Here is a 144,179-nt window from a genome sequence, read left to right as displayed (position 1 = left end):
ATATGTGCATTATGTACAGAGTCCATTTATTCTGCTGGTAATACTGGAGTAGAATAAGTTACAGACAACAAGCTAAGTTCAGTAACTGAACTGTATTTTCTATACAGTCATTTCTTATCAGTCATCTAACATCTTCAGTATGGAAAAGTGCATTATTTCAGTTTATCTAAAATTGAAACAACATAAAAATACATATAATGATGAAAATATAATCCATTACTATATCAAAAGAGGTCTGGCAGTTATGTTCAATGCATAGCTCAAGAAGAAAACTGAAAACTACATTGCCAGAAAATGAAGCAATTATTGGTATGGAAAAATGTAATTTTGAATGTTTATGACCTAAGTAATGAGTGTATACCCTTTATGAAAAAAATGTTTAGATAGTTAACTTTATCAAGGAACCATTATCCATGTATACAACTGGCAATCTTAAGTGTGTCCTATACTGTGTGTTGGACAAATCTAGTTCTACGCAGACAAGTTAATAATAACTTAACAGCCTTAATTAATTATAAGAATGTTTTCTATCTGTAAGTCAGTGAGCAAGGGTTCACTTGGAATCTATCAATGTTATATTATAAACAAATGACTCTTTACAATGAATCAAGCTAAGTTATTTTTCAGCCCCAAAACTAAAATTCAGAACAGAACATTCATTATATATTCCTTTCTTTTACTGGTTCATGATATTATATCAATAAAGCATGGCTATATTACTGAAACCTGTAGACATACCTCTCAACTGTAGAAATTTTTGCAGAATGTCCAGATTTTTGCCTCATATTTTTAGTCTGTTCCTCATAAAAAGTGTTTTTTTTTGACAAATCACTCGGATGATCTAAGGATTAAAGTCACTAAATAATGACATGCATTTGAGTTTCAAACTTCATATCCTTCAGAAAATGCAAATCCTGTTATTCTAACAACTTATTTAAAATGTGTCCCTATTTTTGGGCCTTCGAACCCCCATTATGTCAAGCTTTGTCCAGATTTCTTGGACTAACAGGTTGTGTGGGTTGCCTGTAGAACCCTCTGGTTTCAGAATAGATCCAGGTATTCTCAAGGGTAAGGAATCATTTATCTTCATAAAAAAGCTCTGACAACTTCCTGACATTTAACCCATTTTAATACTATGGCCCTGTCTTGTTGCCTGGGAATCTCATATCTGACAGCTTCCTGATGTTTAAACATTTTAATACTATGTCTCTGTCTTGTTGGCTGGGAATCTCATATACCTGTATTGAAGTCTCTGTGAAAACTTAATAAACTTTTATTGTGATAGCAAATTGAATCAGAGATCAGAGGTGCAGGCTAAAACATGAGTTAAACTTCTTTAAGATATCTCTGTTAAAAGCAGGTTTAGAAATAAAGGCCTGAATGAGAAACATAATAGACACTGGATAACTAAGCATGTGAAATGCCAGACTTGCTATATTGAGTCCTGGAATCTGTAGAGTGAATGGCCAAAAATATGAACATAAATAAGTCTGAGAGTGCCACTTCTTGGAATCTTTCCTTTCCTTTCAGGTATGGTGAACTTGCTGTTTATATATATAAATTTGTGGTGCATGAGGGGGCTGCTGAAGGGGGGAAAACTTAAAGGAAAAGTGTGATGTTCAGTATTCACTCTTCTCCTGTATTTTCATTTTTTTTTCTTAGTGGTTTTAAGACCCGGCATATTGAACCCCAACTTTTCAATAGGGAGTCCACTTACTACCTAAATTAGACTGACTGAATCCATCAAAGATAATTTAAAGAAGAAGACCTCATCAGCATGGCTTTAGTAGGCAAAATAGATAAAAGCTTTGTGTACAGAAAGTCTAAACCATAAAGAACAATGAATATGCATGGATGAGAAATAAATAAGCAAATGACAGTGTTTTATTGAGTTCTTTAGTGTTCCATATACAGATGACTCACCAGCCTTATCAGACAAGCTGAGTCAGATTTACAGTGCTATCAAGCTGTGTATTCCAAGCTAGCAGTCTAAGAAAATTTATAGCTGTCTCAAAGTGATATGATGAATTGCACCAGCTGAAAAGCACATTGCTAATAATTCATCCTTTAATTTATATATCATTTTATGTATGTTTGTATGCATGTGCGTATGTATATATGTACACATCTATCTATAAAATGCACAGAACTGAATCTGCCTACTTACTTTTCTTTGCAGTTTTAACTAAATTCAGTAAAGTACAAGGCATGTCAACAGAACAGACTAGTCCCTTTAAATCTTTAGTTTAGCTGATATAGAACTACATGCTCACCTTAGTTAACAGACCTATGCTTGTGTAATTCCTAATATATTATGTATAAACCAAAGTGAATGAGTAAGAGGCAGATCTATAAGATGTAGAATGGATTTCATAAGATGCTTACTGTATTACTGCCAGGTGTGTGTTAACAGAGGCATACCTGGTACATCTAGCGCTCATGGCTTTTCCCCAGTCTGGTGACCCACCTCCCCAGCTTTTCATTTGAAGAGCCAGACTTGTTTGGCACTCTAAATCAGAACTCTGCCCTCTCAGCCCCCTCTGCTCTTCAAATGAAAAGAAAAAAAAAACTTATATTCTTCTTTTTAAACTGTAGCAAGCTGATTGTTACATTTGTAGCAATTGGCTTGACGCAACTTACCACAAGAAATGTTGGTACAGAAAGAAATACAAAGAAAGAAGAATGAAAAAGTTGCATTTCAAGATCACACCCCCTAACACCTTGCACCCTGGGTGACTGCCCCTTCCACCCCACCCTTGCTATGCTTCTGTATGTTAATATGACCACTCCTTCCCCTTGGCAAGCTATTCATTCATTCTTTTATTTTCTAAACCACTTTTTCCTGGTGAGTGTCATTATTATATCAGCCCAAACAGCAAAGATTAGATTTTCTTAGGCTGAACATCATTCTCCAATTAATCATCAGACGTTCCCTGTCAAGCTGAGAAATATTATGTCTCACACATATCTTGGGACTTGCCTTAGAGTCCCCTCACATCTGGCCAGGTCTGGTGCACTTCCCATGGAAGACACTAAAGAGAAGCTTTCCAATGAGCTTTGGCCACTACTTCTGATTCCTCTCAAAATGATGGAACAGTGGCTGCGCTCTGAGATCCTCTTGGATTACCAATCCCATTATTCTTTCCTTGTGACTGAGCCCAACCATCCTGAAAAGGAACATTGTTTCTGATGCCTGTACCTTTGCCTAGATTTCTTGAATCTCTCTACATGACCATAGATGAGGATAGAGGTGTAGACTGTGTGATAAATTGACACAAAGGATTAGAGCATATACTGACTGCTAGCTAAGCACGTTGTTCATGATGTAGTTATCGTGCTTAGTGTGCACAACACATCTCATCTTATAGTCTTCCATGGGAAGGGAAGAATGAACAAATAGCTTGCCAAAGAGAGTTCATATTGGCAGACATCTGGGGGTAGTACTATACATATCTTATAGATTCATTCTTGATCTCCTATATCAGCCACTTATTAATTCACCTTGGTTTGTGCATAATATGGAGGGTTATGACTGGGTCATCAATCATATCCTGCTTATTATGAGTTCAAGACACGGATGTCAAGAATTCCACCTTAAGAATGAAGCTCGAGTGGTGAGTCCTGGCATCCACTCCTTGAATATATAATTAAAGGTCATGATTGGAGACCTGAGCATAATTCTATGGACTGCATGGAGTATGTACTACTAATTACAGAAAATAAATGCTAAGTGTTTTACCGGCTTTTAATGCCAAGAAACACTTGAAGAGCACTGTCAGAAAAGCAGTGTAACACAATCTGGTATGTTTACCTTGCCATTACTGTCAACTGTCCAGATTTTTGTCTCATATGTTTGTTCTTTTCCTCATAAAATGCATTTTTTTGGAGAAATTACTGAGGACTGAATTCACAAAATAATGACATACATTTGAGTTTCAGATTGTATCCTTTAGAAGATGTATGCAAGCATATATCCAGTTATTCTAATTACTTTATCAGTTTATAATAGGAAGTCAGGGACACATTACCAGTGTGAACAGTAGGCATAAATAAATGTTTTTTTTTATTCTGACACTCTTTGCTGATCAGTACCAGCATATTTGCCTGACAGAGAGAGAATTGACCTTAACAAGTTAAGCAGGGGATGCTTAACACTTGCTAAGGTCAGGTCTCGCTTTGTAGTAAAACTTAACTGATTTGTCTTTTTCTGGATACTGGAGCATAATCACCTTGGTCCATGCACTACATATTTGTAATTAGAAGCATGAGTCATCAGTAGGTAAGCATGTAGTCTCTGGATATGTTATAATGTTTATACTTTCTTTTATTTTTGATAATCACATAAAAGGACACTCTGACTGAGCCAAGTTTTCATTTTCCTTCATATGTATATATATATATATATATATATATATATATATATATATATATTGTTAGTTTGACAAGATTCCACTACAAAGTCTAAATGTTTCTTCTCCTGTCATATAGGAATTGTGGTCAAGTTCAAATATTTGCTCAGGTCATACTAAACAAAGCATACTTTAAAAAACAGTACACCCACCATTGGTGTTTGATACTGTTTTTCAGCCTGGTGGGTCTCTATACTGGTCTATATAACAAGTTAGTGCTAAACTAAGTATTTAATACTGAAAAGTATGGGAATATAACTTGTGTTTTTGCTGTATGATGATAGGAACTACCTTGATAAATAGGTATGAGTAAAAGGATATCATGACAACCCTTCATATACATATATCTCATGCATGTGGATGCAACTCTGTAATGGTCATAATTAGCTTTGAAGTCACAGCAACATGCAGTAAAGGCACTCACTCCCTCACTATCATCCTTCACAAAGTACACAACTCATTAGTGCACTAAACATTGCACGGCGTGGACAGTTTTACTACCGACCTGGTGACAAAAACTTGAATTGCACCCTACTTTCCAACCAAGCAGCTCAGTATGGCAAATAACTGGCTTGCTCTGACTTATAGCATATTGTTGCTATCTGGCCTTTTCTTGTCTTGTCCCCACTCATCCAAATCATAGCTGCTTCTGGCCCATGGAACCACTCCTCAGTATCCTAGGTCTGTGAAAGAGGAAGGCTAGAGGTAGAGGTTGTAACAGTTACTCAGTAGGGGCTAGCATAGCATTTTCTTTTTCTGCTTCTCAAACCTCTCCTGTGGGCTGGGAAGTTCGACACAATGCTTATGCTGGACCCTATGTACATGAATGCTTCCACACATCTGAATTCCAGCTAGAAAGCATGCAAACTCCTTGAAGGCTCATGTTCCCCTGAATTCCCCAAAGTTGGTTTTGCAAGCACAGTCCTCCCTCCAAGTGATTTTTTTTTACAAGAAGACTATGCTTTCATCCTTCCTCAGGAAGGGTAACCCAGTAGCAGCTACTTACTTCCTTTACTTTCTGGTTTGTTCCTTTGCCTCTTATGCCACTATTTGAAGCAGGGTTATCTTGGATCCAGCTAAGTGTTTTTTCTGTGAATCCCCTCCTCACTCCCATACACCATATTTTAGCCTCATATTTTTGGTCTGTTTATCATAAAATTGTGGTTTTCTTTCAAATTATTGTCAAGTCATTAAAGACTAAAGACAGAATATAATGACAGACATTTGAGTTTCAGACTGCACACCCTTCAGAAATTTAATTCTAAAGCAAAACCTGTTATTCTATCAACTTTCTAAGCTTGTAAGACCAATATTTAAAAATTGTCTCTATTTTAGGGCCTCTGCCCCCCCCCATTATTTATGGTTTTGTCCAGATTTCTTGCTCTAAGAGTTGAGAGGTACGAGTCACATGGATTCAGAAATTCAGCGCAAGCATTGCATCCCCAGATAACTGACACTGTAGAGTAATAGCTACTCAAAATTTGTGCTGACATTGTTCTTAATATTTCAGATATCTTTCTTTTTGTAAGTATAAAGGTACTAGTTCACTATGTAAAAATGACTGCAGTTTTGATTCCACTTTTTCCACTCTCAGAATATGCTGCACACTTGAACAGAAGATTTACAAACTACATGCAAAATAACTCAAATAAATTATTCTGACAGGGATGTAGCTAGGTAAGCAGAAGCAACCGGAATCTTCTGTACTGGTAGGGAGTGGATGTTTATGCTGAGAAGGATGAATATCTTAATGATGCTTTGGGGCCTCTGCTACCTTGATATAGTCCTGTATAGAAAACTGATACCTGAAAATAAATTAACCAAAGAGAGGTAACAGTGTGGAAAAGACACTAAAAGGAAGGGAAATAAAAGTGGACCTTAGCTACTCAGTGGCAAATCATCCACAGAGTCCAGGGAAAGGAGATTGTCTATGGTGTGATGGGCATCTAGTTGGTATTGTATTTTTCTGGGTTAAGTACATTTTTTCCTTATGGATAGAGCATAGATGGGCAGAACAAATTTTTTGAGGTACATACTGTGAAAGGGCTGATATGGCATGAGGGGATGATTCCAAGTACATAGACCTGATAAATAACTAAGCTATATAAGCCCTATTCGATAAATGTGATCAACTGGAGACTGGTTAGATGTTTATGGCATTGCATTATATATGTACAAGACACTGGCAACAGCATTCCATGCCATTCATAGACCAGACCTTCTATCAACCTTAGTGATGCTTCTATGAAAATAACTATGGCTAAACATGGAACAGGTCCAACTAGAACTATGTTTTAAATATTTTTTTCCAGATATGTCTTGGTGCTTTTTCACAATGCACCACATAACTGTTCTTCCTGATTCTTCCCTACAAGGTAGAGATGAGATGGGTTATCCAGGTATGGAACTTTTGTTTTAGAAGCAGAGGCTTCTCCCTTTTATCTTACCCTAGGCAGGTAGCCTAGTACTTACCTATGATCTTATGAGTACATGGGGGTCTAATGTAATATACATGATACGTCCTGCACTGTAGATTTAGAGAGCAAGTTTCATGAAAAGTAGCAAATACGTAAGTTAGACTGAGCTTGCTAAACTTACAGTACACAATATTTTATTTATCATGTGTAAACTAGACCCATGTGTGTCTGATGAATGGCTTTGTACTGTAATTCTAAGTTCATTTTAATGACATTTTATTTGCCTGATATATTTTAGTAGTGTACTATGGGCCAGGTTAGGATTTCTTAGTTTAACAGTTCAGAACTATACTCGGGTTTTCTGAAACCCATGGGTAGTACCTCAAACTAGCTTCTTCAAAACTTTAAGTTGGAGGCCAATAAAAAAAGAAGTTTTATCCTGAACTTAACACAATAAAAAAACACTAAAAAGAAAACAAAATATGCCTTTGCAGGGAATTGTTACCACATACTTTGTACCACATCCATAACTGCAAAAGCAGTATTTGCAGTATTAAAATAAGTAATGCTAGTACTGCACTTACCTTTGCCACCTGCTCATCATGCCCCCTAACACCCTTACCCTACCCTAGTTACAACACTGTTACAGTTTAGTTATAGTTTCCGTTTATGTTATGTTTCATTAGACTAAAGAGTTAGAATCAAACCCATGTTGCTGGCAATGCTGTTTTCAGATTACTTATTTCCTGCTAGTTGCTTTTCTTAAATTCTTTAATTTTAACTCTTATTTTGTATTAATAATAATATATTTAATTTCTAATTGTATGTGTATTTTATGAAGTGTGTAAAGCTACTTTTTGACATTGGAAATGCAGTATACATTTCTTTTTTTTTTTTTTTTTTTTGTTTGTTTAGCAGGGCAGTATGCTATCACATTCCATTTGCAGGCACAGCCCGGGAGAATAAATAAATTCACAAAAAAATAAAACAGAGCAAATTCACGAACATGGAGTACTCACAGAAGGTACAAAGTTCAGAGTAGTAAAACAAATCTAAATTAATTTTAGTAGTAAATATGGGAGGGAAGCAGCAGGTGAGAGCAAAGAGTGGAAGAAAGTAATTTAGGTTGGGGGAGTTGTCCAGTGGAAAAGCATTTGCAGTCACATTTTTGAAGGAGGTGTTTATGTGTTCTGCACTAAAAGCAGTGAAAGAAGAGATTTCTTTTGAATGAGAGAGGGGGGATTATCAGAGTGTGGGTGCAAGAATTGATAAGGAGTGATCAGTACAGTGCAGTTTGGATTGAGAGTCTGGAGTGTGGGACTTTACTGGAAGAGACCACAAAGGATGTCAGGGCTGGCTTTATTATGGAGTTTGGCAGCAAGGGACAAGAAGTCATGTGGTTAAAGTGGTTTAAAAAAAAACTAAGGGAGATGAAGTCATTTGGCTTTATAGAGGGAGATGAATGTGTGTGTGTGTGTGTGTGTGTGTGTGTGTGTGTGTGTGTGTGTGTGTGTGTGTGTGGGGGTGGAAATTATTTGGCAGATTCTGTTTCCACTGGACTGCAGAGTGAATGAGTTTTCTTTTAGAGAGTGTGGCTATGATGGGGAGCCTATGTTTAAGTTGAGGAAGGAGGACTTTTTTGCTTTTGCAACTCTGTGTGGTCTGGAGATAAAGGAGATGCCTTCGAGAATAATAATAAAAGAGAACTGATCCTTCCTCTGGTGTATTCAGTGTGATTATGGAAGTTAAATGATCGGTCCAGTCATAAACCTAGATATTTACAAGGCACAGCTGCTTCTGCTGGTATACCTTTGAGATCTGTGATGCTAACATTTTAGTAGGTTTTTCAGTTGTTGTGAGGTTCCAAATGTGATTTTTGATTTGGAGGGGTTTAAGAATAGAATATGATTCTTTAGCCAAGAACTAGGAGAGTGGATGTCAGATTAGAGCTGGGTTTGAATAGGCGAATGTGAGAGTTGAATAAAAGAATATCCATGTCATGCATGCAAAAAAGTGATGGAAAGCTGAGAGAGGTCAGATAGCAATTTGTTAATAAAGACTGAAAACAACAATAGAGCAGGTCTGGAGTCCTAGGGGACTCCTTTGGTAAGTGGTACTGGAAGCGATAGGAATGATACGGCTTTGACTTTGAAATACCTATATGTTAAGAAATCTTACAACAAGGTGACAGTGCTGGAGGTATCTCCGATTCTTGGTAAAAGCAAAGAAGCCGAAGTGGGCAATAAAATCAAAAGCTTTAGTAAGGTCAGTGAAAAGTGTTCCTGTGAAAAGTGTTCCTGAAATTCCTGAAAGATTTATTTTATCCAAGTTGAGAAATATTTCATCTGTAAGTGGCCATAGTGCTGCCATTGTGCTCCAGCCAGTCCCAAAACTATGTTTCAGAGTGAAAAGGTGGTGCTTTTGGATGTAAGTAAGCAGCTGGTGGTATGATGTTTTTTCAAGTATTTTCCCATGTTTAAGGAAGATGGAGATATGAAATGAAGTGAGGGAAATTTTGTAGTTGAGGCTGTTTGGGAAATGGTTTAACAAGACCTGCTTTTCTTATGTCTGGCACTGTCTTTGAGTTAAGCAGACATTATAAATGTGGATAAAAGGTGTAGTAAGGAAGTCTTTGCAAAGTGAGTTGAAACAGTGGAGTAGGTTGCCTGCTATGGGATGCATTCAGTGGTATGTTTTCAAGTAGGGTGTCAAGGTCTTTGTGAGTAATTTTCTTAAAACAGAAGAGGAGAATAGGAGGAGTGGGATGGGATGCGTTAGGGGAAGAGGCAGATATTGTGATACTATAGCAAGGTGTCTGAATTGCTTGAGAAAGTCAAAGGTTGAAAGTCAAACTTCAGAGGCCTGGATACTAAAAGAGGAGGAGGAGGTGGGAATCTCTGGATTTTCAGGCTGTGCAAAGATTTTCTTCCTGCCAGATGTGTTTGGATTTCCCTACCAGAACAAGCTGCTTGTGTTTAAAGCAGGGGATTTTGGGCCTCTGTATGGGTTCTTTAGCTAGCACTTTTTAGGTGCAAAGGAAGGTATTAATTGTAAAGTCACCTTGCTTTATGTCTTATGAGCAGTGATTCCAGGCAAATTGTACTCTGTACTGGCAATTATTATAAATGAGGCACAACTATGAGCATTAAAGACAAAATCCCTTGCCTGAATTCTTGTGTGATAGACCAGATGTGAGAATGAAATTTGAAAACCAAGCAAAAAGCACTAGACATCATGTGTTTCAGAATGCACCAGCACCCTTACAACAGATCCTCTGGAATGGTCATCTTTGGAGAGCAACATATTCATTCTCATTTTACCTAGTATTTCCAGTCATAGCAGCAGCTCGGAATTGCTCAAAGTAAACCAACAGCATCTGAAGAGACAGTATTGGTACTCAGGACTATGCTGACAATAAGTAGCTTGACTAACATATCATTAAGTATAAATGCCCACAGTTTACTTCAGACAAATTCAAAGCATTCAGGAACAGAATGATCATAAAGTACTTTACACCTGCACCCTGTCAGCTAGCCATGAACTGACTGCCTGGAAGATCTGTGTAAACATTCAAGAAGACTACTAGCCATAAAATCTGACTGAAATTTCCAATGCAACACAATATATAGGATATTTTCAATTACCAAATTAGCTACGAGGGCAAGTTATTTCAAGGAATGGACTTCTAGTGTACAAGTCTGTTGCAGGATTTGGTGCATGGAGGACATTTACAGAAGATAATTTATGCCAGGCAGCCATATGGCACGTAGTGCTAATGGCTATAGAACTGAGTTATGACAAAACAATGCTGGAGAGAAACAATATAGTGGAAACTATGATGGTTGGCAACCTAGCTTTAGAATGGCCAGATAGAGATCACAGTCGTACCTGAGATGGATGCCAGACAAGTTATGTAACAGAAGGTAAAAATAGTGAATGGGTTATTTTAGTGATCAGATTTAGACCTCTAGAAGAATGGTAAAGCTAGCCTCTGTTCATGAATTGTGAAGTACGGAGATAACTGACAAGTTTTGCAGCCAGTTCTCAAGTGCAAGAAAGATGGTATATCTGATGACAGACTAGGGTATGAACAGTGACCATTCAAGATTCTTATAATGCAACATCTCCTGCAGAAGGTACCCATAAAACAACTACACACATCACTAATGCAAGCACAATGGGGTTACAGATAGATTATCCTGAGTGCCTGAGGAAACCCCCTCAGAGGTTTAACCTATGAGGAGTACTGGACTATATCACTTTGTTGAATAGTCTGTTCATTGAATGACTATTCGTTGAACCCAGTAAAGCAAAAACTAATTTTAGCAAACAATTATTTCAGCGAATTTTTTTGTAGGGAAAAAAAGCTAGCAGACTGGCTACTGACCGTAACAAGCACTAAACAATTTAAAACTCAGCAAAGTGGGGGTAAAGCTCCCTACACCCCACAACTAAATATGCCATCTCTGAGATCACACTACAGTGGGGAAAGGGACAAAGTCCTAATGATAGCCAACCACTTCTTTTCCCTGTGAAAAAATTCACTGAAATGATTGTTTACTAAAATGAGTTCTCGCTTAAGTGGGTTCGATGAATAGTCATTCGCCGAATAGACTATTTGACAAACCATAGCAGAAGCTACCATCTGGAAAATATCCCATGTTATACCCCCCATAAAGGTGCCAGGTCCACTGAACTGTTGAATTTCAGACCCATAGCTATATTGTCACCACTGGCTAAAATTATGGAAAAGTGCATCCATAGACAACTGCTGCAATATCTGATCCAGAACAATCTCTTGGCTAACTCTCAGTATGGCTTCAGGCCTTATCATAGCACCACCTCAGCACTCCCAGCCTTCTCTAATGCCATAAACCATAACTCAAACAATAACAAATTATCATCAGCCCTCTTTTTAGATCTCTCCAAGGCTTTTGATATGGTTGACCACCAAGTACTAATCCACACTCTACCAGCTACTAATCCACACTCTGAAATCAATTTGCTTAGATAGTCAAGCCCTCCAGTGGTTCCAGTCTTATCTGAGTGGTAGACAACAGGATGTCCTATGGCAGAATAAACTATCCAACCTCCTACCTAACACCCTGGGAGTCCTCCAGGGTTCTATACTAGGACCTCTTCTGTTTTCCATTTTTATTAACAACCTCTATACTGTCATCCCAAATGTAAATTGCATTCAATATGCGGATGGCTCCACTTCGATTTGTTCTGCTACCTCCCAGTCAGATCTGCAGACATTATCCAAGAATACTTTTAACATAGTTGAAAACTGGCTTTCTGATCATCGTCTAATCTTAAACCCAACAAAACTAAGCTGCTACTTTTCTCATCCTCTGCATTATCCTTTTCCATAAAATCTAATAATGGCACCATAATCCCCCCAGATGCCTATATGAAACTCCTAGGTGTTAGCGTAGACAACAACCTTAAATTTGATATGCATGTCAACCAGACTATCAAAAGCATCAATAAAAAACGTGGCTCACTATATAAGATTAAACATTTCCTAATCCAACCTTCTAGAACTGGCATTGCATGTTGCCATCTACTTTCGACTCTTCTTTTTGCTGCCCCTTTACTTACCAACTTAAGCAAAAGTGATCTTAATGAACTCTCTAGCTGCTATAATCAGATAGCCAGGTTTGGCACTGGCATGCCCTATAGGACACACCACTGTAATAACCTAACTTATCTTGGGTGGCTAGAACTACCCAGCCTAATTTAGTACAACCAGCTTATAATGGCATATAAAGTACTTAACCAACTTGAAAATACACCAGCACTTAAAAACATTATCAACCCTTACAGTAACCTCAGACCACTTTGTTCTTCTAATAGACTCCTAGTTCAAACTGTCAGAACCAACAATTCAACTGGTGACTCTCTGTTTGCCAACTCTGTTGGTAAAACTTGGAATACCCTTCCTGCTGACATTACTCTAGAACCCACCCTAAGTAAATTCAAGGGAAGTCTGAAGCAGTTTTTAAATCATACTGGCTATGTCCTGTCCTCGCACCAAGCCTATATCTCTCCCTATGATTGTGTGCTTATATTATTACTTTGCAACGTTGCTGCGTCGTATTTTTAGGTCTTTTACCTTTTGAAATCTTAATTTTGAGAGACTGTATAACTTGCTTGTCTGAACAGAGTCTGTAAACTGTGTTTATCGTGTATTATGTAATGTTTCTTCTGTCTGTACCTCAGAGCTTTTCTACCCAGGCATCTTCTGAAAATGGACATGTATCCAGTTCAACTATCTCTGTCAACAATTGTAAAATAAATAAAATAAACAAAATAAAAATATAGACCCAAGGAGAGCATACCTGTGGCTTAGAACTGTTATATTAGTATATATGCCACAATTTACTCTTATCGGTAAGTACATACTACTTAATCATACCAATGTATTATTCCACTCTTCATAGTAACATTACTACAGAAGCTGACCATTGTAGGACTGAAGGGCATTCACAAAAAAGAAAATAATTTGAATCCTAACTAGACAATTCCAACTCTTAAATAATATTGGGACTCAGGGATATTGGTTCAAATGACTGTAATTCAATCCATCTGAATAGTGCTTTCTGAATTAAAGTACTATGCGCAAAATCATGCTATGGCCTATTCTTTCCTAGGTACTGGTATAAAAGCAAAAGAGATATGTAGGAGCGTACCAGCTAGGTGTGATACCACTTTGAATTAGTACATAATAAGTAGAGCACCAAAGAATCTGATTTTGACATAATGTACTTATTTGTATCATATATAACTATGTGCAAAGGAAAATAAACATTGTATATGTATTGCTTTTCTGATTACCCATGTTTCCATGAAATACATAGCTTTTTTTTATCTGTGCCTTTGTTTTATCTGTTATCCAGTTTACTATAGTAGAAGTAACAGAACATCTCTCTATACAGTCAAGGTTTAGTAGGAATGACAAGTCAATAAACTGATAGAGAAAGAGATAGAGAGAGAGAATAAAATGAATAGATAATGCCACTGTTGACTTAAATGTATACATTGTCTTGTAGCATTTATTAGATTACCGATCACATCCATGGGTCAGAATTGTCCCTTTTCAGGAATGATGCGGGAGCACTTTTAGTAGATTATTACAAACCTGCTGCTGGTAGGTTACAGTTCATATTAAATAGCATTGATGTAACCTGTATATTTCATTACTCACTTCTCGTAACTGATGATGTAATGTGAATTGAGAAGAAAAATAAGAGAGAGGTAGAGAAAGAGGATGAGAGAGGGACAGACAGCCAGATAGCAAGAGGTAAAGAAAGATTTAGAGTGATATTCATAATCCTGCCCTTAATACGTTTGTAATAGTAATCTACGAATAGTGGCACTATGAAATTATGCAAATAAGGTCACTCAGGCTGATCACAAATTACAGAGGCATTTTGGTAAAGCAATGTCTCCCTAAAGCAAAAACTTAAAATGATTAAGGCATAAGCATCAGAGTATGAGCCATTATGAGGATAAGGGGGTATGACACATTTGCATGTTAATACAATTCATCGAGATAAACATAAAAGGGCCTTATTTGCATACAAAGCATTGAAAAGATCCTGAACCTATGCCAGTAAGCACCAGTTTACCTATGGAATATGTGTGTTAGGTGGCAAATTAATTATTTGAAAGGAAGGAAAAAAGTGAATATTTACTAACACACTTTTTAAAAGAAAGTATGATTATTGGCTTCTCTTCAAGACGTTTTTGTTTTATTCTGTTTTAGTGCTAGTGCATACTTGGACAAACTACTGAAGGGGTCACTGGGGAAATGTTTCATTTGGTGTTATTGAAGTGCTTGTATATCCTTGGTCAAACTACTGAAGGGGTCGCTGGGAAATTATTTCAATTGGTGTCATTGAAATACTTGTGCATACTTGTTCAAACTACATACATTCATTTATGTGTCAGTGAAGTGCTTGCGCATACATGTACATAATTGTCAGACTGCTGAAGTGATTGCTGGGGAAAATATTTTGTATCATTTTAGTGTCATGCATACATGGTCAAACTACTGAAGGGACCGCTGGGGGAATCATTAATTTATGTATCAGTGAAGTGCTTGTACATACCTGGTCAGGCTGCTGAATTGTTGAAGAAAATTATTTATTTTTTGTTATTTTAGTGCTTGTGCATACTTGGACAAAGTACTGAAGAGGGCATTGGGGAAATAATTAATTTATGTGTCAGTGAAATCCTTGGGCATACATGGTAAGACAGCTGCAGTGATCACTGGAGAAGATAACTTATTTTGTGTCATTTTAGTGATTGTGCATATTTGGACAAACTACTGAAGTGTTAGCTGGGGGAAATATTTCATTTATGGTCAGCGAAGTGCTTGTGTTTACACGGTCTGACTGCTAAAGTGATAATTGGGGAAAATAATTAATTTTGTTCCATTTTAGTGCTTGTTCATACTTGGGCAAACTACTGAAGGTGTTGCTTAAGGAAATCATTAATTTACGAGTCCGTGAAGCACATGTGCATACTTGTTAAGGAAATCATTAATTTATGAGTCCATGAAGTACATGTGCATACTTATTAAGGAAATCATTAATTTACGAGTCCGTGAAGTACATGTGCATACTTATTAATGAAATCATTAATTTACGAGTCCGTGAAGTACATGTGCATACTTATTAAGGAAATCATTAATTTACGAGTCCGTGAAGTACATGTGCATACTTATTAAGGAAATCATTAATTTACGAGTCCGTGAAGTACATGTGCATACTTATTAAGGAAATCATTAATTTACGAGTCCGTGAAGTACATGTGCATACTTATTAAGGAAATCATTAATTTACTGAGTCCGTGAAGTACATGTGCATACTTATTAAGGAAATCATTAATTTACGAGTCCGTGAAGTACATGTGCATACTTATTAAGGAAATCATTAATTTACGAGTCCGTGAAGTACATGTGCATACTTAGAAAAACTACTGAAGGGATCACTGGGATCAAGTTTGTGGATTACAAACCAGATACCAGAGGTATACAAACACATTTAACAATGGCTGTGCATACCTTGCGGATATTTCAATAAGAAATAGCAAGAATACTTCATTAGCATATGCTGTTTTGCACAAGTTCTCATTTACAACTCATTATAATTAAAGTATTGTGCATTACAGTAAATGGCCTCTATGAATCGTGCGTTAGCTACACACACTCACAAACATCATGGATACCACTACATTATTTGTGCACATGAATATGAATACCAACCTTAATTATAATTTCAGGAAAAAAAGGTGTTCTTAGATTGCTAATGCATAATCCCTGACAGTCAAAAGCCACAGCATATCTTAAAGCACCACAGACACCAAGTGAGTATCAAGTCCTTCTTTAGAGTCCCAATACACCAAGCTCCACTAGGACATTGAAAATGGAAGCTTTACTTTTCTTCTGCCTTTGAATTTTACTTCTCTTTGAAGATTGTGTTTTGGATAAACTCACAAATTTGTATATAACTGTAAAGTGGAGTATAAAACATATTTCTTTCACTGGGAATTACAGCAATGCAGTTTTACATATCTGTACTGTGATATTAGGATATGAATTCATATTTGTATTAATTTCCAACTATTAAAACCTTCACTCATTTATGTAGAATGTAAGCACATTTTCTTTGTGTGTATTTACATTATTATTATTATTATTATTATTAATAATATTATTATTTATTTTTGGATACAAAAGAATAATTTCTAACTTTGTGTAATGAAAGCAAGTTACATTTACTCAGACATTAATATGTGTATTTGCACATAGTTCAAGCATTTGCAGAAGATGGAAAGCAGGCACTTAATGCATCAATGAATGTATTGTTTATGAAATCTTTTAAAAGTCGGTTTAGATTTTGCATCTCCTTATTCTGTCTGACAGCTAGTCCACAAGATTAAGGCTATAATGAAGCTTTGACCTGCTGAGCAGAGTTTGATTCAATACACAGCCTCTATTAGCATACTGTGTGTCTGAACAAGTCACTAACCCAGACAGTCAGACATTACTGCTGATATGTGACTGAAATGCATCCACGTGGAACAGTCTACTACCTTGGTAAAAAAAAAAAAAAAAAAAAGACTAGCAGCCAGGTGGAGAGAGAAAGACTAACAGTAAGCAACATTATTTTTGCACCAGAAGAAGGCTTTTAAATGTCATGTTTTATAACTCCATTATTTTCTGTTTTAGTATTACAAGACTGATTTAAATCAGCAACATTTTATTAAAAGAGATCAGATGTTTTAGATACTTTGTAGTCTCCCAAATAATGTGCTGTCTCCACAAGTTATCATCTGCTGATCTGCTTTTTTTTCAGTTGCTTATACTGTATGTCAAGGACTGTTTGAAAGATTTTTTAATTTTATGAAATTACACTTGGCTCTATTGTTTAACTTTTAGCTCTTAGCTTATGGCATTACAGCAGGTCTCAAAGACATGACGTGAGAGCTTTGCAATGCAGGTTCAAGCTACATTAAAGCTTAGTAGCTGATTTGAGATTTTGAGTGCAAAAGTCTCAATGCACAGAAGCATTGGATTAGTAAAGAGGCATTGATCTGTTCAATGCAAGTCAAGCAGACGTTAAGGAAATGACAGTAAAATATATTTAAACTGCATGAGTGCTAGAAACATAATTGTTATAGTTTTTTGTCAGTTACCACATCCTTGTCATTCACTGAATGCCAGGGAGACTGTTAAAGGAGCGAAACATTAAAATAAATAAGATGGGGTCATCTGGTGTGACCATTCTGATAGTGGCATTTCCATAAATTCCATTGGTTGCGTTACAGATATGCATCCTATCAGACCAACAAATACATATCTTCTATAGAGATAAGAAGGATTTTCATTCTTTTGAAGTGCCCAAAAGCTACAATGTCTCCATTTTCTCTGAGGGTTGACAGATGGATGCTTTCGTATACCACCAAACATAAATTAAGAAATAACAAAAAAGTGCTTAACATTCTGCAACTACAGTACTACTAAAGTATACTACCTGCCTAGAAAAAGGGGGTCATTGTCAGAGGAGAATTGTAATGAGAAAAGTAAGCCATAAAGTGGATTGCCTCAAGGAACAATTTGAAAACATTCCTGTTAGTATATACTTGCTGGGTTTGGAGAGGAAAAGCAGCTTGTATGCTATCGTAAAAAGACTGGTGCAGGCAGCATGGGCAGACAGGAAGTATCCATATGTGACAGGCATTATGAGCAGAAAGGTGGCAACTCACATTTAATAAAACAATAGCCAACATCTGTGTAAGTTCTAAGAGTATCCTCGTGCAAAACATACAGTCAAGGTGGAGTAATAAACAGTAATCTAGTGGAAGAAAATAATTTGGGGGTGCTGGTCACACATAAGCTGACCCGTGTTATGCAACTTACTTCTGAGGTCATGCAAACGAAGAGAAACTCCCCTACTAGAAAGCACATATTGCATGGCTACCGAAAGTGTAATGGGTGAGAACAGGGAGTTCTCTGTTAGATATGTAACTACTAGGAAAAAGAAAAAAAGAGTAAGTGTGATGCGGACACATTGCACTGGAAAAAGACAAGTATATGTGGTTGGAAAGAAGAGGAACAACATAGTTAGACTTACGAAAATGCTACATAAAATGCAAGGAAGGGTCCGGGAATGTATTGTCTTTTTTGGAAAAATTAAATGTATGCATCATGAGTGCCATTTGTTCTTTTTAAAAAAAGTTTGTTTCAATGCCTTTGTACCTAATGACTACATCATTAAGGGGTGTTCATCAAATTATTGCACCTTAAGGTAACGTGCAGTTAATTTGTTGATTAATATGGATTTGTTTCTGTACAATTAGACAAAATGTGAACAAGTACCTTTTCATTCCTAATACCTCCTTACTTTCCCTTCTTCACTTACTTCTTAGTGGTATCTAATTCTCTTCTCTGACTTTCTCTCTAAATGTACCATAAGCCATTCTCTCCCTCCCCTAACTTGATATTGCAATTCCTATTTCTGTTAGACTAACTCACTTTTCATTTCTCTACAAACTGTCTAAAATTTATCTAAATATTAAATGATTGTCATTTACCTTGTATCGATTCTTAACCAATGTTTTTATATTATGTCTAATTTGTTATAATTATTTAAACTGCAGATGTTTTTGTTTTAGTTTTGAAGATTGTAAAATTCTTCTTCTTAAATGTTTTGTAATAATTTATAGCTTTTCTTTCTGAGCCACCACTGAAAATGGGCTTCTAGCCAGTCGGATTTTCCTGGTAATCAAATGTCAGTAAATAAATAAAATTCCTCAGTGTAGATTTTAATTTTAAGGTACTAGTTAGTGTAGCATTAGTAGATTCATATGCTGCCTCACAGAATCACACACCTGACAATAATACAGACCCATTCCTCATACATTGGTGAATCATCTCATTCACTTGACATTTAAACCTGTCCCAACTTTCTCTTTGTATGGCTTCTACATTTAGATTATTTTTCTCGTTAATGCATGCACTGCCTTGTTCCACTACCACTAATGCCATTTCTAGTATATAATTTCTAATTTGGTTTACAAATTCACATTCTTTGTATTTATCAACAATTACTAGTGTGATAACTGCTATCCCTGTTTTAAATAGTTACCACCCATTAGTATCTGTGTCTCATCTCCCTGACTTGCATGACTGCACTACACCTTGCTACACCTTGCAAGTTCTTTCTTCACATGTGTTATTTTCAGCTTTCACCCTTCAAATGCTGCTGAGATTGTAAGGTCTCATATTGTATCATATCTTGGAAGCTGAAGGGCCCAAATCATTTCACACTTCAGGCTAGTAATTCTTTTGCACTTTGTAGTTCTGAAACGGCAATGAAATGACTCTTTCTCATGAAGAAGCACACTTATCCTCCTACCATCTCTGTTTATCAGAATCAATAGTTGTCTCTTCCTGTCTTTTCTTTGCTAGTCACTATCTTCCTTTAAAATTGCTATGTTCTCGCAAACCAATGTTTTGCCTCATAAAACACATAGCATCATACATCTAGCATTAAGCTTGCAAGTACCAAGCTAATCTCACAGACTCACAAGTCATAAACTGTGTTGCAAGTTCTGCCTCATAAAATCTCATAGTAAATTATCTGCAGGTTAGGCCACATCCTCCCCTCAAAACACGTATATGTGTTTTATTGTTTTAACGCAAGTTGCCTGATTACAACCTCAGCAATCAGTCTAATTCTGGAGACACTGAATCTTAAGTAAAATTACCACAGACCTAAAACCTATATCCCAAGTACACCAGTGCAGGAAATCTAAGAATAGGTTCTTGAATCATGTATACTTCGTCTAGGTAATCACTGTGTTACAGAATCTTTTTTTCATTCTATATGCTTTTTTTGTCCCATGACCATCAAACCTCCTTGCATCAGAATTAATTCCATTTATTATCCCATGCTGGTTATCCCCACCTCAGTGCAAGAGCTATCCAAATTGCCTTTCATGCAGAGAGTCAGACAGCCATTGGTATGGTTTGTTGCATTGCTGCCATTCCACTAGTGTATATGCCACATTCCATCCACCAATGTATATGGCATATTCCATCCACTGGAAATGGTATGGGAGACCAACATCATAGCAGGGGCCAATATGCCTACCCCATATGAATGTATTGGTTTACACATACCAGTAATGAAGGCTACCAAATATGTGACTTGGTGGCTAAATGGTACATCTCAGGTCATTTACACCCACATGGGCTATGACTGAGTCATACTTGTACTTGTGGTCAAATGACCTGAATGCATGCATAATGTGTTGGATGCTGGCACCTGATAAGCAACTAAATGTTCCTTTCTCCTTACACAGCCGATTGAGGGGAACATCAATGTGTTTCACAATGGAGTCTCCCATAACCTAAATGTTGGATTGTGCGGTGGCTTGCCTTATGGGTTTAGAAGTAGAGGCTCCATGAGATGTGGCTTCATGCATTGATGTGGATGTTGGTTTGAAATAGTGCATTTGGGGATGCTGAGAGCATTTTATATGCTTACTTAATCTAGGAGGCCTTTGTAGTTTAGCAAGATTATATTTAAGTGCCTCAGCATGTATGGGTCTATGTGTTTGCTTTGTAAAGGGTGTGATGGGTGCAGCATGTGTACTACTGACAAACTGATTGACATTACCATTTTTTTAAAAACATCCGATGTTTATTACATAATTTAAACGCTTTTTTGTCTTAGTTAAGCTTAATTTGCCATCTGGCCTCTCTCTTCTCCAAATATTTTTTTAAATCTCCCCTTCTCAGACTCATTTTACCCTGTTCCAAAACTGAAAATGAAAAATTTTTTGAACCCAATATACTCAAGACTATGCTTGTACAAAGCATTTTTTTGTTCTTCTTTTTCATACTGTACATGTGTTCTCTAATCCTCATATGTAAATTCCAAATTGTCATTCCAACATAAAATTCCTGACATTTACCACATACGGCTATATAAACCACTCCATGACTTTTACAACTGAAAGTTCCTGACACTTTAATATAAGCTATATGGGGAAGTTCAATAAATGGACCCTCCAAGATGTATCTACACGTTATTTTTGTAACATAGAGAACCCTAAATTAGGGGTTCTGTTTGGTATTCCCAAAGCTCACAAAAGCTTGTCTGATCAGTGATCCCCCCTTCCCCGTAGGGTATATGTGAACAAATAAGGTTTTAGTAATGGTAACATTTTATGGAACATTTTGTAACACTTTTTAAGATATTTTTGTTGATTCAGATTTTATTATTTGTGTTTAGTTGATTAATTGAGTTATTTTTATTAGAGTTTAATTGAGTATGAGTACTTAAGCATGTTGTTTGTTCTTGTTTTTTATCATTTCTGATGAAGTCTTGCTGACGAAAGCGTTGATTATAGGAGGTTTATGCTAAAGTTTTTGTGGTGTTTCAGAATAGTAAAGTGTTTTTGGTATTTTATCTGTGAAGAGAGACATACAGTTCCAACTTTGTAATGAGTTGAATGTCCACATAGGAAGGCATAGCTCTCTAATACGGGACGTTGTTTTACCTAATCTAGATTGCATTAATAGTGCTCTAGCCAGGGGTCATGAGGAAACATACCTACAGATTTTGTTAAAAAAATTGCATGGTACATAATTGTAACAGAGTTTGCTGCAATGGTCAGGAATGCTTATATGTCATGGGCATCAGAACAGACATGTCTCTTTCAGACTTTTTTTTCTTCTTCATACCTTTTCAGGTTGCAGTTTAATGTATGTTGCTGGAGTATCATCAAGCTGAGTTTGCTTCTAGATTTCTGGGTATATGAAGAGTAAAAAAAATCAGGCTAGGCATATGTTACCTAACCATGTATCTGTGTTTTTGCACTTTATGATTTCTAAAGTTAGATACTTTAATGCTGTATTCTGAAGGTACATTACAATGTAGCATGGCTATTAGAGCACACTACATGAACATGCAGTGACTGTAAGGCATCTCCTTTTCTATTCTTTTGAAAACACAATCACAATAAACAGACACAGGCAAGCACACACCCCCCCACGTGCACACACACACACACACACACACACACACACACACACACACACACACACACACACACACACACACACACACACACACACACTTCCATCACAGACTGATGTGAAGATACGTGCTGGATGCCAAATGTAATTATGTACATGTGCACACATTTTTCTGAGTAATATTAATTTGATGTGTGTGCCTACAGTCTGAGATTGTCAGTAATATGAGAGTATTGTTTCTTCTTGTTATATGTAATTGTACATCCGAGTCCTTGTCATATCAAGTAAGGTCAGCACGGTTGTCTGAATATGTAGAGTCTATAAAAATACCAATTACTCATTCTGTATGGGGTAGTTCATACTCCAGAGTCATGACATAAACTAACTGAGAAATGCTTCAGCCTTCTTTGCAACGACTGCCGAGCAGATTGTATTTGCTTGCCATGATAATCATATGATTTGCTGAATTTATTCAGAGACCTGTTTTGTGCTATCCCTCCACAGCTATGTACAGTATTCAGGAATATCTCTCATGGCTTGGAATAAAATTGCTGGACTGGTGGTAAAACTTGGTTTCCCAACTGGGTTTTATTCCCCTTTGCACCATTATGGTTTACCCCAAATGATCAGATTCCATAGATAATTATGAAAGTGGGCATTAATTCTTGCTGGCATGCAAGACAGCATTATTTAATTTAAAAAGGTTTTTTTTTTCACTTGTCTCATCTTACTAGGTGTATAACCATCACTGATGAAAAGCTTAGGGAATGATCAGGACATAATGGAGGCAGTGTATTGCTACATTATTGGGCCTACTGTTAAGAAAGCAAGGATTAAGTGACTTTTGTCCCAGTACTTTTTGTTTCACAACAAAAGATTGCAATAATGATAGAACTTTGCATGCCTTGCCTGCCAAAAAACTTTGTTTTGGCAAGCACTTGGTCAAGGAGAGTGTGATATAACATTTTTGGAAGTTCAAATGGCTAATAATATATACTCTAAAGATTTGCTGGCTTAAGAGAGTGTTTCTCTTTATTGAGGGAATACTGACATGGGCACACGACTTTGTGGTATAATTAGGGCTTGTTGCTAGGCCCTGTAACTGATATTTGGTCAGTGATGAATGGTGATGTTATACAGTGTTAAATAGTCCATGTTTGTACAGCTATGAGAGATATAGTAACCCACTCCTAGTGTATTATTAGAAAACATTGATGTTTACAGTGTACAAGAATTTTCTAAGATAGCGATAGCTCAGTCATTAGGCTTAGCAGCATAATTCAGTGCATCCTAAAACCTGCATCTATATACATGGTATATTATATGTTTCTGTTTAGTCTCATCGTAGGATGGCAAATATGCATTAACATTTCCTGGGTGTTCCAACCAGGACTGGTGATGTTGCTCAGCCTTTTGGGTGATTGGCCACATATATTTGCCAGCTATAAGAAATGCACATAATTTTGAAAAGGCAGGTACCTCTTGAAGTGGTTTGTGAGTCCATTTCTTGACTGTATCCCACACTCAGATTGCTGTTATTTTGGGAACTTCTGTTAGAGACTGTTACGTGTACTACCTGGTGACGGAGGATTATGGAACCAGACAGACTGCAGAAATGGTATAGCCTCCTGCAATAAAGGCATTTTATAGAAATGGAAATATTTGTTATGAAAAGTATAGTGATACAGCTAGACTTCACATTAAGCAGGGGTGGTATTTTTAAAGACATGGCAGAATAAGTACAATATACATAATTACTTTATTATTATATCTAATCTTTATTATAATATCTAACTAATTACTCAGGTTTACTGTCATATTTGTATATGACTATGTTTGGGCACAAATGGTTAAAGCTTTCACTACATATGTACAAGGTTTGAACCTCTCCTCTTGCCAATGTCTGTGTGGAGTTTGCATATTCTCCCTGTATCTGTCTGGGGTACCTCCCATGTACCATAAACATGCTGCATTCAAATGTACCCAGTACAGACTCTAAGCAGTGTCTTTCAGGGAAGAGCTGCATAGATCAACCACTTTTGGCACCAACTGTGGTGCACAGTATCCTCTAAATGCTGTTTGAGGGCTAGCCACTTGAACGTGTAAAAATTGGCTTTAAGTGATTTTTAATTTTGACTAATGCCAACAAAAATGGGCACTGGTATTTGCCAGTGATAACTGAATTGACAATCCAGCCTACTCCAATTTACACCAATGACACACACTAATGGTGGGAGGAGTACCTGCCATAAAGCAAAATAGCACTGATTCAATAAGCTACTGGTTGACAGGTGTCCATTTGCCCAACTTAGGTAACCTGGGATAGTTCTGCTGAAAAAAAGCTGTACATAAATCCAAACAACCTGTAAAAGATGAACCAAGGATCACTACATTCACTATACATTCACTAACAGGATGCAGCTTGGATGTGACTGACATGATGGTAAGGAGGAGGTTGGTCATTCCCTGTAACAAGGAGACAAGATGGAAGTGCAGTTTAGCAAATACATGGTTTGGGTTCCAGAGTCTAGTACTCAGGCTAGGACAAATTAGAAATCGTGTGGGAATTGTGGTGAAGAAGAAGCTTCAGGAGACAATGAAGGATATCATCACAATTAGTGATGGACCCGTGGCCATCGGACTCCAGTGTAAGGATGGGGCAGTATTCATGATCTCTGCCCATGCTCCATGTCAGGATTGTGATAGCAAGGAAAAGAGTGCATTGAGACAATTGTTACTAGATAAAGCAGGGCTGCATGAGACAATGTTGATAAGAGGGGAGCTGAATGCACATATTGGAGGAGACAGAACAAGATATGAAAACTGCATTGCTCCACATGGGTGGAGCAACAGGAGCAAAGAAGGAGAGGCCATTCTAGACTTTTGTCTGGCAAATGGCTTTATGGCAGCCAATTTTTGTTAATACTGAAAAGTGTACCTCAGGAAAAGAACACAGATACACACACACACACACACACACAGACACACACACACACACACACACACACACACACACACACACACACACACACACACACACACACACAGACACACACACACACACACACACACACACACACACACACACACACACAAACAGACACAGAAACACCCCCTATTTAGTGTCCGATACCCACTTATCCAACTTTATCTGTGTGCCTATCTATGTCAAAGTCAAATTGCAGTGGAGAAAATTGTAAAAAAATGCTGAAAGTACATATCTGACTCATGATCCAACTAGTTGTGGTAACATGAACCACAATGTTAAAACATAATGAAAATTGACTTGGATGAGTGTCTTGATGAAGATTAAGTAAGTTCACGTTTAACTAAGATGGCATTTTTGTAGGTTTTTCTCCACTATACTCACATACACCTTAAACATAATACCTTTTCACTGATGTACTTTTTATTCTATATAGGGAAAATGTTTGCTATTCAGTCTATGCCTTCTTATAGCTTGGTAACTTAGTATTGTCTAATGAATTTATATCACCTTTGTCACACTCATATAACACCATAACACAATATCTAAACTATCATACCTTATACTGTCAGAGTCTTTAATACACCTGTGCTTACTCACAGCCATTCATCATCTCTTACTCTTTACCTTGATGTTATTAGCCTGTTGGCTTAGTGGTCAGATTAATCCTTTATAACGCCAGGGACTGTAGCTCATTATCATTGAAGGCATTAAATTGTTCATGTTTGTTTTGCCTCTTTTTTGTTTGCTTTATTTTACAAGAAACGTCATTATACCTCCATATTTTCCTTATCTCTCTTTTTGTCCCAACCAGTGACGTAAGGCAATAAGGGTCTATATTACAACATCGAACTCACAGGAGTCCGAACATTGTAATATCGAACCCAAATGTCTGAAATATGAAAATAGCGAAGCCATGGCACACAGATTTTTTTCCAAGGGAAAAAAAAACAGTGGGCCATTTTTGGGGCTTTGCTATTTCCTCTACTGTGGTGTGATCTCAGAGTTGGTATATTTAAGTAGGGGTGTGTGGGGGGAACAGCTCCCCATATTGGGGGGTGTGGGGGTGAAGTCTCCTACTTTAGTTTAAGTTTAAAGTGTAAGTTTTTTTTTTTTTTTTTGTAACAGAACAGCAATTTTTTTCCCTGGGAAAAAAATCGCTGTTCTGTGTTTTTGTAGTTATTGGGTTTCGAACTTGAACTTCATGGTTCGATATTACAATGTTCAAATTCCTGTGAGTTCAACATTGTAATATAGACCCAGCAATAATCCTCTGCCATATTTACAGCTTTTTTTTCTAGAAATCATACCTCAATTCATTATGTTAATTTATATCTGCCATTTTTGCTACTTTAAAAATATATTTCACACTATTTCCTCTTTCTGTTTTAGTATTTTCTCATTTGATTTATCATTTCTGTTTATCCAAATTCCTTCACTAAGTTTTTTTTTTTTTTAGTAATAACCTTTGTTATTCTTAGTAACCTTTCAATTTTATCTTTTATATGCAGCTTATAGAGGCAGTCCTTAAAAATGTTCTTCCGAAGACTGTTGCAGATTCTTCTATCACTTTTTACTATATTTTGTTGATGGCTAGTTTACTTCTTTCTCAGAAAACTGTACAAGTAAAAGCACACCATTTAAATAGCCTCCTTTTAGTCAGCTGATAATACGCCCCTTGCTCATCTCTGAATAAAAGGTGCAGCAACATAATAATCCTATTAAAAGGAAAAACAGAACAAACTATAATACATGTATATCTATATATAATATATTAATAAACATCAATAACTTAAAAAATATATTAATAATAATAATAATAAACTCTCCCCACTCAATATATAACAAAAATAAAAATTATATATATATATATATATATATATATATATATATATATATATATATATTTATAAAAAGTATTATATATATAAAAAAAACATATTATTAGGTACATATTAATCCTATTATAAACTGTGTTAGAAAATATTTTGTATGTTATAAATATAAAAATATTATATATATCTCTATAAAACACCTTCCTATAAACATCTATATATATTTTTATATATAGATATACATGTATTATTGATGTTTATTAATATATTATATATAGATATACATGTATTATAGTTTGTTCTGTTTTTCCTTTTAATAGGATTATTATGTTGCTGCACCTTTTATTCAGAGATGAGCAAGGGGCGTATTATCAGCTGACTAAAAGGAGGCTATTTAAATGGTGTGCTTTTACTTGTACAGTTTTCTGAAGAAGTTCGTACATTGTACATACGAAAAGCGCTTAAGGTCATTCTGTATTTTAAATAAATTGTTTCTACGGACTTTTTGGGCTGCCTTTTGTGTTTTCATCAGCCTAGTTTTTGTTTTAGTTTACTTCTTTCCTTTTGAAACTTACCCAAATCATGTGCTCATTTTTATCTTATCTTATCTTTTCCTTATATCCACTAACTCAACTAATCCTAATGCCATTTACCAGTCACTTTCAGATCAAGCCATAATTGACTAGATTCCTTCTCATATGTATCCATTACATCTTTACTTTTACATATTACTTTTAACATATAATGATATATGCCAGCTGATGGTACCAATAGATAAGAGCTGGTCACTAGATACATCAAAGAGTGTATGGTGTCTGGATTATATATAGGAAGGAACAGTTTTAGCAATGAGTAGCTGACCCTCTTAAGGGAATTACCTGGAAATTCAGATAATTAGAGGCAGTGGTAAGCAGCATTTATATAATCCAGGTTAACTGATAACATGGCAGAAGTTAGTCTTCATGTCATCTGGAGGATCTTCCTTTGAAGTGAGATGTACTGGGGGCCACTTTACTAGCCCCCATTATGGGAAGGCTTTGTCCTGCATTTTAGAAGTGTCAATAGAAATGCTGGTGGTTGGAATCCTGAGATGTATTTTCATTCAAGGAGTGAGGGGTCAGTGGCATTGGTTTACAAGACTGTTTAGGGATTACTTACAGGACTTTTTTGTTTTTACCAGAGGCTTTTTGTTTCTCAAATGTAACTATTTTCCAGACATATGTATTTGCCAGTGGTGGTGGCAGTGTGCTTAAGGCTTTATTTTGTGTACCAGAAAGTTTTAATTGTAATGCTTACCAAGGAACTGTCTAATGTGACACCTATGTGGTCTAATTGCTAGTTCCTTCTCTAAAAGACACAGACTAAAAGAATGCTCACTACTTGTCAGAGAAGAGTCTGGTGAAATAGGCTTTCGTTATTTTTAAGTACCTTGATTCAATACTTTTTCATTTAACATTGCAATATATGGTTATATATCCATGGTGGTGCAGCGGTAGTGTTGTTGCCTCAAAGCAAGAGGTGCTCCTGTTCGATTCTTGGCTGGAGTGCAGGGAGTGCCTTCTGTGTGGCATCTGCATGTCCTCCCTGTGGTTGGGTGGGCGTTCGAAAGACATGTGTATGGGCATGCATTAGTTGAAGGTTGAACATCAAGCTGGCACCTCGGCGTTTGTGAAAATCTACTGCCAATCATTAGCAGACCGGAGTTCCCCTGTGGTGACCCCTAACCGGGAAAAGCCGAAAGACAAACAATTACAATATATGGTTACAGAGATTTTGTATTATATGCTTTATTTAGGGAGTATGGCTAATACCAGTTGCCAGTGTGACAACTGGTGTGATTGAAAGTAAAAGTCTTTTTAGTTAGATCATATTTTCTAGGTTCTTTAAGAACCCTTACCTGACTAGTTATCACAATATGTTGTCATAACCATTATTTTTTCGATTTAACACAGTTCTAAAGTAATGCCACAGCAATGGCTATTTGGAAGAAAGTGTTAGTATATAAAATAAGTTTTTATAGCCTGCAAATCACTATTTCCAACCAGGCATTATATATTCAGTTCTAGTTTGGTAAAGTCTGCCTGTTTTTACTTTTGTTAATGTAACATCTCCTTTTTTACCTAAACTCATCTGTGATGATCGAAGCCTCTGCTTACTACATTCTATCACATACTTACTTTCTTAACATACCTGCATGCACATTTAAAGTATAATTATATGAAAAGACTATTTTTACATATTTTACCTTATATGGGAGCACATTTTTTATTTTGTGAGACAGGATCATCTGCCATTTCTGAATGCATTTAATTTTACCAGAGAAATGTTGCAAGTTCTAGACAATTGACTGTCTAACCATGTTTGTACTGTTCAAATTATTCTTTTTGCATACCATTGTATGACATTTGACAGAGCTGCATTGAGCCTTGCAACAGTAATCATGGGATCATAGGATCATAGGAGGTTACTAGGCTACTGACCCTAGGGCCCTTACAAGCCTAGCCAAGTCTTACCCTTATTTCCACAATCAGCACCTATAATCCCTGCCCAAGAGGGGCATAGGTGGAACCCCTGGGCTGAATATGGTTAATCATCCAATCGCCCAGATTGCATTTGAAGAGGGCCCATGAGGTGCTCTGCTTGACATGAAGTGGGAGTCTTTTCCAAAGGTGTGGCAACCTCTGGGAGACAAATCTTTCCCTCCAGCAGGTTCTAGTAATGTCACATGCCAGGTTAAGGCCATTAGAGTGAGTAACCTGTGTATCATTTGACTTAAGGATATGCAGCATTTCCAATAAAGCAGGGTCATAGATTGCCTTATATGCAAGACAGAGGTTGCTTCTGAGTAGTCTGTATGAAACAGAAGAAAATTGCAGTGATTTCAGATGATCCTCATAGGAAAGATGTTTGGTTGGGATGAATCCTGCTGTGAATTGTATTACTGGACTTGTCCTTATTACTGATCTATAAAAAGACCATATAAATAACATACTTTCTTTCCAAAGAGCACAAGCTACTGTTGAAGGTTATTGCCTGTCATTTACTCTTTGTACTGCTTAACAGGAAAGGTTTTTCTTTGCGAGAGAGGGCAGTTTGATGGTGTTCTAGGCATTTCATTCTACTAAATATATACTGAAAGTTGTAGCTGACTGGCTGTTAGCTTTGTTTTCATTGTTTAAAGTGTTTTGCTTAGTTCATCTGACTGGGCTTAAATGAGCTGCAGATAACAGCATGGTACAATGCACTTCATAGTTATAAGTTTTTCATTTTGAATGTGATTACTTTTCCATGGTCATTTAACTATTTCCCCCCATACATCCAATTATGATCTGCTCCTGTAGGTGCAATATTGCTTATTACTACTTAGCTGTATTTGGGGGGGGGGGGGGTAGCCTGTTGCACAAAGTTACTGCCTCCATCTCCTAGTAACAACTACAAAAACTTTGCTATATCATACTGCACCCTTTCTACCCTCCCAAAAAATTGAAAAGCACTTCTGATGGCTACCTCCCATCAAGACTTGGAAACTCACGGTAGTGCAATGCTGCAAACAGCAGGTACAATGCTAGTTTGTAACATCTTACCATGTTTTATATCTTTATTAGGAAAGGTATTTATTTATTGCTTTGGTTTACTGGGAAAGCCAAAATGGGTATAAAGCCCTTTTCAGTGGAGCTCAGGGAGAAATGCTCCACTAGATAAGAAGACAGAGTAACATACATACATACATATGTACATAGTGTGATGAATCATTTGTATAATAATAGTTAAAATAAATTGCTTAAGCATACAATAGTGAGGAAAAAAAAACTTTAACAAGATAAATAGGGATAGTCTGCATACAAACATATTATTATTATGATATAGACAACATTATGATATAAAAATAATATTTAAAGGTAGATTGGAATGAGTGTTTAGGCAAACAAAGTTTAGACTCATAATATTTTATAATAGCAGGACAGTAGTAAAATTACCTTTATAGTAATGTAAAGTTTAGGAGGTATGGTAATGTATATGTGGCCAAGTAGATGTAATAGTACAGGAAAAGCTAGAAGGTTACTGGCCAAGTAGTCAGTTTAGAGCAGGACAGGTTTGAGTGGATAAGGATAAGTTAGGGGGATTAGCCAGGTGTGGTACATGTACAAGGCCATGAGACCTTTAGGTCTTGTTTTAACAGTAGTTTGAAGGATTTCAGGTTGTTATCTTGTTTAAGTGAGATCGAATTGGATCTCCAGATTTCAGAGACGTAAAAAGAATACAGTGAGTCACCTGCAGCATTGTTTGATTTAACTGGGTGCAGTAAGAGTCTTAGATGGGGAATAAAATTGGAATATATATTTTTAGTATTGCTTTTTTATGTTGGAAAATGAGGCTGTAAACAGGTTTAGTTTAGTGAATACTAGATGGTGACGCAATTCTAATAAATAAATCTGCTTTAGTACCATGCAGTAATGGGATCTATAAGGCATATCATTTGCAAATGAATACATTTTATTATATTATTTTTCAACTATGCTTATTTGGGTAGCTTGCAGATTGACACATATAGGAGCAGCATATAAGAGTTGGGTGACAGTAGAGTAAAGACAATAGTTTGTTAAACCTGGTTAGTCAGATAAGATTTGTCTCGATACAAGACACCAAGTTTTTCATGTGTTTTGCTGATAGCTTGCCTTATGTGGTGGAAAATCTTCATGGCATCACCTCTGATGACACTAAGGAGCTTGGTCTGAGTTACAAGTTCATTTTTGGTTTGGTGAGAAGTAATGGTGAGGAGAGGTTTGTTGTTAGAATAGTATTAAATGTGAACACAGTAATGTTCTTCATAGGGTGTAATAATAATTGATAGTTATGGAGCCATGTTTAAATGGAGTTAAATTATTCCTGTGTTGGGTTTGAAGTTCATGTAGATTTGTGGCAGTGCAGATGAGTGTAGAAGCATTAGTTTGCTGAATAATTGCAGCATGTTTATTTGGGGTATGTAGGCCATTTATGGAAACACTAAATAGGAAGGGACCAAAGCTGTTTATGGTTTAGGAGGGTGGACTGAGTTTTAATTTGTTTTCAAGTATTCCATGCTCTTTCTCTTTCTTTCACAATAATTTTTGCTTTTTTTCTTGCTAATCAGGATTTACTTTAAATCTTTTGTATCTTAGTGGGACATGTTCATTTAGGATGTAGTGAAATGTATCATTAAAATATATAACAGCATCATCTAAAGGGAATAGTATAAAGACAGTTACAGTGGATGTATCTTAAGTGTCATTATAAAAAAAATGTGAGTTTATGTACTGGATTATAGTGGTGGTGTTTCACAGGAGACTTAGCTGTCTAATAGTAAAAGTAGAGAGGTGATTGCTTAAGGAGTCAAAGAGGGAACTAGAAGTGAAGATTTTGTTTGGGGAATTTGTGAGTATTCAGTCAATGGTGGAGCTTTTTTTACTGTTCCATAAAAAAATATATAAATTATTGCTATTACTCTTGGATTCTTTAATACTAGCTTACATTCTTGTTTAGTATTTGCTGATTTGCTGAAGACCAATAGAGAATTTCTGCTGCAATGTCTATGTTATTACCTGGGGGCATGTTGATAGCAATGATGCATAAGGTGGATACAAGAATCTGAAAAATGTTAGTAGCTCGGGAGATATAAGTAGCTCGGGAGAGTTGTAGGGTGTTATTGTAGATTATTGCTACACTGCCTATTTTTGTTATCTCTGTCTATTCTAAGCATGTTATACCCTGGTGACTGGATCTCCTCATTTTTATATTTTTGTTTTAACCATGTTTCACTTATAACCATGATATCAGTGGAGTGGAGAGCAATCCTCTTTTTGATATCTGGGAGTTTTTTTTCTATTGTTTGTGAGTTTAATTCTATAAAGGTTCACATTATTGGTTTTAGAGGCTTGTCTAGTGAGCAGGATGTTTTGTGGTGGTAGCTTGGCATGAATTCTGTGAAGAATGGTGAGGGCCTGTAGTCAATCCTTTTGTAATAGGTGGAGGACACCTGAGTTAGGATTACTGGCCTCAAACAGATGCCCTATGCAGATCATCTCAAAAAACTCCAGCTTTACTCCATTACATATCACCTACTTAGAGGTGATCTCTGCTTAACATACAAAGCTATGCCAAACCCAGAGCTGTTGGAGATGCTCCACTTAAAGAAATCCCAGTCCCTCCGAGCTACACCCTCTAGGGACCTAAACCTTGTCATCACAATGAACAAAAAATGCTGGAGGGATAGATTCCTGTCCCAGAGACTTCCCATACACTGGAATAAACTACCTAGCTATATTAAACAAGGCTCCTCATTAGCACTCTTCAAGAAAAATCTTGATGATTGGATAGGAAATAGGAAATTCACCCTGGGATCACCTCTGGGGCTCTGCTCAGCAGGGGCACAGGAAAATAATTTTCTTGGGTGGCGAAAGCCAGGGTACCTTTTTGGCTAGGCTTATATATGCCCTAGGGCCAATAGCCTAGTACCAAGCTATGAACCTATGAACTTGTAAATATCTTCAAAGAGGTTAAGTAAGTGAGAGAGGATGAGGTGGGGGGAAGATGATTAAGTTCAATTTTTTGTTTTATACAAGCCTGTATATAGTGGGGTTGTGAAAGGCATAGTTTGGTTTGAAAAGGTGATTACTGGATAAGCTAATTGGGCTAGGTGTAATAGGGAAATGATACTGAGTTTGATTTTGAGTTAGAAAATCTGATACATGGAAGAGGGTCTGTCAGGGTTGTTGATGAAAGGATGTTTGTTGTAGGAATAATAGAGGAAGTAATATGATAAGAAGTTGCCATGGAAAGGTGTCAGCCAGATGTGGGGGGATACAAAGTATTGGACAATTGTGGTAGATGGCTGCGATTTGAAAAAAAAAGGTAGGGGGTACTTTGGAGTAGCTGATGGGTTGAGGTATATGGGGTGGGTGTTAAACAGAGGTTAGTAAAAGCTGTAAGTTGGAGGTCTGTATATGAGTTTGATAGGAGAAGAAAATTGAGAAGCATTTTGAACATATCAGTGGGGAGGGGAGAGTAAGAGGTAAGCAGACAAACTGTGTAGGTGTTATACTGTTGATATGTTTAGAAAGAAACTATAAAAACAGGGGAAGTGCAAATGTGAAAGAGAAGATGTGAGGCAGGGAGACGTATGAGTGGAAGTAATAAATGAGGTTGAAGGTAAAGAGATATATGAGATGACTGGAGAGGGACTGAGCTAACTTCTGATTGTGTAAATTTCTGTCTGAGGAGGTTAGATAAGTATACATCTGGAGAGCTTGCTAAGATAGACTGGTTTGTGAAGGTAAATGATGCTTGCAGTTAGGGCAATGGGGTGGTGACTTTAAGAATGAGCAGATTTGATGAGGAGGAGAAGAAAGTATGTGAATGTGATAAAAATATAGGACATTATCGGTTACTTCTATATGATAGGTAGCGCAGTGAGAATTTATAACAGGAATGGTCTGCATGCATAAGAGAAGGTTGATGCAGATAGGTATGGTTAGTTAGTGGGAACAGTTTTTAATAAGCAAAGAATGGGGCTATGGTACAGATAATGGTACAGGTACGTGTTAGGGTAGAAGCAGGTATTCTCAGTGGTTAGTGAGAATTTATAACAGGAATGGTCTGCATGCATAAGAGAAGGTTGATGCAGATAGGTATGGTTAGTTAGTGGGAACAGTTTTTAATAAGCAAAGAATGGGGCTATGGTACAGATAATGGTACAGGTACGTGTTAGGGTAGAAGCAGGTATTCTCAGTGGTTAGTGAGATAATTTGCTGTGTGGGGAAGTGAAAAAAGAATGAGAGAGAGAGATTCCTATATGTAATGGTAGACTGAGAGTTTTCTGTAATGAGGCATGGTGGATAGGAGGAGAAGGGCGAAGAAGGAAGAGCATAAAAGTTATGCTCCTGAGAGGGTGCTGAGGAATTGGGGATGAGAGAGCAGAGAAGAGGATTAAAGAAATGCATGCATTGGCTTCAGTAAATCTGCACACACACAGATGTTTAGGATACCAAAACAAGCTCAGAATGGTATTAAGTAAGACAAATTTAGTAAGAGCTGAAAATAAAAAAATAAAATGGAAAAACTTCAGTGTGTAGCTCTGATGTAGCACAGTAAAAGTGGATGAAATTAGGTCATATATTAGCTGCATTAAGCTGCAGCAAAATACAAGAATACACTTTGTTACAATATACAGGATGCAGAAACTGGGGATCACATAGCCAAAGGCTATTAATAATGCTAAGCAAGTGACACAATTCTCCTGTGTTTTTCTTCTTATGTGTAAGAAGTAGTACATGCATAGTTATTTTATTCCTGTTTGAAAAAAGCAGTTCTATGCTGATCCTGGGGGAGGGGGGGCTGCACGCATTTCCAGTACTAAGGAACCCATCTGAGAACTTTGAAGGTGAAAACAGCTGTGGACTTAGCTTTTTATTTCTAATTGAGGAAAGTATCTGCTCTTCTTTGTTGATCTTTGGAGGTTGCTATACAAGTTTCCAGCCATTAGGAAGGCAATTGAGACATTTGCATGTGGAAACTGTTGTGGGGTTAGTTATTTTATTTATGTTTGAGGAAAGCAACTGTTCTTTTTTGCTGATTCTTTGAGGGGGGGGGTTGCACACAAGTTTTGAGCCCTTTGTAAGTCAACTTAGTTTGATATCAATTACATTTTTTACAATAAAAAATCCAAAGCAAATTTAAACTTTATTGTGAAAAAAAACCACATTTGTTTTACCTTTCTTCTCTTTATTTATAGTCCAATTTTATTTGAATTCTCTACGTGAACTCTCTATAAGAGACTGCCCAGATCGTACCCTGAGGGCAGCAACCCTGGTCAAAGTGTATTAAGTACATCAAGATCCTTGTACTCCTCCAATAAATCATACCAAGGCTCCTGCCAGTCTAGGACTAAATCCACTGGTAAACTCCCAGTGATGTTAAAATAAATTGCTGTGATGGTCCCCATGCATAAAATTAGAAAGAGTGTGTAGTAATTTCTCCTGGTTTCTTAAGTGATAAGTGGATCAGAAAGAAAACAATATGCCATTCAACTCAACATATAAAATCATATGAAGCATATGAATCAGAATCTCATGCTTAATTGAATCAAAAGCTTCAGGGAAAGGCACTCTTAAATCACCACAGGGAATGTTCCACATTTTGCTTTTTAAATTGTTCTACAGTTACTAACCATCTCCACCTCCAGGCTTCATCTTTCTATTCTCTAATATATCATCTGAACAGATCAATCCTCCTAAATTTCATTCTTTCTCACATCCTCTTCTTCAGGTCTTCACTGACCCTACTCTTTGTTAACATCAGCCATGCACTGAACTGCCTAACACATTTATTTAATTGTATAACCACCTTCATTTACAAACATTTGCTTGACTCGTTACTATGTATAGTTCCATATATAACCAAAATTTGCAGTCATGTACTCTTTGCGCTAATTACCATGCATCGCACAATTTTGTTCAACTGTTTTAAGTTCTTTAATGTACATAAATGCCAAGGTTGTATCTGTTAATGTATACCATTTAACTAGACTTGTAAAGAGCTCTTCATTTTATGACTGCATACAGGTAATGTCTGAAGTTGGTAATTTTGTCTCTCCAAGAAATCTCAACTTACAAGTTATGAATAAAATAAATAAAGGGAAGGTACAGAACTGCACAATGTATATTCTGTACAAGTGTGATGTAGATTTCCTTGGGCAGAGGGAAATCCTGACTGCAGCCAAGGACCCTCAGTGTCAATTACTGATGGAGGCAAAGGAGATCATTGGGGAGATTTGAAATAAGTGGCTAACACTGGTATGTCCATCCAGGAGTGAGGGAGTCATCCCAACTCTCTGAATGACTGCCACCCAGCAGAAGTGCTTATTTTGGGAAAAAGCAGCAGATCGGAAGAGAAACGCAGCCATCAAGCTGTGTATCCACAGTAACATGCATGAGTCATTGGAGTTATGGTTATGTCAGGCTGCCATGTGGAATTTGTGGACTATTCCAAATTAAAACCAATTAAAAAGCATATCTGCCTATATGTTGGCCTTGCCAGTCAGCTCTTTGCTCCAGCAATTGCCACTGAAGTGGGCTATTGCATTTAGAGATAAAATGTTCTTCAGACCACTGGGAGGAGATTCATTATTGTCTTAAACTAGGTGAGGAAAAGGACTCAGAAAGACATAAAAAAGATTCAGCCTTGATCTATGCATGTTACCCATAAGTATTTTATGTTTTATTATGACTATATGTGAGCAATGTAAGATCCATTAGGTAAAAATGTGTGCTCAGAATTTCACGATACTAACACTCAGTTTAAATAAATCTATATCTACAGAATTTATTTTTTGGAGCTATAATACAGTATGGCAAGGTAAACTGGGCAGTGTAATTTTCACACTTAAGAGATCGAAGGGATAAAGAGCATCAAATAAAACAAGGAGTGTATTTTATCATTACAGTGTTGATCTGCTTTATAATAATTTTACAAAGGGGTAAGGAATCAATCATAAAATTAAGTACTGTTAAATAAATTCGTTAGAGTCAGACTGTAAAAATCATTGAGTTATTCAAACACAATGTCAATTAATAACAAACAATAATGCAGGAAAGCTAGAGCATCTCTAAGCTAATGTACATTAGGAGGCAAAAAACCATACACAAAGTTTGTATAGAATTTTGACTGCTTTATTGACCAAGACACATTGGTTATATACATTTCATTATCAGTTTTGCCCACCTCACTGGTGTGGCTAGTGACAGGGTCTTTACATCATAGTTATTCATAAAACTGCTGATCTTGTGTTTTCAAAAGTCCTTTTCCCATGAGAAAGTTGCAGCCTTGCAGACAGCTGGTCAGTCACGATGACCTCCTGAGGATGTAGCCAATTCAAGGTACTCTGATTAGTTCAAATACAATAGATGTAAGTCTTCCTTAAAGCCTTCTTTTGTTTCTCTTGTCCCCAGCTGGTCCCTTTCAGAGATAGTGCGCAAAACTACTTCCTGGTGGAGGCATGAAAGGAAGACTTACATGCAAACAGATTTATTATTTTCCAACTTTCCAAAATAATCTTTACTTGAAAGACATGAGCCAGACTGCATCTGCAAGCTGCCAAGGTCAAATTTCTGATTACACTGCAGCTTGTGCTTCAAGCAATAACATGCAGGTTTATTTCTTATTTTATACTAGCAAGACAGAATTAAATGCATTACCTAACTTTTATGAATTTAAGTACATTTATTCCTAACCAAAGCACACATTTTTCTATATATTTGATCACACAATTCATATATGTTTGAATGATTAAATGCACATCTTCCTAAGCAGCACACATTGTAAATATTTTTCTAGGTAGAATGTATGTAAATATATTTCTAAGCAGCATGTAAATATATTTTCTAAGCAGCATGTAGATTTTTCTAACATTCTCCCTCCTTTTAATGCATTTTATTCTGTTTAAAACATAAACAATATTATTTCATTCCTCAGCCTTTCCCTTTCAAGGGCTTTCAGCTAAGTAAGTCATTGGTTTTATATTTCAGAAAAAGCATCATTTGAAATTAATCTTTTAATTTCAACACTTTGCTAAAGAGTTTCAGTAGCAGATATATCAACAAATTTTTTATTAATCTTTTCATGCAGGGAATTTCACAGTAAACACATGTTCCTATTAGGAGTATACCCACACAAATAGCAATTAAATGTTTAATAGGATGGAACCCCACCCCCAAACAGATTCTGGAAAAGTCCGTCAGTGGGTTTGGGCCTGGTTTAGTCATTGCTGATACTTGCTGAATTACCTCTAGGTGGTCATTGATTTCATGTTGGTTGTCTGGAGCGTACAGCATTCTTCTTTGTGTACCATCTCTTGCGCTAGGGTGAAGTAAAGAGCCATTCGATTTTGTAGCACAACAGTTTTATTGCATTCAGTTCATTAGTCACCAATTCTAGGGTGGAAAAAGTTGCATTGCTCATGACTTTTTGACAGCTTCCTCAGCTCCCAGATCGATTTGACTGCTCCATAGGCTGGTGGCATTCCTGCCCTGGATATAACACTGTTGCCCAAGTTCATATGAGTCAATTTACTTTTGTCTTTCACTGAATTATGGCCTTTTCAACCAGCTTCGATTTTACCAACTGGATTCACAGGTATTTTCTCTGGACCTTCAGATTCTCGAGCTGTTTTCCTTACGTTTAGTATTTTACCCAAAGGTAATTCTGGAGTATGTCTTATTGCTGAAACCAGATAACCCAAAAAACAACTGGCGGACCAATTCCCAGGTAACCATTTATATGCCTTTTTCCCACAAATAAAATCATTACTTTGGTACTGATACGTGTTATCCCTGCATGAAACATTTTCCTATTCCTAATAGACAATTGCTTAGTTAAGACTAGATTGTCACATACTGCATTTAATGTAGTTTTCATTGAACTCAGATATGAATCATGGTTTGTATTACAAACAGTACCCCCACTTTTGACTTTAATGTAACATTTATAAGACATTGTTATATTACCATTACTCCAGCCCACCTGGAGGGTATTACTCATACAATTTCTTTTGTGTGAACAGGTAAAATAAAGCAATTTTGTCCTGTGATCTCACAGTGCCTGTGTCAAATTACAGGTTTTCCCAAGTTTCATTTATTCCCCAGGGGACAGCAGACATTAAAGTCCTCCATATGCTGTGGGTATTGCAGTACAGACCCAGCAATTTGAAACGTTCATAGTCTCTACATAAACTCGTTTCATAGCCAGGTATGTGTTAAAGTTTGGGTGCCAGTCTGTAGCCAGTCCTTCATCACGTTTATTAATTTTACTTCTGTAGTTATATGCAAGAAAAACCATAACAACAAAAGGTTACTACAAACATAGTTATTAAGTGTATGATCAGTAGGCCAGTGAACCAATGTCTCTGGGGTTGTTTCACATTTTTATTTATTCTGCCTCTGGCCATTCTGTTCCTGTGGTATGTCCAAACTGAATTTCTTAACAGGTTTGCAATGGGTTAAATGAACCCAAGATGATCTCTCAGCAATTTTCACTGCAGTGGGTGTTGCCAACAGTACCTAACGGACCTTCCCACCTTGGACTCGCCCAGTTCTTTCTCTTTATGACTTTCAGCCAAATCCAGGACCCGGGGGTCAGCACGGCTTCTGGTTTTGTTTCTTGTTTATCTGAAAAGAGTTCAACTGCAAAACAGTCTTATTTATAACAGTTTCTTTATTTAATTAGCTAGTGAACTGTCAGCCTCCAGCCCTGCAGGCATGAGAGCTTTTTACTGAGGCACATAATATGCCTTTCCAAATACTACTTTAAAGGGGATCAAATCCTTTACATTTGTTACTGTTTTCATGCTCAGCAATGCTAGAGGTAAACAGCAAATCCAATTCTTCTGAGTCTTACTCATCAACTTTCTTAACTTGTTTTTTTTTTTTTTAAAATCCCGTTGTACCTCTCCACCAGTCCTGCTGACTGTGGGTGGTAAGCACAGTGATTCCTTAAGGAAAAGCTTCTACCCATTTTGAAAACATATTTATGATTACTAAACAGTATTTTTTCCTTCACATTTATTTAACTCTATGAAGTCCATACGAATAGTATGGAATGGATATGGTGGTGTAGGGAAACTCCTTGCTTGTTTTAAATGCTCCTTGTGCATGGTGCTTTGTTACAAGTATGACAAGCTGCACAAAATTTTATTGTATAATTTATGTATCCATATGTTTGGAATATTTTATTTACTAACTGTACCATCCCCCCTGTTGAGACATGGCTCTGCCCATGGCTCAACAAAGCTACATTTTAAATAAATTAGGCGGTAATATTAAATTGCACCTTGTTTTACCCAGTTTTGTTTTTTTGCTGTTGTAGTAAGCATTTGCATTGTTTTTAACATGTTTAAATCTAAAATCTCAAAGGGCTGTAATTTTCCAAAAAATAACGTTCCTGAGTCTGAGGCTGCTTGCTTTGCAGCTGCATCAGCTCGTGCATTACCTTTGAAATCTTATCCTGTTGTTTTGTATGAGCTACACATTTACAAATAGCTACTTTAGTAGGCAACTGAATAGATTCTAATAGCTCCAAAATAAATTGCGCATGATTAATAGGTTTTTCACTGGATGTAATCATCCCTCTATTTTCTTTATTATTGTGCAAACACATGCACTGTAGAAAAAGCATACTGATTATCAGTATATATGTTTACTTTTGCCTTTTACTAAAATACATGCTTCTGTCAAGATTACCAGTTCTGCTGCTTGAGCATACAAGTTGTGTGGCAAAGTTTGTGCTTCTAAATTTTTAGTGTCTGTAACTACTGCATACCCCACCAGATTTTTCCTGTAGGACCCCTTCTGCATGAGCCATTCACGTAATATGTCACCTCAGCATTGTCCAAGGGCATATCTGTAAGATCTTATCTAGGTAAAGCTAACTGTTTATATGAGGTTGACTCAGCAGTATGGTCATACATGAAAGATGTCTAGCAGGAGAAAGGTATGCAACTTTTTCTTGTGGCAGAATTATTGCAACTGCATGAGGCATTCTCAATGTGAGAGGGTGGAATAACACCATTGAGGCTGAAGCCTGTACTGCCATTGCTGCTGCAACTACTGCTTGTACACAGTGAGGCAAAGATTGCACCACTGGGTCTAACTGTAATGAATAGTAAGCTATGGGGCATTGCTTATCCCCATGTTGTTGCTTTAATACTGATGTCATGTACCATTGCTTACAATCTATGGTCTAAAAAAAGCGTTTGTGATAACTTGGAAGTCTTAAAACTAATGAAGAAGCTATTAACTGCTTCAACCTGCAGAAAGCCATTTCTGCTTTTGTTTTCATTGTAAAATAATTTGGTACCCAGTTCCAACAAAATTAGTTGTACCTAGGAAAGACATTATTTCTTTTTTAGTTGTTGGTTTGGGTGCTTGCAAAATTGCTGTTTTTTTTTCCCTTTTCTCTTTCCCACTATTTAGTATTTTACCTTTACTGAATATCACATATTCCAGGTATCTAACCTGTGTTTTTCCCAAAGTTTGTAACTTACTCTTGTTTACTTTGTGTCCTTGTATTACTAAAAATTTTAACAATGCTACTGTATTCACCCTGCACTGCTGCTGGGTGCTGCTAGCAAGATGTCATTTACATAAAGTAGTACTTGGCTGCCCCCTGGTGGAGAAAACCCTGCCAGGTTGCTAGCCATCTCTTGTGCGAATATCGTTGGACTTTCACTATATCCCTGTGGTAGTCGGTACGTATACCTTTTGCCCTGAAATGTAAATGCAAACCAATGCTGGCTGTCAGGGTGGATAGGTATTGAGAAAAATGCATTGCTAATATCTACCACAGTGAAATATTTCTGTTGCGGCTTTAAATCATTTAACAAGGTATGTGGGTCTGGCACCGTAGGTGCTCTTGGTATTACTGCATTATTCACAGCTTATAAATCTTGTACCATTTGCCATTCCCGTTTGCTTTTTTAACAGGAAATAGGGTGTATCACATGGTGAATCAGGAGATTCTACCAGTACTCCTTTTTGAGTAATGCTGCTTATTATAGGCTTAATTTCTACTTTTGCATTCTTTCCCAAAATGTATTGTTTTTTTCTGTGGTCTAAAAGCTGACTTTGGGGTAATTGTAACTGGTCCTGCTGCTTGAATAAGCCCTACATTTGACTTGCCTGTTGACCACAGAGTTGTTGGAATTTTACACAAGGCCTTTTCTTTTCTTTTAATAAAATGCTAATCAGCTGTCCTTACTAGATTGCAAGTGTACAGCTGTAAGTGTCTGTGTCAACCAATTCAGTTTTGTTTTCATATCCCTTGTCCTGACATTTTTAAATCAGTCTGTTTTCCCATTTTGTTACCTTTTTTTTTCTAAGTCTGCCCATTTAAAACTTTTGTTTTTTGTCAAGCTGACATGTGGCAGTCTATTGGACTTATACAATCTCATGAACTCCTGAGGTAATGAACAGCTTACTACACTGTTTCCCTCAGTATCCCAGCATAAAGTTTGTAATATTAATTTGTCAGCAGGATTTTTACTTATATTTTTATTAGGTCCTGGTGTGCTACAGTAGTATGGAGTACAATGTAACAAGTGCTGCTGATCAGTGTCAAGGGAGGGTACCTTACTGATGGCTACGTTTATCAGTTCTTTGGTTACTGCCCCTGGACCAATCATAACTAGGTCCTGGCTGTACCAATAATAGGCTTCACCCTCTGATCACACCACAAGAGCATTCATTCGTCTTTGTGCTTCCATACCCTGCATGGTAGGAACTACTGCTATGCCAAATATCTGCACAAGGTCTTTTCCCAGTAAGTTTACTGGATATTTTTGCAGAAACTACAATTTTACTTTTCTGAGTCATACCTGAAACAGGGTCAGTTATTGCTATATTATGGGAAAGTGGTTCCCTGTATAGCTGTCTATTTGCTGCTTTTACTAATATATAATTAGGTGATTTAGAATGTTTTGGTAACTTGGCGGGTGTATCAAAGTCCGTGGCTCCTGAGTCACACAGGAATTTGACCTTTCTTCCCTCCACCAGAAGTGTTACTTCTGGTTTTGTATTTGCTAGGTAGAGCTCCAGGCTCAACAATGCTAAATCTAAAATTTTATTTTCATTTTTATTCTTTACATCTGTTTGTACTTCCTCTATTCCCTCTACTACATTCACATTTTCTTTTTGTTTATTAACCTTTCCTGATGATTTTTGGTTATTATCACTATTATATAGTCAGTCCACATCTCCTTTATCTTCTGTTATTGCTTTCTTATTTTGTTTATAGTCCCTAGCTAGATGCCCTTTTTACCTGACTGTAATACAAATACTTCAGCTCCGTCTTCAACAGTGAAGACTTGTGCCCTTTTTTTTTCTTTTTACTATTAAAGTGTCTTTCAGTACGTCTAGCATACTCAAGTAAGGCTTGCAGCCTGCTTGTTCAGTGATTTATCATATGCCTTGTAATAAAATTACTAACAGAGGCAATGCAACCTTTTAAAAATGTATATATATATATATATTTTTTAATTGTTATTTTAAGCATTTTAATAATCTAGCATAATATCCATCTACTGTCTCATTTTCCTGTTGTAGGCATTAATTAATGCAAGTCCAGTCTACTCTAAGTTTTCATTTTTCAGAGATCCTGTCTGTTAGACCTTTTACTCTGTTGTCTAAAAATGTTTCAGAATTTTTAAGCTTCTGTTTTTTTTTTGCCTGACGCCCTGCATCAGATTAAAACTTGTTTAAGGAGTTTAACTAGTGAAAGTTTATCTAGTTTACTATCAAATTTATAGTTGTTAACACATTTTGCAAAATATCTCACATTATCTGCTCTCTGTAATTGCATATATTTTGCATCTTCTGTTAAGGGCGGGTCACGTGACCCTTTAGTGCATTCGTTTCCCATGTCTCTGAAAGAAAAAAGAAGAGAGAGAGAGAGAGAGAGAGAGAGAGAGAGAGAAAAAAACAACAACAGAACTGTTACGTAACCCTTTCTCTTGTACCACGTGGTATCTCTATTCCCGTATTCACAGTAGTGTCTAGAATGACTGTTTACTTTGTTTTGCTTTATTTCCTGATCTATGACTCAAGATACAATACTTGACTACCTCTCTCCCTGCTATCACAAACCTTAGCAATAGCACAGTGTAACCTGGTCCCTGATCTAAAACAAAACAAAGAGGAATTCTGCTTACCCGAGCCTCCTGCTTATGTTTGATAGGCTTTTTAGGACCCAGTTTTCCGCTTTTCGGCCACAGATCAGATAAGTGGACAGCCTCTTTAGGCACGACAATTCAGTCGGAGGTCTTTCCTTCTTCTGCAGACTTCAATACCACCTATATATTCTGACCTGTAGCTTACCGAGGGAATTCCGGTCCGAAGGACCAAGATGTTAAATAAATTCGTTAGAGTCAGACTGTAAAAATCATTGAGTTATTCAAACACAATGTCAATTAATAACAAACAATAATGCAGGAAAGCTAGAGCATCTCTAAGCTAATGTACATTAGGAGGCAAAAAACCATACACAAAGTTTGTATAGAATTTTGACTGCTTTATTGACCAAGACACATTGGTTATATACATTTCATTATCAGTTTTGCCCACCTCACTGGTGTGGCTAGTGACAGGGTCTTTACATCATAGTTATTCATAAAAACTGCTGATCTTGTGTTTTTCAAAAAGTCCTTTTCCCATGAGAAAGTTGCAGCCTTGCAGACAGCTGGTCAGTCACGATGACCTCCTGAGGATGTAGCCAATTCAAGGTACTCTGATTAGTTCAAATACAATAGATGTAAGTCTTCCTTAAAGCCTTCTTTTGTTTCTCTTGTCCCCAGCTGCGCACTATCAGAGATAGTGCGCACAAGGCTACTTCCCTGGTGGAGGCATGAAAGGAAGACTTACATGCAAACAGATTTATTATTTTCCAACTTTCCAAAATAATCTTTACTTGAAAGACATGAGCCAGACTGCATCTGCAAGCTGCCAAGGTCAAATTTCTGATTACACTGCAGCTTGTGCTTCAAGCAATAACATGCAGGTTTATTTCTTATTTTATACTAGCAAGACAGAATTAAATGCATTACCTAACTTTTATGAATTTAAGTACATTTATTCCTAACCAAAGCACACATTTTTCTATATATTTGATCACACAATTCATATATGTTTGAATGATTAAATGCACATCTTCCTAAGCAGCACACATTGTAAATATATTTTTCTAGGTAGAATGTATGTAAATATATTTCTAAGCAGCATGTAAATATATTTTCTAAGCAGCATGTAGATTTTTCTAACAAGTACAGTCATTAGATAAAATAAAAAAGGATGGATTTTTTCTTCTACAGTGTTATATACAAAGTCATAGATATTTTATGATATATAGACATATACTGTAGTATGTTACTTCTTATCTCTTCCAGTGAACTACGAAGAATGAGGTTAGAACGTTAGAAGAAAACTGGTAATGCAGGGTAAATCAGGAAGGGTTGTTCTTTCATTTTATATATTTCTTATTTTCCTAGGTGTCTAATGCCTTTAGCGCACATAGTCTGAATTGCCTTACTGAAATGCTTTGCACCACATGCACACCTGTAAAATGAGAAAACTGAAAACTTTTGTTATGCATGTTTCCCTTGATCATGTTTACACACGCCCAAATTTGCAATGCCATGTCGTAGATAATATATAGCTTCATGCAAAATCTCTAGCATGCAAAAATTGTGATGCCAAGATATCTTGCATATCCATTACTGGGCAAAGGTAATTTTATAATTTTTGAATAGTTAGCAGAAAAATGTTACTTGGGCTTGTAAGCATTTTAATATTAGCAACTACAGCACTATCCTGGCAAGGAAACATAAAGGAAGTTGAAATCACTTATTTATGCATTTGCTTTTCCAGTGTATCATTGATCTTTCACTGTTTGGCATGGATCCTGATCAAACAGAAGGAAATTGTGTGAGATCTGACCTCCCACCTCACCTTTTCACTGTTTTTCCAGGATTCTATTTCTGCAGAGTTAAATCTTTCAGTAATTGTACCAAAAGAAACTTAATTGCATAGCATACTGCATATTTTCACAGATTTAGCAGTAAATAACATCCAGGCTAGGACACTATACTTACATGAGACATTATGGGTCACTAAGACAGAAAAAAATAAATAAAATAAACATGCATAGCTTCACTTAACTTATGAGATAGTCAATATAAAATTATGTCTTCAGGTTATATGGGATGCAAAGCATACCTGAAGTTCAGAATATTTATTTATGTTGTTATTTTGTTTTCTTTTTTATTTTTCACTTCTTATATTTTTGCTGAGTATATCATATCAGTTTTGTAAAGACAAGCATCTGGTACTGTAATCAAAAATGTTGAACCCAAAGGGCTAAATGGAAAAAAAATATCAAAGAACTTTTATAAAACAATAACAGTTATGCTTGTTCCAAAACTGCTTTCTTTCTTTCTCTCTCTCTCTTTCATTCTGTGAAAAACCAAACATGGCAATTAAGTGAAGGATATCTACACAGCTTAAGCAAATAAGACCTGAAAGAAACTTTGTCTTGTTTTAGTAATATTTTTAAGCATTACATGCAAAGTATTATTTCTGCTTAGAAATTCGATAATACAGACATTTCCTTCTGTCTTATTTAAAACTTTCCTAAGGCATTTACTGAAGAATATTAGTGATTGTAGGACATTTGCTGCAGAATATTGGTCTTCTCAAACTGCCATACAATTTTCCAAGTCAGCTGTGTTCTATAATAATGTGGTGCTTTATTCAGACTTGCTTGCACTATCTTGGCTCTTACTGGTTTAACCCGTTTCTAATCTCAGGCCACTGATTCACTTGTTGAAAGGTAAATCACTTAATGAAAGAAAATTAATTACATTTATTAAGTGACTTGGTTCTTCTAAATGTTGCTAGAATCAATAAATAAATCAAATTGCTACTGTCTTACTTTACTGTAACATTAAAGTTCTTGCATACTTATTGTAACTTATATTATTTTGAATGTTGTCCAATGCTTATCATCTATAATTTCACTTTTCTTGGTATGTCCAACAGAAAGGTATATGGCATTTCAGCTGAGGCCTTAGAACTGCTCTCTATTGTGGGAGGTGAATTCATTGTCTCTTGAATCCACTTTCCTAATTATGTATTCATTCTTATGTTCAGTCTTAACATCCTCAAACTTCTTTAGTGCTTTGCCTGATTCAACATTTAATTAATTGTAACCAAGAGTTTTCCTTCACTGCATTCCCTAGCATTTCACACATATATATATGTTTATTATTGCTATGTATTTATTTATTGATAATTAAAGACCATCCCTCACTCTTCTGCTATCCTGTAAGCCTCTGCAGGGTTTTGTCACAGAATTACATAAATACTTGTAATAATCCCCTCAGTACAGGAGCAACAGGTGAACAGCTTGATCTTACAGTCCAAACCCAATGTGACTATTTCACTCAGATTTAGGTTCATAGGTTCATAGGCAGGTACTAGGCCTATCTGCCCGAGGGCATTTATAAGCCTAGCCAGAGTCTGTCGGCTTTTGCCGCCCCATTGATTAATTAACTGGTCTTCTGTCAAGCAGAGCCAATGAAGTGATCCCAGGGGTGTATTTTCTCTTACCCATCCACTTGTCAAGTTTCTCTTGAAGAGTGTTAGTGAGGGGCTCTGCCTAATGTATTTATGAATTTTGTTCCAAAGCATGGGGAGTCTCTGTGACAGGAATCTATCCCTCCAGCATGTTCTATTTATTGTTGTAGCGAGATTTACCTCACTAGAGCATGTGGCTCGCAGTGACTTGGATTTTCTTAGGTGGAGCATGTCCATCAATTCTGAGTTGGACATGGCTTTGTAAGTCAGGCAGAGATCACCTCTGAGTAAATGATATGCCATTGAGTACAGCCAGAGTTTTTTTCAGTTGGGCTGCATAGGACATATGTTTGAGACCAGTAATCCTCTTGGTGAGGTACTTTTGTGGTCTTTACAGCTATTGGAAGTGTCTTCTGAGGTACATCCCAAATGGGGCTTTGTACTATATGATGGGTCTAATGAGTGATGAGTAGAGGGGCACTGTAACCTCTTTATTTCTAGATGTGAACCATTTAGTAATTAGATGGGCCACATAGAAGGATTTTCTAACTACTTTAGCAATATGATTGTCAAAGGAGAGATTACTATCTAACTGGTTCCCCAGATCTCTTATTACCTCTTCTGTATGAAGGGGGCTGCCACCTATGTGGCAATTCGTGGGTGTTTTGTTTTTCCCAAATGGGATGAATATGCATTTTTTGGCATTTAGCTTGAAGCCATGACTTTGACACCAGGTGTCTGTCTCAGTAAGGCCCTTTTGGAGGATGTCCATGTCAGCCAGAGAGTCAATTATGGCTCCCAGTTTGCAATCACCAGTGAACTTGGTTAGCCATAGTCCTCCTGTGTTTGCCTGTACTTCTGAGAAGAATATGCCGAACATTACGGGTCTCAGGACCGAGCCTTGCAGGACACCACTTGTGACTGGTTTAGAGTCGGACATGGAGCCTGCTATTCTTACCGTGTGAGCTCTGTCTGTAAGCCAGTTGGCAACCCATCTTGTGATGTAAGGGTTTATGTTCAGGCTGGTGAGTTTTTCTGTAATACCCGAGTGGGGAATGGTGTCAAATTTGTTAAACAAGAGGGGACCTAGCATGAAATCACATTACTTTCACATTGGTGATCGATGCTTTCCACTAACAGCTGCCCCACAACTTCAACTGCCTACTTTTTGATTAGATCGATGCTTAATATTTACTCACCTCATATTGTGAATCCCATTGTAAAGCTTCTAATTTGCTTTTTAGTTTCATATGCAACAGTGGATTGGAGAAATTAACAAAATTTTAGTATGCTAGAATTTTAGTCTCCATTTCAAATTAATAGTTACTGATTTGTAAGTGTGATTCTCAGAAATATGAAAAAATGTGAAAATGCTGGAGAACAGAGAATTTCAAACATTAGTGTTCTTCTTTTAAAGTTGTTTTGCAGGGGGGGGGGGGGGCTTGTGCTTCCAATGTGTTTGGCAAGCCTCTTCCCGGCCCACCACCAAAGTTGCATATATATATCATCTCTTGGAATACAAGATCTTAGAGAAAAGGAAAATGCTCTGAGAAAGAACAGTCTTCAACTTGATATATACAAGCCCATATTTTCTTTCATTCAGTCTCTTTTTCAAGGCTTACAGTTACAAGTCTTGGAATATCAAACAGTTATCATTGAATGATGTATATTCAGTAGTTATCATTGAATGATGTATATTCAGTTCCTCTTATAAAGAATGTTTGCCTCTTTACTTCATGAATAATTACTTCCTGATTATTAGAAAATAATTTCTGTTGCTCCTGTTTGAAAAGGTGACTCTTTTGATTTAGTACAGAGTTACAGCCCTGTAAGTCAAACATGTGTAATAAATATACATTTTAGAAAGAGACTTCTCATATTATTGTCCAAATGTAAAAACTAAACTCAGTTCTGGACTTAATTCAAATGCTTTTCTAATATTTTCTTTATTTGTGTGTTTATTTAATTTTGCATAATTCAACCTTAATAAGTATGGTGGACTACTATAAACCTGACAGTGAAGATCTAGAAAAAGGTACTTTTTGCTCTCTGTCTCAACTTATCTAGAGCATTTGATTTTATTTCTACAGAGTGAAACTGTTCATGATCTTAATCACAGCAAAGTTAACATATGCATTGTTAAATTACTCCTTCGAATGGCAAAGTTGTTGAATGGTGTACTGCAGGTTTTACTTTTACTGAACATTTTCATTTGCTACCTTTCCGAGAAACAACCACAGATGGTTATCAAAATACTGTATGTTGTTATACGGTAAGGACGAATATGTTAAACAAAACAACTGCTTCAAGTTTCTTAGTGAATGGGCAGCGGAATTATGCTTAATATCTAAGACCAATAATGCTATGCCATGTTTATGGCTACTAAAAATAATAAAATTCATTTGTCTTATTTAACATGATCTACAGTTTTTCAGATCTAATAGTCCTGGTGCTTTCTATTCAGTTCAACTAAGCATTTGTAAAATATTCTACTAGATATAAATATGGCTAAATATTAGGTCTACTATTTACATCTTTGAGTTCAAAGAAAGCTCCAGTCTGTGCAATTTGTATTATGGGTGAAGGTTTGGATTCAGAAAGACCTACAGCAATGAGGAAGCCTTTACATATCTCCTCTATTTCTCCTACATTCAACTTATAACAATACATAAAGTCATAAAAAAACCATTAGCCTGCCCAGCTCTTACCCCTTTAGTTAACATATATTTCCCTAGAAGAACTTTTAGATCAGAAGACAAACAACTTATCACTATAAGTAAACCAGATAAATCTCCTAAACAAAGCCTATACTCATACTCAGTAGGCAAAAAAAAAAAAAAATTAAAAATTAAAGGAACTCCCTGCCTCTAACCACCAGAACTGTTTCTAACCTACCAACCTTTAAATTCTCCTTAAAATAATACTTTACAAAATCTTGGAACTTTTCCTGTGCCAGTGCTGGCTGAACTTATTCAGTATACTTCACTTACCCTCTTCAAATTAAATCACACTTCACATCCCTCTCCAACCCTCTACTGCACTCCTTTCTGTTGTTTTTCCCACTACCTTATGTTATCCACCTCATCTCTGCAGTCCTTTCCTCTATTGCTTTATCTTTCCTCCCTACTCACCTCAATTGCTTGAAGACACCCTAGTGTGCACTCTTCTTGTAATCTCCTTTTCTCTCCATCCTTCTTCCTTTATAACCATAATATGAGCACCATCTTTCATACTAAGACATCACTCAATTTCCCCTCACTCTCTAATCATATAATCTGTAATATCTCTTTAAATATCTTATTAGAATTTATTCATATCTCATTTATCACATACTAATTTACGTAACAAATAATATGACTAATGAGTTTTTCTTCAGAATTTTTTTACAACTCATTTTTTTCTTTTTCATTGCACTCTGCTGTGAAACATATCTTTTATGTTTTCTCATTGCAACTTTTTCTCACTTTTATGTTTTGTAGTGTAACGTGATACTTTGTGATTTAAAATATATGTACTTGATTTTGAAAGATTGTAATTGTGCAGCTTTTCTGCCTGGGCCTATGCTGAAAAAGGACACATTCTGGCCCATTCAGACTTTCCCAGTAAACAGATGTTGAATGAATGAATAAATAAATAAATAAATAAAATAAAGAGAATGAGTAGATATGAGAGTGTATGTGTGCATGTGTGCTTGTGTGTGTTTGTGTATGTGTGTTTGTGTCTATGTGCATGTGTGTGTCTGAATGTGTGTTAGTGTAGGTGGATGCTTTTGCTAACACAATGCATGGGTTGATAGGGATAATAGCTACATGGTCACATCTAGCAATTCAATTGTGCAATTCAGAGACATGCTAATGAGCTTATAATGAGTTTTTTCTTAATGCAGACACATCTGTCTCTGAGCAATATTTTTTCAGTGTCACAGTAATTGACAAACCCATGGTGGACAATTATTGTAGCAGTGAGCATTTTCTGAATCCTAGAGTTATACAAACTAGTTATGAGTTCAATGTGAGTTATATCTGTTGGAATCTGGTAAAACAAAATATACTGAGAATATAACACTAATGAAACAGAAAGGTTATTGAGGCCACAAAGTGATTACACACTTCTACAGCATTATATATAGGCTTATTAAAGAACACTATTTTGTAAAGTGTAATATTATATATAGCAAAAAGTTCTGTTTGGGAGCCAGTGATACTCTTGGTTTCAAATATCTTGGCCATTTATTTGCAAATTTTATGATTAATCTAAATTATACCATTGAATCAGGCAGAATTATTACAGTTTGTTTATGCACAGTCTTCGGAACAAAACTTTATCAAATATCACAGCTATAGCAAATTTACCTTATATTAAAATGAACACTGAACAATGGGTAAGGCTGTACATTTGCATTTGAAATGAAGGATTCAGTGTTCCTTGGTGGACTCTGACAGAAAACAAATTAAAGCTGAATTTATGAACTTGATGATGATGATGATGATTCTGACAAACTTGAATTATGTTAGTGTACCCTCCCAATTGCACCTCTGCTACCAAGCATTTCCAGTTCCTAAGTGAAAGAGTTTTAAGGAAATTCTACAGCAGCAGTATAAACTGAGCAAGCCCATGGATAGCCTTATGCAACTCCTTGGGATCCTGAATAACATAATATGTAGTGACACAATTGCACCCCTTCCGTTACCTCACAACTGTCCAGATATGTAGAATGTCCAGATTTTTACATCATATTTTTGATCTATTCCTCATAAGATTTGTGGTTTTCTGGCCAATCAGATGGGAATGATGTCATTAAATTATGACAGACGTTTGAGTTTCAGATCTCATATCCTTCTGAAAATGTATGCTAATGAAAAAAGTAATATTCTAGCAACTTTCTACATTTCTAACTACAATAACTAAAATTTGTCCTTGATTTTGGACCTTAGTCCCCCCCCACCATTATTTTTGGCTTTGTACAGACATCTTGCACTAAGAGGTTGAGAGGTATATTCTTGCCTGAGAGGAGAAAAGTTAGACCAACATGTGGCCAAGATAGTTAGAAAATCATTCTATCTTCTGAACTTATAAGTAAGGGCATAGCAGCCAGGCCCAAGGAAGTCATAGTGCCACTTTATTTGACCCTTATCATACCCATCATTGAATATAATGCCCCTTAAACATGTACATGACCAGACATATGCAACAGTTATAATACCCACAAAGGTTTCTTACCAGGAAAATCCAAAGTCTAAACATATTGTCCTATATAGATCACCTAAAAGCTCTGTCTTCATAATCCATTACCCACAGGCTGCTGAGAAACAATCTATGCCTGGCATACAAGGCATCCTATGATCCAGCTTTGATGGACCTTTTGCACGTCTGCAAAATAAATTTCATCAGAATCCCTAGATCCAAGGATTTAAAATTTACTTGTGACATAAATAAGACATATTGATGAGATATATATGTGTTTCTCAGAGGATTCCCATGCTCAGGGACAGGCTCCACATCCACGTAAAGCAAAGCTCATCCCTAGCCATATGACCAATGGATGAGAAATTTGGAAATTCAGCCTGTGATGGCCCACATGTCTCTGATAGACATAGGCATAAAGCAATATCCAAACTAACATACTCCCAAATAACCTCTAGAAATGTCTTAACTAACATACCCCTCCTAATAAATGCCTATGATTTTCAGAATAACATAATTGGGTTGGATTGCATGGCTAGGTTTACAAAGGCCCTGGTAGTCATTAGCCTAGTATACACCTATGAACCTATGAACCCATGAACGGAGCAAATAAACTCCATATACAGTGACCACAAGGACAATTTTAATGCACATGAAGCAGGTACCCTGAGGTATTACACACATTTACGTGGTGACTAGCTGAAAATCAATTTCAGCAAATAATGCTACTCTGAGCAAAGTTATAGAGAAGAGGGTATCTTCTCCATAAACATGTGTTTTGAGACATGATTGGTAATGGTAAAAGAGGTGCTGATCAGTCCTAGCAAGTCTGGCAGTAAGTAAAAAGGATTAAGGCTATGAACTATTAAACATTTGTTTCATGTAGTCCAGAAGTTGATCCCCTTAGTCTCTGTCTGCCTTCTTATGTAACTCTGAGAAGGCATTGGACCAGGCATTGCTTTGGGGAAATTGGTCTAGACTCATCAGTGGTCTCCTAGACTTCTTGGCTTGCTACCAGCTACTTAAATAAATGTTGAGGTTATCTTTTTTGGGTGTCTGTATGTTAGTACAGTATTAGCTGCTTAAATGATTTGCTTGTGAAAATGGTTCATGTTAGCAAGGAACTAGTATGGAGTTTTGCTACAGTTTCTGAAAGGTTTCATACAGAAAAAGAGGTTTGTCCTGAGGGTGTACTTTTTTTTGGTCCTCAACATGAAATATAATATTTTTGTTTAGTCTTTAGCTTTGGGGAGGACTTTTTTTGGTTCTCGACTCTTGTTGAGAAGGGAGAGCCAAACAAGAGATTGCCTAGGGTGCCAAGTGACCAAACCACAAGTCTAATTCTGAATCCATATATCCTCAAAAACAAGTGTCAGTGATAAAGTATGTTTCTTTTGCTGGGTGCTAGCTCCCCCCTATTCACAACACTCCCCATGTGAGGGATATACCCTGCTTTATATATAGTAAGTCAATAATATTGCCAGAAGTAGTAGAGGGGATCCTCAATAATCACAGAAAAATGTTTGGGTTATATTCATATGCATTAATGGCACTCACACAAACAGCAGTAGTAAAACTGACTGGACCAGTAATGAGTAGCTAGGAATCTTTCTGCCTAGGGGAACGAGTTGAAATATCACCTATGGAAAATTCCTTGAAATTGTGTATTAACTGTATTGCATGCACTTACTAGCTTAATGACAGTGCACAAGAACCTCCCCCCACCATTACAAGATACTAAGACTCCACAGGTATCTCAGCATTTCAGCTTAGAATCATACTGGCATCTGTTTTGTACAAAAGCTCAATTAGGACCCTCTATATCTATATATTTTTTCCTATTTCTATCTATCCAATAAGACCATTAGGCAATTCATCATCAATAACATACTTCAGATAAGCTAAATCTTCAATGTTCTAGCCAGTTAACATAAACCTGGGAATCTTTCCATGAAGGTCATGTATGATGGAAGATTAATTTACTGCATTCTAGCTGCTCACGAGTTGTTTTTTAAACTTTTGTTCATCCATAACAGAAAAAAATAAACTGTGTTCAAGGTCTAAAAGTAAATAGCCAACAGAGAAGTTGTTAATTGTGCAGTATATACCTACTTTCCCTTAATGTCTGCAAAGGCTTTTCCCTCATGACCTAACTAAAGCACTGAACAGATGTACTACATAATCTGAAATGTGCCATTGCTTATTGTTTAAATGTCTATGTGATGATATTGGCAAGTGCCAGCACACCCAGCTGGAGTTTTGTAAAGAACGAAAAGTCCTTTGAATATCAAGCTGATTTATGCAAGATGCTTGTGGTACAAATGTATTAAAACCGCATGCCATTTACATATCAAACTAATTTGTACAGATGCTTGTGCTGAAAATGGATTTGTGTGCTTTACTTGTGTTGAAATGTATCAACAGTGCACCCTGCTGAAATGAAGAGAAATGTAAGTGTATTATTGTTGGTGAATTAAATGCATGTTTTAACAGTGGGTACTGGCACTGCACAGGTTAATTTAAGACAATTAAGGGAAATGTAAATGAGCTGTTAAACTATTAAAATGGCAGCCTGCATTGCTCAATAGGACCAGAGACAATAGGTCTGTGAAAGAGCATTTGCCATTAGCACAGAGAAAACAGGGAGGCCCCAGGCCCTGCCATAAACATTTGGATGTATATTATGGCCATCTGTGCTAAACTCCTGTCTCAGCCTCAAAGAGGAATGCTGTAAGAACCTAGAGTCAGGTGACCAGATGAGGTCATTCTGCCAGCCCACTTGGATATTATAGTTTAGATACTACAAAAATAAATCACAGAGTACTGAGTATTCTGTTTGGGAAGCCAGACCCTCTCCCACAGCATCTTGCCTTGCAGTTGTAACTTAACAAGGGAAGAGTAACATTTTCTTAGATTCAGTCAGGAATATAGTGAAGCTTAGTTCAGAGACTGATTTTCTTTATTTGTACGAATCTGTCCCTCAATGTTAATTACAATATTTTCTATGAATTGAACTCTGTGCTTTACTGAAGTCATATAGTCAATATTTTCATGCTCTTTTATTATTTATTATTAAACATATTTAAACTTATATTGTAGTTGGTTCTTGTAGAAAGTATTTAACCTTTGAGAGTACTTATATTTATTTGGTGACAGCGTGTGGGCCACTCCAGAAGGCCTAGCCATCTTGGTGAACTACTACCATTTGTATTTGTATTAATATTACACATTATAATTGGACACTCTTTGTTAAGGTCTTTAGAGTAGCTGATTGTGGAGTGTCTGGTGGCAGTGATAACTACCATATAGTCTGGGCAGAATGGGGCATGGCTAGTAAACCTGTGCCAGCCTTTCCCAGGTTTGTGTGTGTGTGTGTGTATACAAATCAAATCTCTCAGTGTGTGTGTTTCGGCTACTTGGAGAAAGGACACAAAGCACTGGGTTTACAGAGAGGGTGCTGGAGGACTTGGCTTAGACACTCAGCTGAGGACCTAACCCTACAGCTGTACCAGTGGGGAGTATTATTGTAGACCTCGATGGAGACAGATATAGAGACATCCTGACCCTGGGCTGAGTGTGTTCCCTGTATGCTCTTAAGGGAAATTGTACTTAATGCAAAGAGGTCTGCATCTGAAAATACTGAGTGTATGTATTTGTATACCAAGTGTACTTCCCTCTCCAGTGTCAGTAATGAGGATTCAGGCTTCTTGATTACTGGCCCAGCATAGGAACGACACATATTGATGGCCATCACATATTGGTAGCAGTGGTGGGCATCACAGTCCTTAATAGTATGATACAAATGGAGAATCATCTTTTTTATGTAGGAGCTGTAAATGACAGCTGCAGTTTGCCCCAAGCAATACAAATTGATGTGATAGAGGTGACCAAAAACAAAAAGAATAACCATAAATATGCTGATATACAGTGTACCATTCTGACTGTACTGTGCATCTTTAAAGGGAAGCATACCATATAGGTAAGCTGAACTCAGTTTGACATAAATGTAATAGTTGATGTTAAACTCCAGTCACCTCCTGAAACTGAAAAATCAGCTCTTTGATCTTCACAAAATATAGAGCATGACCTGTCAGTGTTACGTCTGCCATTCTAGAATGTCAGAAAGCATTGAGGCTACACAGAGGAAGCACAGTTGCCGCAGAAAGTAATTAATGTATGTGTAGTCAAAATGTTAAGAAAAGATCAATGGTTTAAGGATGTCTTCAGCTTTGGAAATGCTTGTAGGCAAGATAGTAAGATATGGAAGAAATAGATGGTGGAAAAAAATCTAAGACAAGGAAATAGATGGAAAAAGTTCTAAGGCTAAACTTTTTAGCCACTGTTTAGGAATAGAATGAAAAGAGACTCTGGGGCTGAAAATTAAATTGTACTAGTCAATAGTGCATCATTAGTATATCCACATACAGGCCAAACATGGAACCCACAATCACACTGGACATTACTTTATATAGTTCGCTTGTCAGTTAATGAATGTTCAGTATTTTATTGTTACTCATATTATAGAATAGCTCCTATAATTTACCATTGAGTATTGGGGGTATTGAGATCCTTCCTGTACACATTTGTAAAAGAGGAAAGATCCTCAAGGCATTGAAGGACACGCTTATACTTGATTTTCAATATCAAGAGAAGCAAAGCATGCATGAATAGCTCCTGTCTTGAGCAAGAGCCCTTAAGAATTAAGAGAGATAAAATAAATCAGTCCGCCTGTCTAGCCTTCATTCTGTAATATGGCAATCTCCCAGCCCTATTTCCAGTTTTAGTAACTTGCACTAGCTTTACATCAAGCAGTTCAGCCTTGAAGGAATCCTGGCTTCCTTTCTCATGCTCTCAGTGAATGTAAGTTAACCTGGAATTTCAGTCATCTCTCCCATAAAACATTAACACGTGTCCCTTGAACTGCTTCATGTGCCTAACAAGAGCATTGTTAATTGTTCTTTCTTTTCTACAGAAAGCCACAAAACTAGCTGCATGTCCAGCACATCTTACCATGAAAAAAAAATCAGTGGTTTTCCAGAGCACCAATAATAAGTAAATCTAAATAAAGTGAATCTGAAGGAGTTTGTTAGTGCACTCCAGACACCTATTCACCAGCCACCTCTTTCTTTCTTTAAGCAAGCCTAGATCTAACTGACAGAAAAAAATATCCAGTCCTGTTGATCACCATCTCAACTGTTTTGAAATCTTAAATATGCTGCTCTCAGAAATTTGATTCATCACTTCCATTCTTGGACCAAGTGAACAGTAATCAATTCTCACTTGCTCTCTTGCTGTGCATATGGGTTAAAGAACAAAATTGTTGAAAGCCTAAGCCTGAGTGGGTCTATATCATTAGTTCAAATGCACAAGTGTCCGAATGCTGAAACATCGAACTGGAAAGTTCTAAATGTAAAAATAGCGAAGCCGTGGAACATCAAATTTTTTCCCAGAGAAAAAAATTGGTGGGCCGTTTCAGCAGCTTTACTATTTCCTCCACTGTGGTGCCATCTCAGAGTTGGTATATTTAAGTAGAGAGGGTGTGGGGGGCACAGAGCCCCATGTTGGGTGGTGTGGGGGGTGAAGCCCCCCACATTAGTAACAGTCTGAAGTGTTTGTGTGTTTATGTTTTGTACTGGAACAGTGATTTTTTTTTCCCTGGGAAAAAAATCACTGTTCTGAGTGTTCAAAGTTCTTACATTTCGAACTTCCAGGTTCGACATTTACATAGTCGAACTTATGACAGTTCGACTATGTGATATAGACCCGCCTGAGGTGGAGAACACACAAAGCACTGGCTTAATCATAGCAGGTCTTTCTTCAGTCAGGATATACTACAGGCACTACCCACATGCTCTCATAATCTAGCCATACATTAACCAAATAACAATTCATGTCTTCTATGTAATCCTATTTTACTACTTGTCAAATTATTAGATACCAAGACCAAAAATGCGATTGTTTTCCCTCAGTAAATCTAACTCACCACACAGTATCACCTGTTAGGCTCCAATTTAGCTTTGAGTACCATCCTGTCCTTCACTGGAGAAGAGATCCCACAGCAGTCACTGTAATAGTTTTCCCAGATTTCCAAAAGCAGTGGACATTTCTTGCAGATAATTAACCTTTGTCACCCAACATCAAGACATGCATCCAAAGTGCAATCACCATTTTTCTTGATGGGAAAAGAAACAGCCTCTCCATGTTCATTTAAAATCATCTCTCCACAAAAAGGGATGAGATACCTATCATCAATGAACTATAATGAAACCCTAAAAAAAAAAAAAAAAAACGCAACAACAAAAAAGTAATAATAAGATGCTGAATTTTAAGAAATGACAATCTGAATAGCATGCACACTAAATTCACCATCCTACTCACATTATATGTTTTCAGTCTATTAGAGCATGACTATTTGGGATAAAGGACCCATCCATATGGATATATTTCATTCACTGTCTGGAGGGTGTTAATGTAAAGTTAATGCCCACTAAAAATGAGTCCACCCATTCAAAGTGGTATATTAAGCTGCCAAGAAGCTCAGGCTGTAAAATTGTTAACAGCTGCTATTATTTTGCACTCATTAAGCAGCGCGTTTGCTGTTTAGTTAGTGCAACATTAAAATAAGTAGATGATGTTAAAATAGTAAAGTGTGTGTGTTTATGTTTCTGACAGTATGTGAGTATATGCGTGCTTGTGTGCATGAAAGCAAAAGTAAGAATGAGAAAGAGAGAGAGAGACTGTGTGGTGGCTGCAATTACATACCTCTCATCCTCTTAGCTTAATAAATCTGAAGAATGTCTGAAATAATAGTGGGACAAAGGCACAACAATAGAGACAGATCTTAAATATTACTATTATAAAAATTAGAAAGTTACTAGAATAACAGGATCTGTTTTAGCATGCATTTTCTGAAGGAGATGGAGTCTGGAACTAAAATGTAAGTCTTATTTAGTGACTTCAACCCACAATGATTTGCCATCAAAATAAAAATGTTAAGAGGAACTGACAGAAAAATGAAGTTAAAATCTGGACATTCTGCAAAAATCTGGACTGATGAGCGGTATGCAGGTATGAAACTTTTAATCACTGGAATTAACAGTGCATAATCAAGTGTGTTTGAAATGTTCTCTTGCTTCTAAATGTTTGCATGTGACAGAGAGAGAGAGAGAGAGAGAGAGTGTGTGTGTATAGACATTAAATACTTACTAAGTTAATATTTTGGATGTAAAATATTTCTTCCAGCAGTTACATTTTCTACAACAAAGTTTGAAATATTAGACAGAGGAACTATTTTACATCAACAATATTAAAAATATATATAGTAATGAAAAAATACAAAACAATTTAACACATAGCCCATTTTCTAAACACAATAATGCCTTCTAGGGTGTGTGTTATTATGTAAAGTCTTTCCATGGGTGTTGAGGCATGCTGCCACACCCTGTGCATACATTATTTACACAATAACACACACCCTGTCGGCCATTATTGTTTGCTTATCTGTGTTCCGTCCCTAGCTCCTCACCTTCTCCACTGCTATCATGTTGATGTTTTTTTTTAACCAGTGAGAATCTTTATTCCCAACTATTATCATATTCAACATCACAGTGTAGCACAAGGTGCTTAAAATAAATCTGACAGTATGATCCAAAATTTTATTGCTTGCATATGCTTATGACAATTATAATCAAGAATTGTTACTTTTCACTTTCATAGAAATTACACAAAAGGATGATATATTCATGTAGTATTCTTCCATTTAAAACAAAATGCCACCTGATTGGAAGAAGGGACATGGTTAAATTTCACTTCTGTTGAAAGAGAATAAGAGGCTAATAAGATGGCTAACTAGAAACATTTTTGTCAGCCATGAATTTTAATGGCTGCATTTGGGTAAAGTTTTTAGATACTGTTACTCTGGTGATTGATAAATTGCCTCCTCATGGTTCATTTCTCCCTTTTATAATTAATCAAGAGAGCTCCTTTGCTTGAGTAACTTGACTAGCTAGCTATTTATTTATGATTAATGTTTTATCTGCCTAACAATCGTGGAGAATGCTGAAGGCTTTATGACTGAAATTATGCCATTCCTCCATCACCTGAGCTAGTGACTAGGAGAGTATCGAGATACACCTGCTACTGCCCCAGCCAGTTGGGAAAGCCCTTATATTTTATAAAAAGGAACAATCTCAGGATTTTTTCCCCACTAACCAAATACAGTTTCTTTGAGCTGTATGATTCATTAAGGAACTTTCCCCTTTATGAGTCTCAACAAGGCACTGAGTAAGCATATGACAGCTGACATCTGTAGAGAGCTTATACAAATACCAACACTGATATTACTGACTGAAGAAGAGATAGAATGAATATGGTGAGTGTTTTGGATCAAGCTCTGACCAAGGGTATTGAAGCCTAAAACTGAAGTTTAGAGCTATGGACATGGGTCTCACATGTAGCAATTTTGTTATTTTCAGCTTGTCTGAAAGGAAGGGAAGCCCAGCACTTAACACATTCATACAAAGGCTATTTGCTGAAGATGGAAGTCATGTAAACCATGGTCTTTATGTATGTTTGCATGTATATATGCATGTATTTAGTTATTTATTTATTCATCCATTCATTCATACATTCATTGTTAACCGAGTAAACCCACTGGATTCAACTGTCTCTTTTCAGGAACAGCCCAGGATCACTGTCTAGTTAAGTGAATTTCTTACATATACTAAGCAAATAGATAATGGAGTATTCAAGGCTAGCACAGGTCACAGCCCTTCTTTTCATGCACTGCTCTGATAGAATTCACTAATTTAAAAAAACATTCACGTGGGAACCCTCTGTAACTAAGATAAAAAAATGTATCTGTCAGCCTTACAGGAAAATCAGTATTTACATAATTATCAATAAGGTTGTAACATACTGTTATTGTTGTATTTCACTTAAGATGTATATAATTTGGACACATCACTTGTCAAGAACTGTCACACTATAGTATATAATTATGCGTTTGTGTGTGTGTACTCTTGCATCTTCCTTTGCAATCAGCACTAGATTATACCAAAACCGTGATGGAAAGTGTAATATAAATTGGGGCCCAAAATGTAATCAGATATCAAAATTATGCAATAGATATGAAAGAAAACTCAAATCAAGGTTTTACTCCCTCTTTCAAAGCAAATTCCTCTTTTTACATTTAGGTTCATAGGTATATACTATGCTAAAAAACATTGGAGCCTTTGTAAACCTTCCCATGCATACCAAAGGTATCCTGCAAGTTTTTTGAACCTTAGAAGTTATTTTATGGGCTAAATTTAAGCTAGGGTATAATATACATACTGCCTCTGTCCAGTAAAGACATAGGTCCTAGAAGGGGAATTCTCTGAGACACATACCTGCCACTACAGCATGTCATAGTTATGTCACAAAGTTCAAGTCACTAGATTGAGTAGTACTGATGCTATTGGCTTTGTAGATGTGCAAAAGGTCTAGCAGATTGTGATCCAAGCACTGGTCACCTCTCAACAGCCTGCAGAAAACTAAAGTACAAAGACAGGGCTTTGAAGCAATCTGTATAAGATGTATTATTTACACTGTTGCACCCTTTATTTTTATTTATTTATTTTTTTTTATTTATTTATTTTTGTTAATGGGAGGAACCTCTGTGAAAGTTCCAGTTGCTATGTGTGCCTGGTCAGGGACATACCAAAGGGGGCATTGTACTCAAAACGATGTGTCTGATTAGAGCCAAATACAGAAAAAAATGACATTCTTAGACCCAGATGTAATGCCCTTGCTTATACATTGAACAAAATAGAATGATTTCCTTACTAACTTAGATGCACACTGGTCAAAAGCTAGATTACTATCTACACACATACCCAAATCCCTGACTACTGGATCCACTCTTAGGGGCGTGTTATTAATGATGCAGTTTCCTAGAGTGGTCAATTTGCCAAAGGGTACTGTTATTTCCTGGCATTGAGTTTTAAGCTGTGACTTTGGCATTTGTCTGTGTTAGTCCTTCTTGTAGGATGTTAGTGCCTTGGGGAAACCTATGACTACTTCTTATTTGCAGTCATCTGCAAACTTTGTCAGCCAGGGGCTTTTGACATTGGCTTTGACTTCTGAAAGGTAAATGCCAAAAAGGAGGAGGTCCAGCACAGAGCCCTGAGGGACACTGGTAGTGACTGGCCTCTTTGTAGAGGTGATATACACTATAGTTTCTGGGTGCTACCTGAGACACAGTTACCTATTCAGTGCATAACACAGAGGTTAATGCCTAATTGTGTAAGCTTATTTACAATGTATGAGTGGGGTAGTATATCAAATGCCTTGGGGTAGTATATCAAATGCCTTAGCCAGGTCAAGGCAAGCAATATGTATCATTTTGCTCTCGTTCATTACCAGAAGTCCACCAGGTTGAATAGGCATGATCTGCCTTTGAAGAAACCAAAATGGATCTCTTGTTTGAAGGTTTTGTTTGTCATTATTAATCATATCAATGATAGTTCTTTCCTTGGGTTTGTATATGTGACTAATCAGACTTATGGGTCTATAGTTCCTAGGGTCCTTGACGGACCACCCTTCTACAGACCATTGCAGTCCTACATTCACATGGCACAAAGCCTGTCTGCAGGCTAAAGTTAAATAGTGATGCCAGATGTCCAGGTAGGTCATACTTCAGGCTATTTAGGAGGTCCCCTGGTATAATACTGAGGCCCACTGTTATGGTGTTCTTAGTCTTAGAGAGTCCATTTAGGACCTGCTCCTTAGGGATTGCAGAGAGTGGTTATGTTTGATGGTATTACTGAGGCGACAGCTGGGAGAATAAAACTGGAACAGAATTTGTTGGCCAGCATATCTGCTATACCTTTCATTTCAGTGTAGGTGATGCTATTAACAATCAGTCCTGCACTGCTGTGCACAACCATTGAGGTTTCAGACATTACTGAAGAAAGACCTGTGGTTGTCTTAGGGAAGAGTTCATTTTTGTGTATATTTGGTGAAACTATTGAAGAGATCACTTGGGGAAATGTTTAATTTTGGTGTTTGGGTGTACTTAATGAAACTACTGAAGGGATAACTGGGGGAAATGTTTAATTTTGGTGTTTGGGTGTACTTAATGAAACTACTGAAGGGATCACTTGGGGAAATGTTTCCTTTTGGTGTTTGGGTGTACTTAATGAAACTACTGAAGGGATCACTGGGGGAAATGTTTAATTTTGGTGTTTGGGTGTACTTAATGAAACTACTGAAGGGATCACTGGGGGAAATGTTTCCTTTTGGTGCTTGGGTGTACTTAATGAAACTACTGAAGGGATCACTGGGGGAAATGTTTAATTTTGGTGTTTGGGTGTACTTAATGAAACTACTGGGTGTACTTAATGAAACTACTGAAGGGATCACTTGGGGAAATGTTTCCTTTTGGTGTGTATGTGTACTTAATGAAACTACTGAAGGGATCACTTGGGGAAATGTTTCCTTTTGGTGTTTGGGTATACTTAATGAAACTACTGAAGGGATCACTGGGAGAAATGTTTCCTTTTGGTGCTTGTGCATACTTGCTGAAATGACTAAAGGAATTACTTGAGGAAATTTACATTTTCCTCAATCAAAGCCTCCATGCCCCCCCATACATACCCGATACCAGATAACACACCTTGGTTTGTAAGCATTCCAACTAAACTATGTGAAGGTTGCCTTTAATGTTGTCCTTTATTTCTAGTGTCATATTTCAAGTTTTGTGCAAAGAAAGCATGTATATTATCTTTTATTAGGCAATGTTTTTGAAAAAAAATGTTAAATGAGCAAGACTACCTCTCTTTTGCTTTAGGGAATGCTCAGTCTGCCAGCATCCCACCATATGAGACAACTGGAGGTGGGTCTATATTAGATTAATGAAGTTTCAGAACTTCGAATACCATATGGTCGACATCATATGATCGAAGTTCTGAAACTTCGAAAATCTAAAAAAAAAAAAAAAACAAAGGAAAGTAGACGAAAAGTGTTTTAATAGGGGGGCAAGCCCCCCGAAGCCCCCACACCCCCCGCTACTTAAATATACCAACTCCAAGATCGCACTTTAACAGAGAAAGGCACAGAAAGGGAAGATTTCCCTTTCCTATGCTGTAGTGTGATCTCAGAGTTGGTATATTTAAGTAGCGGGAGGTGTGGGGGGTGCAGGGGGCTTGCTCCCCTGTTTAAAGCATTTACTTTTGTTTGTTTGGGTTTTTTTTTTTTTTTAGCTTTTCGAAGTTTCAGAACTTTGATCATATGGTGTCAACCATATGGTATTCAAAGTTCTGAAACTTTGTTAATCTAATATAGACCCCCTGGAGGTTATGTAAAATAACATCTACTGCAGCCATCTTATAAGAACACTATAAAATAACTTTTACTTTTGTCAATTATAATCACTTTTTTCCTACTTTACTGTGTTACGCCACCCACAGATGAGCCTAAATGTACTGATCCCCCACTCCTGAGCCAAAAGCTATAAACATGACTGTATTATGTGGCCCTTAACAACTTCAGTGCTATGCATTAGTTATATGAGTTTATTTAAACAGACCACCACTAACAGCATTTTATAATTTGACTTAAGAAAAAATATTTTTCTCCTCTTGCTGCTACTACGTTTTAAGTATACTGATAACTATAGATATATATATATATATATATATATATATATATATATATATATATAGATAGATATACAGCATGCACTAAAGATGGCTGTGGTTTGGCCAGGATGATGAGTATGAAGCCTAAAGACACTGCAGTGGGTAGGGTATTTAACTTGAGAAGGACTTTAAGCAGAAGAATTCTAAGCGAATATTTTTTATGATGGGCAGCTTCCTGCAGCTTATACATTAGCATTCAAGTTGCCTCATTTATAGTTACTTAGATATGTATTTCATACATTCTTAGAAGCAGTATATAATATATTACTTTATTCATTTTAAAATCAGTGTTAATATACTAAGCACGTCATGGTATCTTGTCGGTATTGAAAAAGTCAAAAAGTATTCAGCTTTTAGCATCATGGATAACTCTTGAACTATCATCCATGTATTAATTTCTATGCTAATCTTTGAAACCATAAATATGTAACATGAATACTCTCTTTGGATACATATCATTTCCTTTGGAGCAGTTCTTACTGCAGTAGTTTTTTTCGTGGAGACGTGACATAAGCAGCACCTTCTACATCTATTGACTATTGCAGTTCTCACAGCCTCTGATTTCTTAACCCGGTACTGTTGATGACACTACACATTACTCAGCTTTCCTCCATTACATCAAGGTCCAGACATAGGATCTGTGAGGCTGAAATCTGTAAATACCCAATGTGTCCTCTATCAGAACCTGAAGATTCTCTGTAGCAAGTATGGTTAATGCCACACAAACACTTGTGTCCACTGAAATAGGCAGACCACACATTCCTACTAGAAAAATACATCAGTATCATGCATGTCTGCATGACATGAACACCACACAACACACATTGTTAGGGAGCAATGGTACACTGTTATGAAAGTATCACAATTGCAGAGACCTGTCCCTTTATTAGCAGAGTGTGAGCATAACCTATTAGCTTACTGATGGGTGTGGGTGAACATGGTACACTGTCTGGGTGTAATATCACAATGCACTATTACAGCAGTTCAGAGATGATTATTCTTAGTTATCTCATTAGCATAATCATAGTGCTCTGATGCACATTGTTGCATGATGGAAACTCATTCAACATATTGTAGAAGACCATGATATGACCATCAGTTTTGTAATGAGTTTTCAGTGCAGAAGACTTTCTCCTGTACTACAGGCATAGTGAAAGAGCATAAGAAAATTGGTAATGTATCTTAGCACTGCAATGAGGTCCCTTAGTATGTCTCAGCAACCAGAAAAGTAAGAGACAGTTGATCAGCTGAGGTAACATAGTACAGAGGCATTACAGTGTTCTGCCCATGGGGGGGGGGGTCTTACCTGAAAATAAAAGTAGCTCAAGGTCATGGCATGGTACTGTGCAGCTGGGGCACCCACTGTGATGAAGAGCATAACATCAGGGGTTTAAGTAATTACTGTATTGTTAAAGTTTACACTGTGGTCTACTGCACAGATTGCAAAACATGTTATAGGTAAAACAATGGTTCTTGCACATAGGTCATTGCATGGCCATGTACAAAGAGGGATGCGTGAGCCACAAGATGTGTACATTACCAGAGGAATCAACAAGTGCTGCAGGATGGTCATCAGCGGTTGCATACCCATTGTTGGTGTCAGGAAGGGACATGGTGGGAATGGTCACAGCACAATTTCACACAATTATGGGGCAACTATCATGCTGTATGCATCACACAGGACATTGTATACAGTGTGTAAGTCTGTGTGCCACCCAGGACTCTGAAAGGACATTCAGACACATACACACTGACTAGTATGAACAACCCACCAGTGTACTCAACTTGTCATGTGCCCAAGAGAATAAGAACAGCTGGAAAAGTTCACTATCTAGCAGATGTAGGTAATACTGTAGGTCATACACCATTACATGACATGCACACCCTGGAAAAGGGTAAAACTAACAAGACTTTTGGGACCAGGTATGGGAAGGAATAATACAGGATATCAGATGACATATACTGCTCCATAGACTGCATGACTGTCATCCCTGCCCATGGCATCCACCACACCAAGGAAATGCAAGTCTCATGGTTGTGGCTAAAACACATCCATGTCCCTGACAGGTATACTCCACCAGGCTGACCACTCTGGTTCCCACAGTTTCACACAATCTTTATCCCCTGTTGGCCTTCTGAGAGCCAAACTTAGGGTTGCGCATGCTGTCTGTTGGCTGGCAATATATGGAGAGGCACAGATGGGCTCCTATACAATCTTTCAAAGTGAGACAACATCCTTCTTGCAGAATGCATCCAGCCCTGACATTGCAGTGGCACACTGTACACCTGGCCAAAGTTTATAACATGGAAATTCCACCCTAATATCGCAAGATGCAATCCCTGATTCCTCCCAACCTCATAGTCACCTGCTTGTCTACCTCATTAAAATCGCATGACCCACACACTTATGGCATCACTGCTGATACTTGTCAATGTGGCCCACCTCACACCACTTCTAAAAATGAAGATGACTGTGCTCCATCCACCCATCTGGCCTATATAAGTATGAAAATGTGTTTTGCACATCATGGTCAGTCAATGCACTGTAATGCATAGCTCAATAGTATTTGCACATGCATCATTATTTTCTGTGTTGTCCTTGTCAGGACCTACATTTGTAGACCAGACCATCCAACCTCCCTCTGACTTGCACATGGGATCCCTTAAGTTGTTTTTCTCCACTGACTCTGCACCAAACTCAAATCCCACTATTGTGACAGATCTGTCAGGCAGTACTGAAATGTTTTAAGTCGCAGTTGCTTCTATATTACCATGGTGTGTAACATGATGTACACCAGAAATAACAGACTGTGTATCTTGGGTGTGTATTGTAGTGGGCCACCAGATAAATCTAAGTAGAAGAAGCTTGTCTTCAGGAGTCTGACCAAATATTCAACAACATTCCATGTCTGCAAATGCTTGGTGTCATACACCATGTCTACCATTATTTGGGTATTTTAGATAGGGGTCTTTAACACTGATTCCAATGCATCTCCTCCATCACTTGCTACACATAGCAGTGGATGCAATTATGAGTGATTTTCTATCCATATCCATGGCTCTCAAACTTTTCAGCACAATAATTCTTGACAAAGGTAAAAATAACAGGGAGAGGGGCAAAGGCCGAAAATCATGGGTGGATTTTAAATATTGCTCTTATAGATTTAGAAAATCAGTAACCTTACAGGTTTTGCATTAGTGGACATTTTCAGAATGATATGAAGTCTGAAACTCAAATAGCTGTCATTATTTAGTAATTACTATCCTTTGATGAAAAGGTTATTTTTGCCATGTAATACATTTGAGGAAATCAAATGTAAATACAATGATTTGCCAGAAAACCTCACATTTCATGAAAAACAGAACAAAAATATTAGGCAAGAATATGGACAGTCTTCAAAATTCTAGCCACTTTAAATGTATGCTAATATCATTGAGAACAACATTTCCTTGCCTATGTACCTGGCAGTCTATGCAATTATTTAATAGATGTCTCTGTGGTAAGTCATCTGAGATGAAATTGTGTTAGATGTCATATATGTGCCAGGATTAGGAAGCAAAGGAACTGCCTGGGCGGCACACATGCTGACATAATGTATCTAATACTCTGCATAATATACAGAACTTGGCAGTTGATGGTTGATATGCCATGTGCAGTAGATGGGCTTTGATGTCAGATGCAGTCACTGGACCTGAGGCATTAGGGAAATGGGATAGTTGTGGTATCTGTCTCTGCTGTCTATGGATACCATATATGCGTTTCCACATGTGGCTGCATCACATCAAGGAACTAATGAAAGATTTGGTAGGCTGATACTTGCATATCTTCCAATGTGTCCTCTTTCAGAACCTGGAGGTTCCCTGTCACAAAGGCAACATGCTTTTCAACTGTCCAGATTTTCACCTCACATTTTTGGTTTGTTTTTCATAAAATTGCTGTTTTCTGGTAAATCATTGGCAAATAATTTAGGATTGTAGTCAGAAAATAATGAAAGACATTTGAATTTCAGACATCATACCCTTAAGAAAATTCATGCTAATGCAAAACCTGTTGTTCTATTAACCTTCTAAGTTTGTAAGAGCAATATTTAAAAATTGTCCCTGTTTTAGGGCATTTGTTCCCCATTATTTATGGCTTTGTCCAGATTTCTTGCTTTAAGAGGTGTAGAGTATTTAATGCTACACAGATGTGTGTCCACTGTGGTAAGAAGTCCTCACATTCCTATTGATTGTGCATTGACAGCATGTCTACTAACACTTGTATGGTTTCTTAGTCCTCGTGGTAGTGGTCAACTATATCTTGGAGGTGATGGAGTGTCAGACACTGGTAAACCTGTTTGCATCGTATAGACTGGCAGTACACAGCATTACTGACACTGGGACTGAGGTCAGCCATTGACATTTGCTGCTCAGCTAAGGCTACTGGTACTCCTAATATAATCATGCAAGTGACTCTCCTCTACATCAAGAAATTCTGGCATTCAGCACAGATGATCACTGCAGCTCTTCATGTTAAATTTATATGACTTTGACTTGCTCTACCATGTTTGATTTCATCCTTTGCATTCACGATGAATCTCATTAACAAGATGGCAGTCATTTGCATGCCATAATTTGATTATATGCATACCATGGGCACTGCCCTATTTTTTAGAAGCACGGTTGTTTCCTGTCTATTTCAGACTCTGTTTTCCTTGTCTTGCACTGGTTTCCATGCTGTTTTTCATAATGTCATGTGCTAATTATTTCTGAATACACTCCCTTGATATTACTTGTGCAGTACAACATATAAGTATAAAATAATTAAATACAATGTATGTCCTGTTGTCATATACAGAGCCATTGCTTTACACCTTTCTTTTAATATTAGGTTGAGTTTCATCTTTTTCTGTTTTTTTATTTTTTTTATTATATATATATTCAATACCGTTAGCAGGTGCGCATAGTACATATAGAAATATTGATAGTTTACTCATGAACAGTTGAGTCTATTTATTGTTAACCATAGTCTATTTTAATAAAGATGCTCATCTATTATGTTTAGTTGTGTACTTCCCCTCTGTATTTGTAACAGAAACATTTGTATAAGCTAACCATAATTTTATCTAAGGTAGCCAATACAGCAATGGTGTTACTGAAAGTCATCTCTGCTGAAACTGAATATGCATAAATGCTATGCTATTACTTTTACTTCTATAGTTCAAGAATTAGTCATGTAGAATTTCTTCCCAAAGCAGAAAATATAATTTTTTAAGTCATGCACTCATTTCACAGTTCAGTGGCTCACTGAGCTGCAGTAATATCATGTGAATTGCTAAAGATCTTTCTGCATTTTAATACACTAATCCATATTTTGTAGAATAGTTTTGTTTTTAAAAGCAAGACCCATCATGAAATTGCTTACTCAGTGTAACTGGTGCCTGGTATCAATAATGAGCTTGGATTATTTTGATGTCTATGAGCCTGGTTGATGATTAAATTATTTGATAAGTGACAGCTGTTCACCTTTCTAGGAAGTATGTCTAAATGGAGTGTGTTACTGAGAGGCTGTGCGATATATTAACTGTGAAGATATATATCAGATCCCAGATTCTAGTAACACCATGCTGCATTATGGGAAAATAAGTGGGATAAGAAGCGGGACCCACTCTGATAAAGTAGAATGATACCAACACCAATATTTGAGGATACCTCACAAACCTTACTAAAGTAATAAAAAAGGAGGAAATATGTTACAAATACAGTCATACATCTGAGGATACATGATTTCACATCGTATTTGGTAGAAAAGGATTAGTGTCATTGCAATAAGGATAAAGCCCTGACTATGACCCCACCAACCCAGATTTTCTTAGTAAGTCAGGCAATGGATGAGTTGATTGGGGAAGTTATGAGTGAATGTTTCATACTGACTTGATCATCTCAGTGAGAGGATTACAGCATGGTCTGCTAGTGCTGCTTGCTATATGACAAAGGACAAATGTCACTGCAGGCAACAAGTCTATGGTTGCTTAGCTTGCCAAATAAAATAGCTGGTGCAGGTATGTATATGTAAACATTCATACTTTCACAGGCCAAAGATCACAAGACCTTCAATATTGGTTTGCTTATATTCTGCATAGTTGGAGAGGATTTATTGTATTCAAAAAAATATCCAATGAAGCAATGAGCAAGATGCCACACCAGTACTTACCTTTGTTTCCCTCACCATGCCTGTCTTGAAATTTTTCTAGTCCTTGTCTAGAGGACTAAACTCTCGGGTAATAGGGGTGAATATGTATCAGGAGTGAGAAGTTTCAGCACCATGTGAGGCAGCAGGCATTTAAAAAAAAAGGTTGCCGAAAAAGGTGAAGATCAAGGCTCAGCAATTATTCAGTTATTAACTATGTAAATACACTAGGACTGAGAGCATAAGTTCAAGGTCAAAGAGGAAGCATTGTTTGGTTAAATCACTTAGTCAGAGTCACATAATAAGCAGATAAAGGCTGACAGAATCATACCTAGTACGTCAAAATAAACTATATTACTATATCACAGCTTTAATGTTATGTACTTCAGAGAAATCAGTGTCATGTAGCCTTCATAATGGCTATACATCAAGCAGGTGAGGAAAAACATTATTCAGCAGTTTAACAAATGGTTGATAGGTGGACATGAGAAATAGGGGTTGAGGGTAAAAATAGTTTGAAACTGTAGTGACAGAAAAAGAAAAGTTAGGAAAACATGGTTCAAGCAGAAATTTAAAATAATTCTTTAACCTGAAATTTGTAAATATGCTAGGAGCAATTTGAAAACTTGTCGTCGGATTAGGAAGGAAAAGTAAAAAGATCTGCAGCTACTCACTAAAGATGGAAAGTAATTATAGGGTGATAATGGGAGGTAATACCAAATGACTTTTGTATTGCCTATCAATAACATACAAACTCTCAAATGTGGTTATTTATTTACTTATTTATTTTATTTGACATTTGTTAACTGGGTTTGTCCAGCTGAACTAACAGGCCCCTTTTCAGTGGAGATCCTAGGAGAAAAGCTCCAGTCAACAGAGTAAAAATTATCTACAGATCAGTGAAATAAACAGTACATGGTTGACATGTAAAGTTTAGACACTATGTACATAAGCTATATATAGATAATAACATAGAAGAGTTATATACAAGAAAGAAGGTAAACAAGGAATAGAAAAATGTTGATCTGAAATGTTGAAACCACAAAGTACAATAAGCTATACGTTGACTATATAATAAATTGAGTTTCAAAGGGAGTATAAAGAGTAAAGAATAGAACCGTAAGCATGTTTTGTTGAAAAGATCAACACTTGTAAGTAATAGATTGCTCTATGTGAGACAGCAGAGTTAGTAGAAGCATAACCTTACATGGACATGCAGCTGAGAGGAAGTTGAGTATATGTATAAGGCATATATATTATCTGGTAGCAAAATAAAACATAGTGTATTCAGCAAGTACAGTAAAGCTTGCAGTGCACAGAGGATAGTTGTTCAAGGATGAAAAATAGTGTATTTTGACTATACTAGAATGGAGTTAGAATGAAGGAAGCCTATTAATAGGTAGAAAGGAGGTAGAGGAGACATGGACTGGACGCAACGATTTAAGGGAGATTATGGCAAGGGCAGGTTTTTGAGTTCAGGAGGTGGTTTTTGACTTCAGCTTTAAAGAATCTGGTACAGTTGGTGCTATAGATGTGGGGAGGAAGCTTATTCCAGGTTTGGGACACAGAATTTGTGCATAAGAGTTTGGCAATGGCTTTGTTTGGTTTATATATGGCTAGAAGGCTCTGGTCAGAGCTACAAAGTGAACGAGCTGGGATATAAGGTGAGACTAAGAGTGAAAGAAAGGGACATTCTAAAGTTTTATTTAGTAGGGAGTGTGTGATTTCCAATTGGGAAAGAAGCAGGAGCTGGGGGAATTCCAGACATTGAAGTTTGTTTAGGCCTAGGCAATGGTGAGATTTATATGGCTGGTCACTGGTGAATCTGGCTATATTGTTATAGGTTTGCTTGAGTTTGGTTAGTAGGAATCACTGGAGATGGGTAAGGATAGGAAAGGCATAGAGAAGGCAAGGGAGGAGGAAGGCTTGAGCTAATGTGGGTTTAGAGTTGGGCGCTAGGAATTTTTTATTTCTATAGAATAGGCTTAATTTTTAGTTGTTTTTTTTTTTTTTTTTTAATACAGTGTTGTATATGGATGTCAGATTTTAGCTGGTCGCCTATTATAGTACCAAGCAGTTTAGTTTGTGATTCTGCTTTGTTTATTAAAGCTGACACTTCATGAAGTTTCTTGGAAAAGTTTAATGGCCTCTGAGGATTGGAAGTGGTCATCAGTGGTTCTTCTGCATCACAAGGTCAGAAAAGAAACAGGCAGCATAAGTAATGTCAATGTCTCACTTCTCTCCATCTAGGATGGTAGAGAAAATATAAGAAGATATTTCACAGAGTTTCTAAGTATAAATGACCTGTTGGATGAGTGTCTGCATGATATTACATGATAGATGTCTTAACTCAAACTGTTCTAGATGTACAACTGCTTTGTAAATATAAAGGATGAGGATCACAGAATGTATGTGCTGCATCTTGAGGTCTGCAAAGCCTTCAATACTGTTCCATGGGGAAGGGATGCACAGAAGTTAAATGTCATGGATTGCAGCTAAATTGTGTAAGGTGGATGATAAACTGGATGCATTGAAACAGCAGGCAGGTGTAATCAGAGCAGAATAGTAAAAAATGAAGGCTGGTTCCATATGCAGTTGTTACACAACTATTATTGACATGCACTGCAAATAACAGCCTTTTTCTATAGATGTAAAAATAGTGCAACAAACTTTGTTACTATTCAAGCTACATGAACTACTTATAGTCTAGAGTGGTTTTGATAAATTACATATACCTGTTATAACAGTTCTGTTAACAGAAGTTTAGCAGTACCTGTATCAGTACTGAGACCTGATATTTTGAGTTTCACAAGTGTGAAAAATGTTTATGGAATATTTAGTCAAATGAGTCAATGCCAGTTGCTCAAAATGGAGCACACTTCCTTTTGGTGCTGGAGAATTAGAAACACTGTGATTTCTAATCTCACACTAGTGTGGGATTCGTTTTTGTCCAGTACCAACACTGAAGTGCTGCAGGGAGCAGAGGGTGAATTCCTGAGTGTGCCATATTTCAGATGAGACATCAAACAACAGTCTCATCTGCCTGAATTAGTGGTAGCTCAGTTGGATCAAAAGATCCCACAGCATGTGTCAAAAAGACTAGAGGAAGATCCTCCAGAGCTTGGTCAGAGTTCCCCTAGTCAGTATAAGTGCCACCTTGTGTCTCCCCTAAAAAAAGGCTTGTTGTATCTAGTCAACAACATCTAATAGTTAAACAGCAGAGTACAAAATCAAAATCAGCATCTTATTTATATTACAAATATTAGCTATCAGTAACAGGAAAGAGCTAGGAGATGTGGTTAAAAAATTAAAAAATAGATATCTATGTATAACGTTTTTAAGTGATTTGAATATAGTAACTAAATAGTATGACTTTCATGATGTGAAAATAGAAGAAAACAAATTATTATCTCTAGAGATTATGGATTGGCTAGTACTTTAAATGTCTTGATTTGATGTTGACCTTTTCATTCCTCCATACTAATGAGTCTTGGATCCAATATTGGATCCAACTCAGCTGCTTTCCAAGACTTTAGGATCCAAGTCTCGAGCTCCTCCCTCTACCCATAATAAACCATACCTTCCTCAACTCTCCAGATCTTGTTTACCACCCATTGCATCCAGACATGGTTCCAGGCTTGAGCTAGTGGTTTTGGTGTTTTTTGTGATGTAGGTGAAAATTTTCTGGTTAAGGTTTTTGCTAATTGTTACTTGTTAAATAGTTGATATAGCTGTTGCGATTCTAACTGTAGTTTGGGTTTTGTATTATTATTGTGTGTTTGTTTGTGTGATCTGTAATAATAGTGTCTGAGAAACCAGCTGGGTTCAAGAGATGGACTTCTTATGGGCACAAGATTCCTAACTCAGACGCTCACAAGAAGATCATCTATTGCCTAGGCCCAGGACATTTAAATGTGGACAGTGTAGTATGTGTGGCTTTCAATCCCCGGGTTTTAGCTGACAGCAGAAAAAGCTCATTTTAAGGGGCTTATTGCCTCCACTTCTAGGCCTCAACCCCCCCTTACACATGCTGGGTCCAAATGCTGCCTCTCGGTTTCTTATGGGGAGTTGGAGCATGGCAGGAAAAAGTCTAAGGTCTTGGATCAATTGGCATTGGATCCAAGCACCTTCAGTAAATCTTCAGATCCAAAGATTTCTTCAGTTCAGTCAACTTTGGCTTCTTGGGTTTTGAGGCAAGCAACAGATCTGAAAGATCGTTTGGAGCTGTCTTCCTCAGCTCTGAGCAACTCTAAGATGATTTCAGATCTTTTTGTCATATCCGAATACCCCCTTCCCAGCACCTCCTCTTTGGATCCCAGGACTTTTGATCCAGGGGTTATGAATCTGTCATTAGCCTTCCTGGTGTAACAGCTATCCACAGCTCTTCCCTTGAAGGTCCTTCAAATCCCTTCCAAGTCAAGACATGCATCCTCAGTGTCTTTTAGGTCTTCCCAAAGCTTCACCAAGAATGATGTGGAAGTTCCTCAGGGTGCAGATCCAGATGGGGGTATTGCCGTCTTCATCCCATCTTGGATCCACGAGTGCTCCACCTCCTTCCAAGTAGACTCCTTTTCTAATCTGAGCCCTGGTTTCAGAATTGCAGAAGCCTGGGTACCTGAGAGATTTGATGTTGGATCTGAGGAAGCTTCCTTCCTTGACTCTGACTGTATCCCTGCTTACCACTACTTTATTTTTGTTGGATCAGAACAGGTTCTGGATCCAAGACATTGGCACTGACTCTAGGGTTTGGCTTTGGATCCAACTTTGACAGATCCATCACTTTCCCTTGGGGCTTTGGCCTTCAACAGCTCAGGTCTGGTTCTGTCTGAAGGCATCTGATCTGTGGATGATTCTGGTCTCTCCCCTTCTGTAACTTCAGTTCCAAGGGAGAGGGAGGGGGCCTTCCCATGCCCATTGGCCTTCTAAGTTGCAGGAAGGGCTTTCTCTAGGTTTAGAGAGTCGCCTCCTCAAACACAGTGTCTGCTCCTTCCTTCATCAGATCTGAGCAGTGGGCCTAATGTTCCTGTCCTAGGTCAGCCTGTCCCAAGGAGTCTCCACACTACTTTCCCTCAGGGAGTGCCCCATCTTCTGATATTTTAAGGACAATGATACAGAGTGCCTTACAGAATGCATGTCTCAGATTACTGGTCAGATAAGACAAGCATGAGCAACAAGCACAATGAGATATGACAGAGCTGCATTTATGGAAGTAATGACCATAAAAGGTTGTGTGATCCCTCAGTGCACTACATTTGAAATGAAGACATGTACAAACAGCTGTCAAATGTTTTGCTAGCACTGTGGATGATGTTGCAATTGGTTGAATGCACAATGATTTTCATTCTCTGCTGCAAAGCTGTATGTGTGGCAAAGAGGGATAAGACACCCTTACTGTGCTTTGAAGGTTCATTGGTGTGAGAGTTCAAATCAAGATCTGTGTAAAAATATTTCATGTGTACCAACATAAAATTTGTAGTGCTGTTTAGTTAGCAAATTTATTTTCTTAATTTCTCATAGTTTTCCTTTTTTAATGCCAATGTTTGCATGGTGCTTGGCTTTGCACAAACAAGGGAAATGGAGAAACACAATGAATGTTATGTTTAGGTGTGGTTATCTCATTTGCACAAAACTTAGCAGTGTGCAAATCTGGACTAGTGGCACACACAGGAGGCAGACATAGCTGTAGACAGAACATAGACAGAGTAAAGGTGAAATGGATACATTGTTGCAGTTTTTGCTTTCTATTATGCAACATCACTAAGTGACATTGTGTGGTGGTTAACAAGCTTCACCAACACCTGCAGCCATCAAACACCTGCAGACAAGAAGCAGACAGGCAACAATTTCAAAACAGAGGCATTCTAGTAATTCTATTGGGTAACAAGTAAACACAGTAAATGACATTGCATGGTGGTTAACACATAGAATTTAAGAACAAATATGGAGTTATGCAACTGTTATTTAACCGTTTCTGTGGCAGCAGGTGTAAGTATAGGGCTGAAAAACAGATGGTCCTGTGTTATAATACAAGAAGTGCAACATATGTTTACTGTTGTGACAGTTCAGTTTATAGTAATGAACACAAAAATATAAAAGTGTTATTTTAATATTCCTGTGGCAATAAGTGTAAGTGTAGGGCTGCCATATACATGGGCCTGGGTTCTAATACAACAAATTCCAGACGTTTTTACTGTTGTTACACTTCACATTATATTAAATATCACATATAAAACTTTATAGATAAGTCTAAATAGTGGAACTGATATGAATTATATATATGAGGGATAACACAACTTTATTTTGTTTTGAAGGTTCATATGTATTACTGAGGGTATACTGTCGACTATGTTTCTGTAAGTATAATACTGCTATCTGGACTTGGATGACCTTCTCACTTAAATAAGACACATAGACAAATGAATGTATATACAAGGACCTTATCTGGTCGCACACATACATGGTTAGCACCTCAGTCTGTCATCTGTATTTATGAATGCTTCATGACTATGTTTGAAAAACACTTCTACTGTGCTAAAGATGGATAGTGAATGCTGTGGAAGAAAATATGTTGTCCCTTATGCATAGGTTTGAATCCCACACTGTAAAAATTAATTTTTGCAGTGTATAAAGCCAAACAACAATGTGTCAGGTCAGGATATTCATGCCCACAGTGCATGTTAGCAAAGTTAAATCACCTAACAGTTACAGCAGCAGACACCCCTCAAATTAATGTTAAGTGTCAGATTAATATTCCAGTTTCAAAACTTACTTTCCTCTCTGTTTGGCACTGTTGCTCTCCACTTAACATAATGCAAATGCAGTTGGCATTGTTTCTCAAGGTTGCGCACTACCTGCAAATGGTATAACAGGAAATGATGGGAAATCATTATTTGCTATTGCTATTGCTTTGGGATTAGAAATGTCTGGTATTAGAGGGGAAGGTGGCCAATTTAGAGCATAAAGATGGGGTGTTCAGGAGTCCAGAATATGTATTGTTCTCCTGGTAAAGTGCCACAGCCAAAGGCTTCTGTACGGGGACTATTCTGACTCCCAGTACAAGTCTGAGGCTTGATGTGGTCTAGACAAGGCTGTATCCAGTGTGACTTGCATCCCATGCATTGAAGAACAGTGTAAGCACCACTTCAGTGACCTAAAAAAGCACAAGAGGGATTCACTCAAAGAGTGGTTGGATGAGTTTCAAACTAGCAACAACCCACAGTTGTGTAAGTATGCTAATAAAGAAAATGTATAATACATAGAAAGCAAAATATAGGCAAGGCTGGTATGCATAATGCTCTTCTTTTCATATCACAGCTAATCCTAAAATAGTGTTGAATAGACATGCTCACGGTGATTAGGAAAGCAAATGGCATGTATGCATCACAAGAGAAGTATTACTGTAGCTTTAAAAGTTAAAGAAAAAATGTTTTTTTTTTCTATACTGTAGTAGCAAAGTAAGCATGCATATTCTATCTGTAACAAAAAGTATGCATGCATGAGTCTGTAGCACAAACCAACTTTAGGAGTCAGGTGTAAGACTGTAATCAGAGTTTGTAGGTTCAAATAGCAGGAATAACAACTGTAAATACTGCAATTCTTTAACAGTATTACATAAATTAAAATCTATGCAAGTGGCATAAATGCCCTGTTAAGTGTAATCTGTATAATTTGACCGCACATATGTGAAGTATATGCACATTGCAAGGATTACTTTGAGCAATCCATAATTATACTTTGTAGCTGTTAGGAAATATATTTTAATGTAATACTTCAGATAAAATAGTTGTGTAATTGTGATAATGCATTGTATGGCACATATGATGGTACTAATTGTATCTATTTTTTTCTCTCACCCCAGCCCTTATTTCTTATTATTTTATATTATGCATCATCCAAATGTCTCCATGTCATCCATCTGTACAAATCACTAAATACTTCACAGCACAGCATGGTAGGCCAATGTCAGTGGGTCATTCAGGTTCTACTGCACTGCATCCAGCACTGATGCCCAGTACATCTAGGAGCTAACCTGGCAGTACTGCCTCTGCTGCCCCTGGACTACCTGTGCCCTTAGGTTGCACTACCCCAGCAGCTGGCACTGTGGTATCCTCCAGGAATACTGGCAGAGGTGGGAATTTCATCAACCACCAGCAGATGCCAGGGTTGGTATGTAGCATCGTGCACCATACCATTAGTGTACACCTTCACTGGATGGAAAGGCTGCTCTCCCTCATGGTCCATAGGAGGAGAAGACATCAAGTACTCCAGCAGCCAGTGGAGTAAGGGGACAGTAATGGCAGTCCTGCAAGTGAGGACTAGATTCTCACTGTCCCCATGTTTGATGGGCATGAGCTTGGGTTGCCCCCTCCCTCATCCCAATCATGGTATCCCCCAACTCTTTGGATCCATTACTGTCCCTGTGTCGTGTTTGTCGTGTTTATTTGCATTTGTTCCCTCAACTACCCAACTTTTCTGAACCAGAAATACCAATGTCCCATACCCAGCATTCCTGTCTTACTGAAGTTAAAAAAAAGGTCAACTATCCCACAAAAAAAAAAAAAAAAAAATTGTCCCATACATAGCTCTCCATTTCTCACATGTGTCTTCTTGAAACACTTGATTTGGTACAATATGATTGTGTTGTTGTCACCCATCTTTGTGGAGTTGACAGGGAAAGTTCATCTAATATTCTGTACATATTTTTATTTTACACTGTGGAAGAAATGGATAGCTATGGTTCTTTTCTACTTCCCTCCTACACATTCCTATATTGCTTTCCCTTTTTTCTTTCCCCATTTACCACCCATTTCTCCAATTTCCTATCTGCCCCATTTTAACACCTATAATCTGGTCAAAAAATAGAATCACACATAACACGCATAAGTACCAAAAAAAAAAAAAAAAAAAAAAAACAATTGAGACCTTTACATTTTGGCCTCTATGTTTTCATGGAGTTTGGCATCATGCACCAATGCCAAGTGATGGTGAATGGATATATCTTGGTGTGGGAATAACCTCCAAGCAATGTTGCTTAAACATGCTGTGTTGTGTCAACACACAGTAACATATGGTGAAGGTAGTGTAAAGTATAATTTCATTGCACTATCACTATTTATTTAAAAGTATTACATGCACCTGGATTCAAACCCTATATCATCCGGGTCAAAAAGAAAGGTGTCAGCTAAGCAGCAGTTGGGTTTCACACACTCTGTACTAACTCTCATAATTTTAGCAATGAGCCTCATGTTTGTGTACTGCTTAACTACACACAAGTAGGGAAAGCATTAAACATGAGTATCCCACATGCACAAATACTTTGCTAATGATTGCACAAATCCACTGCTCAGCAGTGAGCTATGCATAGTGGACAATAGCATGTATTGCTTCTGTTTAATGCCTGCTTAATGTTCATGACATGAAACTACACATGTTTGGAAACTGCAAAAAATAAAGGCTCTATCTAAGAAAATGCCACATATTTACAATGCAGCCATGTGTTACCTCCCCCCATGCACTGCAACCCTGATCTCTCAGTATTTGTTCACAAATATATCAACTACACATCATAAATTAATAACAAATGTTGTGTTATATACCATGCAGATCTTTACAATGACAATACACATTCAGATTTTCCAGTACTTTTAGTAATATGGACACATATTTTCATAAAGTAATATGGACACATATTTTCATATTGTTTTTAAAGCTGTCTCTTAAAGTATACCTGCACATTGAAACACAACCATGAAATACTATACATTGCACACTCATCTATCTGGAAACATGCAGAACTTGAAATGTATTGATGGTTAAACATGCTTACACATCCATTTCATGCAGGCCTCCAAACATCATCTCTGCAGCATCCACTGCTGATGTCATTTGTGATTGTCCTTACTCTGAGCCAATAATCAAGTAGCCTCAATCCTCACCACTGACACCAGTGATGGATAGCCACTAGGAACAAAAATGGATGCATACAGTATTTTCAAATGCAGCTCTCTGCACCAAGCACAATTTCCCATAACAGCACAGGGGAGCACACTCCAGACCTAGGGCTGTACTCTCCCTGTCTTTCCAGGCCCCAAGCAAGACTCCACAGTGACCATTTTGGAGCTCTGAGTCCCTGTTCCAAGTAGCCGACACATACACAAGGATATTTGGTTTTCACACATATAAATACCTGGGAAAGGCTAGCACAGTTTTACCAGCTGCGCCCCTTCTACCCAGACTATAAGATAATTACGCCATGTTAAATTCATCTCTGTTGTTGCTGTTAAATAAAGGGCTTTTGTTCATTCCTTCTGCCACTGGAGATTTAAATGAACTATTAACCGAATTACCATTGTTAGTCAGATTATTAGATCTGAAACTGTTATTTAAGAATGCAGATGCTTGTGATAATGTTTCTTTAAAAGGTGCTAGCACTTTTATACCTCAGAACAGCCCCAGTGTTAAAGCATTTCTTAACATATGTGAACAGGAAATATATGATGCTTTATTCAGTAATCAAAAAGGCAACAAATTCTATAATCTTACTAGTACTGAACGTGAAGCACTGATTTATCTTTGTAGTAATGATGATATAATTGTTAAGCCTGCTGAGAAAGTTCATAGTCAGTATAGTACAACACAGGTTGAATTACTCTGTCCTGTGCTGGATTGAGTCTTAAATAATAATGTATTCATCTTCAGCAAGAAATTTTATCATCAGCGACTAGATGTAGCAATGGAGACAACAATTGCAAATACATATGCTAACTTTGTATTAGCCAGTTGGGAGGAAAAAATTATATTCGATAAATAGAATAATGTATTTAGAAATGAGAATCTATTATTTTTCAAACGGTTCGTTGATGATGTGTTTTTTCTATGGAAGGGCAGTAGTGATGAATTAACTTCCTTTATTGATTATTTGAACTCCTCGACTAATTTCTTAGTATTTAATGTTAAATATTCAAGGGATAGTACTAATTTGTTTGGATATCACTGTCGCTAAAAATGATATTGCTCTCAATGCTGTTATTTATAGGAAACAAGTGCAAGCTGTTAGATATGTACATTCAGATAGCATGCACCCCAGGCACATCTTTAGAGGTGTTGTCAAGCCTGTTTATGAGAGTAAGCAGACTAAGTACAGATAATGGGATGCTTGTTAAGGAAATGGAAGGTATGGCATATAATTTTAGAAGTAGAGGTTACAACGATACATTCATTGAAGAAATTAAAAGTGAAGTGAAGGATCTCAGAGAGAATATAGCAACACCTTATCTGTCTTGAGAAAATAGTAGCACTTGGGATAATGTCAGCACTAAGAATAGGGTTAGAGGCAGGATTAGTTATATGATGAAATATAATAGACACACTAGTATAGTACAGAATATTATTAGTAAGAACTGAACTATTTTGGCATCCTGTCAAGAAATAAATGAGATAGTAGGGACAAGACCCAGGTTTGTCTATAAAAAAGAAAATAATTTAAAACAATATTTGTGTTATAAAGACACATTTGAAAGGAAAAATACAGCAAAAGGAAATTTAGATTCTAGTTATAAGTCAAAGAAAAGTTTGGGAACAGTCCCTTGCTATAACTGTATTCATTGCAAAGATATTAATACAGATATATTTTTCAAGCACCCTATTTGTCATGAAGTATTTGAATTTCAAGCATCTGGTACATGCAATACCGAAAATGTGGTCTACTTTGCAAATTGTATTCAATGCCAAAGTTTTTATATTGATAAAACTAATAAGAAGTTGAAAGAAAGAATCAGCTCACATATGTCTGAAATTCATAGGAATATTAATATCAATGCTTTAGCTAGACATATATCTATATATGGAACAGGGCATACGTTTCAGTTTAGAATTTTGCAGACCATTTGTCTTAGAGACAATGGGGGTGATATTATTAATAGAATAGATTTAAGTGAATACAAATGGATTAACTATTTTAGGGCAGATAATTTACTAGGTCTTAATAGCAGCACCAGTATAAATCCAGTTTTAAAAGATAAGCATGTAGAAGTAGTTTAAATATGTTTTTGATTTTAGTTTGTTATATACAGTGTGGTTAACTTTAAACTAAATGATGTCAGTTAGATATGTAAATTGAATGGCTGTATTGAGTATATCAGAGAGGCAATTCTGCTAAGATGTATTACATTGAAAAAGAGCGTGGCTCGAAAGCTTTGCATGTTTCTATGCTTTTTATCTGATTACATTTTTTTTCAATAATTTTTATTTATTCTTTTCATTAAACTAAAATAGCATACATAATAGCACAGATAGATGTGAGACTTTCTCACAGTAAACAGTTGTTATACATTGAGGGTAGTATAAACATAAAATAAAACAAACAACCAATATTATTTGCATTATATACATAGATGCTTTCAATATTCAGGGGAAAAAAGCTATAATTCAGTGTGAGTTTTTGTGATTAAGCATATACCTTACGAGATAAGAGAAAAAACAAGAAGAAAAGAAAATAAGGAGTAGGAAAAAGGAGACAATTTCTTGGTCTATGGATAGAGTTTAATAAGGGATTTCTTATTTGTATTTAAGTCTGAAACATTGTCATGTGTTAGGTCAGAAGAATATTGAAGATTTGTTCCCATAATTTCCTGTGATTAATGTTTTTATTCCCTTTATCAATTAGAATTTTATGTGCTAAAAGATGTTTAGTCACCATTAATTTGAAATTCTGCCAGGATGTGTTATTTAGGTCTAACCAGTTGGTTGCTATATAGTGTTTCAGTAAGAAAAATATATTGGTCATAGTAATTGCTTGAGTTTAAGAGATATTATTTGGTAGAATATGTAGAAGAGTAAATTCCCAGGTGAGTGTGGATGTTTGATATCCCATTTTTTGCAAGTGAAATTTAAGGGAGTTCCAAAGTTTAAATACAGATTTACAGCTCCAGAATAAATATATTATATCAGCCGTTTGAGTTTTACAATGAGAACAAAGAGGGGATTTTGTAGAGTTAAATTTATGTAAGATAGCAGGTGTGAAATATGCATTGTTATAGATCATCAGTTGGGTAAATGCCAGTTTTTTGAGAGGTGTGGATCTATTTGTTAAGTTAATAGCTTGGTTTAGTTGAAGGGTATTGATGGAAGGGTTGTTCTTTCTTCAATAGTCTGAAATAAGCAGGTCTTTTTGGAATTTAATGTCTTTAATTAGTTTGTATGTATTAGTGATATATTTTTTTAGTTGAGAGGATGGTTTTCCATAGAGAGTTACAGGTTGTTATATCATCGCTGTTTATGTTGTGGTTTTGTACAATGCTAGTACATAATTTTTTGATTTGCCTTAAAATCACTGTATAGGAATTGGGGAGGTTCCAATGATTCCTTATTTCTTGCATAGAGTTGTTGATGTATGGGTATATATCTTGGACAGTTATATTAATTCATTTAGGGAATGGATTTAGGTTTAAAGACTGGTTGTTTATTTTAAGATTGGGATTTTTGTGTAGGGGTTGTAGCATCATCATAGCTTGAGGTAGATGTAGATATTTGAAGAGTTTTTGAGTTAATAAGATAGAGTGTTTCAATGGTTCTATTAATTTGCATGGTTTTATTAAACTTGTATTTAGAAATGGTAAGGCTTTATGGTTATCTAAGCTTTTGATATATTTTTGGTATATTGTTACCCACATTGGGGACCAGTCTTTGTTATTTGGGTTATATTCAGCTATTCATAGTACTCTATTAGCATTTGAGATTAAGTAATATGCCTTGAAATTGTGGAGATCTAGACCACCTTTATTTTTTGGGGTCGTAAGTCTGATATATACGATTCTGTTTTTTTCTGGTTCCCATATGAATTTTGCAAGCAGGGTGTGAGTTTGTCTAAACAAATTGTTGGGTATGTTTAATTGAGTAGTCATAAATATATATAGTAATCTGGGTAATACATTCATTGTAACTATTGAGACTTTTGCCAGGAAAGGTAGTTCAAGGTTTTTGCATCTGTTGAGGTCTAAAATAATATTTTGCCATTTTTGAGTTGTATTATTTAGGTAAAAGTCTTTGTTGTTTGTTGAGAAAGTAATGCCTAAGTAGTTGATTATCTCTTTTGTTTTTGTTTTCCCTATTAGGGGTAAAAGTGAAAATGGTTTGGGGGTTTTAATGGGAATATGTTAATTTTTTTAAGATTTAATTTGTAGTTTGATATTTTTGAGTAGCGTTCTATGGTCAATAGTATTTTATTTAAATCTGAGATTGGTGTGGTACAATAGATGTTCAAGTCATCTGCAAAGGCTGAGAGGACGATTTTGGTGTTAAATATTATTGGGGGGTTATAGTAAAGATTTTGTTTCATATTTAAGAAAAGTGGTTCAAGATATAAGTTAAACAGTATGGGGGATAGAGGGCATCCTTGGTGGGTTCCATTTTTAATTAAAATTCTATTAGACCAGGTTTTGTTAATATATAAAGATGTATAAGGCTTGTTGTATATAGTTTGTAAGATCTGGATACATTTTTGAGGAATATTAAAATAGGGTAATGTTTGGAGTAAAAAATCAATATTTACTCTATCAAAGGCTTTATGAGCATCAATAATTAGAGCATATATGTTCAGGTTATAATGATTAGCTTGTGATATTAGAGTATTAAGAGTTAATGTATTATCACTTGTTTGTCTGAGTGTTGTGAAACCAGATTGTTTGGGGGAGGTAATTTTATATAGTAGCTTTTTCAGTCTATTTGCAAGTATAGATGTTAGTATTTTGGTGTCAATGTTCAATAGTGAGATGGGTCTATAGCTATCTGGGTTCTTTGGGTCAGCTTGATCTTTAAGTATAAAAATAGTTTTAGATGCATTGAAGTGTGGATAATTAATTTTATTGTTTATTACATAGTTCAGTATGCGCACTTGAATTTGAGCTAATATGGGGGAGAAGGTTTTGTAGAATTCAACTGTGATACCATCTGGGCCTGGGACTTTGTGTGATTTCATTTGGTGGATAGTTTTGATTATTTCACTTATAGAGATAGTTTCATTTAACTTTTTTTGTTGATTAGGATCTAGTTTCTGGAAATCGAGACTTTGGAGGAAACTTGATCTTTCTTCTTCAGAGGTTAGTGAAGTTTGATCTCCATAGGTCTGTGAGTATATTTGCTTGAAAATTTTATTGATATCTTCAGTATTCGTGTAGTGGGTATTTTCATAGACTATCTCATAGATTTGGGGGGGGGGGTTTGGTTTGCGTTATAATTCTGGCCAGAGCTCTTGATGGTATTTGGATTTCATTTGCATAGTTGGCTAGTATTTTGGTTTCATAAAAGGATAGTTTGCTGTTATGTAATAGGTATAGATCTTTTTGGAGTTTCAGGATTTCAAATTCAGTTTGGGTATTATAATTTGTTAATAGGTCATTCTCAAGCTTTTGAATTTCGGCTTCTAGGACTTGTTCTTCTTTAAGCTGGACTTTTTTATAGTAGGATTTTTTTTAATGAGAATTCCCCTAATTTGGGCTTTAGTTGCTGCCCATTTGATATCTACCGGTAATTGGGAGTTAGAAATATTGGATAAGGTTGATTTGAGCAAGGTTTGAATATCATTTATTATTTCCTTTTTAGTTAAAAGATTGGGGTTCAAAGACCAATTATAACTTTTTTGCATTGTGTTATTCATTGTAATTCCATTGAGATTTAGAGTAATTTTGGAGTGGTCCAAGAGGTATCTAGTGTGTACAATCATTTTCGGAGCTAGATTAATAAATGAGTCTGAAATTAGAAAAAAAAATCTTTTCTCGACCACATTTTGTGGCATTGGGAGTAAAATGTGAGTTTGTTGGATTTATTTAGACTATCTCCATACTTAAAGGGGTTGTATAGCTTGTAATCCTGAATAAGTTCTCTTAATGTTAGATGGGCTTGTTTATTATGTATTAAATTTGTTCTTGTTTTGTCTTTTTCAGGATTTAGATATGAGTTCCAGTCTCCACCTAGGATCATGTAGTAATCTTGGAATTTATTTAAGATAGGGTATAGTGAGGCAAAAAAAATGTGTTGGTTTTTGCAAGGGGCGTAGACATTAAGGACTAACAAAGGTTTAGGAAGATTTGTAGTTTGAATAGTTATATAGCACCATCTTCCCTCTTTGTCCACATTGGTTTCCAAAATTTTATCCTGGAACTGATTTGTAATTATTATAGCTACCCCTGCACTATTAGACTTGCCTTCATAAGCTATGATCTTTCTAATCCATTTTTTATTTTTAATTTCTGACCATTGTTCAAGTGTTAAGTGGGTGTCTTGGATCAGTACGAAGTTTGATTTTGCTTTTAGAATGAGGTGAATGAAAAGTTTTCTTTACTTCTTATTCTGGAGGCCTTTGATATTCCATGAGTCAAATTCCCACATTTATGTATTTGGGTTGTTTGTAAAATATGTCTGGGATGATTGTTTGCGTTAATGATTTCTGTTCATGTATTGACAAAATGAAATTAAGAAAGCATATTTTTATTCCCGTCCCTCACCAGTGCCTAACCACTATCCCCTTGGACGAGGAATAATGCAGGGAGCAAATTGTTATTGATTTTTTGAAACTGTGCTATAGTATAGTGATTATGAAGTGTGTTATCATATTTAGGTAAATAATAGAAACTAGTATCCCTGCCAGCATTTTCTGTACATAGACAAAGCTTAACAAGCTATTTCCCAAAAAAAACACCATTAAAATATCCCTACCCTCCTCAATAGTTTTGTATCTATCTAATGAAACATTCAAAGTGAGTATTTTATATGATCAACAATAATTAAGAGGTACATTATGAAAAGTTCTTAGTAGAACCAATATATTAGGTAGAAGACCATTAGACAGGTTTTTTTTAATATAGTTGTACAGATATTTGTTAGTAAGTTCTAAAAGTCTACTAAAAAGGTATTAGTATAATTGTTAGTTATATTGTTTTAACTACTTTCATTAACTTTGAAGTATTATAGACAAAAACAGAGTTTTTATATGTTTTCTTTGGTTATCTGATCATCTCTAACTCCTTCCCATTACTGTTATCTCCTTTCCCTTCATGCTATGAATAGGACTGTGCATATTAAAGGTTTATAAAAGGCAATCTCTGAGATGTCATGGGAGTGAATTGTCATCCTTCAAAATGACATCTGTTTTTATAAAGGCTTAGTTTTAAACCAAAATTGGCAGGGAGAAGGGTCATTCAGGTAACTAGCAATTTAAGTGTAAGATTTAGTGACTGTCTTGATCATTGTCTGCAGATTTTCACTGTAAAGGTAAAGCAGAAGAGCTGCTATAACATAAATAAGATCACTAGAATATTCATGTTTCAGAAGTTAAGGTGATTTGAGACAGGTATATGTTTATATTTAAATTTCTCGGGTAAATCAGCTATACAATCATTGTATTTACTTTTGGTTACACAAATCCGAGTCTATCTTCATTCTATGAAGTAGGTAGTGACAGTTAATCAGTGTAGCAGAATTCAAGTCACCAGTTATGCAATGGTTTCATCCCTTAGACGTGTTCCCATTATAAAAGTATCCTATTTAGAGTTTAAAGCGAAACAGAGAAGGCTTACACTTACAAAAACAAAGATATAACATTCTGTCAGTCTACCAAGCTTCGCTATTTGGAACTGGGATTTTCAATTGATAACTTAGTATCTGTACATATACACTTGAGTGAGAAGTTATCCCCTCAGGAATGTTACATTTATGCTTTACAATGGCTGTGGAATTACTCCATTTGGTAACCAGCCTAGAATTTATTGTGGCAGAAAGTTTTGGTCATATGTTTCATAGGAGCATTTGAACCACAACAGAAGCATTGGTGACCATGATATCTTAGAGAGATTATAGTACTAATCCAGTCCAAGATAGCCCAATATTCGCCATCTTGTTTATTTACTTTGGTAGTGTCAAGTCTGTTCCCACACGAACAATGATAGCGGAAGATTTATAGGCATGCTTCAGTAGATGATGAAATTGTCTGCAGACTACTTGTAATAAACAAAGCACATATTCACAGTTATACCAAAAGCACAGGATACTAGCTTGTCATGTTCTGCTAGCAAACACAGTCACCTGACTGCTACTAAAGGTAGTTTTCTGACGGTATAAACATCTATAGTCGTCCCTGTTAGTTTTATTGAGAAAGTTATCTGTGAAGACCTCAGAGTCTATGGTAGCAGAGAAAGAAAGGCCTTTTGTTGTGCCACAGAAAACCCAGGAGTGAGCTGGGTAGAATTCAGGAGATAATTGTGTTATAAGTCTGTTGAATATTGTATTTTTAACAAAAAACAGAGGATTCACAAATTCTTATATTTGTTATGCAAAGTCATGCTGAGAAGTTATTTTTAAAGTCATTTTTAAGCAGAGTCCAATGATGTTGGGTATTATACATTCCAGTGTGTGTGTGTGTGTGTGTGTGTGTGTGTGTGTGTGTGTGTGTGTGTGTGTGTGTGTGTGTGTGTGTGTGTGTGTGTGCGTGTGTGTGTGTTTGTTGGTATTCCACTACACCATATCATATCCAATAAAGTTTAACGCCTGGAAGCCAAATATATTTTAGCTGCAGGGCATGAGAAGCTTAACAAATTGATGCAGCCTTTATGGATTGTATGGGAGTTAACTGTTGTTAACCAAGATGCTATTTAGCGGTGTATCTGGGTCTCTTGGTATTGGTATACAGACTTGTAGTAATTTTCCAAGGAAGAATATATAATAATATATATATATATTTATGTCTGAGGGGGTTACACGAATATAGGCTGGGGATGTTATAAGCAGTTTGGATTTTTTTATTTTTTTATTTTTTTATTATATAGGGCATAGTGCAGCAAATGTAGCTTTAAAGACATATTTTCTCTCTCTCTCTCGTATTATCTTCTCATATATATAGATGCAAATACATACACACATAAATATACACATATCTACAGATATACATAAAGATTAATGTCTGTCTTTTTCCCTATTAGTAGGTGAAATTATCAAGTATTAAAAAAGGGCAGAGAGAGAGAGAGAGAGACTTGATACAGGGTGTTTCATCAACCATAGTGCAATTGATAATTAAGTTAATGTCCTATGTAATTAGTATATAGTATGTTGGTGAACCCATTGTATACTACATGATGAAGCGTGACTGCAGATGCAGAGTCAAAGTAGTTAGTGCTGACATATTTATTCCTTAGAGTACAATGCCCTTGGTTTTCTAGATTTCTTTTGCTAGACATTGAGATTTTTAGTTGTATTACCAGAAAATGGTTGGTAATTTATGATCGTAGCAATCTTGTCTTTACACAAGCAGAGATCTAGCCAGTCCAGATGTAAAAATATTGGATGGTGTATGAGCGAATGAATGCTGTGTGCATGGGGGCATGCTGTGTGTGTGTGTGTGTGTGTGTGTGTGTGTGTGTGTGTGTGTGTGTGTGTGTGTGTGTGTGTGTGTGTGTGTGTGTGTGAATGCAACAAAGACTGGGCGCGAGTGAATACGAGAGTGGGTGTGTATGTTGAAGGAGAGAGTGAACGGTGTATGAGAGAATGAACAGTGCATGTATGCAAGCATTTTTCTATGTGTGTATGAGTGTAGGAGAGACTGTGCATGGATGCAAGAGAGAAAGTAACTGTGTGCCTTGAAAGAGAGAGTAAACGGTGTATGGAAGAGTGCACAATGTATGTATGAAAGCCTGTATGTGTGTATGAATGCAGTAAAAACTTTGTACGGGTATACAAGAGAAGGCAAGTGCATGCATTAAAGGAGAGAGTGAGTGGTGCACGATAGGGTGAGTAGCATGTGTTTGCTGAACCTTGGTCACTGGGTCAGATCAGGGATTTTGTCTTGCTATTTCGCTGGGTTTAAGCAACTGCCCATCTTCTAGCGAACAGGGATCTTCTTCCATCGGTTCCATCCTAAGTGAGCTTTATTGCAAGACGTTTTCTTTCTTTAATTTGCATCCTGCATTCTGGCAGTCTTAGTGGGCATAAGGGGATGAAGCAATTAGATGCACATCCCGGAAGTGTCACACTTTTGAGAAGAACTGGTGTAGCACATTTAGGGGTGTTTTGGTTCCTGTCATGGGAAAAAGGGAAGGAGTAGGCATGACCAGTTATTCCTAAACAACCTCATGGTGTTTTATCTGATATATTGGAACCAACAGCTTGTTGGTATAGGCCTAAAAAGAAGGCCCAACAGTACAAGGGAAAGGAGAAAGTCATCTTGGAAGGCTGAGATGTGTTCAATCATTCATCCAATATTCATGCAGGACTCCGGTGCGTATATTTATCGATCTGTTGTTGGAATTTTCTTAAAGACAGCCAGAAACGTTTCTCTTGCTTCCTTTTGATTAGTGATCATATACTCAGGTCCTTCTGAGTGAAAAATTACTGTATTAGGGTATTTCATTTGAAATTTAATTTTTCTTTCAATTAGGAACTTACAATAGGGAAAGAGAAGTTGTCTTGCTTGTCTTATTTTTAGGGGGAGATCTTGGGCTAGTGATATTGTATTATTGTTCCAGTTAACAGTGCCTCCATTTCTTTTTATAGTCAACAGGATTGTATTGACCTCTAGGAAGTTTAATAGCTTTACATAGACAGGTCTGGGTCTGTACGTTCCTTGATTTTCTCTTAGAGCTCTGTGTGCTCTTTCTTTTATTATTTGTTCTACTGTTTCAGGATCTTTGAGCAGTATGTTGAAAATTTGCATTATAGAAGGAATCAGCTCATTGTGGTTTACAGATTCTGGGATGCCTCTTATGATAATATTATTCCTTCTGGATCTTGCTTCCAGGTCTGTGATTTTGTCTTGGATAATTTGGATTTCCTTATCGTGTGAGTCTGTTTTTTTGGTTATTAGAGTTATTTTCTCTTCATGTTCCATGTTTTTGGCTTCAGATTTATCCAGTCTGTCCATTATTTGATTAAAAGTATTTCCAAATGATTGTAGTTGTACAGTTAATTATTTTATTGCCTCTTGGATGGGGAGTAAGGCTGTTTTAATATCTTCCAGATTTGCTAGTTGATCAGATTTATTTTTATTTCCAGTTTTGGATGTATCTGTTTGTTTTATTATCTTCTGTCTTTTTGAGTTCAAATCTTTTCCGGCGATAATAAGTCCGAAAGTTTGGTTTTAGCTGTGGTAGTGTCCATGTTTTTATTTTCTTTCGACATCCTGTGATGTTTATTTACTTCAGTTTTGAGTGTATTTTCCAGTAAGCAGGACTGAGAGAGCACTCTGCTTGAGTTAGTTTTTCTGTACCCTTTTCAATCTTGCTTGATTATAAGCTGGACCAGTCACTTTTCCTTGGTAATTATATTTTAGAGTTAAGTAGAGTTGATATTTCAAGATATTTTGTCGAAATTGGTTCTGAGTAAACTTCTGGGTTGTTATTTTTCAAGATATTTAGAGGAGCAAAGGATTAGCAATACTTACAGAACAGCGCCCATCTTTGAATCTTTATCTGATTACATTTTATTGGATGGTGGACTTCTGTCACTTGTTCTGTTTTATTGGCATATGTTACACATGCACTGCCCTACTATTCCTGGCACAGATGGCCCTACTCATATCATCACTTTTCTTCCCCCTTTGAGAACTCAAGCTAGCTTTTCAATTGACCTGTGAAAAACATTGCTTGAGAGAAATGGGCCTGTCTGTGAACACATTAACCAATAACCTGTCTTGAGACCCCATCTGCATTGGCATTGCTAACTCCACTATGGTACTGCACTGTCATCCATTTGCTTGCAACCCTAGGCTCCACCTTAATAATATGGCATTTTTCTGGCTGGCACAATGTAACCATGTTAAGGAATTGTGGTCTGTAACCATAGTGAATTTCCTACCATATAGATAGGGCTGAAGTTTCTGGAGTGCCCATACTATGGTTAGACATTCTTTTTCTACAGCTGCATAACATTTATCTCTTGGTTGGAGGCTATGGTTGAGATATACAACTGGGTGCTCTTCTCCCTCTGAGGAATCTGGGATGAGTACAGCCCCCACCCCATGGTTTGAAGCATCTGCCTGCACAACAAATTTAATCTAGACTAGCTAACACGGGGGGGGGGTCCTCCCAAAGCCCCTTTAAGCTGTTGGAATGCCTGCTCGCAGACTGGGTCCACACTACCTTATCCAGTCTGTTTTTCCTCATTAGTTGTGTGCAGGGGTAGCTATTATACTATAATTGGAAGTGAACTTTCTATAGTACCCCACTGTCCTCAAGAATGCCCTCACCCACTTTTTGGTAACAGGGCAAGCCACTCATAAACACCTTTCACTTTGGTAGCTTCTGGACTGATCTTACCACTCCCCAATCTATGTCCCAGGTAGGTGACCTCTGCCATACCCACCTGACACTTACAGGGCTTAATGGTCAACCCTGCCTTTTGTAGTCTGCCCAGGACCTCCCTATCATGGTAAGGCTTCATCATGTTAACATGGTACAATTTGCGCCACTGCCTCCTACCTAGCAGGTTTACCGTGTAACTAACATCACTGACCTTCCATACCACTTCAAAGGGTCCCTCCCAAGCTGCCTACAGCTTATTGCGTCTGACAAGAATGAGCACCATAACTTTTTGTTCCACAGCATACTCTTGGTCTCAAGCATTTCTGTTATTCCAGACCTTTTTCTGCTGTTGGGCTCCTGCCAGGTTTTCTTGGGCCAAGCCCATGAACTACCTATGCTTGTCCTGAGGTTAAGACATATGCCACTGCAGACTCCTAATGGGATTCACACTCACCCTCCTACGCATCACAAATAAAGTCTAAAGACACCCTCAGCCCCATATGGCATCTCAAAGGGTGAAAAAAATGTGGATTCCTGGGGCACCTCTTTGTATGCAAACAGCAGATGGGGCAAATATTTGTCCCACTCTCTCTTAAACTGATCTGAAAATGCCCATATTGTGGTTTTTAGTGTAGAGTTTAGCATCTCCAGAAGACCTTTAGTGTGGGAGAAGTAGGGGCTGGTCTTTATGTGCTTCACCTCACAGTGCTTCAACAGACAAACCAGCAAGTCTGACATAAAATTGGCACATCTATCAGTCAGTATTTCTCTCAGGAAACCTACCCTGCTGAAAATCTCTAACAGTGCATTTGCCACCTTCTCTTCCTCAATGGAGTACAAAGCCACCACCCCAGGGTATCTAGTAGTATAATCTACTACCATCAGAATATACTTTTTCCCTGTGGAACTTTGAATACTCAGAGGCCACACAATATTCATAGCTACCCTCTGAAATGGCTCTTCACAGGCAAAGGCATCAAAGGAGCTTTGACCTTGTCTCCTGCCTTGCCTACCTTTTGGCACTGATTACAGCTCATGAAGTGCCCTATTAATCACTTGCAATCCCAGGCCAATATAAGTTCTGTATAATATGTATCTTAGCATGCTTTATCCTCATATAACCTGCAAAAGGAATGTTATGGGCTATGGCTAGAAGTGCCAGATAGTAAGCTCTCATTAGCAACTGCTGTATTACCTCACCCACTAAACATCCTTCCAGGGTCCACTCTCTATACAGTTGCCCTTTGTTCCAGTATACAGACTCCCCTTTTTCTTGAGAATTAGGTGCATCTTTAGCTATCTCTCTCAAGCCTTATAAGGTAGGGTCCAAAAGCTGAGCTTGTCTCAACTCAACCTTTGTGACCCTTCCCAGCTCTCTTTCCACAAGATGTCTTGTATTTTCTGACAGTGGTGCCTCACTGCCAGCCTAGGTACTACCACTCACCACTGTCCTTGCAATCACCTTATCCACGGGAACATCAGTACCAACCAGCATCTGTTGCTCACTTTCAGGCTCACTGTTACAGTTAGCTCCCTCCCTGAAATAGCCACATCACCAGCCCTAGCTTTAGGTATGTGGTCTGTCTGGGTCTACCCAGGATACACACCCACATGTCTGTCTCCAAGCCTGACTTTGTGTAAATGCATGCACACAAGGTACTGCATTATCAAAATCATTCCCTATCAAGACATCTACAGGGATATCCTCAAACACACCTACCTGCTTGCTTCCTTTTCCCCCTCCCAGTCAAGGTGAACCTGGCAAAAGGCATTTGGAATGGGGTCCCTCCTAATGTTCTGACTGGAGTAGACTGCCCAATTAAGTATTGTCCTCTTTAACCACATCAAGCTTCACAATGATTATGTCAGAGGCTGTGTTTCTCTTAGCACTGGCCTGTTTTCCATCCACTGAGAGAGGATACAAATGGAGATGATAGTGTGGTACCCCTGTTCAGATAACTTACTATTGAGATGCTGTTATTCCCACTTGCTGGATTCCTAATCTTTTGCTCACCACCTTGCTTCAGTGGACATGTGTATGCTATGTGGCCCCTCTTGTTATTATTTAAAACATCTAACCCTTGATCCTGGCCATGTACCTGAACGAGTGGCTTCCCCTGTTACTGGTGGACTCTGTTGGGGTGGTTTAGGCTGCCCACCATGGGTTCCATTATATCCATGTGCAGCACTGGGTATCCCCTTCTTGTGCAATGGTGCCCTGCTTGCTAAGTAGACATCCCCTTTTCTCCCCAGCTCATCTGCAGTGTTACACTCCCAAAATGACATCTAGATTTTCATGTCCTCAGGCAAAGTGCTAAGGGCTTGTTCCCTCATCAAAATGTATGCCAGCCTTTCAAAAGTGGTGACCAGACACCCGCTCATTAACCTATGAAAATAAGTGCTTAACTCAGAAATATAGTCACATATCCTTTCATCTGCCTTGCGTCTATATTCACAAAACATTTTTCTGTAAGCTTTAGGTGTTAACTTAAAACATTTCAAAAGCTTTATCATAGTATGAACAATCAGTATCACACAATTTAGAAACACCAGTTACAGCTTTAACATGGAGGAAGGGGGTCAGGAACTGTGCCCAGAGCCCTTGGTCAACATTATACTGTTACATACTCTTTCAAATATATGAATAAAACTCTAAAAAATATCACCCTCTGTAAACTGTGGAAGAAAATTACTGACCTTTATTGCTTTTGAGGTTCAGTTATTTCTGTCCCCATTACTTCCATGACCCTAATGAAGAATCAGCATATCTTCTCATGTTGGAGCTGTTTCTCTTTTTCTTCATCCTCCAAATGCTGCAGTCTGTCATTCTCTTTGACCTTCAAATGCTGCAGTCTCTCTACTGATTTTAATTCCAAATGTTTGGTCTCCAGTTCAGTTCTCTTTAACTCCAAATGGGTTTTTAAGTTGTTTTCTAAGGAAAAGGTAAACTGTTCTGTTTCTGAGGGTTGCACATCCCCACCACCAGACTGGTTGTCTTCCTAGTTGCTGGTCCATGCTACAGCTGTGACTAAGACTGAAATAATTTCCACTTTAGTCAGGCTGGCATGCAACCATCCTTTGGCTTCACACACCTTGGCTAACTGGTTATTTGTCATCTTGCCATAATCCGCTGCTGACATCTTTGCCTGCTTTCCCCTGACTAAGCTAAACTAAGAAAAATAAATAAAACTGCTGTGAAAATAAAACTCTGTATGTTTACCTTGTGACTGCTGAGCGTATACACACCTTCAGTGACAACTCCCCATAGCCTGCTGAAGTTCAATTAATATCCCACCCAGCTGACACCAATATGTGACAGTCCCGACTCCAGGCCAGTAATCAAAAAGCCTCAATCCTCACCACTAATACCAGTGAGGGATGTCCACTAGGAACAAAATTGATAGACACAGCATTTTCAGATGCAGCTCTCAGCACTAAGCACAATTTCCCTTAGGAGCACACAGGGAGCACACTCAAGATCTGGCGCTGGACTATCCCTCTCTTTATCTCTCTCTCTCTCCAGGATCCAAACATGATTCCACACTGACTATTTTGGAGCTGTGTGTCCCTGTTCCAAGTAGCTGACACTTGGATATTGGATTTTCAAACACACACACACACACACACACACACACACACACACACACACACACACACACACACACACACACACACACCTGGGAAAGGCTGGCATAGATTTATCAACTGTGTCCCCTCTGCCAAGATTATAAGTTAATTATGCTCCCACCAGTCAGCTACTCTAAAGCTCTTACAAGGGTACTCAATTATACTGAGTACAATTAATACTAATATAAATGGTAGAATTTGACCAATGCAGCAAGACATTCAGAAGCAGCCATAGTGTCACTAAAATAAGCATAAGTACACTTAAGATGTTAAAAGTATTCTCTAAAATACTAGCCACAATGAAAGGTATAGAAATATTTAATAATAGATAATAAAATAAAAAACATGAGAATACTCAATATCTAGTTACAATAAACACCAGAACTTCAGTCACAGGAAATATAAAAATAACACAGTTGGATGGATACACACAATTGCAAAAAAAAAAAACAATACTTGACTAATCTCACTATATTTTCCTGACTGACTAAAGCATTACTGTTCCCTAGTTAAGTTACTTACTACACCAAGGCAAGGTGTTTAGTGTTGAGCTGCTTATTATAGCAAGGCAAGATGAGGTGTGAGGTTGTGTGAGATATATGTGAGCTATCTTTCCTTTCAGGTTCTAAAAAATAAAGTGCTGCTGCAAGAGTTCCTTCTTATCTCTCACTAATATCTACAGAATCATTTCAGTGCTGATTATAGAATGACATCACATCTGGTCACCTGATTCTGCTACAATACGCACCCAGAGCTTTGCTAAGATCTGTTGCAGCATCTGAAAGCTATAAAACAATTTCAAAAACTTCCTCCCTTCTGGGGTAGCAATTAGTTCACCTCTAATAACAATACAGAAAGATTCCTAGACCTGGTTTTCCCAGACATTTTTGTCTCTGGATGCAATCAGACCTGTAAGATAAAATCTTTATAGCCTAAACCAACCCATTTAATTTTCAACCTATTTTTCAAAATTAGCTGGACTGAGATTAATATCTTCCCTTCCTGATTTATCTGTTAAAACATATACATTTAATTAGTTATAATAATACTGTCTGACATACATGTATATCTATTTTCTGTCCAGCTGGACATACTGTTGATGCATTTTAACACAACTAATTTTACAAATACATTTTTAACACAAGCATCTGTACAAGTCAGTGTGATAGTCAAATAAAATTCTTTACAAAAACTCCAGCTAGCTATGCTGGCATATGTTGCACATACACTGCCCTACTTTCCCTGGCACAGATGGCACTACCTCTTATCGTCCCATCATTCACTGTAAGTTATCCTGCAGCCTTGTAAAAGTCAGACTTGTGCTGTGCTATTTGCATGAAGTAGTGAGTTCTGTAGTCTGTGTACTTAGATAAGGACACTGTTCTCACTGCAGCTAACTGGTGTGTGTTTGTGAACTTGCTTGACAATAGAGAGAGTAGATCACAACAGCATGTGGTACACTGCTACTACCTTTTTCCCCCCACCAGACACTGCTGAGGCGATCACCTATAAAGTGTTGTCTGTCACTGTCCAAGTCAGACTTGAGCTCTGGCGCTTGCCTTAAATACAGAGTTTTGTAGTCAGTGTAGCTAGATAGGTAGGGGTTTTATTCTCATGGTAGTCAACTGGTGTGTGTGTGTGTGTGTGTGTGTGTGTGTGTGTGTGTGTGTGTGTGTGTGTGTGTGTGTGTGTGAGTGTGTGTGTGTGAGTGTGTCTGTGCATTTGCTTGATATTAGATTCAGGATTTTACACCAGCATGTGGGAAACTGCTATTACCTTCTTCCTCTCACCAGACTCTGCTGATGTCATCAGCTATAGCTGATTTGTGGATGTGCAGTATTCCCATCAGGCAGGATCAGAGACCATCTTGTAGGCCAGGTACAAGTCATCTCATCCTATATGACACAGATTACAGTGACAGGCCTTCAGCCTATCCACATACATCATGGCATGGTTTGTAGACTCTGTATTTTCTTTGTGAAAAACCTTTGTTATCTCTCCAGCTGCTGTAGGTGTCTGGTGAAGTACATAATAAAGGGAGCATTATACTCTATTAGTGTTCTGATGATGTTCGACTACAGTGCTATTATATCATCCTCAGATCTGATCTGGATACATTTGCCTGACGTATGAGGTGCACGATGTTGCCTTTCCATACCACTGTGGACACTTGGTGGTCGAAGTTCAGATTGCTATGTTTGTTCTCAGATCTTGCACCACTGCATGCATAGGAGGAGTTCTCAATGCTTTTATTAGCAGGGAATTCCACTCTGTAGAAGGCCAAAATAATAACACATTTTTTGTTATTTGTAGACCATGAGACTTTGGCACAAATCATTTGTCTGTGTTAGGCAATCCTGTAGTATATTTACATCATATTGCACCCACTATGCAAGAATCAGCAAACTTGGTAAGCCAATGGCAATATACTTTAACCTGGACTGTCGAGACATAGATTCCAAACAGTAAAGGGCCCAGCGCATATCATCAGGGTACAACAATGGTGACAGCTCTACCAGCAGAGGTTGATTCATCAATTTTCATAGTATGTGTTCTGTCAGTGAGTCAACTGGTTCACCATCTAGTGCCATAAGGGACAATCCCCAGCTGGGAAAGTTTCTCAATGATACCTGAGTGGGGATTGTGTCCAAAACCTAGGCCAGATCAAGATATCCAGTATGCACTATCTTACCTTCATCCAGGCCTATAACACAGAATAGAATCAATAGGCTTCGACAACATCACAGATTGCCCATAGCAAGAACTGGAATTGATTCTGACAGTGTGTATAGTCATTTAGAAGAAAACTCAATTATGGCAATAAAACAAAATGGTAAAAAAGTAATATGGAAAAAAGGATCACTTGTTAAATAAAGTCATAGTGTTGAACTGTAAAAAGGGGAAGAATCTAAGTGTGACATGGATAGACTACAAAAAAGCACTTGACAGTATCCCACATTCATGGATAAAGGAGTGATTAAAATGTGTAAGACATACCCTAAAGTGATAAACTGCACTGCAATGACCATGAGGCAGTGGCAAACCACTTTGCCGTTAAGCCATGGTAAACGACAAATTATTACTCCATAAATAAAAATCCAAAGGGGATATCCCAGGGTGAATTTCTATCATGGCAGCTCTTTTGCCTTGCCCTTAACCCATTAAGTTGTCTGCTTAATAGATTAGATCATGGCTATAATATGGCTCCCAGAAAGCAACAATGTATAAAGACCTCATCTTTTCCTTGTCAATGATTTATAACTGTCTAACTCATCAGATGAGGAACTGAAAGCACAACTACAAGCAGTCAAAAGTTTTTTCAGATGACATATGAATTTCAATTGGTCATGTTAAATGTGTGAAAGCAACCTTTAAAGCAGGAAAGCTGTAGCACAAAGAAAACATCAGTTTGGGACATGAATGTGATATAAAAGAACTTGAACAAGAGGGAGGTATAAATATTTGGGAACTGATGAAGGATCAACAATAAAACATGAACAAATATGAATAAAACTCAGTAAAGAAAATTTTAGAAGACTTAAATTAATCCTGAAAACAGAATTGACATCTAGGAACAAAGTTCAACCTATAAACCAATTTGCTCTTCCTGTTTTAACTTACAGTTTTGGAGTGACTGACTGGCCTCAAAAGGTGTTGGATAGATTAGACAGGAAAACAAGAAGGACGCTTCATGCTCATCAAATCATTTATAAAAATCAGTGCATACCAAGATTATATATTCCTCATTCCGAAGGAGGTATGGGCCCCCATGAAATTGATTACATGTATAGATCTGCAATCATGGGACTGCATACATATCTGCTGACCTCATAAGAAAGATCCAAACATAGTGAAAGTTTTGAAATGTGAGGAAAATAAATCTAAGATGACTTCCCTTCTTAGTCTAGCAGAAGCATATCAGTGTCAACCGGGAATGGAAATCAAACCAGAAGTGGATAAAAATCAGGCAGCACCTGTGCCAAAAAACAAAGGAAAGAATAGAAGGTGAAGGATCACATGAGAAGGCAAGAAATGTGGAAAATATATAAATATAGTTGCAAGTATAAAAAACTTGTGGAATAACCTCATGTTGATCAGGATCGACTGCAGGAATGTTTAAGGAGAGGCAAAATCAAACCAAAAGATGAAAGGTTAATATTGGCAGCCTAAGATAGTGGACTGCATACAAGTTAGGTTAAAAAGTCCATTAAAAATGTGGGAGAAACAGACAAATGTCGGTTTTTTAAAACAGAATTGGAAACAGTTGCACACCTTGTTGCTGGTTGTGTCATACTAATGGCAAAAGGATTGTATACTGAATGGCATAATAATGTGGCAAGACTTTTGGACTGGGGATTGTGTAACCATTATAATACTGAAGTAGCTGTAAAACACTGGAAACATGCGCCACAAAGCATCATAGTAAATTATGAAGTATACATCACATGGGATCACCCATTACCAACAGTTAAAAAGCTAGATGTGAGAAAACCAAATATAGTGGTCCATGAAAAGAAGACAAAAATAGCATTGATCATTGAAATCACTACACCCAGTGACTACAGTGTCTTGCGTATAGAGAGACACAAAGTAAAAAAATATCAGAATTTGCAGGCAGCAATGAGTGCAATGTGGAAGAAAGATACCCAGACAGTTCCAATAATAGTTGGAGCAACAGGTCTTATAAAAAAGAATCTGCAATCATATTTAGATATGTTACTGATATATGTAATTCCATATGAATTGCAAAAGGAGTCATTACTAGGCACATTGCGGGTGCTGTAAAAAGCACTTCTGGCTGACATCAAAGATTGAAACAATACTAATTTCATGAACTTTAATTATACTTTGACTTAGGAATGGGGTCCATTCCCCTCATGGTATTAGAAACCCAAAAGATGTAGAGAAATTAAAAAGCATGAATCAGAACATACACCTACCTGACATGGTTGGATACGCACTTCACTATTCCCTCCAAATTGAATATGTTCTCGTAGAAGGGTGTACGTCAACATGCATCCATCTGAGTGAGTGGGGCAGCACCTGATGCATGAATGTATAGACCCATCCTGACTCTCCTCATCTGTGGGTTAGACCAACATATTTTTATGGATCTTTTCTAAATGGACACTACTAATATCCTGGCTGTGTGCAACATATCCTGGCTGTGTGCAACAGACATGTGTGAGTTGTTAATACTACATCTATATCTATTTCATCTGTTAGATGTCCTGACAGGTCAATGAGGGGATGCATGATGACAACATTATCATCCCATGAAACTTGACCAGACAAAGATATTTGATACGAATCCACACTGAGGTGTTCACTCAACTGTGAAATGTGGACATAAACACTTATATCACCAAATGGGTAGACCACTGGATCACATATGTGGCATCTAAATATGTCAAAATGTGTGAGGTGACCGATGTCTTGGGTCCGGTGATTAGGTCTGGACATTAGGGCTGTCTGCTAGGCCCTTTCCTGTCCATTATTTAAGCCATAGTCATCAAGAATGACATAAACATCCTATCTCCAAACAGCTGTCTGGAGGACTACAGACTGTGGGCAATCATTTACTCCAACTGTGATATTAGTATAATACAGACAGTATCAACACACACACCAAAGATTGCTGCCACAGCCATCACAACACATGAGATGGAATAAAAACATGGGGAGATTTGTTGCATTATGAAAACAAACACATAACCCATTGATAATGCAGACATCATGCACTATAAGCAGACCAATTGGTATGTGACTTGTTTCCTGAGGTATATGGCATGTGGAAAGTCCACCAGCATGTGGCCACAGTGGTGACTATTCCATTGCATGTAACACAACTACTGAGTAAGTGCAGGACATCCACATAAAAGGCAACTATACCTCCATAGGTCACAGCCTTCATCACACCAATATTTGCGTACAGTGCACCTTTCTTCATGTACCTCCCTACACATCTTTCAGTGATGTGCAACTGACTTGTACCACCTTTGCCACAGTGAGCTGTCACATATATTATTGGCCACACCTAGGTATTCTTTTTGTTGCATAAACATTACTCTGATGGTACGAAACCCCCAGCAAGGTGTTATGCTAGAGGCATATGTGATACCTGTTCCAGTGATGTACATAGTACATACATACCTGTTTGACAACATTGATGGCAAGGGTTACATTCATGACAGGGTGGATTGCGCCATATATATCTGCCATGCACACCAGTCAACTAGCCTGTACTGATCATAATGTCCCATACAAGTATAACACTGTCCCTCCTAACACTTCTAGCAGATGTTACAGTGTCAGGATGGTGTGCTTGATTACCCTCATAGATTGCTGACATGTCACAATAGCTGGACAAGTGTATTCATGCAGAACCATCTATGATCACTCTGTATTACATATGTTGTGCCAGAGACATGAGATTACTGGTGGTATTATTCTGGTATTGCCATGATTGTGTGTGCATCTTTTACTGTTCTCCATGAGCCTGTAACTGTATACCACTTGTTGGAAACCACTGCTGACATTACACTCTTATTCAGCCAAATCACTTTGCACAGCTTCACAGTATGCACCCAACTCAATTGTATATAACATCCCTGATAGATATCCTTTCTATTGTTCATGTCAGGATGCTTATATCACAAAGGCATCTTCTCCACTGTTATGTCACCTTGTCTGAGAGTCACATAATATACATTTTCATTGCACAGTCTACAGTGTACCATGTTGAGGCATGAATGGTTTTCCTGCTACTACTGTCTTCCATTTACATGCCCTCATCTGCTATACATTATGATGTCTCAACTATCTTCTTTCCTTGTGTTCAATCCTACAATTCACTTGTGTATCCCTGTTCAAAACACACACTTCCCCTGTTTATTTTACATAGCAGTCCATCTACCCTTACAGATCATTTATACAACTTTTGTACAGAATGCCTGGAATGGGATTCCACAATACTCTGCATTGTATACAGTCTTGTACTGTGTTTGGACCATTTGAATTGCTATATGATAAACCCTGGCATTGTGGCATTCCACACAATCCTGCTAAGCTGGTGTGCTCTGAGGTAAATAAGTGTGCTATCCATGTTGTATTACATGGTTTTCCTGGCTGGCAATGCTGTTGCCAGCCATGAAACCATGCTTGTTTATGTTTAAATGTGGTGCTTGGCATGAATATGTATCAACCACGTTCACCATGTAAACTCCTTGTAGACTTCGTGTGAAGCCTACATGGAGTTTATTGGATTCCACCGATTATGTAAAAAATGCACAATGTTTTCATTAGAAAAATAGGCAAGCAAAAATAAGGATACAAAAATATCATGTTGATAAGTTGAACATAATGTGACAAAATAGGATAAATGTTTACTTTATTAGAATTAAAATCAGCATTAAAATGTTATTGTTAATACTATTGTAAAAAAGTCTGAAGAATGGCAGTATGGGAAATTGCTAATTTTGTTTATTGGATAGTTCTCTTCTGGTGAATCTTCTTCCCTCCATGATCACTGCTATGAATCTATGCAAAAGCTCATATGAGAACACCATGGAAAACATGTTTCAACAGTTAGAAAACAATTTCATTGTTGAATTATGATTACAAAGTTTTGGCATACATAATACAAAAGAGAATGCAGGTTGAAAAAGCCAAAATTTTACCTGGCAAAGTATGAGGTATTTCTACTGGTTTAGGAGTACCAGGAGCATTGTGATTAGTAAAGCAATATATGAGACAACTTTAGATACAAGGTGAAGTAGGACAGTTATGGTAATTGGATTTCATAAAAGTATATGATTCCCTACTTTGTGACTCATAAGTGTAGAGAGCTGAAAACTTAAGTTTTATTAAGAAAATAATGTTGCCGATAACAGAAGTTTATGATCACTCATATGTTTGACCACTAATAAGTGCCTATGGTAGAAAGTCATATTAGTGAAAAAATGGAATTTAGCAGGGGTGTCCTGTAAGTACATCATTGTTTGCATTGAATGCATATTTTATTGTATATAATATGGAACACAGAGTGAAATGGGCATCAAAATTGAAATGAAATTTTCATTAATTTTAACATATGCAGAAAAAAATAATGATATATTTGTACTGTATAGAAAGTATCAAACCAATCACAATAGTTGTACAAGGCATGTTAATGTCTTGAGACAAAGAGTCCAGATAAAAGTGAAACCAGGGGATTCAATAAACTCTGAGCAGGCTTAGCGAAAACCCTACATGAAGTTTACATGTCAGCTCGATGAGCAGTAGAAGCACTAATTGCATATGCATGCAGGCATCACGTTTCCATGAACACAAGTGCAGTTTCATGGCAGCAAGTGTTGCCGGCCAGGAAACCATGTAAAACAGCATGAATACCTGCAGACATGCAAATTCTTTTTCCTACAGGCAAACTAGTTCTGCAGGATTGCGTGGACAGCCACACTGACTATCAGGGTTTAACATAAGGCAATGACTACAGTTCCAATACATTCTAGGAATGTGTAGTCAGTGCAGAGTAGTGTGTAAACTTGTGTTAAGCATACTGAATAAAAGTTTTGGCAGTGATCAGCAAGGGTGCATAGACTGCTATTATTAATATTTATTCGGAGGAAGTGTGTGCATTGAAAAGGGCGACACACATTAATTATAGTAATAAACCCAGGAAAAGAGGACAGGTGAAATATGATAATTTACAGCAGATGAGGGCATGTCAATATATGTACACCACAAAGATAAGATGGTTGTAGCATGAACAGTAATCACATATCTACACGATTTAGCATGTACTGCTGTTTACACTTCCTGTATGCATATAGTCAGATCATTCCACAGTCATTGTACATTATGTAACTGTTACACAAGGTAACATATTAATGGAGAAGAGTTTTTGTGATATAAGCATCCTGACATGATCACAGGAGAGGATATTTATCAAGGATGGTATATACAACAGGGGTAGGTGCAAATTGTGAAGATGTCCAAAATTAATTGCATAAAGTTGAATGTGCAATGCCAGCATAGGACTCAATCAAGTGGGACACATAGCAATAGGTTTATGAACAACAGTAGACAGAAGCATGCACAATCATGGACAATATGAGAATAATGCACACCATTAATCTGTATCACTGACAAACTATATGTGATTGTGAGTTATTATACATGGTTCTGCAAGAACACACTTGTACAACTCTCAAGATTTGTCAATAATTTATAAGGGGACTCAAGCACACTTTCCTTAAAAAATAACATATTTCTGAGGTGTTAAGAGGGACACTGTTACACCTGTATTTATTTATTTATTTATTTTTATTTATTTAACATTTGTTTACTGGGAAAGTCTAACTGGGTCAGGAGCCCATTTTTAGAGGAGGCCCAGGGAGAAAAGTTCCAAATGATACATGAAAGCAAAGACAATTTTCATGAACCAGATAATAGGAGGTATTAAAGCACACATTAATAATTAATGAATACTAAATAAGTACAAGGATGAAGATACAATAATGAATACAAAATAAGTACAGAGAGTTAAATACAATAATAACATGTACAAAATTAAAGTAATGCGTTAAATTGCAAACTCTTTTTTTATATCAAGTAGGAGTAAGGTAAAGAGTGAAGATCAGGTAGAGGGTCAGAATATTAAATACTGGTAGTTACTTAGAAGAATGACAAAGTTAAGGGTGTAGAAATATGTAAAGTCTCTTAGTCCAATATGCTAGTGGTTAATAGATGAAATTCATGTTTTAGGGATGGAAAGGAAAGCCCCTAGACATTGAATGGTTTTCACCTGTTAGGTAAAGAGCAGGGACAGGTCTGATGACATACAAAATGTTTTTATGGTGTGTTTGAAGTTGTTAAAGCTCTCAGTGGTAGTAATGTCTGTTGGCAAAGAGTTCCAGAGCTTGGCAGTGGCATGAGATTATAGGCACTGTCCAGCTCTTTTGTTTGGAATGTTGACAGTTAGGAGTTGTTTGTTTTCAAAGCAGAGGGCTCTTGTAGGTATGTAGGGTTTTATGACAGATTTGAGGGCTGGGCAGCTATCAGGTGTATATATCATTTAATGTGCAGAAGACAGCTGTACTAGGCTTAGGTGCTGCATTAGTTCGAGCCAATTTAGTTCTTTCAGAGCTAGGTAGTAGTGGTAATGGTATGGGTAACCTGTGGCAAATTTGGCAATTTTATGGAAGCAGGATTGGAGCTTGTTTTTAAGAGAAGATTGTAAAGCAGTGTATAAGGGGGCTGCATATAAGAGTGAAAGAAGCAACTAGGTGTTGGTGAGGGTTTTTCTGGTGGAGCTATCCAAGAAAGCTTTTTGGCTGTAGAGTGGTCCTAGTTTGATGTCTGTTTTTTTAATGCTGTTGCATATGTGGTGTTTGAAAGTTAGTTTGCTATCTATAGTTACACCTAGAAGCTTAGTTGTGGGAACTGTTTCAATTTCTGTGTTATCCTGCAAGAATAGTTTAAAGTCAGATGAAATTGGTTTTGTTAAGAAAAGCTGGAGTTTTGTCTTTTTAGGCTTTAGAAGTAGCTGGGCTTCTTTCAGCCATGTCTGTATTGAGGTGAAGGTGGCTTGGATGAACTGCTAGAGATGTAGGTTAATGGAAATTATGGTAGTGCCATCTGTGTATTGGATAATGGAGCTAAGGGGTGTCAATTTGTGAAGGTTTTTGGTGAAAACATTAAAGAGTAAGGGGCCAAGTATGGACCATTGTGGTACCCTAGTAACGTTGGTTTGATATTGGTATAATTTATTTTCCCATTTGACACACTGTCGGCAGTTGGATAGGTAGCTTGCAAACCACTGGAAGAATGGTGGGGTGCAGCCTATAATGGATAGCCAAAGAAGTTTGTTGTGGGACACTGTGTCAAATGCCTTTGATAGGTCTAGTAGTAAGACAAACGTGATATGACCAGAATCAATGGATTTGGATACAGTGTCCACAAAGGAGATTAGGGCAGTGGTGGTGCTGTGTGATTGGCAAAAACCATGTTGGGTAGGGGTAATTAGTTTGTTTTGGATGGTATGTTACAGTAGTTACTTATGTATGCATTTTTCCAGGAGTTTGGAAAGAGGATGGAAATTGGTCATCAATTGGATAGTTTGATGGTGTTGCCCCCTTTATGTAAAGGGGTGATGATATATTTTTTCTAGAGGTTTGTGACAGTGGACTCTTCTATGGAATGATTTATAAGGATACTGACAGGATATGCTATGGCTTTTGCAGCAAGTTTTAAGTATTCAGGAGGGAGGTTGTCAGAGGAGAAGGAGCATGGCTTTAGTTTTTGAAGTAGTTTTCGAATGAGAGAGGTAGGGGCAGGTTTAAGAGAAAAGGGGTTAGAAGATGTAGTACTGGTTTGTTGGGAAGGTGAATGTTTTTTTTTTTTGCTTATGCAGAGTTAAATTACAAGCAATCCTGGCTAGTTGACAGGTTTGCATGGCATATATATGCCACAGTCCACACTTGCACAACTGTAACCCATGCCATCAATGTTGTCAATCAGCTGTGTATTTACTGTGTGCATCACAGGAACACATATCACACATGCATCTTGTATAACACCTTGAAGGGGTTCTGCACTGTCATCTCCTAATGGTTATGTATCCGTTATGGCCAATAAAATGTGTGGGAGCTCACTGTGGAAAAAGTGATACACCTGAGTAACTCATCCCTGGAAGATGAGTTGGAAGGTACATGCACAAGGATGCATTGTACTCAATTACTGGTGTGATGAGGGCAGAGAACAAGGGGACTATAATGTCCTATGATGTGGATATCTTGCACATACTCAGGATTTGAGCTACATACAAGGAATAAGTCACCACTCTGGGCACATGCTGGTGGATATTCTGCATACCATCTACCTGAGTACACAGGTCATCTACCACTTAGTCTGCTCATATTGGTGTGCTCTCTACATTGTAATTAGCTTGTGTATTTGCTTTCATAAAGGAACTAATTATCCATGATTTTTGTTAATCTACTTTATCTCCATGGCTCTGGCAACCATCCTTTGTGTGTGTGTTAATACTGTCTGCATTATACCAATACAGATCTTGAATTCAATGATTGTCCACAATTTACAATCCTCCACAAAGCTGGTTAGACAAAGAATGTTTAAGTTAGCTTTGACTTCTGAAGCTTAAATACTGAACAGGAGAGGGCCTAGTACAGAATCCTGAGGTATGGATCAGGTCACTGGACTCCATATAGGGGTGGCTTCACACACTTTGACATTATCTGTCACATATGTGTCCAGTTGTCTACCTACTTTGTGATGCAGGTATTTATGCCCAGTTGAGACAGTTTTTCTGTAATATCTGAGTGTGGAGTTGTGCTAAATGCCTTGACCAGGTCAAGTTATGCAGGATAATAGTGTTTTCCACATGCATGCCCTTGTCGACCTTCTTGAAGATATCAAACATATGTAACAGACATAATGTGGCCATTACAAATCAGACATGTGTTTGTTACACATTTGGGAGATTACCAGTGTCCTTTTCAATAAGGACCATGATGACTTGTTGGTCTACCTCACAGATGAGGAGAGTCAGGGGTATGGGTCTATAAATCCATGCATCAAGTGATTGTCTCCCCTGTTCAGATGGATGCATTTACTGTACACCCTTCTATGAAAACATAAGCTGTCTGGAGGCTGTGTTGAAGAAGTGATCCAACTGTGTCTTCTAGATTGGGTTATAAGTCATGCTATAGACAACCTGTGATGTTGTCAGGGCTCATTGATTCTGTGTTATTAGCTGTACAAAGCACACAGATGAGCTGCTCTCCTGGGAATAAAAATTGAGTAATGTTTGCATGTATGCTTTGTCTGGTGGCCATTTGTGACAGAGGGGTGAAGTGTGAGACAAACCATCAGCTAGCAGGTTGTTTGTTTTCTCCATTTGAGTATATCTGGTGGCATTCACATACAGCTCTATGCTAAGTTGTGTATTCCCCTTAACATCACATTTATTGAAATAAAAGATTTATGAAAATAACTCCAAATACAGCCTTGATTATACATCACATTTCATACACTGGTATGATTCACACAGTCATGCAACTATACAAATGTCATGGGATTACATCAATTGCATAACATATGCCTGTATGTGTTTCAGGTGAAAGATGTGCTTGAGCGGCCTGATGCCATATAAGGACACATCACAGATCAGCTGTTTGTGTCTCATGCAGAACATTTCCTGACACAAATGCTAACAGTCACACAATGAAGTTGCTAACCACCTCAATAATCCATGGGTATAGCATCACAACTGCACATAGCGTGATTTCCACAAGGTTGCAGTTTCATTAAAACATGTGAAACATTGGTTTTGTATATCACAACATAACATGTGGATAAAACAAGACTTGTGCACATGTAATCAGTATGAATTTATATTGATATGTATCACAGAGCATTTAATGATAGTAGATATACACATGACCACTTGTGCTATACTGCAAGTGTCACTGTGATGGTGGAATGAGAACTTTGTAAAACGTTGATCTGCTCCACTACAGCACATGTCCTAATAAGCTAACAATATACATACAAGTATATCATACCATGTCAGCAGTTCTCAGAAGGCATATTACTACAGCTACTTGCAGCCATCAAGATATTAGCTCACATCACAGATTGTAATACCATCCTGTAGCCATACTGTATGTCCACACCTCAACATTACCCATGTCAATGACAGGAACTTTGACATGTCGAATGCTCACAGGGTCATAGGACATTATTAGGCTCACAGCCAACATCACATAAATCCTAGCCATTATTATACAATTTAAAACAATCTCCCTATGTCTATATGATGAAAGATAGTAAGACTATTGTTGGATGTATACACATTCAAGTTGCCTGCTGTCAGTTTAGAGCCCCTATATATCTAGGTAAAGTAGCTTGAGAACACGGTATTTACTGTTACTGCTACTGCCATAGTACAGGTTTGTCTTAAATACTGTCAGAGTGCACGTTATGCAGGATGACATCATCAGTGCATGTTACAAGAAGATGTTCTGAGGATGGCCTGACATAGCTGAGGACTCATATGTCATTCTAAAATGTTACCTTACTGATTGTTGAATGCACACACAAGCCAGTTGACCACGGGAAGAGTATAATCCCTACCTAGCTATCTACAGAGCATAGTACCTAATGCAACTCCACACCACAAGCTAACTTTTATGGTGTCTAACAACACTTTATAGCTGATTACATCAGCAGTGTCTGTTGAGAAGAAGACGGCAGTAGGAGTGTCACATATGCTGGTCTAAAGTCGCCTTTTGAATGTCAACCCAGTGAGCACAGACACAAACACCAGTTGACTGCAGTGAGAGTAGAACCCCTATTCAATTATTTAGGAAGCAGAGTGTCCGATAACACTTTGTAGCTGATGACTTCAGCAGTGACTGGTGAGAAGAAGATGGCAGCAGGAGTGTCCCACATGCTGGTCTAACATGGTCCCTTGAATGTCAATCACTGAACCCTTGCATACACAACAATTAACTATAGTGAGAGCAGAACCTCTACCTAACTTAGTATATCAGTTAAAGATTTCAGTACTTAACGCAAACACCACAACATAATTCTGACTTTTATAGTGCTGCTGGACAATTTATAGTGCATAACATCATCATTGGCTGTTTGACAGAAGATTTTGGGGAGCCTGTGTAAAATGAATGGGTAGGCATGTGCAACTGTCAAAATAGCTATATTGCTGTGCTGACAGTAGGATACAGAGTTATGCACTTCTGACTATAGACAGAATTTGATCACAATGAGACTTTTACCTCTAACTTGCTATGTACACCAACTAGAGAACTCAGTAATTAACACAGGGACCACAGCACAAGTCTGACTTTTACAATCCTCCTAGGACAATCTATACTAGACAACATCATCCTTAAACATTGGGAGGCTTACATGAAATGGATAGGTAGCCATGTATGACTATCAAGGTATTAGTTCTGCATGGGATCGGATTGATGATAGTAGGATACAAACTGATGTTCCTCTGACTATGCACACACACACACACACACACACACACACACACACACACACACACACTTGCACATTCATAGACACACACACACATAATGTGGCTGCTGTGTTAACACATGTGCAAATATTTTGTTCCCATCTGCAAAACATAGTAGTTCATGATTGCAACATCCCCAAAATATGTTTTTGCCTTGTCACAGTGGTCTTTATATATGAGGCCATCGGGTAACATATCCTGCTATGACAGTGGTGTGCAAAGTATGGATGTACTATTTCCTGTTGTGTTTCCAATGTGCAGGTATACTTTAAGAGACAGCTTGCAAACCTGATGGAAAAATCCAGCAGGACTGCATGTAGCAAAAATGAAACATATGCAGCTGTTTCCCAGTATGTTGAATATATTACACACTTTAATTGTCACATACAGGCTCACACATATTTTTGTGATCATATTTGTGTGTTCATATTTGTGAAGAATTGCTGTCCACATTAATACATGTATAAGACAATCTGAATGTTTATTGTCATTATATAGGTGCACATGGTATGTAATAATGCAGTTTTGCTATTTGCTTCTGTAGTGTAGTTGACATCTGGGAACACATACTAACATACCAAGTTTCAAGTCCATGGGTGAAGGTAGCACATGAATGAGTATAAATATGTGTTCAATCATTAAAAAAATGCCTTCCCCTTGGTTGTGTTTTTACATGGATTTTAATGAGATGAAGACTGACTAGACTGTAAACATAAGTACTACATGATAATAAGCACTTTTCATAGTGCACCCCTGAGCAGCTGGTTTGCATGATCAATGGCAAAGTGTATGTGCCTGCAAGATACATGTATAAGGACTCCTACTTGAAGTTGAGCGCTACTTATCCATACTGGCTATGGTGGATATGGCTAACAGACACTATGGTGTTCATAACTAATTCAAATCAGAAATGTTGTGTCATAAATTGTAAAACTTTAAAAAAGTGTTTACACAGTTTTCCCATTTGTATGTAGACAGGTGATGAGCAAATGCAGGTCTCTGCTTCATTGAGAAAATTATGAGTTCTGTTGGTTCATTCTTCTTTGCGGAAACATGCTAAGTGGAGAGGGGCCCAGTCATCACTTTAGACAATACTGAGTGGAAGAAAAACACCTGTTGGCTAGCTGACTCTGTGGAAGCAAGTTTAATATTTAAATAAAAATTCTCTTTTCCCACCTTTGCTGAACTAGATTAGTCCAGATTTCGGGTTTTGTTGAATTCCAGACTGTGGCATAGTTTCCTGTATTGCCCATATCCTTACTTGGCTAGGATGAAGCTTCTCTGTTCACCAGTGAGAGTAGGAAGCTTTGAGCAGCCTATCTGTCTCTGGAGGAGTGGTCTCAGTGCTGAAACTAGTAGCTTATTGGCTGTTTTGGGTCAATTCCTATCTCTTTCATTTTCCTTGCTTTAATACCCACATTTGCATGGTTTTGCACCCGTATACAACTCTGCACAGCTCCTCAGGGTGTCCTGCAGAGTGATACAGGCAACAGAGAGAACCAGAAGAGACTTTTTCATATTTAAGTATTTTTTCTCAGTTTTTTGCTCCTGCCTTTTCCCACCTAAAAAGTGAATTTCTAACTGATCTGTGCTTTAAAACGTTTAAATTGCATTTGCCTTCTGCTTTTTACAGTTTTGCACTTGTTTTATATCATTTTAAGTTGTTTTTGTATTGTATAACTGTTGTAGGCTACACAGTAAAGTGTGCTAGCCTGTTTATAGCATTTACAGTGTTTTCTGTGTGTTTTTCTGCTGTTTCCTGAAAAAAAACAACAAAAAAATTTTCTCTTTTCCCGCCTTTGCTGAAATAGACTAGTCCAGATTTCAGGTTTTGCTGAATTCCGGACTGTGGTATAGTTTCCTGTGTTGCCCATATCCTTACTTGGATAGGAGGAAGCTTCTCTGTTCACCCAGTGAGATTGGGGAGCTTTGAGCAGCCTATCTGTCCCTGGAGGAGTGGTCTCAGCCCTGAATCTAGTAGCTTATTGGCCGTTGTGAGTCAATTCCTATCTCTTTCAGTTTCCCTGTTTTAAAACCCACATTTGCATGGTTTTGCGCCAGTATACAACTCTGCACAGCCCCTAGTGATGTCCTGCAGAGTGATACAGGCAACAGAGAGACCCAAGAGAGATTTTTCCAGATTTAAGTATTTTTTTCCTCTGTTTTTTTGCTCCGACTGCCTTTTCCCGCCTAAAAAGTGAATTTCTAACTGATCTGTGCTTTAAAAAGTTTAATTGCCTTCTGCTTTTTACAGTTTTTGCACTTGTTTTATATCCATTTAAGTCATTTTTGTATTGTATAACTGTTGTAGGCTACACACTAAAGTGTGCTAGCCTGTTTATAGCATTTACAGTGTTTTCTGTGTGTTTTTCTGCTGTTTCCTGAAAAAAAAAAAATCAAAAAAATGTTCTCTTTTCCCGCCTTTGCTGAAATAGATTAGTCCAGATTTCAGGTTTTGCTGAATTCCGGACTGTGGTATAGTTTCCTGTGTTGCCCATATCTATACTTGGATAGGAGGAAGCTTCTCTGTTTACCAGTGAGAGTGGGGAGCTTTGAGCAGCCTATCTGTCCCTGGAGGAGTGGTCTCAGCCCTGAAACTAGTAGCTTATTGGCCGTTTTGGGTCAATTCCTATCTCTGTCAGTTTCCCTGCTTTAAAACCCGCATTTGCGCAGTTTTGCATGATTTTGCGCATAGAGCAGCATTGGACAGCGCCACTTTAATGGGTTTAAACTATTCCCAGCTCCACAAAGTCTGCTCTTCACTTTTTCCCTTAGAACTGTTCTAAATCTCAAAGTAAGTACTTTATTTTCATTCTAAAGCCCTGCAGTTGCTCAAATAAGTAATCTTATAAGTAAGCACTAATAAACTAAAGCACTACCCCCTCTTATACTCCCTTTAAGTACTTGGCTCCTTATTGGTCCTTTTTGATCAGTCAAAAAGTAGTTCCTTATACTCTTCTGGCATGTCCAAAAGTCAGTTTCGGGTTTACTCTCCAGTCCAGCTGGTGAATCTGGGAATCTTGAGGCAATGTTACAGCTGCCTTATGTAAACAGACCACCCTCTCCTCCTCCCAACAAGCTCAAATATATGTGAGAGATGCAACTATATAGCCAAACTGGAGACTGAGCTCTCTCAACCCAGTACTGGCGAAGTCAGTCAGGAGGAGAAGGTAACCACACACACCACAAATCCAGTCTCACATAGACCTATCGCAACAGCAAACCAAACACATAAACACACAAAAACATACTCGGAGGCTCTAAATAAAAATCTGCCCAAGTAGCAGAGACCTCCAAAGCAGACATCCAAGCAACCGCTACCCCACAATACCCACGTATCACATAGTTCACAAAGTCAGTGTGCCACACAGTCACAGCCCTTAAGGCTAAACAACACACCTAATACACTTCTAATAGGTGACTCTATTGTCAGATACACTGACGTCCCACTCACCAGGCTGAACAAGGAGAAGGTCACTGTAAGCTGCCTGTCGGGTGCCAGGATCCGCCACTTAACGCAAGCACTCAGGTCACTCCAAAGCAAGTACAAATATGACTCCGTCATTGTCCATGCTGGTGTGAATGACCTGAGACATACCTCCCTGGACTACATGAAAAGAGACATAGAGGAGCTCTCTGATCATGTAGCCCAGGCCGGTATGACCCTGACCATGAGTAGCATCTTACCCTCACCAAGAATGATGCCACAGTATAAAGACAAAATGATCAATTTTAACAATTGGCTAAAGTATTGGTGTCATTCAAAGGTCTCTCCAAACACCATCATATTGGGTGACTTCAACTACCCAAACATAAACTGGGAGCACTACTCAAGCCCCAACACCCTCGCCCAACAGTTCCTAGAATTTATAAACTCAAATGCTATGGAACAACTGGTCACCACTCCCACAAGAGGGGAAAACATATTGGACCTGATCATCACCAACATAGGGACTCTATATCCCATACCAGAGGTATACCCCTCATTGGTAAGATCTGACCATAAATTAATCTCACTGGACATCCATATCCCGTCCCCACCCCCAGCCAAGGAAACCATGGTGAAGAACTTCTCAAAAGCAAACTTCACACTTCTCAAAACTGAGGTGGAATCCTTCAAAGCCCCCGGGCCAGTGGAAAATACAGCCCAAACCGCAGAATCCTTTACAAACGCATTCTATGGACACCTACAGGAATGCATGGATCGTGCTATCCCAAATAAAACCAAGACTCGCTCCTCCAAAGGCAGGAGACCTGTCTGGTAGACCCCAGCCATAAATAAGCTATACAACAGAAGGAGGAAGCTACTACATGATAGAGCAAAATCCCAAAAAGGGAAGGCATCTCTGATCAGTACTAGCAAGAAACTATGATCCCTCATAAAATTATCTAAGGCCAGCTTCGAAAGAAAAATTGCACAAGATGCTAAAGATAATCACAAGGCCTTCTTTGGTTCTGTTAGGAACCTGGGTGGCAACTTCCAGATATGCTCTGAGTTAGTGCAAAATGACAAAAAATACACTGAACCCACAGACATTGCCAACATCCTGGCAGACAGGTTCAGTGCAAACTTCTCCCCCCTTCCCCCCCCAAAAGAGCAAATGTCTATCCCAACAGAGTGTAGCCTCCCTGACATCACAGATGCACAGGTGAGAGCTGCCCTCTCCAAAGCAAAAAAACACAGCATCAATGGGACCGGACGGTGTCCCAGGCTGTGTCTTACATGAGCTCCAAGAAGAACTGAACCCTCACATAAAGTCACTGTTCAATCTCAGCCTTACTACAGAATATGTAACCGAGGAATGGCGTACAGCAACAGTGGTCCCACTCCACAAAGGTGGTGCCACAATGAACCCCGGAAACTATTGCCCTATAAGCCTGACTAGCCTGGTCTGCAAAGCTATGGAGCGTATCATCATGGACATTGGGAACCTCCAAACACTGGATCCTACCCAATTCGGCTTTGTTAAGGGCAAATCTTGACTCTTGAACCTGGTCGACTTCTTTGAAACAGTCACCAAGGCCATAGATGAAGGGAAGGTAGTCCACACAGCCTACCTGGACCTCACAAAAGCCTTCGATACAATGCCCCACTCAGGCATCATAAATAAGCTCACCAGCTTAAATATCAACCCCTATGTCACAAGATGGGTTGCAAATTGGCTGAGGGATAGAACCCACATGGTCAGAATTGCAGGTACCATGTCAGACTCTAAACCAGTTACAAGTGGCATCCCACAAGGCTCAGTCTTGGGACCTCTCTTGTTCGGTATATATTTCTCTGAGGTGCAGGCTAACACGGGAGGACTATGGCTGACCAAGTTCGCAGATGACTGCAAACTGGGTGCCATAAGCAACTCGCCGACTGACACAAGCATCCTCCAATAGGGTCTCACAGAGATGGATAACTGGTGCCAAAGCCATGGCCTAAAGTTAAATGCCAAAAAGTGCATAGTCATCCCCTTTGGGAAAAACAAAGTGCCCACAAATTACCACATAGGTAGTAATCCATTAAGTACGGAAGAAGTAATTAGGGATTTGGGGACCCAAGTATATAGCAATCTCTCCTTTGACAATCACATTGCCAAAGTGGTTAGAAAGACCTTCTATATAGCCCACCTTATCACGAAAAGGTTCACATCTAGATCAAGAGAGATCATTCTGCCCCTCTACTCATCACTCATCAGGCCCATAATTGAATACAATGCCCCATTTGGGATGTACCTTACCCGACACCTGCAGCAACTGGAAAGACCCCAAAATTACCTCACCAAGAGGATCAAGGGACTCAAACAGATGCCCTACTCAGTTAGGCTAAAGAAACTCCAGCTCTACTCAGTTACTTACCGCCTACTCAGAGGCGATCTGTGCCTGACGTATAAAGCCATGTCCAAACCAGAATTAATGGACATGCTCCACCTCAGGAAATCCAAATCCCTTAGAGCTACACTCTCCAGGGACTTAAACCTCAGCACAGAAATAAACAGGATATGCTGGGGGGACATATTCATATCCCAGAGGCTCTCCTCACTCTGGAACAAAATCCCAATCCATGTTAGGCAGAACCCATCAATGACCCTCTTCAAGAGAAATCTTGACGAGTGGATGGGAGATCATAGGTTTACCCCTGGGATCTCTTCTGTGTCCCTACTAGACAGAGGCACAGTAAACTAACCTTAAAAGGGCTATCTTCTGTGACCTACTATACAGAGGCACAGTCAACTAATCTAAAAGGGTGGTGAAAGCCAAACACACTCTGGCTACGCTTATAAATGCCCTAGGGCAGATAGCCTAGTATCAACCTATGAACCTATGAACCTATAATAGCAGTGAGTTCTTAGTTTGAGCACAGATAATACAGTGAAGTATTGCATAAAAGCAAACAGTACTCAAGTGATTTATGTTAACAGTACACATATTGAGTTACATATTTATATAGTCATCAGTCTAAATAATTATTTTATATGAAATTTTTGACGAGTGCCTTTATTCTACTTTAATTGTTTGTTACCTTAGTAAAGCAGATTTATGCAGCATTGCACAGCATTAACCACACAGTGCCATAGGATGTGAAGAGACATTCACCATCGATCTGCATCGGTGTAAGATGCCAAACTCCATGCAAATACAGAGAATGAAAAGTGAAGGGTTTCATAGGGACATTTCTGCCATGTATGTGGTGTGTAATTCTATTTTTTGACAATATAAGGTGTGAAAATGGGGTAGATAGGAAAGTGGCGAAATGGGGGGCAAGCAGGGGAAAGAGCAAAGTGAAAGCAATATAGGAATGTGCAGAAGGGAAATAGGAAAGAACCATAGCTATCCACTTCTTCAGCAATGTAAAATGAACAGGAATAGAATATTGGATGTATTTGGACTGTCACCTCAACAAAGATGTGTGACAACAATGCAATAATGTTGTATAGTCACTTGAAATGAATCAAGTGCATTGTGCAGAACATGTGCAAAGTGGAGAGCTATGTATGGGACAAATAAATAAGTAAATAATAATAACTATATATATATATATATATATATATATATATATATATATATATATTTGTAACAGGTACCCATTTTTTTCTTATTTCTGTAAGAAAGGGATGTAGGTATGTCAAAGTCAGGTAAGTAGGGTAGGTGAAAAAGAGTCTGTAGACAAACAAGACAAGATTCAGGGGACACAGCAGGTTCAGGACACCATGACTGGGGATACAGAGTGAACATCTGATACCCATGACTGTCAAACATGAAACAGAGAGGATCTAATACTCTTCCTCAGAACTGCCATCACCATCCCCCTCCTTAACTTGCTGTGAAAGCGCTTGACATTTTATTGCCCAACATCATGGTGAACATCTTCTCCATCCAGCTAAGGCATGCACCAATAATGCCCACCACAACTTCGCACACCATGCCTGGCATCTCCTAGCAGGTGACAAAAATCACCACCCCCACCAATACTCTAGGAGGGTACCACTGCATCAGCTGCCTAGGTAATGCTACCTGATCTGGAGCTAAACCACACTGGTTGTCTTACCTCCCTGTGCTGAAATCATTTTGTTAGTTGTCAGAAACTGATGACATTAGAATGTTGTGTTCATACATAAAAATGAAAAAGAGAGTCAAGGGGTGGGGTAAGAGAAAAAAAAGAAGATAATTAGTAACATCATATGTGGCATACAATAAATTAATACAATATAAATAAAAACAATTTAACTTTTATATTAAACATACTTTTTAACAACTACAAACTATGACTGATGATTGTTCCATGTAATCCTTACAGTATGCATATATTGTACATATGCTTGATTAAATAATACAGAAATTAAGTAAACAGCATGGCATGTATGCAACTTTTGTTGAAATTATCATGTAATATTTTTAAATTATTTTACTGTATATTTGTTACTTGTGTGATATGAACCCACGGCATCTGAATACACTATTACAATTGCCTCTTACAGTTGAATTGAGCTACAGACTGAAGCATGCATGCTTGATTTTACAGTTAAGATATGCATGCTTAATTTGCTAATAATTTATACAAGAGCAATACTTTAGAAAAATAATTTTCTTTTGTGCTGCATATACATACCCCTTATTTTCTTTCAGTCCTTCCAAATGCTCAGCATGGGCATCCTTGTTCACTGCTATCTTCTGGGCAGCTGTAAAAGAAAAAGGGCAGAAAAAGAGAAGAGCATTATGAATACCAGTCTTAGCTACGTATATCTGGCTTTCTATGCAATTTAAAAGCATTTTTATCTGTATACTTATACAACTGTGGGATATCAGCAGTCCTAAAGTCATCCAGGCACTGGTTGAGTTGTACCTGCTTGCACCATTTCAGGTCACTATAGTGGTGCCTGCATTGGTCAACAGTGTGTAAAAATGCCAGTTGCACTGAAGATAGCCTTGACCAGACTATTACAAGCCTCAGATTTGTATTGAGACTCGGTATAGTCCCCCTGCAGTAGTCTATGGCTGTGTCACTTTACAAGTAGTCCAATGAATATTCTGGACTCCTGTATACTCCATCTTTGAGCCCTAAATTGAGGTTCATACCTTCTAACTCCAGCCATGTTCATACAGGCCCAACAACAACAGTTAGAGTGTTTTCCCACCAATTCAAAATATCACATTTTACAGGTAGCGTGCAAACCCAAGCAACCATGCAAACCACATTTGAGTGATGTTAAAAGACAGCAATAGTGCAAACACAGACAAAGTCAGTTTATGAACTAGAAAGGGTAATGTGACATGTGGCATTAGTTTTTGGTTTGGCTGTTGCTGTAACTATTAGTTGATTAAAACTTTGCAGTATTGGGGTTATAAATGTTATGACCTGACATATTTTTTTGTATCTTTACACAGCAATAACAGTAATATGTACAATGTGGGATTCAAACCCATGTAAAATAGACAAATCATATTTTTCCACATAGGTGCTTTTTCATCCTTGCCACAGAATAAATGTTTCTAAGATATGCTCATTAATTATATATGCATGTGACAGAGTGAGGGGTTAACCATGAATGTACGTGACGTGAAAAGGTTCTGGTTCATACATTCATGTGTGTATACCTATCATTGAAGTATTTTCTTTCTTCTCCTACCCTGTACCTGGCTGCTGTGCACCCTGCTCCAACGCTTGACCTACACCTTGTGTTCCTGCACTAATCAACTGAATTTACCCTGCTGGATGCCTCTGAAAAATAGTCCTAACTAAAAAATTAACCTACCAGCTCCCTGAGAGACATTTCCTTTCTTAAAAAAGACAGTGAAACCTTGTGTTGCTACACTAAACACCTGAATTTACCCTGCTGGATGCCTCTGAAAAATAGTCCTAACTAAAGAATTAACCTACCATCTCCCTGAGAGACATTTCCTTTCTTAAAAAAGACAGTGAAACCTTGTGTTCCTGCACTAAACATCTGAATTTACCCTGCTGGACGCCTCTGAAAAATAGTCCTAACTAAAGAATTAACCTACCAGCTCCCTGAGAGACATTTCCTTTTTTATAAAAGACAGTGAAAGTATGTATTGTTACAGCTACGAGTAAATTGCAATAATATTAATGTATTAAAGACTCAGCTAGGTTAGGCAAGCTTCCCAGTCAGGTTAGCCAGCAGCCAAACCCCCCACCTCATTTCTCACTTATCTTTTAAATAACCCTTACTTCCAGCATATATAATCTCTATCACTAACTGGATTATCTCCCCCTCTCCCTTAGCCTGCTATCCCCTGTAGGAGACCTATTTGTTGCAATAAAGTGACTGGCCAATAGTCTCAATATAAGCTTTCTGTTCATTAATTCCCTCTCCTATTCTTAACCATACCTCCCCAACTCTGTTCTCAGTTTTCTACGGACTTACTCTTTCACCATCTCTCCTATGTCCTAAGTTATCTTTAATCACATTCTACACTTCTCTCAGTCCTTCCAAATGCTCAGCATGGGCATCCTTGTTCACTGCTATCTTCTGGGTAGCTGTAAAAGAAAAAGGGCAGAAAAAGAGAAGAGCATTATGAATACCAGTCTTAGCTACGTATATCTGGCTTTCTATGCAATTTAAAAGCATTTTTATCTGTATACTTATACAACTGTGGGATATCAGCAGTCCTAAAGTCATCCAGGCACTGGTTGAGTTGTACCTGCTTGCACCATTTCAGGTCACTATAGTGGTGCCTGCATTGGTCAACAGTGTGTAGAAATGCCAGTTGCACTGAAGATAGCCTTGACCAGACTATTACAAGCCTCAGATTTGTATTGAGACTCGTTATAGTCCCCCTGCAGTAGTCTATGGCTGTGTCACTTTACAAGTAGTCCAATGAATATTCTGGACTCCTGTATACTCCATCTTTGAGCCCTAAATTGAGGTCCATACCTTCTAACTCCAGCCATGTTCATACAGGCCCAACAACAACAGTTAGAGTGTTTTCCCGCCAATTCAAAATATCACATTTTACAGGTAGCGTGCAAACCCAAGCAACCATGCAAACCACATTTGAGTGATGTTAAAAGACAGCAATAGTGCCAAACATAGACAAAGTCAGTTTATGAACTAGAAAGGGTAATGTGACATGTGGCATTAGTTTTTGGTTTGGCTGTTGCTGTAACTATTAGTTGATTAAAACTTTGCAGTATTGGGGTTATAAATGTTATGACCTGACATATTTTTTTGTATCTTTACACAGCAATAACAGTAATATGTACAATGTGGGATTCAAACCCATGTAAAATAGACAAATCATATTTTTCCACATAGGTGCTTTTTCATCCTTGCCACAGAATAAATGTTTCTAAGATATGCTCATTAATTATATATGCATGTGACAGAGTGAGGGGTTAACCATGAATGTACGTGACGTGAAAAGGTTCTGGTTCATACATTCATGTGTGTATACCTATCACTGAAGTATTTTCTTTCTTCTCCTACCCTGTACCTGGCTGCTGTGCACCCTGCTCCAACGCTTGACCTACACCTTGTGTTCCTGCACTAATCAACTGAATTTACCCTGCTGGATGCCTCTGAAAAATACTCCTAACTAAAGAATTAACCTACCATCTCCCTGAGAGACATTTCCTTTCTTAAAAAAGACAGTGAAACCTTGTGTTCCTGCACTAAACATCTGAATTTACCCTGCTGGACGCCTCTGAAAAATAGTCCTAACTAAAGAATTAACCAACCAGCTCCCTGAGAGACATTTCCTTTTTTATAAAAGACAGTGAAAGTATGTATTGTTACAGCTACGAGTAAATTGCAATAATATTAATGTATTAAAGACTCAGCTAGGTTAGGCAAGCTTCCCAGTCAGGTTAGCCAGCAGCCAAACCCCCCACCTCATTTCTCACTTATCTTTTTAAATAACCCTTACTTCCAGCATATATAATCTCTATCACTAACTGGATTATCTCCCCCTCTCCCTTAGCCTGCTATCCCCTGTAGGAGACCTATTTGTTGCAATAAAGTGACTGGCCAATAGTCTCAATATAAGCTTTCTGTTCATTAATTCCCTCTCCTATTCTTAACCATACCTCCCCAACTCTGTTCTCAGTTTTCTACGGACTTACTCTTTCACCATCTCTCCTATGTCCTAAGTTATCTTTAATCACATTCTACACTTCTCTCAGTCCTTCCAAATGCTCAGCATGGGCATCCTTGTTCACTGCTATCTTCTGGGCAGCTGTAAAAGAAAAAGGGCAGAAAAAGAGAAGAGCATTATGAATACCAGTCTTAGCTACATATATCTGGCTTTCTATGCAATTTAAAAGCATCTTTATCTGTATACTTATACAACTGTGGGATGTCAGCAGTCCTAAAGTCATCCAGGCACTGGTTGAGTTGTACCTGCTTGCACCATTTCAGGTCACTATAGTGGTGCCTGCATTGGTCAACAGTGTGTAAAAATGCCAGTTGCACTGAAGATAGCCTTGACCTGACTATTACAAGCCTCAGATTTGTATTGAGACTCGGTATAGTCCCCCTGCAGTAGTCTATGGCTGTGTCACTTTACCAGTAGTCCAATGAATATTCTGGACTCCTGTATACTCCATCTTTTTGCCCTAAATTGAGGTCCTTACCTTATAACTCCAGCCATGTTCATTCAGGCCCAACAACAACACTTAGAGTGTTTTCCCGCCAATTCAAAATATTACATTTTACAGGTAGTGTGCAAACCCAAGCAATCATGCAAACCACATTTGAGTGATGTTAAATGACAGCAATAGTGCCAAACACAGACAAAGTCAGTTTATGAACTAGAAAGGGTAATGTGACATGTGGCATTAGTTTTTGGTTTGGCTGTTGCTGTAACTATTAGTTGATTAAAACTTTGCAGTATTGGGGTTATAAATGTTATGACCTGACATATTTTTTTGATCTTTACACAGCAATAACAGTAATATGTACAATGTGGGATTCAAACTCATGTAAAATAGACAAATCATATTTTTCCACATAGGTGCTTTTTCATCCTTGCCACAGAATAAATGTTTCTAAGATATGCTCATTAATTATATATGCATGTGACAGAGTGAGGGGTTAACCATGAATGTACGTGACGTGAAAAGGTTCTGGTTCATACATTCATGTGTGTATACCTATCATTGAAGTATTTTCTTTCTTCTCCTACCCTGTAACTGGCTGCTGTGCACCCTGCTCCAATGCTTGACCTACACCTTGTGTTCCTGTACTAATCAACTGAATTTACCCTGCTGGATGCCTCTGAAAAATAGTCCTAAAAAAAAATTAAACCTACCAGCTCCCCTGAGAGACATTTCTTTCTTAAAAAGACAGTGAAACCTTGCTGAAAATAGTCCTAACTAAAGAATTAACCTACCATCTCCCTGAGAGACATTTTTAAAAGACAGTGAAACCTTGTGTTCCTGCACTAAACATCTGAATTTACCCTGCTGGACGCCTCTGAAAAATAGTCCTAACTAAAGAATTAACCTACCAGCTCCCTGAGAGACATTTCCTTTCTTAAAAAAGACAGTGAAACCTTGTGTTGCTACACTAAACACCTGAATTTACCCTGCTGGATGCCTCTGAAAAATAGTCCTAACTAAAGAATTAACCTACCATCTCCCTGAGAGACATTTCCTTTCTTAAAAAAGACAGTGAAACCTTGTGTTCCTGCACTAAACATCTGAATATACCCGGTTGGACGCCTCTGAAAAATAGTCCTAACTAAAGAACTAACCTACCAGCACCCTGAGAGACATTTCCTTTCTTATAAAAGACAGTGAAAGTATGTATTGTTACAGCTACGAGTACATTACAATAATATTAATGTATTAAAGACTCAGCTAGGTTAGGCAAGCTTGCCAGTCAGGTTAGCCAGCAGCCAAACCCCCCACCTCATTTCTCAGTTATCTTTTTAAATAACCCTTACTTCCAGCATATATAATCTCTATCACTAACTGGATTATCTCCCCCTCTCCCTTAGCCTGCTATCCCCTGTAGGAGACCTATTTGTTGCAATAAAGTGACTGGCCAGTAGGTGGTGCCTCAACATAAGCTTTCTGTTCATTAATTCCCTCTCCTATTCTTAACCATACCTCCTCAACTCTGTTCTAAGCTTTCTACGGACTTACTCTTTCACCATCTGTCCTGTGTCCTAAGTTATCTTTAATCACATTCTACTCCTCTAACATCTTGACTCTCTTCTTACTAGCCTCTCAACTTTCTACATTCTCTCACTTTCAGACTTAACCTGCTGAATTCTCATACTTTACAGATTGTTATCCTCGATAGTCTACTCTCTTGTCTCTACCTGCTCCGTTCACTCTTCGGGCTCACCTTGCTCCCCTACCCTGTCCCCAATTCCGATCCGCCCCCAGTACTCCTACTTTTATTCCTCTAAAGACACACCCCCCATTACACCTACTTCAATCAGACAATTGACATCATTAGCACTCCCAGCCCCCATTCTCACAACACACCCACTGATACCTCACCTCTCATCCCTCCTTGGTTTAATACCCTACCTACTGTCATATCTCCTACCTGCTTATAAAACCTATCACCCATTTCTCTCCCACCTCACAAACCAATATAATGTCTATATCAATCGTCCCATACAAATTACATCTATTAATCTTGGTCTCACTCTCACCTCCTCTAACCACTACCTATCTCCTAACCTCCTATGAACAACCTCTTTACTATACCCTTCTCTTCCCCTCCAAACACACTTTAACACCAACACTACCTTTCTCTCCAAACTTCCTAAACTTCATTTGCAAACCCAGCTACCTACTAACCAAATATCACAGACTAGCACACATTAAGTACACCAACCTAAAAACTAGAAAATTGACTATTATTGTAAGCCTCTCCAGCCTAAACACTTAACACTCCTCCACTCCTTACTAGATGGGGACATTCATCCTAACACTGGCCCAAACTATACCCTTACCACTGCAAACTGTAACCAACACAATACTAGTACCCTACCACCTACCAAACCTTCCAACTCACTCTCCATAGCACATCTTAATATACGTAGTATTTGCAATAAAATCACTCAAGTTCATGCCCTCCTAGATGTCCACCTATTTGAAATCCTATGTTTCTCAGAAACATGGCTACAACCTACCATTAAAGACAATGAAATCACCCGGACTGGTTACAATATCATTAGACTGGACCGCACAGCCAAAAAGGGACGAGGGGTAGCAATCCTCTACAAAGCAGAGCTACAAGTCAGCACTGTAAATCTTAACCTACCTTTGGACAATAATACTGAAATAATTATCTCCAAACACAGGTCAATACACACAAAGCCATAAATATCATCTGCATATATCTTCCCCCAGGAAATAACATCAGTACACTCAAGTATATCCTTAACTGGCTTTCTTTTAATCTCCCACAAGAAACCATAGTCCTAGGGGACTTTAATATCAGTTGGAATTCCTGTAGTATTACTAACCCCACCACCTATATTAACTTATATGGCTTCTCACAAACTATTAACTCCCCTACCAGAACTAATAGACTCAACAACAAAGAAAGTATCTTGGACTGGATACTTACTAGTACTCCTCAACAAACCTATATAGCAGGAACCCTTCCAGATGACCTAAGTGACCATTAACTAACTTATATTATTAGACATAAAACCAACCTAACTTTCCCTAACACTTTCAGAACAGTACGCTCCAAAAAGCAATTTAACCCAGAACTTTTCCAAACAGAACTTAAACAATGTAATTGGTCACCATTAAAATCTCTCCCACTAAATGAAGCAGTAGAATACTTCAATTCCACATTCTTAACCATCCTATACCACCACGCCCCAATACGCTCTATTAGAAATAAAGCTAAACCAGCCCCTTGGCTCTCTAATAATACTACGCAAAATATCCTTCTTAGAAACAAATCCTGGGCAAAACGGCGTCCTACTAAGAATCCTATAGATCACCAAACCTTTAGGGAACATAGAAATAATACAAAAAAGCCATCCTGTTAGACAAAAAGAACTTCTATCTCCAATTACAGCAAACCTCCCACAAGGAACCTTGAAAATTTTGGAGTAGCATTAACAAACTTCTATACCCAGGCCAATCGATCATACCCAACCCACAAGGCTCAAACCCTGAGAATCCCATACAAACAACTAATGCCTTCAACTCTTTCTTCACAGATGCCATTCAAACTCTTGCTAGCCAGCTATCTCCTGATTCCTCAAATCTGTCTACTTTTACTACAAACCCTCCCCCATCATTTCATTTACAACCAATGTCTACTTCCTTTATTTGCTCCCTTCTCCAAAAATTAAAACCTACCATCCCCTCAGCTGACAAACTCCCAACAGAATTTCTGTAAAAAGGAGCTAAAGCCATTGCCTATCCCATTTCCATTGTGATAAATAGAACCATAACTGAAGGAACTATCCCATCCATCTGGAAAATTTCTTATATCATCCCAGTACATAAAGGGGGGACCTCCAATGACTTCTTTAACTTTCGTCCCATAGCTGTACTATCCGGTCATGCAAAAATTATGGAAAAGTACATCCATAAGCAACTACTTAACCACCTTCTCCATAACGACCTACTTGCCACTATCAACATGGATTCAGACCTTTCCGCAGTACCACCACTGCCCTGCTATCCTTCATAAACTGTATAAAAAAAAAAAGCGCAATAAAAATATTCTTTCCAATGCAGTCTTCATTGACTTATCTAAAGCTTTTGACATGGTTAATCACAAACTCCTTCTAAACATACTGAAATCTCTTTCACTCGATCCTCTATCTATGAATTGGTTCACATCTTACCTAGAAAACTGACAGCAGGCTGTACTCTGGCAAAATAAACTATCTAATCACTGTCCTATCTCCCTCAGGGTCCCACAGGGCTCCATATTAGGCCCATTCATATTTTCCATTTATATTAATGACCTGCAATCAGCTATTCCACACACCACCTGTATTCAATATGCAGATGACTCTACTATAATCTGTTCAGCCACTTCTCAAACTGAACTTCAGTCTCTTACCCATAAAGCTTTCAATACTGTAGAGCAATGGTTCTCACACTGCTGCCTCCTCCTAAACCCCCAAAAAACTGAACTGTTACTCTTCACACCATCCCAAAAGTCCACCCCTTTACATTTCACTCTCACATCCAAAAACGGTACTCTTATTTCTACTGACCCAACCACTAAACTCTTAGGAATAACAACTGACAATAACCTTAACTTTGATACTCACATAAACACCACAATAAAAATAGTTAACAAAAAACTAGAATCCCTTTACAGAATCAAGTCCTTTCTTACACCAGTAGCTAGGACCGCTATAGCCAGAACCCACTTAATCTCCACTCTACTCTATGCATCTCCTGTATACACACCAATCTCTCTAAAAACAACCTCAACAAACTAACAACATCCTATAACAATATTGCTACATTTGCTACAGGCTCTCCTTTCAGACCCGATCACTGTTTGAATATCAAACAACTAGACTGGCTAGAATTTCTTAACCAGCTTCAATTTCACCAGCTTACAATAGCCCACAAGACCTTGTATCAACCCAGCAACACTCCAATACTCTCTAGCCTCGTTACACCTTATAATAATCTCAAGAATCTACGCTCCTCAAACAAACTGATCAATACTACCAAATCCAACAATTTAGCAGGTGACTCCATGTTCTGTAATTCTGTGGGGAATTATGGAATAAACTACTCTCTGAAATCACATCTCAGACTTCTCTCTCACTTTTTAAAAATAATCTAAAACTATTTCTCAATAAACACTGGCTATGCTCCTGTACTAACCCTGACTAACTTTTTTCCTTTACACTAATTTTCAACCTACATCCTTTATAATCTTCCCTTTAAAGTTTCAATAGACTATATTATTGCATCTAAAATTTATGAATATATGTATATTGTACCTTCTCACATAATCACTATGAGTATTATAATTTGTACTTCTTAAAAAAAAAAATTTCACACTAATGTTTTTATGTAACTATTGCTGTTTTTATAATCTTTGTCATAACTTCTATATTAATTTTGCATGTTTTTCTCCCCAGGCCTCTACTGAAAATGGACATGTATCCAGCTAGACTAGCCCAGTCAACAAATGTAAAATAAATAAATAAAATAAATTTAGTCCATCCAATGTTTGAAAAGTCAATTATAATTACAGAAAGATAATTGTCGGTATATCCTCGGTATATCCTCATTCACACATATAGTTCAAATGAGCTGTAATGTTAGACAGTTACTGTTATTTCTAATTATGTTTACATATTTCCTTCTTTTTTAAAATTGACTGGATAAGCATTAATAAATTTGGTATAGTACTAGATTAGAATACTGGCTTACCTGTATTGTGAGCATTAACTTATACCAGTTGACATAGGGAAGGCTGGGCTGCAACTCTGTTTTTTACAGTCATTACTGTGCAGAGTGCTCATTGCAACTGAGACCTTGTTTGTCAAACCTGCTCATTACTTATTCATATACATTAAAGAGATAAGTGTTTAACCATGTATGTGTGTGACATAAAAGTTCAGAAAATAAATGTTTAGTTGTAGAATCCTAATTCTACTGATACGCACAGTTACACATTTAATATTTATCTGATATCCTGTGTGTGCTGAATGGACCTGCTAAAGATAGTTATTTCTATGTGCAATTATTTTTCTAATGTTAATTTTTATATAACATAAACTAGAACAGCAGTAATTAACTTTGGGCTTTGCTGTATTAGAAACCAGTTTTAACTGTATTGCAGCCCGTAACTTAATGCCTGCTGCCACAGGACCAACTAGGCAGCAGCTGTATATTTTCACATTCATTACTAGGTATGTGTGCTGACCACCATGCAACTCTGCTTAATGTGTTTGTGCAGTGGTAAACAGCATATGACAGAAAATATCCATGGTGTCTGCAGGTGTTCTGGACCTGCAGGTGTTCTGGAAAAACATTCAAAGCCCCCATAAACCCTGAGAGCACTGCTGCCTATGCAGAACTGTTCGCAGAAACCCTGTACAAGCATGTTAATGGCTGTATAGAAGTAGCTGTACCCTTCGGGAAGAAGTATAGAACTAACTCAAAAAACAAGCCCCCTGGGGAGAATCACAAAATCAGGCCAGTTATTTTGCATTAAGAAGGTTCGTGGGAGAAGAGGCTGGACTCTGCCCTTCTGAGCTGGTAATTTCTGGTTAAAGGTTTATAGTGCCTGAATATTTGAACTGTATCTTACTGAAATTGGTACACCTTGTTTGCTGTAGCATAGACTAGATCCAGGCCTGCTGAATCTAGCTTTGTTTATATGCTTGTTGTTTGTTTACTTGTTATTTCCTTGGAACGCTAATTCCACCTAATACGCGGCTTCTCAGCGCTTCTGTGGATCACTAGTGATATCTGCATTGCTTACTGTACTTATTTCCTTGTTTCACTTGAAAGAAAGTTACTGTTTGTCATTTGTCATTTTTGCATTTAAGTTACCTGTAACACATTACACTTAAGTTACCTGGCACTTGCTCGCTAAAGCAATTATATAAGTCAGCACTAAAAATTAAAAGCACTACACCCTCACTCCCCACTGGCCCTTGTTTTCAATTATTAAGGAATTCCCAATATTATTCTAGCATGTCCAAAGGTCAGTTGTCAATCTCCTCTCTGGTCCAGCTGATGAATCTGGGAATCTTGAGGCAATGTTACATATGCCTCATGTACACAGACAATCCTCTCCTCCTCCCAACAAATTCCAACACATGTGAGAGATGCAACCATATAGCCAAACTGGAGGCTAAGCTCTCTCAACTCAGTACTGGCATAACCAGTCAGGAGGAGAAGGAAACCACACTCACTACAATTCCAGTCTCACATAGACCTACCATGACAGCAAACCAAACACATAATCACACAAAAACATACTCGGAGGCTCTAAATAAAGATCTGCATAAGCAGCAGAGACCTCCAAAGCAGACACCCAAGCAACCGCTACCCCAAAACAAAACACGTGCAATACATATCTCACAAAGCCAGTGTGCCGAACAGTCACAGCCCTTAAGACTAAATAACACACCTGATACACTTGTAATTGGTGACTCTATCGTCAGGCTCACCAGGCTGAACAAGGAGAGGGTCATGGTGAGCAGCCTGTCGGGCGCTAGGATCCGCCACATAACACAAGCACTCAGGTCACTCCAAGGCAAGTACAAATATGACTCAGTCATTGCTCATGCTGGTGTGAATGACCTGAGACGTACCTCCCTGGACTACATGAAAAAAGACATAAAGGAGCTCTCTGAGCATGTAGCCCAGGCCGGTATGACCCTGACCTTGAGTAGCATCTTACCCTCACCAAGAATGATGCCACAATATGAAGACAAGATGATCAATTTCAACAATTGGCTAAAGTACTGGTGTCATTCAAAGGGGATCCAATGCCTGTCAGCTTGGGATGATATGATCGACAAGCCACGATGCTTCGCTAGGGACGGCTTGCACCTGTCACCCCTGGGCTTTCAGATATTGGCAAAGGCTCTTGCTACCCCCATAGTGCCTTTTTTAGGCAAGGCTCTAAAGACATACCCACCTCCATAGGTATCACAAGGGATAAGAAACTAAGAGTAATGCTACTCAACACCAGAAGTTTAAACCTCAAGATGCACGCACTCGAAACTCTCCTTAGTATGGAGAACATTGATATCTGTGCAGTAACAGAAACCTGGTTCAGGGCTCCTGAGAGCACCCCAGCACTACCAGGTTATACCTCATACTATGCTTTTCGGCCCCAAAACTTGGACCGAACCACAAAAGGAGGGGGAGTATCGATATTCATCAAATTTACCCACACCTCCAGGTTGGTGGCAATGCACGAAGCATCAGAGACTATCCATGTGCAACTAACTGTGGGTAAAACTGCCTTCCAGTTTATAGCCTGCTACAGACCACCCTCCCAAACCCAGGAACCCCACTCGGCCTTTCTGAGAACACTGGAAAATATGAAGGTCTCTCCAAACACCATTATATTGGGCGACTTCAGCTACCCAAACATAGACTGGGAGCATTACTCTAGCTCCAACACCCTAGCCCAAAGGTTCCTAGAATTTATAAACTCAAATGCTATGGAACAACTTGTTACCACTCCCACAAGAGGGGAAAAAATACTGGACCTGATCATCACCAACATGGGGACTCTATGCTCCAGACCAGAAGTGTATCCCTCACTGGAAAGATCAGACCATAAACTAATCTCACTGGATATTCACATCCCGACCCACCCCTGCCCAGAAAACCACAGTGAAAACTTCTCTAAAGCAAATTTCACACTCCTCAAAACCGAGGTGGAATCCTTCAAAGCCCCCGGGCCTGTGGAAAATATGGCCCAGACGGCAGAATCCTTTATAAACGCATTCTATGAACACCTTCAGGAATGCATGGATCATCCGATCCCAAATAAAACCAAGACCCAATCCTCCAAAGGCAGATGTCCTGTCTGGTGGACCACAGCCATAAACAAACTATACAATAGAAGGAGGAAGCTACTAAATGATAGAGCAAAATCCCAAAAAGGTAAGACATCACTGATCAGTATTAGCAAAAAACTACGGGCACTCATAAAATTGTCTAAGGCCAGCTTTGAGAGAAAAATTGCACAGGACACTAAGGATAATCACAAGGCTTTCTTTAGTTATGTTAGGAACCTGGGTGGTAATTCCCAGATATGCTCAGAATTAGTCCAAAATGACAAAAAATACACTGAACCCACAGACATTGCCAACATCCTAGCTGACAGGTTCAGCGCAAACTTCTTCACCCCCTCCCCACCAAAAGGGCAAATATCTATCCCAGCAGAGTGCTGCCCCCCTGACATTTCAGATGCTCAGGTAAGAGCCGCCCTCTCCAAAGCAAAAAACACAGCATCAATGGGACCAGACGGTGTCCTGGGCTGCATCCTACATGAACTCCAAGAAGAGGTAAACCCAAACATAAAACTACTGTTCAATCTCAGCCTTACTACAGGATATGTGCCCAAAGAGTGGGGTACAGCAACAGTGGTCCCTCTCCATAAAGGTGGTGCCTCAACGGATCCTGGAAACTATCGCCCCATAAGCCTGACTAGCTTGGTCTGCAAAGCTATGGAAAGGATCATCATGGACCTCATAAATAAAGATATTGGGGACCTACAGACACTGGATCCTACCCAGTTCAGCTTTGTTAAGGGCAGATCCTGCCTCTTAAACCTGGTTGATTTCTTTGAAACAGTCACCAAGGCCATTGATGAGGGGATGGTGGTCCACACAGCCTACCTGGACCTCGTAAAAGCCTTTGATACAATACCCCACTCGGGCATTATAGATAAGCCCACCAGCTTAAATATAAACCCCTATGTCACTAGATGGATTGCAAACTGGCTCAAGGACAGAACCCACATGGTTAGAATTGCTGGAGCCATGTCAGACTCCAAACCAGTTACAAGTGGTGTCCCACAAGGCTCAGTTCTGGGACCTCTCTTGTTCGATATATATTTCTCGGAGGTACAGGCCAACACGGAAGGACTGTGACTGACCAAGTTCACAGATGACTGCAAACTGGGCACCATAATCGACTCTCCAGCCAATGCAAGCATCCTCCAAAAGGGCCTCATAGAAACAGACAACTGGTGCCAGAGCCATGGCCTCAAGCTAAATGCCAAAACGTGTATAGTCATCCCTTTTGGCAAAAACAAAGTGCCCACAAATTACCACATAGGTGGTAATTCATTAAGTACAGAAGAAGTAATTAGGGACCTGGGGACCCAAGTTGATAGCAATCTCTCATTTGACAACCACGTGGCCAAAGTGGTTAGAAAAACATTTTATATAGCCCACCTAATCATGAAGGGATTCACATCTAGATCAGGGGAGGTCATCGTGCCTCTTTACTCATCCCTCATCAGGCCCATAATTGAGTACAATGCCCCTTTTGGGATGTACCTTACCAGACACCTGCAGCAAATGGAAAGACCCCAAAAGTACCTCACCAAGAGGATCAAAGGGCTCAAACAGATGCCATATGCTGCCCGGTTAAAGAAACTCCAGCTCTACTCAGTGGCATACCGCCTGTTCAGAGGCGATCTGTGCCTGACGTATACAGCCATGTCCAACCTGGAATTAATGGACATGCTGCACCTCAGAAAATCTAAATCCCATTGAGCTACGTGCTCGAGAGACTTGAACCTCAGCACTGAAATAAATAGGACATGCTGGAGGGACAGATTCATAACCCAGAAGCTCCCTTCACTCTGGAATAAAATCCCAGTCCAGGTTAGGCAGACTCCCTCATTGACTCTCTTCAAGAGCAATCTTGATGAGTGGATGGGAGCTTGTAGGTTTACCCCGGGTATCACTTCTGTGTCACTGTTAGACAGAGGCACAGTATACTAACCTCGAAAAAGGGCATAGCAAAATAAATTTAAAATGGCTGGCGAAAGCCAAACACATTCTGGCTAGGCTTATAAATGCCCTAGGGCAGATAGCCTAGTATGAACCTATGAACCTATGAATAGGCTATAATATAGGAGGAAGAAAATCATGCCAAACATTAGGAGGTGTAGCATTCAGCAGGATAAAAGCACTCTCATCAAACTAAACAAACAAGTCAGAGGACAAATAAAGTCTACCAAAGCCAAATTTGAGGTAAGTTTGGTCTCCCAGGGCAAGAACAACCACAAAGCATTCTTATCTATGGCTGCAACCTGCATTTTGTGCAGAGCTCATTGTAAATGGAGCCATCTATACTGAGCTAGAAGATAAGGCAAACCTCCTGGCTGATAAATTCAGCTCCAACTTTACCCCTCTCTCCCCCCCTCAACTTTCCCTCAGAAAATACAAATATAACTCCCCTACTATCACTAGGGAACAGGTCCTTAATGCTCTCTCTAAGACCAAGAACACTGCATCAATGGGCCCAGACAATATCCTAGGATGCCTTCTAAATAAGATGAAGCATGACCTATCATGGCCTTTGGAATTACTATTTAACTGTGGCCTCCAAACAGGCTTTGTGTCTCATGAATGGAGAAAGGCAACAGTCTTTCCTCTACACAAAGGTGGGCCATCTACAGACCCTGGGAACTACAAACCCATACATCTCATTAGTCTTATATGTAAAGCCATGGAAAGAATTATCATGTAGATGATCAACAGAGATACAGTAAACCTCCAGACACTGGACCTAAGTCAGTTTGGTTTTGTCAAGGGCAGATCATACCTACTCAGCCTGGTGGACTTCTTTGAGAAGGTCACTAAAGCAATGGATGAGGACAAAACCGTTCACACTGCCTACCTTGACCTGGCCAAGGCATTTGACACAATGCCCCACCCAGGCATTGTTGACAAACTCAAGAGGTTAGGTACTAACCTGTAGGTCACCCAGTGGATAGCCATCTGGCTCACAGTCAGGGCCCAGGAAGTTAGAATTGGGGAGTCCACCTCTACAAAGAGGCCAATCACAAGTGGAGTCCCTCAGGGATCAGTCCTTGGGCCGCTCATTTTTGGCATTTACTTCTCAGAAGTCAAGGCCAAAGTCAGTGGTCTCTGGCTGACTAAATTTGCAGATGACTGTAAATTAGGAGCTGTTATTGAATATCACACTGACACAAATGTTCTCCAGGAGGGGCTGACACAGACAAACATCTGGTGTCAGAGCCATAGACTAAAACTAAATGCCAAGAAATGCATAATAGTAGCCTTTGTGAAGTCATCCATCCCTGGTAACTATCATATTGACAACACACCCCTTAGAGTTGACCCAGTGGTCAGAGACTTAGGGACACAAATAGATAGTAATCTTGCCTTTGACCATCATGTGTCTACAGTGGTGATGCAAACATTGTGTGTTGCACAACTTATAAACAAAGGTGTGGCATCTAAGTCCAAGGAAGTCATTGTTCCACTGTATTCAGCATTAGTCAGGCCAATCATTGAGTACAGTGCCCCTTTGGTATGTACGTATTCATTCATTAATTTATTTATTTACTTATTGGCATTTGATTACCAGGTAAGTCCACTGGGCCAACGAAAGCCCATTTTTAGTGGAGACATGGGGAGAAAAGCTCCATGTTTAAATGACAGAGAAAACATTTTAAAAATGATATAGAGAAAAACATTTTACAAATAATACAGAAAATGAGAATTATACAATCAGAGGAAATAATACAAAATATAATATAAATTGGATTGCAAATTATAAAAGTAGATAAAGGTAAACAGTGTTAATCAGAGTCATAGTACAGGCTATCAGATCATTTAACAAATGCCAGCCAGATCTCATGGTTAAATAATTTATAGATGTTTAACTCCAGCATTACCATGCAGTTCAGGAGCTGATTATGATGAGGAAGTTGTAGTGTATATTAAAAGAATATAGGTAAGATGCAAAATGGGAAGAGGGAAGAGAGACGCAAGTTGATAGTAGGTTCAGAGGAGAAATTAAGTAGTTAGTATAGCAATAATCCACGCCTGGGTGTGGGTAATGCTGGATTTACCCACGGTTGGCGTGGTTTGGTCCCGAGGGTGAAGCCCAAGGGACCAAACAAAGCCAACCGTGGGTAAATACAGCATTACTCACACCCAGAAGTGGGTTATTGCTATTATACCATGACATTATTTAAGAAAAAAAACTATTACTTTTCTTAAATAATGGCATAGTATAATGCCTGTTTACTGCCCTTCCGCAGATGTCTGGCATCCGCGGCAGTTCTGATGTACTGCGCGCGCAGTACATCAGAGTTGAGCAAAAGCAACGGAGAAAGCAAGATCTCCGTTGCTTTTTTTTTACTGTTTTCGCTATGTTAAATGTGTTTAACATAGCGAGACAGTTTTAAAATAAGCAAAGGAGATGTCCGTTGCTTATTTTAAAACTGTCTCACTATGTTAAACCCATTTAACATAGCGAAACAGTAAAAAAAGCAACAGAGATCTTGCTTTCTCCGTTGCTTATTTTAAAGCTGTCTCGCTATGTTAAACCCATTTAACATAGCGAGACAGTGTTTTAAAAGTAGAGTTATACTAATGGAAAAAAGTCTGGGCGACCGGACCTTTTTCCATTAGTATAACTCGATTTACAATGTGCATGCTGGCCAATCAGCGTGCACGTTTTGGGGGGGGTCATGGTATAATGTTCAATAGAATTCAGCAGAAAAATGAAATATTTTGCAGGTGCAAGAGATGGGTAGATAAGGAACAGTGGATATATTACGTAATGGCAGAAGAGGGGGTAGAGAAGTTACATATCTATTTAGAGAGGATATGGTTTTGAAGACCAGTTTTTAAATTGCAGGGGATATGTTGTAGTCAGATGTTTGTAGGTACAGTATTCCATTTTTTGGTGATGTTCCATGAGTATAATAACTGTCCTGCTGGTGATTTAGGTTTATGAACTTGAAGAAACTGTTGTTGTTCAGATTATAAGGGCCTAGTGGGATTATAAAAGGTGAGTAGCGAGTTAAGTGCAGGGCTGTCTTAGCAGTTGTAAGCTGGAGGAGTAATAGGTAGTGAGGGAGTTCGAGCCATTGTAGGTTTTTTAGGGCAATACAGTGGTGAGTTGAATGGCAACTGTCTGTAGTGAATTTAGCTATCTTATTATAGCATGTTTCTAATTTTGATTGCAAGGAGGACTGTAAGTTGGTTAGTAAAGGTGCACCATAGATAAAATAGGGTAATAGGTATGATAGTGCTAGCACTTGTTTAGTATGGAGGGAGAGGAACGTATTGTGTCTATAGAGCAACACTAACTTTTTGTGGGTCTTGCTAATATTGTTTTGAATATGTAAATCAAATTTGATGTTTTCATCTATTATTACCCTTCATAATTTAATCTGGGTTACTAGTTCAATTTTTGTTGAGTCGAGAGAGAATATGTTGATGTTAGCTTTGTTTATAGGGGATTGTTTCTTGGGTGTGAAAATCATGAGTTTGTTTTTATTTATTTATTTATTTTTTGCATTTAGAGAAAGGTGATTATTGTGAAGCCATGTCTACACAGTGGAAAAAGCTGACTGAGCATTTTGCTGAAGTATTGTTGTACTGGATGCAGAGCAGACTATGGTGAAGTCATCTGCATACTGGACTAGAGAGCCATGCAGGATAGATAGGTGGAGATTGTTAATAAAAATATTGAATATAAGAGTCACTAAAATTGAGCCTTGGGGGACACCAGTAGGGTTGTGAAGGTAGGGGTAAATGGAATGTTTCCATTTAACAGTGTGCTCTCTGTTGGAGAGATAGCTTTTGAACTAATTAAGAGAATAGGGAGAGAGCCATATACTTGTGAGATGAGAGAGGATAGAGTGAAATATAGTATCAACTGCTTTTGATAGATATAAGAAAGGAGTGGATACAAAGTTTCATGAGTCCCTAGCTTTGTTAACTATGTCTAAGAAGGAAAGTAGAGCAGTGGATGTACTGTGACCTGGGCAGAACCCGTGTTGTGTTGGGGAGAGGATTTTGTGTTTTAGGACATAACCTAAAAGTTATTTATGGACACATTTTTCAAGGATTTTAGAGATGGGGAAAGTATAGCAATAGGTCAGGAGTTAGAGATATCACTTGATGGGGCCCCTTTATGAAGAGGAAGAATGGCAGCACTTTTACAAAGAAATGGGAAATAGGATTCTTGGATTGATCTGTTAATGAGAATGCTAATTGGGTAGGCCACTGTGTCAGCAGCGATTTTAAGAAATCTGGCTGGAATTTTATCGGCTGAAATAGAGCAGGGTTTTAATTTCAGAAGAGGTTTTTTAATAATTGTAGTGGGGATGGGACAGAGGTTGAATTTTGGGTATGAGGAATGCTGAAAGCAGATGGGTGGTAGGGGGTTAATGTTTGGGGTTGCATGATCCATGGTATGAAGGGTAATATGAGAGTTCTTAGGAACTGAATGTTGTGGGGGAGGCATATCAAACACTTGGAATGTCCACAGATGTTCCTCACTAAAAGGATACAGGGCATAAGTAAAATGTCCTATGCAGACCACATCAAGGCCTTATTCCTGTATTCTGTCTCCAACAGGCTTTTGAGGGGAAATCTATACCTGGCATACAGGGGATTGTCTGACCTAACTCTGATAAACCTCCTGCATATCAAAAAAAAAAAAACAAACAGCATCAGAATTTCCTGTTCTAAAGATGTAAACCTTGCTTGTGATATAAATATGTCCTGCTAGAGAGATAGGAATGTATCCCAGAGACTACCACGTCTATGGAACAGACTCCCCATCCATGTGAAGCAGAGTTTCCCCCTGACCCAATTCAAGTGCAACTTGGACAATTGGATGGGAAACCAGAAATTCATCCCTGGTTTGGCACCTATGTCGCTATGGACACAGATAACCTGTAAATAGTTCATCTCCCAGGCCTATGCTTACACTTATCAAGGGTATCAGAACTTGTCATGGATTTGGGATGCATGGCTAGGTTTAAAAAGGCCCTTGTGGTCATTAGCCTGGTAAACACCTATGAACATATGGAAACTTGTTGACCATCGCATAACATTGCTTAGTGTGTTTGCTCGATGGAAAGCAAAAGATGTAACAATGTATCCTTTCTGAAATTAACAATGTCTGCTTGTTGTCTGGGCCATCACGCCACATTTGTGCAGAGTTGAGAAACACACAAACAAGATTAGCAAAGCTCAACATGTGCTATTATTGAATAAGTGTTTATTACTTTTTCTCAATAAACAATAGATGCAGAACTTGAACTTTAATCTACATGCGCAACATGCGGTGTATTTACCAGATATGCTACACAGACACTAATTAATTCATGCTGTCTTTATCATATAAGCGACTTTCATCAATGTATATTTATTTTGACATTTAACCATATTTGTGCTAAACCACATGCCTCATAAATATTATTATAAAAAAGTAAAATTAAAAAAGGAAATGTAAACCTCATTTTAACACAACTGATATAATTTTTCACCCCTCTGGATTTGAACTGTCAGATTACCAAACCTACAAAACACAATAAGGGTGTCTAATCTGTCCTTGCCACAGAAACAGCTTTGCAGCAGGAATGAAAATCTTTGTGCATATAGCAAGTCTTATTTCCACCACAGTATTTTAAAGACATATAACCCTTGTACACACTCAGTTGTTTGTATGTTACTTGCATATTTAGTGTAATGACTGATCACACAACCATGTATGACTATTATATGTTCCAGTGCAGCTCTGTTTTCTCTTCATATCGTGTTCATTCTTCTCTTATCTGTGCTGTACCCTCAGACATGCACTATGTAGGGTATTTTCTATGGGTCTATATTAGAACATCGAAAGTTTAATGTCTCAAATCATTAAAGATCAACCTTTAATGATCGAACCATTAAAATTTCAAATGTTCAGAAAAAATAAATAAAAAAAAAACAAAAGAAAATCTAAAGGGTGTAGGCAGGGGGGGGCCCTACACCCCCCACACCACCCGTTACTTTAATATATCAACTCCAAGATTGTACTACATTGAAGTAAATAGAAATCTCCCCTTGCGGAGATTTCCGTTTACCCATTCAATGTTCTGCACTTATGCTATTCTAGTGTTGACAATGTCGGATTTGACATTGTCGGCTTTCAAGAATATAATAGGTAACCATTTTCTATAAGTGCCGTTAAAATGTATGAGAATATTTCATGACAGCAATATCCAGTTTGCAACAAAGGCAGGAGAGTTTGCCTATTAGTGAACAAGAAAATGAGAAATGTGTGCTCCTCTCTTCTATTTAAAAGCTCGCTACAGTTACTGCTACATTTTGTAAGTGTATCCTGGGTGACACATCAAATGCAGGTAAGGGAGTGTGAATTGCTGTTGTGTTTTCCTTCATCCAAACAGTAATCATTCACAGTTGCAATCCATTAGCAACTAACAATGAGGTAGTGCCTATACTATTTTTATATCTACTGCACAAAATCAAAAGTTTGGCTTTCAACAATTCTAATGAGTTCACACCTCATGTGCATCTTCTCCATACTCAGAGGCCTGAAGCTACACTATAAAAAGTTAACATGTAGCTAGGGAACTTGAATGTGAGGAGAGTTGTGTGTGTGGATAATGCTGAAGAAGACTACTATTAATTTGTATTTATCTGCACAGAAGCCTGATCTTGCTAAGGTATGCTTGTATTTTTTCATGTACATGCTATACATGCTAGATTTGTTAACATGTTACAAGGAAACTATTATAGATTTTATATATATATATATATATATATATATATATATATATATATATATATATATATGGATTCACTTCATAACATTGAAATATCAAAATACTGAAACTCAAAACACTGAAACCAAAATACTGAAAGCTCAAAATACTGAATACACAAAATACTGAAACTCAAAATACTGAAAACACTTATTATGCGTAAACTCAGCTTAAACAACATAAATCATAACAATTTCTACCAAATATATGCAGGGGGGCAAGGCCCCCTGCACCCCACCCCTGCTAATTAAATATATCAACTCCAAGATTGCACAGTGTAGTTAAGTTATTTGATATATATATATATATATATATATATATATATATATATATATATATATGTGTGTGTGTGTGTGTGTGTGTGTGTGTGTGTGTGAATGCATTAGAAAATAGAACATTTATCTGTATGCACTTCTTATAAGTTCACTGTTGGCATAGACAGTTTTGTCAGGCATTTTACTTTCTCAGATAGGCAGCCTTATTAACTTTCATCACACAAATGTTATTGGTACAGCTGGTTATCTTACATTCTTCTATGTTATTTCAGTGACATGTAATGTCCTATATTTTCAATAACAGAGGGGTGTTAGGCTTCTAAAATGACACATAGACACCTCTTGGGGAGTGCTGGACACAGGTAGAGGTGACTATCAATTGTATATAATTGACCTTTCTGTTGTAAATGTGTACACATTTTGTGTGAATTTATTTGGCAAACCTCTGTAACAATTGACTGATGTATTATTCCTTGCTTGGTCCAAACTATCATTTGCCTGTTTTTCATGGGTGGGGAGCCAAATACTATTTCTGTGTTGCCACAACAAAAGCATTTATCAGGAAGTTTGCTCTTGAAATTGTGTGGTCATACAGTTCTTTCTGTGGTAAACAATATATCAATCCACTGTTATTCCTTGTTTGGATCAAACAATGGCTTGTATGTGAATGTGATATGGCACAACCACATATCCTTAAATTTTAATACCTGAACTGTCTGTCTGCAGTGGTTAATATTGAAAATATATACTGTATGTGTATATCAGCAGGAATGTAATTATGTGCTGTATATGTTTTGTATCCTTCTCTCT

This window comes from Protopterus annectens, chromosome 17.part0 (genome assembly GCF_019279795.1).
Source record: "Protopterus annectens isolate FY-2018-M chromosome 17.part0, PAN1.0, whole genome shotgun sequence".
Taxonomy (NCBI): Eukaryota; Metazoa; Chordata; order Ceratodontiformes; family Protopteridae; genus Protopterus; species Protopterus annectens.
The sequence above is the reverse complement of the archived record's forward strand: the minus strand, read 5'-3'. Positions refer to the sequence as shown.